This window comes from Malus sylvestris, chromosome 11 (assembly GCF_916048215.2).
Source record: "Malus sylvestris chromosome 11, drMalSylv7.2, whole genome shotgun sequence".
In the NCBI taxonomy this organism is placed as follows: Eukaryota; Viridiplantae; Streptophyta; class Magnoliopsida; order Rosales; family Rosaceae; genus Malus; species Malus sylvestris.
Window position 1 is genome coordinate 24,682,145 of NC_062270.1, and position 144,179 is coordinate 24,826,323.

Consider the following 144,179-nt stretch of genomic DNA (forward strand, 5'->3'; position numbering starts at 1 on the left):
CATGGAAATCTTCCTAAGGATAGATGGGTCGAGACAACCACTTGGTTTTTGGGTGGGGAGCCTGCTTCCTGGTAGAGGCAAGAATCTTTTCAGTTGTCACCAGAGAAGGCTGCAGATTGGGAAATTTTAAAGTGGTTATTCCAAAAGAGATTTGTCCCCCCAAAGTATATAGATCATAAGAAGTAGGAATTCATGCATCTAAGGTAGGGGAAGATGTCAGCTAATGAGTATTATTGGAAGTTCACTGATCTATCTCAGTATTGCCCTGCGATTGTTGCAAATCTCGCAGAGATGCTTCACCGTTTTAGATTGGGTACTAGAAAGAAGTGGCGTTCCATGGCGACCACGATTCCCTGTGCTACATATCAGGAGTTTTATGAGATTTTACTACGGGTTGAGGATTCTGAAAATATGCCCAGTGATAGCGAGGAAGAGGAAGAAAAAGATAGTAACCAGAAGAAAAATAATAAGAATAAAGATAAGGGCCAGTCATCATAAGGACCTCCCAAGATGCAGAGTTTTAAAAGAAGTGGTACTAGTGCCAGTTCTTCCAGTGGACGTTTGAGTTCCACCGCACAACGGATGGGCAGCCGCTCAGGTGTAAATGTAATAGTCAACATTTTGGGGAGTGCATGCAAGGTAACATAGGATGTTTTATTTGTAGCCATATGGGACATCAGGTTATCCAGTGCCCACAGAACTAGCAGATTTCCCAAACATCTGCCTTACCACCACTAGTTTCTATCCAGCAGATTCCAGGGTTTAGTGGTTATACCCAGACAGGTCACGGGGGTGCCTATCATTATCAGAGGGATATAGCTCCATATTCCGGAGGGCAGTATCAGTATCTACACGATCCGTATCAGTAGAGTGGTTACGTTTAGTATTCAGAAGGTTATACACCATATCCACCGTATTCAGCTAGGGGATCACAGTGGCATCCTGGAGGATAGTCACAGAATGTTGAAGTTACTTCTAGTAGTGCAGGATCATTGCGGCAACCTAACCAGCCTGGTCAGGGACGAGGTGCATAGGGACGTGGAAATCAAGCTAACAGAGGTCATGAAGGACGGCAACAGCAACAAGGCAGTGTTTACCATAACACTTTACAGGATGCTAAGATCAACCCTGATCTGATTATGGGTACATTAAATATCCTTGGACATTTTGCTAGAGTATTAATTGATTGTGGCGCTACACACTCTGTTATTTCTCATACGTTTGTTCAAACGACGCAACCTCATCCCACACCTCTCGGGTATGAATTAGAGTTTTCAATGCCTAGAGGTGAGACATGCTATGTTAGTTGGGTGTATCCAGAATGTCCTATGTTGGTGGAGGATGTCGTCATGCTAGCTAATCTCATTCCGTTAAATATCGTTGATTTTGATGTTATTTTGGGCATGGATTGGCTACATTACAATCGTGGCAAGATGGATTGTTACGGGAAGACATTCACTTTCCATCGTCCGGGCTTGCCTATGGTTACATTCGTGGGCGAGCGTAGTGGAGTGAGACACGACGTTATTTCTGCCGTGAGGGCTAAAAGGTTATTGAAGGCTATCAAGGGTATTTGGCTCACGTGGTATTAAATGTAGATACTCCTATCATTGTGGAGGATGTACGACTAGTAGGGCATTTTCCTAACGTATTTCTTGATGACTTACCTGGATTACCGCCAGACTGAGAGATGTGGAGTTCATTATCAATTTACTTCCAGGTACAGATCTTATTTCTCTAACACCTTATCAAATGGCTCATGCTGAATTAAAGGAATTGAAAATCCAATTACAGGAATTGGTTGATAAGGGTTTTATTCAACCTAGTACTTCACCTTGGGGAGCTACAGTTTTATTTGTACGAAAGAAAGATGGGACTTTAAGGTTGTGTATTGATTATCGGCAGTTGAATCGGGTAACAATTAAAAACCATTATCCGTTGCCTTGTATAGATGATTTATTTGATCAACTTCGAGGCACCTGCATGTTTTCTAAGATTGATTTGAGGTCTGGATATTATCAATTGAAGATCAAATGTGAAGATGTTCCTAAGACGACTTTTAGGACTCGATATGGTCACTATGAGTTTCTTGTGATGTTATTTGGGTTAACTAATGCACCTACAGCTTTTATAGACTTGATGAATCGAGTATTCAAGCCATATCTTGATAGGTTCGTTATTGTCTTTATCGATGATATTTTGGTGTATTCTAAGTCTAAAGCGGAACATGTTCGACATCTCACTTCGGTGTTGAAAAAATTGAGGGAACATCAATTATATGCTAAGTTTAGCAAATGCCAATTTTGGTTAGATCATGTGGCATTTTTAGGGCATGTAATATCAGCTCAAGGTATTCAGGTGGATCCACATAAAGTTGCAGTTGTTGAGAATTGGGAGCAGCCCCGAACCGTCACTGAGGTACAGAGTTTCCTTGGCCTAGCAGGTTATTACAGATGGTTTGTTAAAGATTTTTTAGTTATAGCTTTACCACTGACGAGGTTGATTAGGAAAGATGTTAAGTTTGAGTGGGATGATAATTATGAGCAGAGCTTTCAGCAGCTAAAGTATTGTGTCACTCACACCCTTGTATTGGTGCTTTCAGATGACAGTGGTAACTTTTAGATTTACAGTGATGTTGTGTGTTGATGCTGAAGAAAATTTTGTGAAAAACATGTTCATTTGAGCAACATATATATAGCATGCATTTAACAATTAAAGGCGGAATCATGCTTGCATGCACTCAAAAACAAAACATCAACCATGAAATTCAAAGCCTAGTAGATTTGTGAACCAAGACTCAACTCAAATCAAAGTGAGTTGAGAAATTGATACCTTTGTAGATTCCTCTTTGCATAAGCAAAGACTAATCACCCAAAGAAAGGGCCTTCATTCCTTGCATCTTAGATCTATGGATTTGGATGGATGAAATGGTTCTCCAAGTTCCCAAAATTGAGAACCTCTAAGTCTCTTCACCAAGGTTAGATTGGAGAAGAAATGAGTGACCTTGGAGTAGTAGGATTGCTAGCTAAACCCTCCAAGGAGGCCGGCCACTTTAGGGAGAAAGGAGAGCTTATGTTCTCATCCTTTCCCCAAAAGAAAACCCTTAAATGAATTTTGGCTATAAAGTCATATTTATACCTTAATTCATTGGAGTGGCAAACTTGTAAATAAGTCCAAAACTCACTCCATCTCTAAATGGCTGGCCTTAGGGTATTATTGGGCTAATTGGGCCTTTGTGAATCATTATTCATTAAGTTGTCATACAACTTAATTCAATGGGCTTGACGTTCGAAGCCCATTGGGCCTTAAGGTACAAAACTATCCCGAGGTCTTTAACGAACTTATTCGTTTGATTAATTAACATATTAATTAATCCTTGCCATAAATAATTAAACCATTTAATTATTCTTACTCATCTTCATTGTTTCTTCAATCTCCACCTTACACGGTGTACGATCCATTAGGTTCCTTTTAGCGAGGTAGTGGGCGATTAAAACCATTTCAAATCGATTGTGAATTGAAACTTACTTTCAATTCTCCCTTTAGTGATTATACACATTTAGGGCTTCCACAAACCATGAGTGACACCTAGTAGCATATCATGGTTACCCAAGCTAATCAGAAGAGGTGGAGAACCTATTCAGTTTAGGATTACAAATGCAATACGGTCTTTTTCTAATACAATACTCTTGACCACATTGTTTGGTTTGATAGTTTATTCATGTCTACTATCCAATGTGATTCGTGTGCTTATATGATTACCTTGAATGTGATTTGGAACGACTTCCTAAATCTCATTCATACTTTGGCCAGAGATTCTTAATCATGTCATAGAGTATTCTCCCCCAAACGGTTTGAAGGTTAGAGATCCCTTGTTGCGCATTCACTTGCCTCCATGGCTAAGTGGCTTAACCTCGATGATGCCGTGGACACCCGCGGATGGGGTGACTTTGACATAATCAAAGATCAAGTACCTAATCACAAGACAACTATGATGCCTCAGGTCAAAGGACTACTTTGCATTATCCCAACCATGAGTTCTCATGTGACATGAGTATGAGAACTCCTCGTTGATCGTGTTCAGTGGACTCATTCGTTATTGAGCACCTACATGCTTATCTTGGTGTCAATCACACCAATGACTCGAGACTAGTCACTCTCCCTAAGAGAAGACATAGCATGTACTAATCTTAACGGACTGTCAATGCCCAATTGGCAATCCTATGATCAGGAATGTTTAGGATATGTATACGAAAGAATGGTCGCATGAATCTAACTTCTTTAGATCGCATTCTCCCAATCACATATTCCTTGGACTTATCGTTTAAGCGTATAACATTTATATGAGACGGCTTAAACAATAATCTTTGCCCTTGATATTAAACTAGATTAGTTTAACATGTGAAATGTTCGTAAAGTATCATCATATCATTGGTTTTAGGGCACATTTCCAACAATCTCCCACTTGCACTAGAGCAAATCAGCTTGGTCATCAGTGATGATACCTCTTCTGTAGTCATTTCATAAATGGCTGAGTAGTAGGCCTAGACAATGGATATCTATATGTTATCCATAGAAGCAACCTTGAGAATAACGACGTCACCATTATACATGATTCTCAATCATGTGGTTCAGTCTCTCATTTGAGTTCAGATCTTGATGAGACCTTGATTCCCTAGCTTGAGCTATCGCCCCATTAGTGTCATAGTGTCGGTACACTAGAGACACTTTCTGGTTGGAACCGAATAGAGAGTTCATGAATGAACTTTCCCATCCAAACAACATTGTTTGTAAGCTTCTATATGGCAATATATTTGCATTCATAATGGAACACACTAAAGTCATTACTTTTAATGTTTCCATCCAAATATCTCTTTAGTTATAATAAAGAGATATCTGATTATCTCTTCATTCATAATGAAGAAACATCCAATGATGGATTAGATTCATAATCTAATACATTTACACTTCCTTTACGTTACTCTAATTCTTCCTCATTCTTTGAGGAATTTATCCTTTAGTATTTCTTAAATACTTAAGGATTCACTTGACAGTTGCCGTGGTTCTGATCCTGGGCTTGCATTGATATCGTCTTGTACCTTTCTAGGTACAACTCATATCAATGTTTTTCATACAATATGAAATACATAAATCACCTTTCTGCGTATGCATAAAGGATTCTATTTACGCATTATTTCTTTGGGAGTCAAAGGGTACGTTCCCTTTGAGAAGGGCAACTTGCTAGTCTCACTAGAGTTGTCCTTCTAATTGAAGTTTATCATCCTATGAGAAACTTCCTAGTATCTCTTCTCTATTATTAAGGATTGATATAATCGAATTATATCTTGAAATATGTCATTAATAGATTTCTATCCCATGTTTTTAGACTACATCTCCCATATACATTCTATCATTATAGAATGTTTAAAGTCATAACTTTAACAAAGAAGTATTCTTTTCATTTCCAAAATTAATATATCATATATGTGTATATATATATATATATATATATATATATATATTTAAATTTAGGAATATGATTAACTCCCACTAATCTTTTGTAAACCTAGTAAACAAAAGATTCATTCACATCTTTATGAGAAATCAAACGATTTGATCTTTCTCTCATAAGACGCTTATAGCTCCCACTAGCTTGCTAAGATCCATGATGGATGGATCTCTACAACTTACATGTCTTGTGATTCATAGTTTTATACATATATATTATCAAGACTATCTTAATAATGGTTTCGGAAACCCATATAATGTCCAAACATTGAATCACCATTTAGTTGTAGCTAGCAATCTTCGAATTAATTGAAACTAAGACTACGTCAAAGATGGTTTCTTCAAAGTCAACCAATCTCTTTGATTGTAGTCACCTTAAGCTACCAATTAGCTATGAAGGTTTCATCATTTCGTGTCAAATGGTACTTTACCATTTCCTTGAGTATATCTCGTATATACACTCAATGTAGTCATAAGGATTTTCATTCTTATTTCTTTCGAATTAAGAGGTGTAACTCTATGACATAGTCATAAAGTTCAAACCATTCAACTGAGACAGTTTATAAATCCTTCTCGACTACCTTGGAGCTTGTGGTGTAGAAACTAGGTTGTTATATTTGTTGATTATCATCTTGTCTCTCAAAGAACCCATTCTTTGAGTTCTATCTCTTGTTCATTTGCGCTATCTTAGGCAAATCCTAGTGTAGGATTACAATGAACTACCCAACAAACAACATTTGTTAGTTGGTTTATAGAAGTGATATCCAAATGTTAATTTAAGGATATCCACAAGATAATTTTAAACAAATATTGCTTATTAGCACACAACCCCAAATCTTAACATGATTTAAGATTTGTCTTTCTTTCCAACTACATCTTATGGAGTCATGAAATTTTTTGGAAGATCTTCTAATTGACAATCATATTGTCTTAGAAGCATATATCCTATATATGGGTAATTGATAACATCCAACGAACTAAATCTTATTCAAGTTCGTTCTTCTCCTAATGGAGAAATCCATTATCTTTTGATGCTTCTTTCCTTGATATTTTTCAAGGAAACTGTTCTAAAGTGTTATCTTTCCTTGGATCAAATCTAAGGAGGCAAATAATTTAGACGTCTTACTCATCAACTTACATTTCTTGAATTCTTTGAAACCTTTTGCAAAGTATTCGGACTTGTGTTTATTCAAAATAAACTATAGTCCAACCGAGAGCGATCTTTGGTGAATGTCATACAACATGAGTAGTATTATGTTGCGGACAAGTGCCACTAACATCTAAGTGAATTAACCTCAACAACTTTGTGATTCTTTCTTCTTTCCAAAAGAATAAAGATTCGAACATTTCGCCTCTGTACAATTTTAATAAGAAGGTATTGGATTCGGATCTAACGATCCAAAGCATCCATCTATGACCAACTCGTATTTTATGTTTTTGAGGTATCACAACTCAGTTGGGATTAGTCACTACCTTGCAACCTTTTGGGTTTTAAGCATCGTTATATTCTAAACAGTTAACACTACCATATCATCTCTACTATAGAGACAATCAATTAGATTACAATAATCTAATCATTCATTAATGAAGAACAATGTTTTGTCAAACAAAACATTCATCCATCCCTTGTAGTGATGGAATTAAGTTCCTTACAATTGGAATGTAAAGACAATCTTTGGTTTTTCCAATTTCTTTAGTAGTTCATATGTAGAAGTAAGTACCATCTGCTTTCGCAGAGATCTACATTTGATTCACTTTTCGAATGTGAAGTACTTTCTCTTCTCTCATTAATCTTCTACTTTTTATTAGCCACACTTTTACAACGATTGTAAAACATAGTTACTAATACTGAATTACGCATTCAAGTAGAAGAACCAACTGTTTTGAACTTTTCAAGAACAATTTACAACACCTTCGAAAAGTGTGTTCTTGACACTTGCAAGACATTTCTTGCAAATACCCCTTCCAATGTCCATCCTTTCATAAAGAAAGTTTGTTCCCTTGGAGTTAATTTCGCTTTCTTCATTTGACTTCTCCTTTTGACTACAATAGTCATGGTCCCTAAACTCCCACTATCTTTCTTGAAACTTATTTCAATTGTGTTATACACATCAAACGATTTGGAGAGTGTGTGGTTATTGTTCACTATATAGTTTACAATAAACTTAGTGAACCATTTGGATAGGGACACAAAGGTGAAGTCCTTGCCTAGTTTCCGCTTCTAGAAGTGGTGTAACACTTCAACACTCAATGATTCAAAATCATCATAAGTCCATGTTGATGGACTATTTTTGTCAACCAACCATTATGTTCTAAACATAATTACAAACTTTCAAGAGTTGTTCAAGGCAACTCTCATTTCTTCATACAACAATTTGTAAGTGAAGAATCATGGCACATAAAGTGTCCATGACCTTGTGCTTTCTTCTCAAGTTCTTTGTTCATTTAACAAAGAAACAAGCACTAGTGTTTGCATTAGCTAAGGGTTGTTCAAAGCAACTCTTATTTCTTCATACAATGATTTGTAAGTGAAGAACTATGACATTGAAAGTGTTGTCCTCTTTATGATAGACTTATCTAACATGTTCTTCCAATGATACATTACCAATAGGAAGATTGTGAGGATTAGACTACTTAGGTACATATACACTCCATTTAAGACAATCTTTGGGATTGTGGTACCAAGTCCGGAAACTAAAGCATTCGGCTTTTCTTAGTCAAGTTTTGGATAGTGTTTGCAATTATATTGGTAAACAAATACATAACGAATATAAATTGATTGATTTGAAGCCATTTGATTCGGGTCTTTAAATCAAATAGCACCACCCACTATTTTTGGCAAATTTCATATCCCTCATCGGAATTCGAGAGTTTTGGAGGAAACTCTTAGTAGGGTATGGGAGGCTCACTATTACCAAGCCCACCTCAAAATTATATCATGTTGGCTAGCGTTAATAATAATGAGAGAGTATGCTTACTCATTTGCATCTCTTGCAAGTACCCATCTAGTTTGGCCTCTAGAGAATGATGCCTCAGAATTATATCATGTTGGCGTCATTGTACTTAGTTAAGTCATTGCCACCATGCCTAGTTCGTGTAGGGGTTCAAGCATAGCCTCAGAATTATATCATGTTGGCTAAACTCGTTGCCTACCTCACTTCATCATATATGTATATAGAACTCCTCCTGAGTGTAAGCACGCACTTTGTACTCCCCCATTATAGGGTGAAGTCGGTGTACAAGTCACAAACGATCGGAGCCTACCACGGTGGAAGGCCACGAAAAAGTGTTCAAAGCACTCTCACGCTTATCAACTTAATAATGGTTTGGTTGAGGGTTTTTAGGTCTCATCACATATAAATATTCATTTTAATCTTTATTAAAACAATTTTGGTCCTATTACAACTATTGGTCCATTTGATTGAATTTAGTTGTATATAATACTCCCACTATGCTTATAAAACGGTTTTTAAAGCAAGAGTATATGATACTACTAACATAAACTTTGCATTCATTTGATGGACTATATAGTTGCCTTAGGGCCTTAGGATGACTATCAACCTTTGTTTAGATTCAACACGAGCCTAGTGTTGAATCTCGGTCTAGGGATGGTGATTGATTTTAGTTACGCGTTTAATCACATTAAGGCGTGTTGTCTTAGGGGCGTTGGACCCTCTACTCCATTTTCATGCATATCAAATAATACAAGAAAGGAGTACTTCAAAGTAAAGATGAGTTTATGCTCTTTACAACATTTGAATAAAACAAATTACTTTAAAGTAAAGAAGAGCTTATGCTCTTTTACAACATTTGATCAAATCAAATTACAACCAAAATCTAATCTACACATTCCCATGGTTCAAACAAATTTGAAACGGCCTTTCACATAGCTCAATTATCGTAGGCTTAGGTTCATAATCACCCTTTAATTAATTAACACTTTAACTAATTAAACTTGAATGCAACATTTTCATTTGGTTTTTGTATCCATAAAATTGATTTAAATGAAGCTAAATGAAATGAAAATCCAATTCTCATTTAAAGAGACAAAACAATTTTTTTCTCAACCTAATTTGGGCCAAAATGCAATTACCACTACTTTTGGGCTATATTGCAAAACATAAACTTTTGGGGTCACTTTGTAAAAACACAAAAGTCCACTACTTCATGTAATTACAACTAGAACCCAAAAATTTCAACAAATTCAAAAACTTCATTAAAGGAACAAAACAATTTGTCCTTTAATGATTTTGGGCCTTTACGTAAATACGTAAACTTTTGAGTCAAACTACAAATTACACAAAAGTACCAAAACTTTATGTAATTGCATAAAAGCCCCAAAAACACCCCACTTGTAGGGTGGCCGGTTTTGGAGAGAAGGGAGTGATGTGTGTGTTGATTTGTAGTTTTAGACATAAAGTCATGCAAGTGGTGCATGACATAAATGTCATGCAAGTGGTGTGTGTGAAAGGGAATTAATCCTTACACACCCACCAATATTTCTTACACCTTTCTAAATAAATATCTAACACATTTAAACATATGAAAAACATAAAACATAAACTTTATGAAATAAATCAAAACTTTGAATCAAAACACCAAACTTTTTGTTCTTGGCAAAAATGTCAAGAACAATGAAGAACACTCATGAAAAACTCAAAAAAATTTCCATGAACATTTTTCACCCAAAAACATCCCAAAACAATTCAAACTTAAGGGAAATAACATATAACCAAACTAGGGTACATAGGGGTTCCAAAAGTCACTTGAAAACACTTTTAACAAGTCAAACATGAACCCAAAAATCCACCCTTTGGATTTGGCGAATTTTCCCAAAAACATGGCACCAAATTTTAGCTCCAATATTCATGCTCATATGAACTACATCTACAACATTTGAGATGGCAAATTTTCCAACAAAATTTACATTCAAAGAAACAAGAATAAAGCTTGTAACATATTACAACATTTAAATCAAAGACTATGAACTACAAAACCCAAAAGGATTCACCAACTACTAGACCTAGGCTCTGATACCACTTGAAGGAAATTTTGTGAAAAACATGTTCATTTGAGCAACATATATATAACATGCATTTAACAATTAAAGGCGGAATCATGCTTGCATGCACTCAAAAACAAAACATCAACCATGAAATTCAAAGCCTAGTAGATTGGTGAACCAAGACTCAACTCAAATCAAAGTGAGTTGAGAAATTGATACCTTTGTAGATTCCTCTTTGCATAAGCAAAGGCTAATCACCCAAAGAGAGGGCCTTCATTCCTTGCATCTTAGATCTATGGATTTGGATGGATGAAATGATTCTCCAAGTTCCCAAAATTGAGAACTTCTAAGTCTCTTCATCAAGGTTAGATTGGAGAAGAAATGAATGACCTTGGAGTAGTAGGATTGCTAGCTAAACCCTCCAAGGAGGCCAGCCACTTTAGGGAGAAAGGAGAGCTTATGTTCTCATCCTTTCCCCAAAAGAAAACCCTTATATGAATTTTGGCTATAAAGTCATATTTATACCTTAATTCATTGGAGTGGCAAACTTGTAAATAAGTCCAAAACTCACTCCATCTCTAAATGGCCGGCCTTAGGGTATTATTGGGCTAATTGGGCCTTTGTGAATCATTATTCATTAAGTTGTCATACAACTTAATTCAATGCGCTTGACGTTCGAAGCCCATTGGGCCTTAAGGTCCAAAACTATCCCGAGGTCTTTAACGAACTTATTCGTTTGATTAATTAACATATTAATTAATCATTGCCATAAATAATTAAACCATTTAATTATTCTTACTCATCTCCATTGTTTCTTCAATCTCCACCTTACACGGTGTACGATCCATTAGGTTCCTTTTAGCGAGGCAGTGGGCGATTAAAACCATTTCAAATCGATTGTGAATTGAAACTTACTTTCAATTCTCCCTTTAGTGATTATACACGTTTAGGGCTTCCACAAACCATGAGTGACACCTAGCAGCATATCATGGTTACCCAAGCTAATCAGAAGAGGTGGAGAACCTATTCAGTTTAGGATTACAAATGCAATACAGTCTTTCTCTAATACAATACTCTTGACCACATTGTTTGGTTTGATAGTTTATTCATGTCTACTATCCAATGTGATTCGTGTGCTTATATGATTACCTTGAATGTGATTTGGAACGACTTCCTAAATCTCATTCATACTCTGGCCAGAGATTCTTAATCATATCATAGAGTATTCTCCCCCAAACGGTTTGAAGATTAGAGATCCCTTGTTGCACATTCACTTGCCTCCATGGCTAAGTGGCTTAACCCCGACGATGCCGTGGACACCCGCGGATGGGATGACTTTGACATAATCAAAGATCAAGTACCTAATCACAAGACAACTATGATGCCTCAGGTCAAAGGACTACTTTGCATTATCCTAACCATGAGTTCTCATGTGACATGAGTATGAGAACTCCTTGTTGATCGTGTTCAGTGGACTTATTCGTTATTTAGCATCTACATGCTTGTCTTGGTGTCAGTCACACCAATGACTCGAGACTAGTCACTCTCCCTAAGAGAAGACATAGCATGTACTGATCTTAACGGACTGTCAATGCCCAATTGGCAATCCTATGATCAGGAACGTTTAGGATATGTATACGAAAGAATGGTCTCATGAATCTAACTTCTTTAGATCGCATTCTCCCAATCACATATTCCTTGGACTTATCGTTTAAGCGTATAACATTTATATGAGATGGCTTAAACAATAATCTTTGCCCTTGATATTAAACTAGATTAGTTTAACATGTGAAATGTCCGTAAAGTATCATCATATGATTGGTTTTAGGGCACATTTCCAACAGATGCAGCATGGTAGGGTGATTGCTTATGCTTCGCGACAGTTGAAGCCTCATAAGATGAATTATCCTACTCATGATCTTGAATTAGCAACCATTGTTTTCGCCTTAAAGATTTGGAGACATTATCTATATGGGGAAAAGTGTAAGATTTTCACGGATCATAAAAGTCTTCAGTATCTTGTCACCCAGAGAGATCTTAATCTACGACAGCGGAGATGGATAGAATTGCTCAGCGATTATGATTGCACGATTGAGTATCACCCTGGGCTTGCAAATGTTGTGGTAGATGCACTTAGTAGGAAATCTCAAGGCCGAATTAATGCTTTATACTCTTGTCGTATCCCTCTTCTCACTGATTTGAGATACATTTGAGTGAAATTAAGGGTGAAAGATCGAGAGGAAGCTTCACTTACTAGTTTCCAGGTCAGACTAATTTAAATTAATCGTGTGCTCGAGGCTCAGATGAATGATGAGGAAACTCAAGAGTTAATTCAAACAAGATCACAGGGGAAAAAGAAAGACCTCAGGATTCAAGAGACTGATGGTATGCTTATGCAAGAAAGCTGGATGTACGTACCGAATATTACAGAACTAAAGAAAGATATCCTTGATGAGGCGCACATATCGGCTTATGTGATGCATCCTGGGAGTACCAAAATGTATCACACTATTAAACCTTTCTACTATTGGCCGGGTATGAAAAGGTAGATTACTGAATATGTGAGTAGGTGTGCAATTTGCCAGCAAGTTAAAGCTGAAGGAAAGAAACCTTTTGGATTACTGCAGCCACTTCCTGTTCCCCAGTGGAAATGGGAAAATATTACTATGGATTTCGTGTACAAGCTTCCTCGTACACGAAATGGTTATGATGGCATTTGGGTGATAGTTGATCGGCTTACTAAATTAGCACACTTTATTCCAATAAGAGAGAAATATTCTTTTAGTCGATTGGCTGAGTTATTTATATCGAGAATTGTTAAATACCACGGGGTTCCAATTAGTATCATTTCTGATCGGGATCCTAGGTTCACTTATAAGTTCTGGGTGGCATTTCAGGAGGCTCTTGGCTCGAGATTGTTTTATAGTATGGCATATCATCCCCAGACAGACGGTCAATCCGAGAGGACTATCCAAACATTAGAGGATATGCTGAGATTGTCAGTACTATAGTTTGGTGACACTTGGCATAAGCATTTGGATTTGATGGAGTTTGCCTACAATAATCGTTATCACTCTAGCATTGGTATGTGACATTTTGAGGCACTCTATGGTAAGTCTTGTCGAACTCCTTTATGCTGGTTAGAGGTTGGTGGAAGAGTATTGGTGGGCCCTGAGATTGTAAACGAAACTACACAGAATATCCAGGTAATTAAATCTAACCTGAAAGTGGCCCAAGATCGACAAAATAGTGTAGTTGATAAACACGCCACTGATAGGGTGTATAAAGTTGGTAATTGGGTATTTTTGAAACTATCACCGTGGAAAGGTGTAGTACTGTTCGGGAAAAAGGGTAAGATAAGTCCTAAATATATCAGACCGTACCAAATCACCGAGTGAATCGGTGAAGTCGCTTATAGGCTTGAGTTGCCTCTATAATTATATAAAGTGCACGATGTTTTTCATGTTTCTATGCTTCGCCATTATGTCTCAGATCCATCACACGTGATACCTCTTCAACCACTGGAAATTATTCCAGATTTGAATTATGACGAGCAGCCAGTGATGATTTTAGATTGGAAGGATAAGGTTTTGAGGAACAAAACCGTGCGTTTAGTGAAAGTTTTGTGGAGGAACCATTCAATGGAGGAAGCCACCTGGGAGATGGAAGATCATATGAGAGATATGTATCCACACTTGTTTTATGAAAATTAGTGGGTTGTTATGTTGGTGTATGAAATTTCGGGGACGAAATTTTTTAAGGGGGGTAAGTTGTAACAACTCATTCCAATTTATTATGCATAATTTTGTCATCAAGTATGTAAAATGACGTTTATGCCCTCAAGGCTTAGTGACTAGGATGTACGTATATAGTCTAAATTATTTTCTCGCCAATGTGATTAAGTTGAATTCGACGTCATGATAGTGTGGAGGCAAGTTAGGGCCGAGTTAGGTGTGTATGATAAATTTATGAAGTATAGGGGGTTGGGTTAGTTCTTTTAGACCTAATTGCATGGATCTTGAATTTGGTAGCCCAATTAAAGCTTAAGGTTGTTTTAGGTGATCAACCCCGTATGCCACACACACACACATGCAACCTTCATCATTCCTCCCTCTTTCTCGAACCCTCATCCCCGTCTGTACAATCCGTACACACACACACACACCCAACCATCTTCATCTTCACAGATCGAACTATTGGAGGTCATTTCCAAGTTCCTTGCAAGTTCAGGAACCTAATCATACTATTTGGTTAACGTAAGGACCTCGAGAACTCTGGAACCCATGAGTTCCGAAGTGGTGTTTTGTAGCTCCATGCTGATCGTGGTCATATTACAGAGTTTTAAAGCTTAAGGGAGTCTTAGAACTACTCCATAGAGACTTGGGGACAATTTTGGAGTGGTTTGGACGTCGGGACACCTAGGTTTATCGAGTTGCAAACTTAGCCGGATTATCGAAGGATTTTCCGACTGTTTCCCGTCAGCTTTAGGTCTTCAAAGTGGTAAGAATATGTTCTACTCGTTCATAGCTTCATTTTGGTTTAAATTTCATGAAATTTGGTTGAAAAACGAGGAAGATAGTCCGGTGAATCATCGGAGAAGAAAGAAGAATATTCCATCAACTTTGACGGAATATGCTAACGATGTCAGTTAACACCGTTAGTTTTTAGATGGAATATGTTGTTATTTAACGGAATATTCCCTAACGCCGTTAGGGATTCCGTCCAACGTGCCTGCGCGTGGTCGCGTATATGGCCGTGCCTTGGCCGACTCATGAGGGCGCGTTGGATGTCGAAATTTTTTTCTAAAAATATGGCGATGTTCATGGTGTTGAGTAGGCCACGATGGTATATTTAAACACCTCAATTGAGCAACGTATGAGAAGTTATTACATAGTTTTGGTTATGTGCTTAAAATTGACGTTAAAATAGTGGTTTCACATATAGGTGAGACGTTTCCTGATGACGACCGCAGCCAGGCGAGACTAGGGGGTTATGACCCAGCTACATACCAGTGAGTAGGCTTCTGATTATATATATGTATATATGCTTACGTTTTCCCAGAAATAGTTTTAAATGGTTTTTATGTTTTAAAATGCCATGTCATATTTGCTTTATATTTTAGCATATGATTTAGTATAGCTTTGCATAATATTGCATGCTATTGCGGAGGTCAAGGTAAGTTCAGGTGAGTACTCATTGTTGATATGATTACATAGTAGTTAGTGATGAATTGTTGTACGTAGAACTCATTGTCCTTCACCTCGGTGTTAGTGCTCTGCCCGAGGCTAGGGCCTAGCCTTCACGTGATTGTTCACCTTCCGCACCACACGCTCACCTTGGATCCAAGGCAGGTGTCAACCTGTCGTACATACCACATTAGGTGGTTCCGACTCGTAAGTGACTTGCGATACTTCGCACAGCCTTCATGTGATCATAGCACTGAGTGTATTTATTTGCACCTAGCATGTTGTACAGGCCACATTAGGTGGTTCCGACTCGTGTGCAAGACTTGACTGATGAGTTATAGACTTAGTCGTACAGGTCACGTTAGGTGACTTCGGCTGATATGTCAATTTATATTGATTCATTTCACTTGACTTACTTATGCATTGTGGAGTCGATTGACATGGCATACATGTGGGTTTTGCTACTCTCGAGCATGGTTCTTATATACGTACGTAGTACTATTTTCTGGGAAATTATACGAGTTTTACGGTGAGGGGTTATTATTTTTGGAAAGCTTTGTTTTTGCCCACTCACACTTTTTGTTTTGCGCCCCTCCAGGTTCTAGATAGAAGTTCTTGCCGGTGGCTCACGAGGACTCCACGGCGGTTCTGATAGACATCCATCAATGTAGGGTTTCTTTTATGATTTGTATGATTAGTAATTAGACTTTTGGGCTGCATTCTGATACCTACGTTATGGTTGTGTGTGTATATCTACACTTTAAACACTTTCACTTGTTCTTATATGCTAGTCTAGTGTAAATTAGTTAGTTGGTTTTTGATTACCCACATTTTTTATATCACGTTCACTTCCGCACAGGGCACATGGCTATGTTACCCTCACGTGACGACCATCATGCCTCGATTAGGGTCGGGATGTGTCAATTTAATTACGATAGCGATAAAAAAATAATTTCAAAACAAATAAACACATCCACGTCACTTGACAACAAGGGCATAAATGTCAATTCACATACTCAGGGAGAAATTACATAGAAAATTAGGGACAGGTCGTCGCAGAGAAAGAGAAAGAGAGAGAGAGAGTGAGTTTAGAAGGTAATAATAACATGACAGGGCTATGAGGTTTAGAAAAAAATAAGCAAAAAGTTGTTTGTCAAAAATTACTTTAATGCCCCCAATTTTTTCTCTTCTCACATTTTTTCAGTTATGGATTAAAGGTTATAATTGTAATTTCATTGATTTTTTATTGACAAAGTGAATTTTATTAATATGTAGTTTAGAATATGAAGAATAAAGTGAAATTTAAATTTAAATGTAATTAATACATTAAAAAAGGAAGAAATAGATAACAAAACATCAAAATATAATTAATAAATGAGATGGTTAAATTTACCAAGGACTAAAATTGGATTTTAATCTTACACAAGGTTATAGTCTAAAACTTATTATTTTAAGAATTAAAATGAAGTTTTCTATAAAATATATATATGTTCTAGCCTCTTTGTTTATAGGGTAATTCTCACTTTACTGCCCTAAAGTATCATGGTTTTCAAACTTTTATACATCAATTTTTTTTTCATTCTAGTGTCATAGCTAAAGTGAGAATTGTGTGGCACTTTCATACATATGTTAGGTTTTCCGTGACAACCGCCTTTAACTCGTGATATGTCGTTCATGTAGATAATGACTGAGCGCCACTTATCAATACCTCACGTGAATATTAAAAAAATTAAAAAATTAAAAATTGAAAAACTAAAAACCTAACAGCTAAACCATCGTGCCCTCCCCTCAACCACCTATCGCTTTAGGTATGAAAGCTAAACCTAAAAGCTAAGAACCTAGGAGCCACAGAGAGGAAGACTCAGAAAGGGGAAGAGACAGAGACAGAGAGGACAGAAGCTCAATCTCGACCCCTCCATCCCCGTTTGTAATTACTAGCTTCGATCCCCTCCATAAGATCTAGCAGAGCCAGGCCTCCGGTGAGGGCGATCTCTCCAGCCGCCTCAAGTTCTACCATCGGCAGCTCGAGTTCATTGACATCCAAGAGGAGTACGTCAAGGACAAGATGAAGAATATGAAGCGCGAGCCTCCACGCCCAAGAGAGGACCAACGACCCAGCTCAGGTTGGGCGTTTTGATTTAGGGGGAGCCAACTGCATAAAGATCAATATTTGCCCAATAGGGGAGTAGGGTTTTGTGGGCGAATTCTGATTTAGGGGAAGCCATCGACCTCTTCGACAACAGTAAAGGGCTGGTATATGGGTTCCCTTTCACTGCCTGTAACGACATTGCTTCAGGGTCCTCTTCGTTCATCAGCCGTAGATGAACACGGAAAACTCAAAAAACTTTTGTTCTGTATTTTTGGAGTTTATAATTATTATTTTTAATTACTCAATTATATTTGAATTCTTTTAGTTAAATTTCTAATCAATCAAACAAAGGAAGCTGAGAGCTCAAACAAAACAAACTATGAGGAAGAAGTAGTAAAAAAAGGTTCCTTTCTAAAAAGTTTTGTGAATTTTATTTAGTTTGCCATTTAATCGAGATTGTGAAAAAATGATCAAATTTATTTTGGTTTGTAATTTACCCAATTTTTTTATTTTAATTTTTTTTTAGTTTTTAATGTCTATGAGGGGTTAGATGGCACATGACGTCCAGTCATTGTCCACATGAGCGTCATGTCATATGTTAATAGAAGTTCCCACGAAAAACCTAACGGGCGTATGGAAATGGAAGTGTCCCACAATCATCACTTTAGGTATGACACATGGATAAACAATAAAAAAAAATTTAAAATAATTGTACGAAAGTTTGAAAATCATAATACTTCTGGATAATAAAATGAGAATGATCCTTGTTTATATACCTCCATGTTTTGACAAAAGTATCATTTCCCTCTAAATTTATAACTGTGTCACAAGTTATTCTATTTCGTCAAGTTACTCATGAAAATTGTTAATTTACTTGGCTATTGTGGAACTAGAGCGAAAAAACTCGACATTTTCTTTGTTTTAGCTTTAGTTTCACAATAGCCAAGTTAAAGATTTTCTTGACTAACTTAACGATACGGGTAACTTGAGACACAGACCAACAACAAATGAGACAAAGTTGAAGTTATTTTTTATAAATTTTTATTCATGGAAAACACTGAATTGTTTATTAATTTCTTTTAAAGTACAATTTCGTAAATTATTTTTTATAAATATAGTGTCAACATTTTTTGAAATAATGTCATTGTTTAGAAATGGTGACACTGTTTCTAAAAATAGTGATTACTATCTAGAAATGGTGACCATTGTTTCTAGAAATGTTGTCACTCCCTCGAATGGTCATCATTGTTTCTAGAAATAGTGATACTAGGGTGTGTTGGTTGTACCAGACTATCTTGGATTGGACTAGCTCTAGGGACTAAGCTGGATTGACTTGGCTTGGACTAAGCTGGATAAGAATTATGAAGTGCTTGGTGCAGCAACAAACTAAGAAGCAGGACAATAAAAATGTTCATTTTATTTATTATTAAATTGTTATTTTGTAGTTATTTCGATAATCTAAACACCTAATTAATTCTAAAAAATATTGTTTGACCATTTATTAATTTACTTTTGTCCTTAGAAAAACTAAAAAGTAAGGAAAAATAAATAAATTAACTTCAATCATTAGCCCTTCTTCCTCCCAGAAAGATACAAAATCATGTCCATCAAGCAAGACCATCGTTGTTTCTCAAAGCCGTTCTTCTTCTTCGGGAAGCAAAACTCATGAAAATATTTGATTACTGTGGAACAAATGGGAGAGAACCTAGAAATTAATGAAACCCAAAGTCATGAATTCAATTGAACAACATGAAGAACCCAGCCAAACCCATAACAATTCTTGCCATAGAACACAAGATAGAACGTGTTTATACCATATTTAGGGCCTCCGTATTTAGATCTTGTACAAATACTCGGGGGACTTAAATGTAATTATGTAATAAAGAAAGAGGCAAATATGTAATAAGTGAGGAGCCCTTATTCTATAAAAGGACTCATCACCCTCATAATTAAGGAGAGGCCAATTCCTAGGCCATCAAGGGCCTCACTCTCTCCCTCAGAGGCTCTGAATCTCTCTCCCTCACAAACAGATAAATATATAATCAGTGTGGACGTAGCCCAAACCTTGGGGTGAACCACGATACATCTTGTGTTATTTACATTTCTTGCAGATTCACGGTCGGATTTACGTTGTTCCAAGACCTCCGGTTTTGTGCATCAACATTTGGCGCCGTCTGTGGGAATCGACACGAAAAGCTACATCGGTTCTCTCTCAATTTTTCATCTCACCACCGTGAAACCTTCACAACCTCACCACTGTCCACCGTGAAATCTGTAAAACCCAAGAAAACCAAACCCTTCCTCCCAACCCTTATTTCCTCTCATCAAATTGTACGCAAAACCAACAAGCTTCCTAACACTTGAAGGGCAAAAACCCTTTCATCTCATTTCACACCACTAATTCCTTGTTTCACAAGCAATTCATGACATAAATTGTTGGTCTCCACGACAATGGGAGATCACCAAACCCAATCATTGTGGCGGATGCGCCTATGATCCGCCATACGCACAGCTTTGGCATGCATCATAGTCGGCTACACCACCCTCTATAGACCTCCACAACTTCAAAAGTACTTAACCTACTCGTTCTTTTCGTACATCACCACAATCCTAATAGTCCCAGACGCAACGGTTGGGGACGTCATGAGAAGCTGTTGGCATGTGATCTTTGCCACAACACAGGTTCTGGTGTCTTCTGTGCTGACCCTTTGGTTGGTGGAACCTAAAAACTTTTCGGTGGGGCTAGCGGTAGCGGCAGTAGCACTGAGTGCTTTTGTGGTGGCGTTGCCGGAGTCCACGCACTTCATGTCTAAGAGAATTGCATTTGGGTAGTTTGTGAATGTTTATGTTGGCACTGTGATTTACGGTGCTCAAACTAGAGTTGTCATACACCCACTTGGTGTTGTATCCAGCACTGCCCTTGGAGCTCTAGCTTCTGTTGTGGCCGTCTTCTTTCCTTATCCTCAGCACTGCCCATGATCTGAATCCTCAGAAGGCTATTACCATCGCAGCCACTACCCATGGAGCTACCCAATGCATGCGGAGGCTCACAGAGACTCATCGCCTTAGCCCAGAAGCTCCACCTCTACAAGCCGCCGCCTTTTCCTTACGATGACGACATTGAGGAGCAGAGAATCGAAGAAACCGCCGGTAAGGTCGTGTCCCAGGTGGTTTTGCCAAATCCGACACCCCTGTTGCAAGGGACCCAGAAAAGTTCAGACCCAAAAGAGCCGCCGTCTGGACCTGTCTCTTTGAAGGAGATGCCGACGATCTGCGCGTCATTCTCGTGCCAATGACTGTCGAGGGCCCGCCGGACGAGGTATCCCTACTGCTCCTCTCACCCAGGCCCAGCCCAGTCTCTCTGGCCCGGTTCGCAGCACCGGTGGACCCGCCCCAGGTACAATACAGCCCCAGATCTCGTGCTCGCTAGGTCCGAACTCTCCAAACACCTCCGTCAGCTCTACCGCGGGCGACACCGTGCCCACTGTCTGCAACATTCTGTAGCTTTCACCGTTGTCAATCCTGGCCCAGATTGGAATAAATCCCCCAGCAGTATCCCACTCCTTGGATCTTAGTTTTCATTTTTTTTTTTCTCATCTGGGTCCTCCTCAAATGGAAAGCCGCTTTGTGGTTCTGATTGGTTCATGAAGGATCTCTACATTCAGTTCGATTCATCGTCGTTTTGCCCAAGACCTGTTACATTCAGTTCGATTACTTGGTCTACTACGAAAAGACCATAACGGGCAAGCTCACATACGCGGCGATCATCGACTTGAATAAGATTCAGGTCCAAAGGTTCTTGTTCTGGTTCGACGTCGACGAGTTCAGGATCGATTTACCGCTATCTGATAGCATTTACTTCATTGTTGGGATCATCACTGATAGCATTTACCGCCGTCTGATAGCATTCACTTCTGATAGCATTTACTTCACTGTTACAATCAATCCCAAGTTGCTTTTCAGATAGACCCATATCATGGAGCTGAGGTTCAATGTCGTGGTGGACAGAGAAAGCTGATGAAAGAAGATAAGAATTTTTTATCTGACGAATTAATGTGTCGACCACCAACTCAAAAAGAAAGAGACACCATCATAAAAAAACAGGCAAAAACAATCATCCACTAGTAGTGGCACGGGCACCACCAACGGGTTCTCCATGAACTTCAACCATGCACTCACCTGTTATATATATTATCTCCACTGCAATTATCTGCTGCAACTATGCAAAGCTTGCATGTGCCCATATCTGAACAACATGCAATTATATGGCGTACAGGCAGGCAGGTGGGACTTTTGCGTTTTTCGACTCCAAAGTTTGCATTTTTCGAGGTTATTGGGATTTTGATCATTCACTTGCTGTCAAGCTTGGTGTCCATTTCTTTTTGTAGGGCAATGCCATTCAGCATTTCGGCACAAAGCGCCATCACGACAAGTGGCTGAGTTACACTGAGAACTATGCAATCAAGGGTTGCTTTGCAATGTCTGAGTTGGGCCATGGTAGTAATGTATGTTGAACGTCAACTCGATCTACGCACAAGCAAAGCAGCCACACACCCCAATAAAGCAGGATACAAATAAAGGAGTATCTTTATGCTTCTCAGCCGTTGGATCCATAACCAAGCTGACCAGCTTCACCATTCTTGCTTTCTTGCTTCAAAGAGCATCTTCTTTACAGAGTGGTAGCCATGTGAAATCACTTTCTGAAGGCCCAGAGGATATGTCTACTTGAGCAAAGAAACACAGTAGGAAACAAAAACAAAAGCAAAAACAAAGCAGAAAAGAAAGGAGAAAGCAAAAGCAAGGAATAAACATCCCACCAGAATGATGTGAGTTACTTTTCTTGTTTTTGTATAATGTGATTTATTTTTCTTATCTTTCGGAGACATCTGTATAAACCCCATCAGAGGATAATAATAAAAAAATAAAAATAAATAAAAATAAAAAAACGGCAAAGCCCAAAATAAATGGGATGGAATGTTATGTGGAGAGCAAAGGCTTATAAGCCCAAAATAGCACCAACCAGGTGATCAAAAGTACGCCCAGTACTCCAAAATTATTCGACAACCTGCCACTATTACCACTAACCAGGTGATCAAAAGTACGCCCAGTACTTTAAAATTATTCAGCAACCTGCCGCTATTACCACCAACCAGGTGATCAAAAGTACGCCCAGTACTTCAAAATTATACATGAGCACTACTCATGTCAATCATACATAAACATTCATGAGCATCACTCATATCAATCATACATAAACATTCATGAGCATCACTCATGTCAACATTCATGAGCATCACTCATGTTAACATTCATGAGCATCACTCATGACAACATCCATGAGCATCACTCATGTCAATCAACATAAACATTCATGAGCATCACTCATGTCAATAAGCTTCAAAAGCTTCATTTACAGAGCTCTAGCTTCAAAAGCTTCATTTACAGAGCTACAGCTTCAAAGCTTCACTTGCAAAGCTTCACTTACAAAGCTTCAGTGCAGGGTATACATGTTGGAAATGTGCCCTAAAACCAATCATATGATGATACTTTACGGACATTTCACATGTTAAACTAATGTAGTTTAAATATAAAGGGCAAAGATTATTGTTTGAGCCGTCTCATATAAATGTTATATGCTTAAACGATAAGTCCAAGGAATATGTGATTGGGAGAATGCAATCTAAAGAAGTTAGATTCATGAGACCATTCTTTCGTACACACATCCTAAACGTTCCTGATCATAGGATTGCCAATTGGGCATTGACAGTCCATTAAGATCAATACGTGCTGTGTCTTCTCTCAGGGAGAGTGACTAGTCTCGAGTCATTGGTGTGTGTGACATCAAGAAAAGTACGTAGGTGCTCAATAGAGAATGAGTTCACTGAACACGATCAACGAAGAGTTCTCATATTCATGTCACATGAGAACTCATGGTTGGGATAATGCAAAGTAGTCCTTTGACCTGAGGCATCACAGTTGTCTTGTGGTTAAGTCCTTGATCTTTGATTATGTCAAAGTCACCCCATCCGCGGGTGTCCACGGCATCGTTGGGGTTAAGCCACTTAGCCATGGAGGCAATTCAATGCGCAACAAGGGTTCTCTAACCTTCAAACCGTTTAGGGGAGAATACTCTATGATATAATTGAAAACCTCTGATCAGAGTATGAATGAGATTTAGGAAGGCGTTCCAAATCACATTCAAGGTAATCATATAAGTAAACGAATCACATTGGATAGTAGACATGAATAAACTATCAAACCAAACAATGTGGTCAAGAGTATTGTATTAGAGAAAGACCGTATTGCATTTGTAATCCTAAACTGAATAGGTTCTCCACCTTTTCTGATTAGCTTGGGTAACCATGATATGCTGCTAGGTGTCACTCATGGTTTGTGGAAGCCCTAAACGTGTATAATCACTAAAAGGAGAATTGAAAGTAAGTTTCAATTCACAATCGATTTGAAATGGTTTTAATCGCCCACTGCCTCGCTAAAAGGAACCTAATGGATCGTACACCGTGTAAGGTGGAGATTGAAGAAACAATGGAGATGAGTAAGAATAATTAAATGGTTTAATTATTTAATAATTTATGGCAAGGATTAATTAATATGTTAATTAATCAAACGAATAAAGTTCGTTAAAAGACCAAGGGTTAGTTTTGGGCCTCAAGGCCCAATGGACTTCGAACGTCAAGCCCATTGACTTAAGTTGTATGACAACTTAATTTACAAAGGCCCAAAAGCCCAATAAAACCCTTATGGCCGGCCATGTTAGAGAGAATGGCTTTTTGGTTCTTTAGGTCACTTATTTGAAGAGACTATATAAAGGACTTTATAGCCTAAATTCATTAAGGGTTCTTTTGGAGAAAATTGGAGAGAACATGTCTCTCCTTTTCTCTCTAGGAGGCCGGCCCCCTTGGAGGGATTTGCTAGCAAACCAACTCCTCCAAGGACACTCATTTCTTCTCCAATCTAACCTTGGTGTGGAGACTTAGAGGTTCTCTATTTTGAGAACTTAGAGAAACCTTTTCATCCATCCAAATCCATAGATTTAAGATGCAAGGAATGAAGGCCCTCTCTTTGGGTGATTAGCCTTTGCTTATGCAAAGAGGAATCTACAAAGGTATAAATTTCTCAACTCACTTTGTTTTGAGTTGAGTCTTGGTTCACCAATCTACTAGGCTTTGAATTTTATGGGTAATGTTTTTTTTTTAGTGCATGCAAGCATGATTCTGTCTTTAATTGTTAATTGCATGCTAATAGATGTTGCTCAAATGAACATGTTTTCACAAAATTTTCCTTCAATACAAATACCACCTCTGAATAACCACCACTTCGGCCCATACATGGATTCAATTTGAAGTCTCCAGCCAACAGACTCTATTGACCGAAGACTTGGGGGACTACATTATGTACCATATATTGGGCCTCAACTGGGCCTCATGAAAAATACTTAAGGGACTTAGCCCATTATTTATGTATTGAGGAGCGAGCCCTTATTCTATAAAAGGGACTCCCTCACTTTCATTAGAGAGCACCCATTATTCATTAACTGAGGGCGAGCCCTTATTTTATAAAAAGGACTCCCTCACCATCATTAGAGAGCATCAACTCTAACCCATTATTCATGTATTGAGGAGCGGGCCCTTATTCTATAAAAGAGACTCCCTCACCATCATTAGAGAGCATAGCCGCCTACTGAGCAACCGCATCACCACGAGCATCGACTTTAGCCCATCATTTATGTATTGAGGAGCGAACCCTTAATCTATAAAAGGGACTCACTCACCTTCAACGCCACAAGCCGAGCCAACCAAGGCAACATAAGCTACAAGCTGAGCAGCCTCGCAACATGTGCTACTTCTAGTTGAGCATCATTTCAGATTGAGCACCGCCTCATATCGAGTATCAGTCCTAGACGACATCTAGTCACTTCGGCCCACACATGGACTGAATTTCAAGTCTCCAGCCAAAAGACTCTCTTGACTGAAGACTTGGGGGACTACTGTTTATACCATATTTAGGGCTTCCGTATTTAGATCTCGTACAAATACTCGAGGGACTTAAATGTAATTATGTAATAAAGAAAGGAACAAATATGTAATAAGTGAGGAGCCCTTATTCTATAAAATGACTCCCCACCCTCACAATTAAGGAAAGGCCAATTCCTAGGCCATCAAGGGCCTTACTCTCTCCCTCAGAGGCTTTGAATCTCTCTCCCTCACAAACAGATAAATACATAATCTGTGTGGACGTAGCCCAAACCTTGGGGTGAATCACGATACAACTTGTGTTATTTCCATTTCTTGCATATTCATGGTCGGATTTACATTGTTCCAAGACTTCCGGTTTTGTGCATCAAAAGAACGTTTTCGTCATTCTACAATATTTGATCGATGAGTTTCAAAGTCAGTAACAAGACAAAAAAAAGTAGATGGCTGATGGGTTTCAGATCTGGGGTGTAAGCGAGTACTCCCAGCTAAGCTAGTCCCCACTAAGGAGGCCTAACAAACAGGGCCCTAGTGTATTAAAAATTTGTTGATAATAATTTGTTGAATTTTGACATGCGATAAATAATTCATATTATTCTGTCTAAAAAAATATGACGAATTTTTAAATTATATACCTAACAAAAAAACAGAGGGAGGAATTAGTGACATGAGAGAGAGAAGAGGGAGAAATGATGGTGATGGGTGAAAGAGAAGAGAGATGATAGTGATAGGTGAAAGAGGAGAGAGAGATGATGGCGATGTGTGAAGAAAGAGGGGCAACGGTGAGGGAGGATGGGAGAGAAAGAAAGGTGTAGTTTTGTTTTTTTATCATTGATGTGAGAATTACTTGACACACAAATTAAACCCTCTTTTTGACAGTTGTAGTATAGATGTAAGTAGGGTATCGTTCTAGGCCGGGGATTAGGAGGGATTGCTAATCTATTCTAAATTAATTTAAAAATATTAAACAAGACTCAAGGACACAAAACTAGGCTAAAAACTCTAATAACTCGAAACACACTTAGAATGACTCAAAATACTGAAAACAATCAAATTAGACACTAGGAACTGAAATGGACGGAAATTGAATTAAAAGACTAACAACAATGAAAACTAACTAAATAATATAATTTAATAATGGGGGGGTTTGGTTTTGACGAGAAGTAAATTAAACTTAAATAAATTACATAATTGACAAAAGCATGAAATTAAGGTGAAAGGATAGGTGACGGACTAGCTAGAGGGTTCTTCTCCACACATGAAATAAATGCAACCTAAATCGATTTTCAGTTGTTCTTTCAATAAATTGTGAATGACAATGTTCCAAGTTAATTAGGTCCGCTTAAATTAACTCTTAGATTTCCCTAGATTCATTGGATTGAATGGAATACGCATTACAACCAAATTATTCCTCATCAAAGTCCCTAACTATGGAATACGCATGATAGAGACATTCAACAAAGATCATTAAGTTCAACGGAAATCATAAACATTGACTAGGCATTCATAACTATGGAATACGCATGTTAATCCAGCCTAGAATTCACTTAACACGATTGTGGATAACAACCTTCACTACTTGTGAATATAAGTTCATAACGATTAGGTGAAATTCACTTATATTCTAGCATCAAATTCATGCATGTAAATTAAGTATGCATTCTTAATCGACATACAAAAATAAGTTATCAATCAAGCAGTTAAGCAAATTAAATCACAACTCAGAAATCACAACTGAAGGTAATCAATTCATATTACAAATATATTCATGGCTTTGAATTAACCTCTAGCCAAAATAAATTTAGTTACACATTATTAAAACAGAAATAAAATATAAGTTTGGAAAGATTTAACCGAGAAAATAGATTGAAGCCTTCTGCTCTCTGTGCTCTGATGCTTCAGCCAGTTCTTCCCCGTGTCATGCACTCTGTGCCGTGTGCTTCTTGAGCACTGGCTTCCTGCTGCGCAAGGCAGTTTTTCTGTGCAGCTTGCAGCTTTGCTGCTTCTGTTTTTCTGTCGCTGGCACAGCAGCTTTGCTGCTTCTCTCACTAGCTGCCAGGCAGCTGTTCTTCTCCCCCTCTATTTTTCTGTTAGTGTTTCTTTTCTTTTCTCACTCTAAGCCCCTTTGCCTCTGACCTCTCGTCTCTCGCTGTGTCTCTCCCCGCAGCTTCGTTCCACTCACGCTGCCAAGGGCAGCTTCCACCTCATTTCTCACGCTGCCAAGGGCAGCTTTTTATTCTCTTTTTTTTCTTTTTCTTTGTCTGCCAGTCTCCTTGTTTATTCCTCCACAGACTTTCTTTATTTCTCCACATTTCTCTTCTTTTTGCTTTTCCCGTCAGTCCCCCACTATTTTATTTTCTTTTTTCTGCTGTCCAGTCCGTTTGTCTTGCTGTGCTATTTTTTTAATGTTGCTCATTTATTGCCTTAAACAAAAGGCAGCTTCTTTCAAAGCCACCGAGACCCTTAGTGGAAGACCAGCTAATTCTATATCCTCCGTTTATTATTTAAAACTCATTTGTGCTATTTTTATCTTTTTTGCATAACAGATCCTATAAACACAAAAATAACGTAAATAGCTAAAAAATATAAGGAACTAACCAAGAAAAGACGAGTGAATTTGAAGTAAAAATATATATAAATATGATCCGATCAATCATATTAAACTTTAGTGAGCTTTATATATAAAGACAAAAACTGGCACTATATTTCAAGGAACTCCACTGGTTCTTAAACATGTGAAAGAGAGACAAAGGCATAAAAACAACTAATGCCCAGCCCAAAAACTTGGAAAGGAAATTTTGAAATACTAGCCATACCCCTAAGGCTTTAGGGCTGATAATAGAATCCAGCCCTTACAACTCTAACAATATTAAGGCTTTTTAGCCAAAATGGTCCCTAAGATTTGCATAACACATCACTTTGGTCCTTGAGATTGAAAATCAACAGAAATGGTCCTTCAGATTGTCCAAAAGAAACCTAAAAAGTTAAAATTAATAATTCAGTTTTTTTTTAATTTTTAATTTTGTTCTTTAGATGGATTATAGTTGTCACATCCCGGTCTGGGCCCCCACCACATTATGGACTTGACTCCATCGTAGCACAATAGTGTTTGCTTTGGGCCCCCACCATGACACACCCCGACCGAGGCCAAGGCATGCTGGCTATCACGTGAGAGTGACGTAGCCATGTGCACAGTGTGGAAGCGATAAAGATAGCAATTATACGAATAATTAAAAACCACATTACTAGAGTGCACTTCTAAACAGAAAGTGATAGGAGTTAAGTACAACAGTAACACTCTTAGTCAGAGCATAAAGTCTAGGTACAGTCCAGTAGGACAAGTACTAGTTATACAGTACCAGGAATGTCCTACTATTATTTAGACAAGTCAGAACAGCCTACGTCCTCGAGCCACCAACAGCAAGCTTACTTAAAACCTAGAGAGGCGCAAAACAGAAAACGTGAGTGGGCAAAAACAAATATTTTACAAAATCATTTCATTTATCAACATACTAACCCCTCGCTGTAAATCATATAAGATTTTCCCAGAATCAAGATCTAAGCATATACAAAAATATATCTGAATCATATCAAGTCAATTCATGTTTCACATAATCATGTTCATATGTATGCCATGCCAAAATATAACAAAGTAAACAGTTCAGGTAAGAATGATTTCATGGAAATACGATATGTTAGCCGGAACTCCTGTGGTAGTCTGTACGGTTGAATTCATAGCCCAAACTCAATCTAGCCGGAGTCACTACTATGACCTATACGGCATTATTTTGCACATAAGTCGGAACCACTAAAAATGGGTCTGTATGACAAGATTTGGTGTAATATAATTATGCTCAATTTTACTCTCTCAATGCTAGCTGTACGATAATACGTTAGTCACCTATCAGTCGGAACCACCTATAGTGGTCTGTACGACAAGACTGTGCACCTAATTGGATCCAATGTGATCATATGGTGCGGGAGGTGACATAATATACAGGCCTGTGCCAGCTCTCTCTCTGTGGCTAAATCGCAATCACCCTACTGCAGGTTATGAGCTCAATGTTCATCAATGCATTTATAATCATTCTATTCACAACTAAGGTATTTGCCTCAACTATTGTATGACTGCATCTAACGTATCGTTAGACTGCCTACGTACCCTGAATAGGGATCAAGTCATTCGTAGTTCACATAATCAAACATAACTTACCTGAACTTACATGTGCCTCCACAGCATCACATATATATATATATATATATATATATATATATATATATATATATATATCAAGTATATAAAGGCATTTGGCATGGAAATTCAAGACATACTTTCATTTAAATGCATTTCTGGGAAATATATCAAGTATATAAATATATACTGAAAACCAAAAGGCCACTCATTGATATGTCGAAGGGTCGTAGCCCCCGAGTCGCCCGTGGATACGCTCGTCCTCAGGATAAGTCTCACCTATATGCGAATTAACTATAAAAACGTTATTTTAAAGCACGTAGACAAAACTAGCTAATAACTTCTCATACATTGCTCAAAATGGGTATACGAATATACTAACGTGACCTACACAACCTCACGAACATCGTGATATTTTTAGATAAATTTTTAGGTGGCTCACGCGCCCCCACGCGTCGGGGAGGTCACCGTCTCACGCGCAGCCCAAACGCATCGTCTTCAACCTCCAGACGCCGAAACTGTGTCACCGGCGTCGGATTTTGGACAGACCTGCAACTGCCCATTTCTCACTCGATTTTGCACCATTTTTCACGTATTTTATACCAAAATGAAGCTCTTAACTTGTAGAACACAATCATACTAATTTAAAGCTCTAAAAGTCACGGGATCTCACCAGAGAATTCCAAGAAAATCGGCCAAACTTCGTCCACACGATCCCGACGTCCAAAACCTTCAAACGAAGCACTCCGAGCTTCCTTGAGACCTCACTAATCTCGCTATAAGCTTGGATTGTCCTAAAACATAACCATTTAAAAGTTCATGAATAGTGCTCAACTCGGAGCTTGAATTTTCAACATGATATCGAACGAGTTCTTACCTGAAATGGGTGCCCTAGAACTCGTATGGTCCTCACGAACACAATGGTACTAATTTTGGCCACAATCCGTGAAGTTTCAAGGGTCTTGGGTGCTTGTTTGTACCATTTCGAATGAGAGAGAGAGAGAGAGAGTCCGAGAGATAGAGAGAACAGGGGAGGGAAGAGAGAGATAAAGTAATGTGGATGAGTGTGTGTGGTCTAATCTACACACCAATCACAACTAACCAAGGTTTAGTTCTCATTGGCCCCAAAAACTTAGGAAAATAATTATATTGGTCCACTTCTAAAACCATGTCACATACGACTCATCTCAACACTCAAGGGCATTCTAGTCTTTTCACACCTTCGATAAAAGTATTTCAGAACGGGTTGTGACAACCACGTCCTCACAGTTTTGTTTCTGGGAACTCACACGAGAACTTCCCAATGGCTCACCCATCCTGGGATTGCTCTCGCGTGAACTTGCTTAACTTGGGAGTTCCTACGAAACCTGAAGTCAGTGAGCTCTCAAAAAGCCTCGTGCTAGGTAGAGATGAGAATATACATATAAGGCTTACAGGATCCACTCCCCTGGGTAATGTGGGATGTAACAATCCACCCCCTTAAGGGCCCGACGTCTTCGTCGGCACACATCAGGCCAAGGATTGGCTCTGATACCAAATTGTCACATCCCAGCCCGGGCCCCCACCTCATCCCGGGCTCGATTCCATCGTAGCACGATATTGTCCGCTTTGGGCCCCCAGATTTTGTTTCTGAGAACTCACACGAGAACTTCCCAATGGGTCACCCATCCTGGGATTGCTTTCGCGTGAACTCGCTTAACTTCGGAGTTCTTACGAAGCCTGAAGCCTGAAGCCAGTGAGCTCCCAAAAGGCCTCGTGCTAGGTAGAGATGGGAATATACATATAAGGCTTACAGGATCCACTCTCCAAGGCAATGTGGGATGTAACAATAATAGTAGTAATGTAAAACATATGTGTGTGCGTGTGTATTTTTGTTGAATTTTCTTATACGGGGAAGAAGTCGTGAAAGTACCTAGTCATTTGGAAAGAACAGATTTTGGAGAATCCTTATTTGGGGTAGCAGCGGTGGGCAAAAAATTATTATTAATATTGTTAGAAGAAATGGTGGTGGCTCTGGTTGGTGCTTTTAATTCTACAATTTCATTGAAAGATGACAAATTCTCTGTTGCTCTCAATACTGACCACGCTCTCTCTCCTACCCATATGTGTTTTTTCACTCTTTTTTTATTTTGAAAATTTGATAACCCAATTGTCTATTTTGCTGAATTGAAAAACTCAATTGTTTGTTTTTGGTGAAATTAAATTTCTTTATCCTTTTCATGCTATGCCGAAATTGACTGTTGATGTGGTAGAAACTAACACATAAATTAAACCCTATAAATTATGTAATCGTAGTACGAGTAAGTAGGGATCGTTCTATTCTGGGGATTAGAAGGGATGCTAATCAACACAAATTAAACTTATAAAATTGAAAACTAAGTTAAACTAATAACAAAACAATGACTGGTGGAATTTTGGACGAATTTGATTAATACAAAAGTAAATGGCATCAAGCAAATTAAGTTGTGAATGAAATATGGATGAAAGGACAGCTAAAGGATTCTTCTCCACACATGAATCATATGCATACAAATCGATATCCAGCTATTCTTCCTATAAACCATGAATGACAACGCCCTAAATTAACTGTGAACAACACTAATTAACTCTCAAATTTTCCTAAGTTCATTGAATTGGACTCAGTGACGCAACCAAATTATTCTTCTCAATTTCCGTAACTATGAAAAGCATGACAGAGATACATCTCAAAGATCATTAAGTTCTGTGAAAATCATAAGCATTGACAAAGCATTCGTAACTATGAAAAGCATGGTATTCCTACCACAATTAGGTGAAATTCCCTTATATTCTAGCATCAAATCCCTGCATGCAAACTAAGTGTGCATCCTTAATAAACATACAAGAATAAGTTCTCTATAAAGCAAATAAGTAAATCACATTCATGTCTTACAAAATAATAACTGGATGTAATTAATTTATATAAAACATATGATCATGGCTTCGAATTTACCTTTAACTAAAAAGAAACTTAGTTACACATGTTCATGATAGCTGAAATGCAATCTAAATAAACATTGAAACTTAAAACAAATATAGAAAGAACTCTGAAAATTCCAGCAACTTCAATGGATGAATGGTAGGTGCGGCACACCCTAAAACAAGCAAGAATTTCATATATATATATATATATATATATATATATATATAAGGAGAAACGGCTGAATCTAAGGAGAAAATGGATTAAGTGTTTTGAGTTATTTTAGGACTCTAAAAATCCGGTAGAGAGTGTTGGAATGTGATTAGGATTCCTTTTTGTAGCTGGAGATAAGATAAGATAAAATAGGATAAAATAGTGTTCCTCTCCAACTAGGATTCCTCTTTCTTGTGTAATTCCCTGCCTTCCAAGCCTCAACTTTAATTTATCCAGATTTTAGCACATGTCTAACACCATTTAAACACCAAAAACGTCCAGCCCATATGCTATCCACGCATGGTATCCAATCCAAGTCCAAAACGGCTCCAGTTTGCTCCATTTTGCCATTTATTGTCATATTTACCAAATGGATCTTCAATAATACGAAAATAACTTAAATTACTACAATAAATAGAAATTAACTAAATAAATGCAAAAATAAGATAACAAAGTCGCATAAATATGCTCCTATCAGTTGTTTGTTTACTGTATGAATGGTGAAATGGGGAGAGAGAGAGAGAGAGAGAGAGAGAGAGAGAGAGAGAGAAGGAAGCAAGAGAGAGAAGTGTGGAAATACACTAAAGATAAATGGTATTTTTGTAAACTTACACTTCATAGAAGAAAAGTGTTGTCTCGATATGAAATTAAGAAGTGGAAGCATACTCAATGTGTAATTTTTTCTAAATTTTTGTCATTTTCATTGAGTTTGAGATTCAAGCATTTTGCATTAAATAAAAGGAAAACTAATAAAAATGGCTTGAAAACTTTGAATTTTAACGATAAGGACAAAATAAAGGATAAAGTGAATAGTACCAGAATTGACTTTTTAGTGTAAAAATGTAGTTTTTGGTTAAAGTGAACCAAAACGGAAACTTTTCGTTAAAGTTGCCTTAAATAAAGTTATTAAGTTATTTTTTTGTTAAGAAAAGTTTAGAGAAACCTTTTTATTAAAGCTTCCTAATAATGAGTGGTACATAAATTACCTACCACGCCAATTATTTACCATGCCAATCGCGACAAAGCAGTGCGATATTAAATTGCTTCTCTATATATCTAATGGCTCGCGGACCAACATTTTCCGAACCCATAAGCATTTTCATTCAACGTTCTCTGGATCGAGTAGTAGTGAGATATCAGCTTCTAGCGAGCTTGGTTTTGTTAGTGCAGATACCAGTCATAGAAATAGCAGGAGTGACTAGTGAGAGAGTCTGCTATTATATACCATATGGGGCGTTGGGTGAAGATTGTGATGATGCCCGTGGAGAGTTCTTGGGGAGAAAATGGAATTTACAGGACCTAGTCATAGCGAGTACCCTTTCGTCTATGCACTTTCATTCTTTATTTGCACCCTGTTATTTTGCTTGGGGTGCATTTTGGGTCGCCTTTGCACTCCATATGTTAACCAGTTTAGGAGTCACTCTGTCATTCCATAGAAATCTTTCACACAAGATTTTCAGGCTTCCGAAATGGCTCGAATACTTATTTGCCTACGTTGCAGTTCTATCACTTCAGGTACATAATATATGTGTGCGTCGTGAGCAACGTTTTGTTACATTTTAGCATCATTCTGTGCTTGAATAGTAGTTTTTTTTTTTCTTGCAATATTATTAGGGAAAATGATTGAGTTTGGTGTGTTGCACATATTTGCAGGGTAGCCCAATAGAATGGGTGAGCTCACACCGTCACCACCACCAGTTTACCGATACACCGAAAGATGTTCATAGCCCCATTCAAGGTTTTTGGTTTAGTCACATTGGATGGATCATCGATAGCGGTTCTCGGTTTGGAAAGATAGCAACAACATACACAACTATATATACACATATCCTACAAGCATATGTCGTCGAACTATTAAATTAACATTGGAAATTTTGCAGTACGGGGGAGTAAAGAACGTTCAAGATTTGAAAAGGCAGGCCTTCTATAAGTCTCTTCACCATACTTATGTTATACATTCAGTTGTTCTACCTGGAAGTTTATTATATGCCTTTGGCGGCCTTCCCTTCCTGGTTTGGGGACTGGTGAGATTATTAATTGCTTCCTCCTAAGTTCAGCTTTTTATCCCCAAAAGAAATTTGTTTACATTATTGTCACAAGGCCTTATACATAAATTCCAATTCAAATCAATGAAAAAATTGCACAGTTTCTATGTGGTCATATATAAACCTCACTTGCAAAAAATTAGTGTCTTGGTCAAAAAGTTCATTTCATAGACCTCACTTGCAACTTTTGGATGGAGTTTAAACTTGAGATTTTAACTAAAATTCGGGCTTTATAGATGCTTTTTCCATTTCTTCTTCTTCTTTAATTTCTTTTTCTTCTTCATGAATGATGTAGTCCAAGTGCCCGACCCTAAAAATTTTCAGCCTAGCAAAGTGTTTGGGTCCAAAACGATGTTTTGGGCCGAAGGTAACAAATGGGCCAAGACTCTTGATCCATTGGTAGCAAGGGGGATCATGGGCCGGCTAGGTACTAGGGCTTGTCTAGTTGTTTGTCGATCGAGTCCCTTTGTGAGAATGATTGATTTGGATAAAGATGAAGGATGAATCCTTAAACCCTCAGAAATGTTAAAGCTGTTGATGCACAAAATTAGTGAGGACTTTGGTACAACAAAAAATGTTAAGTTTGTAATCTTCACTAGATTGCTCCGGTCACTGGTGTGAATAAGTATGTAAATAGATAGGGACAGGGAAGCAAACAGAAGATGTACGTGGTTCACCCAGATTGGCTACGTCCACGGAGAAGAGGAGTTCTCATTAATTGTGAAGGATTTACACAAGTACATAGGTTCAAGCTCTCCTTTAATGAGTACTAGTGAATGATTTAGTACAAATGACATTAGGAAATATTGTGAGAGAATGATCTCTATTTATAGAAGAGAGTTTCTAGTTTCATTCTGACATTGACACGTGTCGTGTTGTGATTGGCTTCTGATGTCGACACGTGTCGCGCTGTGATTGGCCTCCTGGTTGGAGAGAAACTCTTCTGGGTCCATGACGGTATAACATTGACCGGTGCTCAGTAGTTTCGGGATTGATCAAGTATGGTACAAACAAAAGCTAAAGGCACTAAAGAACACGGAAAGAATCGGGTTCGTTGTGGAGATGTGTACAAAGTCCTAATTATAGTAGGATTGGCCGAGTCTTATTTAGATCAGGATGAGGAGTCTTACTCCGAGTAAGGTTCTAACTCGGTCGGAAGTAGGTTCGCTCCTATAAATACAGAGGATGAACACACATTCAGGGGTTCGAAATTCAACACATAAATTGCCCTACGCAAACTCTCGCTCTACGCGAAACCTCTCAACAACCTTGAGATTTTTTATTTTATTTTCCGCCAACATATCTTTAGTTTGGATAAACAGCACTGTGAAAGGAACCGGTGAACATCTTCAGTTTGGATAAACAGCACTGCGTCGAGGCCGACTGGTTATCTATCCAAGTATCGGCTGTGAAGGATTTTTGAATCCTTATTGGTAGAGGTCATCTCATTAGCCTTCTTGGTGAAGTGAGGTGTTACAAATTATTGGGCTCGGCACATTGAACGCCAAGTTGTTTATGATTGGTTATTCACAAGTAGGGTTTAGAGTTCGGCATTCTGACGGCCGAACCACGTTTACCATCAAGACATATATTTCCTTTGAGTACTTGTGTCCGTATAGTTTGGAGCCGGTTCGGCATGCTTATACTCTCACGAATATAATCACCGTGACCGAACTCGGTGCTAACGATTCGTGAACTTCGCAAAACTAGCAGCCTTATCTTCAGGCTCTAGAACCCGAAAGCCGAGATGTGTTCCTTCCTCGGCCGTAGTCGCAAGATTGAGAAGTTAATAGCCCGCTCAATGCAACATCAACATATTTTACTCCTTGGCCGAGCTCGGCTAACGGGTTGGCACGCCCGCATACAACCGAAGGACGTAGTTAGCTCATTAGTTATTATGCTTGCGTGCCACGTAGGCTTGGTAGTTTTTAGGGTCAACATTTTGGCACGCCCTGTGGGACCGAGTGCTAAAACTACGAAGTTCATGACCATCGAAACACGATCGATTAAAAAGAAAACAATCATGGGAAAGTCAATGATTGATCTGCCAGTTCAGAGTCCTGGACAAGAAGTGTCACATGCACGAAATCATCTTGTTGCTGTGACACCTGAGATTGCAAGTGTGACACACCGAGAAAATGAAGTTTGTCTCGGTACTCAGCATCGGAACACAGAAGTCACCAATAGAACCGTAGGTGTTTTCATTGAAATGATAATGGAGGACTGCGACGAAGATGGTGGTGAAGGCTCTGACCCTCTGACTAGATCGTTTCTTCGAAGACAACTTGATGAGCAATCTTGGCAGGTTGAACAAACAGTTATCCAAAAAATGAACAGTTTGCTCGAGGTAAGACGAAGTAATGGTGATACGCACACCAAATTGCTCGAATTATTAGTTAGCAGAGCCTTCGAATGGGGCCTGCTAATCAGTCCCGCCAGCTTCCACTCAAAAGTAATCCACTATAGGCTGAAACAGAATCTACTCGGCTCAAAACGATTGACTTGGAAAAAAAGAGGAGGATCAAGCAGTAGATCAGATGGATCCAACCAGAGAGTGGAAACAACATCGGTCGATATGATCGAGGTCCAAAGAATGATCGATTCGACCTTGAAAAAGGGGTCGAAGTTCCTGAAATTCATCCATCCATACCCAGCTTATGTAGAAAAGTTCGAATATCCTAAAGGCTTCAAGATCCTAGATTTCAACCTTTTTGTTGGAGAATCATCTCTGTCCTCGTTAGAACATGTGGCCCGGTTCATTACGTAATGCAGAGATGTTAATAGTGACTTCCATAAACTGCGACTATTCAACTTTTCGTTGATGGGCTCGGCATTCACATGGTGCATCGACCTCCCACCTAATTCCAACCAAAGTTGGGAGGAATTGGTCGAGAAATTCCACGAGCAATTCTATTGGCCGGGGATGGAAATGTCAGTTTCTTCATTGGCTAGGATGGCTCAAGCATCTGATGAGTCACCAATGGATTACCTTACAAAGTTTAAATCGGCCAAGAATTGGTGCCGAGTCCCTCTACCCGAAGTCAAATTTGTTAGGCTTGCTTTGAATGTGCTACAAAAAGAAATTCCTGAGGGCAAACTTCCGAGATATGTACGAACTGGTCCAACACATCGAGCAATATGATTATTTTCTCCGAGAGGAAAAGATCTCGAATTCCCCATCCTAGGGAACAATTTACAAAAATCCCACAATGAGCTACACATCAGCCGAAGGAGAGGATCAGCAATATGTCAGTGTGGACGCGGCCGAAATAGTGTTAGATAAACCGTACGTTTGCAAGGCATTGGCTCACATTAACTTCAAAGATGCTAAAACCTACTCGGTTTCTGAAGAGACGGTTAAAACATTAAAGGTTTACACTTTCGATATTACCAAGGTCGATGCAATCTTCGACCAATTGCTGATGGCAAAGATCATCAAAGTTCGGCCAGAACACAACATTCCTAAGGCCGAAGAGTTGAAGGGAAAGATGAATTGCAAATACCATAATTCGAATAAGCATACCACAAACAACTGCGTTGTGTTTCGTGATGCTATTCAAAGTTGGATCGATAAAGGCAAGCTAAAATTTCCTGAGAAAAAGATGACTGTCGACGTTGATCCTTTTTCCTTCGGCGACAGTTGGCATGCTAGATGCTCATTTGTCCAAAAACAAAGGGAAAGGGAAGGCTGAGTTTGTTCGAACATAACACGTCCCAAAGCAGAACTCTCAGCCGCGACTCAAGATTGATCTATTTTCAAACGAGCCACCTACAGAGTTTTCGGGACCAGCCATAGTCGAATCCATGTCAAACACCAGTGCAGATGAAGCTGAGAGACCGATGGTTTTGTGTAGCAGTTGTAAAGCATGCATCATCCTAACTGAGCCAAAGGAGAAACTACCTCAGGCTCCGACACCACGACAACCATCCAAGGTCGCGGTAACACCTTCAAATGAACTCGGTGGAGGCCAGTGCCAGAAGGTGTTGGATAGGCTCGGCCCTCAAACACGAATAGACGACCCCACTTCAACTAGACGGCGTCTTGATTTTGACACGCCATTTTATAATGAGGATTATTACTCACGTAACTTCAGCAGCTCAAGTTCATTGGCGAATCAGAAAACCTTCAGGCCACCTGAGCCACGCGACCAACGTTGGTATAGTTACAATTCTCCAACTGGCATGTATACTGCATTATCCAAATCTCATAAACATCGACGCCAACGGATAGACTACATGGCTCGACGACAGGCAGTACAAGCCACTTCGACTACCAAATGGCAGCTGAAAGAAACAGCAGGAAACGAAAATGATCAACAAACCCCAGCAATCATGGCCGAACTAGTTCTAGGGAAAAAGGTAATTGATCGTCGCTTTGAAGCCACCATTGAAGAATCAGATAAGCACATCAAACTCCTCTTTCGGCCCAATGAGATAAAAGCTCATTTTGAGCATTTCAGACAAGAAGCCGAAAGCAAGCTTCCCCCTTTTGGAGTACATGCAAGAATTTCACAAAACACATTCTACTAATGACTTGTACGGCCTACGCAAGGCGGCGCAAGAAGCCCTCGACCTGGCACTCACTTGCCTTAATGCTAAACAGATTATTCAGAAAACTACCAACCCAACAATGAAGGCCAGGTTCTAGCACATATGTGAAGCTCGGGTCCTTGGCTTCGAGGTCGACCCGTACACGGACATAGACACCACCGAGCTCCATTTCTCTTTCGAAGACCTTCAGTACTTATAACATCATTTCGAAGTCTTCTTAGCCGTATCTCTTTTCAGCCTTACAGTCGACAAGAAAGATTGTGTGGCGCGTTTGGATGCCTACTGATGCGAAAATTAACTTAACACTCAAATTAAACCCTCTTGTTGTCAAATTGTAATATAAATGCAAGTAGGGAGCGTTCTAAACCAGGGATTATGAGGGCTTGCTAAAACCTCTAAACTGACTTAAAAACATATAAACAGAGTTAAAAACACTAAACTAGACTCAAAGAACTTAAAACAAACTCAAAGGACTCAAAACAAGCTAAAAACGCTCAAATCTGCCTAAAAACACAAACTAGGCAGATTTGGACTCTAACACACTTTTGGGACACCTAAAAACACAAATCAAAACAGATTTTGACTAATAAAACACTTTAAAATAAAGGGGGCTTTAGTTTTGACGAATTTGAAAACAAAACAAGTAAATTAAAGAACTAATGAAATCTGCACGAATTTGAGTAAATTGAATGGATGGAAGGCTAGCTAGAAGGTTCTTCTCCACATATGACATACTTGCACATAAACCAATTTTCAGTTGTTCTTTTGATCAATCATGAAACTCAACACCCCAGGTTAATTAAGTCCGCTTAAATTAACCTTCAAGTTCTCCTTAAGTTATTGAATTGGATGGGAAAACGCATACAACAATTCCAGCATTCTTTAAAAGTTCTTTACGTAAACAGCACAATAAAGATACAATCAAAGATCATTAAGCATTATGAAAACTATAAGTATTGACGAGGCATTTGTTACTATGATGAGCATGAAACTCCTGCCAAGAATTTATTTAACGCGATCGTTTATAAGCGACTTCCACTACTTGTGAATATAAGTTTGTAACTATTAGGTGAAACTCCCTTATACTCTAGCATCATATTCATGCATGCAAACTAAGTGTGCACTCTTAATAAACATACACGAATAAGTTATTAATCAAGCAGTTAAACAAATCGAATTCACAACTTATGAAATCACAACTGAAAGTAATCAAATCATATTGCAAGCATGAACATGGTTTCGAATTCCCCCTAGCTAAGGGGGGTTTAGTTCCTCATACTCCAAAGCAAAGATAAACAAATTTAGACATTGAAAACAAAAGAATGAAAACACCTAAAAACGCTCCAACAATCCAACTTGAATGGCAAGCACGTCCAAGGGTCCTTCTTCTTCTCTTTGTTGCGGCACAAGGTGTGGTTTGATGGATGAGTGGTAAATTATGGTGGTGGATGGATATAGTTGAGTTATGGTGAATGGTGGATGGGTGGATTGTGTTCTCCTTTTGGTTGGATGAGTGTCACGGCAAGGGAATGCCAAGAAACAAGCTAACTAAGTTGCATAAATATGCTCCAATCACCTACTTAGACACAAGGGACGCCCGAATCACCTATAAAGAACGAGCCCATAAAGCACTACAAAGACAAAACCAAGCCCTAGCAACGACCGAGCTCGAAGATGATAGCCAGAATGAAACAGGTTCAGTCAACACACCACAAGAACAGGTACCCAATGAGGCGAGAGATGATCAGGTCGAGGAAGCTCCAAAACATGATACCGTACTTGATAACCCAACAGATGACGACCAAGACCCGATGGGCCTTTCAGTCCTCGACAATATGGAAATCAGCATGGTCCATGTCCTACCTGCTGAATTTCAACCAACTACACCCCAACCAAATTCCTTGGATGGGGATGCAGTTGCCGAGGAAGCAACACAAGTTGATTTCATCGCTACCGAAGAAGATAAGCAAGCGAGTAAAGCTGACAAACTTGAAACAGCTCTGGCCATACTGTTTCCCTCTTTTCTTTGGTTAATCTTCAACATTTAAAGCCGTTATGTCACGGCTCACATCGAAGGTTATCCAATCTTCAAAATCTTTGTCAATTGTGGGGCTACGATCAATATCATGCCAGTATCCGTCATAAAGGCACTACGATGGTCCAACAACAAACTCATACCATCATGAATAACCATGAGTAACTTCGTCGGTGAAAAGTCTCAGACCAAATGAATGCTTCCTTTGGAGGTAAGCGTTACAGGTCGCAATCACATGACCGCATTCTTTATCGTCGACTTCAAGATCGAGTATAATGCATTGCTCGGTCAGGATTGGCAAACAAACTGCATTCCCTCTTCACTATATTAGGTTCTTATTTTTTGGGACGGTAAATCTGTTATGGTGTTTCCTGCCGACAATCAACCTTTTGAAGCCAATATGATTCAAGCATGGTATTACGATGATTATGTCGGCTATATTACCCTACAAGGTTTGAACGAGGAAGGACGACCAACTCGAATTTTGATACAGAAAGTAATCAAAGTAGGTGCCGAGACTATCCATCAAGATTCGGCAAACCTTGGATTGGCCGATCTGATCGTAGATACTGATATCAGAAGATCGCCAGGATAAATGACGGGCTGCGGTTTCATCTACCATGGAACAACTGCTGGCCCATTAGTATGTTATCTCCAAAAAACCAAATTCGAGTGTCAACTTAGTCGAATATTTGGCTGAAGGAGACAACGGCCCAGTGCTTTCACTAGATAAAGTTCAGGCTGCACCAGCCGAGCTCGAGGATACTTAACCTCAAGTCAATGATCCTTTAGAGGAAATAAATGTTGGAATGGCCGAAGACCCACGACCCTTGTTCATTAGTACTTTGTTACCTCAACATGTAAAAACTGAGCTTTGTAATTTGCTTAAAGAATTTAAGGATTGTTTTGCTTGGAGTTACCATGAGATGCCTGGATTGGATTGAACGCTAGTTAAACATGAATTACGAATCAAACCTAGGTGCAAACCATTCCACCAACCACCTCGACGATTCTCCACCGAAGTACAACTCAGCATAAAGGATGAACTCGTTCGAATTTTAAAAGCTGGGTTTATTCGGATAGCTCGATACGTCGAATGGTTGGCGAACATCATTCCAGTATTAAAGAAAAGTGGTGTCCTACGTATCTGTATTGATTTTCACAATTTGAATCTGGCAACTCCCAAAGATGAATATCCAATGCCAATTTCAGATTTGTTAATCAATGCAGCAGCAAACCATGAGATATTATCCTTTATGGATGGACATGCTAGTTATAACCATATTTTCATCGCCGAGGCCGATGTCCATCAGATCGCTTTTTGTTGTCCGGGGGCACTCGGCACATACGAATGGGTCGCCATGCCATTCGGCCTCAAGAACGCTGGCGCCACATACTAACGAGCCATGAATACTATATTCCATGATTTTATTGGTACCACCATCAAAGTCTACATTGAAGATGTTATAATCAAATCAGAGCGTCCGCAGACATATCTAGATGATCTCCGCCAGGCTTTCCTGCGTATGCGTCAACACAACCTTAAAATGAATCCGGCCAAATGTGCTTTCAGCGTACCAGCCGGTAATTTTTTAGGATTCCTTGTACATCATCATGGCATTGAGGTGGACAAGAATAAGGCACGAGCAATCATCAACGCTCCACCCTCGACTACCAAGAAACAACTACAGTCGTTGCTCAGCAAGATTAACTTTCTCCGCCGATTCATTGCCAATTCAGCGGGAAAAATGAAAGCCTTCTCCACCCCCTGACATCTTCGAATGGCGTGCCAAACATCAAGAGGCGTTCACACAAATTAAGGTCTCATTCACAACTCTACCCATCCTGGTCTCACCACGACTTGGCAGACCTCTCAAGCTATACATCTTCGCGATCGATGAGTCCATCGGATGCCTTCTGGCACAAGACAATAATGCTGGGCGTGAACAGGCCATTTTTTATCTCAGCCGAAATCTCAACCCACCAGAGATTAATTTATTTTGCCATCGAGAAGCTTTGCCTCGCCTTATTTTTCGCCCCATCCAAACTCAAGCCTTACATGCTTTCGTCGGTCACTCTGGTCATCGCCCAGACCGATGTCATTCGTTACATGCTCACTCGATCGATAGTAAAAGGCCGAATTGGAAAATCGACAATGGCGCTGTCCGAATTCAATTTGCAGTAGGTGCCCCATAAAGCTGTTAAAGGCCAACCGTAGGCCGATTTCTTGGCCCAACATCCCTCACCATATGATTTTGGGGGCAATGACATGGACATCGACATGGTACAAACATGTGACAATTACTGGACAATGTACTTTGATAGCTATAGTACTTCCATCTCGGCTGGCGTTGTGATCGTTATTCAATCCCCCAATCACAGCCGCTGATATTTTTCACTTAAGCTCGAGTTCGAGTGCAAGAATAATCAGGCCGAATATGAAGCCCTCATCATCGGCCTTGGTGTCCTTCACAATTTGCGAGCAACTCGAGTCCTTATTCTCGGTGATTCCAAACTTATGATTAACCAACTTAATGGGACTTTTCGTTGCGTGAGTTGTACTCTGGCGCCATATCACATGGTTTTCAGCTATTTGGCCGAGTCTTTCAACGGCATTACCTTCAAACACATTTCATGGGTTTGAAACATTGACGCCGACGAATTAGCTCAAATAGCCTCCGGAGCACAACTTCTGGGGGGCAAACTAGGCCGAGAAATACCTGTGACCCGAGTGATTGAACAAAGTACTTTGTTCAGTGCTAAGGTTCATGTTCATGCGCCCACCATCAGGGATTTGCTTGGGTACCTGCACCAAAGAAGGGAACCACCTATCAACTTTAATGGGAATTGGATTTGGACTAGGTGCCTTACCTTGGTGTTGTGATGAAGTGGCAGCAACATGAACTTTTTTCCTCATGGTGTTCTTGGCCACATTGGGTATCTTAAGGGCAGTGGCCGTGGGGTCCTTATGCTCTACTCCAATTCCCTCGTCTTGCATGGCTCTTGATGCAACCTTTGTGTTAGGGGCTGAATGGTCTGCCCCTATCTTTTCTATTGTATCAATAACACAACAAGAACGAACAACGTTAGGAGTCTCAATGGATTCAGAAATTTTAAAGCAAATCATATCACCACCAAATGCCATAGTTACTTCTCCTTTGGCTACATCAATCTTGGTTTGAGCCGTTTTCATGAAAGGTCGGCCTAGCAAGATTGGCAATGATGGAGCATGGCTCGAATCCTCCATTTCTAAGACATAAAAATCTGCAGGAAAGATAAGATGATTGACCTGCACTAAAACATCCTCAAGGACTCCCTTGGGATAAGCGTTAGAACGATCCACCAATTGAATTATAACACCATCTTGTTTTAACTCACCAAGGTTCATTGATGCATAAATGGAATATGGCATAATATTTATGGATGCACCTAAGTCTAACATGGCAGATTTGAACCTAGTATTACCAATGACACAAGGAATGGTGAAACTACCCGGATCTTTGCATTTAGGAGGTAGTTTACGTTGTATCATGGCAGACACATTCTCACTTACCTGTACCACTTCTTTCTCCCAAAAACGCTTCTTTGTCGTACAAAGCTTCTTCAAACACTTGGCGTACTTCGGGATTTGCTTGATTGCATCCAAGAGAGGTATGTTAACTTGAACCTTCCTAAATGTCTCTAGAACATCTTTTTCCTCCTCTTCATTCTTGAATTGCAAAAATCTGCTAGGAAAGGGCACATTGGGTGGAATAATGTTAGAATTAACCAAACTTGGACTCATCTTACCTAGGGTGGACGGATTGGATGGCTTAGGGGCCATGGGTGCTTGCGGCAAAGGTGGTGCTACCTTTGCCGTGAGTGGACTTGGTGTCTCCTCTTCATCGAGTTGTATCTTCTCATCTTCCTTGTTTCTCACCTCTTTTCCACTTCGTAGTGTGATAGCCTTTGCAGATTCGAAACCACCCTTGGGATTGACCACCGTAGTGCTTGGTAACTTACCATTTTCACGGAATTGTCCCAAAAATTCAGCCATTTGGCCCATTTGCTTCTTTAGCTCATTAACCTCCTTTGCTTGGTTCTGCATTCCCTGCGCCATTGTGGTTAGTAACTGATATGTTTTATCATCATTCATAGACGTACCTGGGTTGGTTTGGGATGATTGTGCCTGAGGAGGTGGTTGTGGTGCCATTGGCCTTGGAAAGAAACCCGGGGGTTGTCGGAATCCACTTTGTTGGCCATATTGTGGTGCATCTCTCCATCTGAAATTGGGGTGGTCACACCATCCTGGATTGTATGTATTGGAGAAAGGATCCCCCCTTGGTTGGTTTTGATTCCCATAACCCACAACATTGGCCGATTCCCACCCTCCATTCTCAATTAATTGAGGGCATTGATCAGATTGGTGTCCTTGAATGGAGCATACACCACAAATTGTAGCTCCTTGCGTTTTGGGGCCTTCAACCAACTGCGATAACATAGACGTAAGGTTAGCCATTTGGGATTGTAACTCAGAAATAGAATTTACCTCATTTACATGATGTGGCCGTGGGGTGTCTCTTTGCCCAACACCTTCATATTGTTGTGCATTGAGTGCTCGATTAGCAATGAGAGTTTTGGCATCCCTAGGTGTCTTGTCCACTAGAGCTCCTCCCGCGGATGCATCCAACATTTGCCGTTCAAGTGGTAAAAGACCTTCGTAAAAGTATTGAAGAAGTAGCTCCTCCTTCATCTGATGTTGTGGACAAGAAGCAACAAGTGATTTAAATCGTTCATAATAAGATGGAAAAGATTCACCTGAGCTTTGCTGAATTCCACTAATCTTCTTGCGAAGAAGAATGACTCGTGATGTCGGAAAGAACTTCTCTAAGAAAGCTCGTTGCATACTCTCCCACGATGTGACAGTTCCGGGAACCAACTCATACAACCAATCCTTGGCCTTTTCCAACAAAGAAAAGGGAAAAGCCTTCATCTTCAATATGTTTCCGTCTACGTTCACCGGTGTCATACTCGAGCATACTACTTCGAACTCCTTTAAATGCTTATTGGGGTCCTCCATTGATAACCCATGGAACTTGGGTATATGATGTAGCAAACTTGACTTCAACTCAAATTCATCGGTCTTCTCAGGGGCTGCCCTAGGGTATTGGATGCAAAGAGGGGCTGCATTGGCCAAACCCGAGGCAGAAAGCTCCTTGATGGTTCGATTGTCGGCTGCCATGGTTGGTACTTCCTCTTCAAACCTTGTCGTGGCCTCCTCTTCAACCTCAACTTCTTGCTCTTCAAATTCAAGTTCGGGACTAAGAGGATTAGACTTGTGCAATTTCTTTTTCCTTCTCAACGTCCTCTCGAAATCACCGTCAAAGTCGAAGATATGCTCACGAACAGGTTGTGAGCTACGGGTCATAAACTAGTACCTGCACACAAGAGCAAACAAGGTTAGTAACCACCTTAATAGACTCGGCACAAGTAAGGAAATAAGGTGCCTATACACGGCACAAAGACAAAACACACACACACAGTGCAAAATTCAAAAACAAAACAGAATTGAAACAATTTAAACAAGACTCAAGACAAGGGATTAGCAACTTTGCTAATCCCCGACAACGGCGCCAAAATTTGATGTGAAAATTATGTTGACACACAAATTAAACCCTATTTGTGACAATTGTAGTAATGATGTAAGTAGGGATCGTTCTAACCGGGGATTAACTAGGGGCACTAATCACTTGAAAACTGAATTAGAAACGCAAAAACAAAGTTTAAAACACTAGATTAGACTCAAAGAATGCAAAACTAACGTTTAAAATACTAAAACAAACCAAAAACTCAAAACAGCAACTAAAAGACTCAAAACTGCCTTAAAAACACTTTCTGGGCAGTTTTGAACACAAAGCACCAAATTGGACGAATTTGGGTTTTAACTTGTACCAAAACACTTAAAAACTTAAACCAACACACTTTCTAACTAATCTAGGACTTCAAAATAAATGGGGATTTGATTTGGACGAAAATAAACTAAATGGACAGATTGTAAAGAAAACAGATTGTAAGACAAAATTGTGATGAATCAATGGATGATGGAATAGCTAAGGGGTTCTTCTCCACACATGAAATATATGCAATCTAAATCGATTTCCAGTTATCAATTTAACAAGTTATGAACCTCGACACTCCAAGTTAATTAGGTCCGCTTAAATTAACCTTCAGATTTCCCTAGAATCATTGAATTGGATGAATATGCATCGCAAACAAATTATTCCTAACAAGTTCTCTATATGAACAGCATGATAAAGATACAAGTTAGAATCATTACGTTCTTTGGAAATCATAAGCATCAACAAGGCATTCGTAACTATGAAAAGCATGATACTCTTGCCAGGAATCTACTTAACACGATCGTGACTAGCGACCTTCACTACTTGCGAATATAAATTCATAACGATTAGGTGAAACAAACTTATATCCTAGCACCAAATTCAAGCATGCAAATTAAGCGTGCACTCTCAATCAACATACAAAAATAAGTTCTAAATCAAACGGTTAAGCGAATTGTATTCACGACTTATGCAACGATAACTGGAAGTAATCAACTTATTTCACATATATAATCATGGTTTTGAATCCACCCTTAGCCAAAACGAATTTAGCCAATCATACTTAAAGCAAAACAAAGATTACATGAATTAGACATTGAAATATAAGATAGAAAACACCTAAAATCGTTCAACAACTCAGATTGAAAAGCCAAACAATTGTAGAGAATCTGTCCCCTTTGTTGCTTGCGGCAGATTGTATGGTGATGCTTCTTGGATTGTTTTGATGACGTAGAATGGAATTTGGGGGGTGTAGAGGCACGGCAAGGGTTGTAGGATGAGTGTGGATGAGTGGTGGATGGATGGAAGATGGTGGAAAGCTCGGCAAGAATGGTGGGAAGGTGCGGTAGATTATAGAACTAGGGTTTCTGGAATTTTGAATGAATGTAGCAGGTTTGGGATGGTTTTGGATGAGGTTGAATGGTGGAAAAGTGTCTAGGATGGGTGTATGGCACGGCTATGGGGGTTTGGGGTCAGAAACTATGGAGTTTTGTGAAGGATAGGTGCGGTTAGGGATGGTGGATGAATTCTGGCGTGAATGGAGTTGTATGGGTGTGTGTGGAATGTTTTGTGGCTGCAACAAGAAGGTTTATTTAAAGGAAAACAGAAATTAAAACCCTAGGTTGATTAGGAAATCAGAAATTAAGTCTAAGGATTCTAGAATTAGGAAATAAATCAGAAAATTAAAGGAAAGGGCAAGGGAAATTCGGCTAGGGTTTAAAACACAAAAGGAAGGTGTTTTAAAGCATAAAAACAGGAAATAAGGAAGAGGAAATGCAAAGGGGGGTGCGGCAAGGGTTCAAAAGGGTTCTAGGCTTTTGTTTTGTGTCCTAGAATGCTTAGAAAGTCTTCATAATTGCTGGAACTTTTAGGGACAATTAGGAAAAATCAAACCAAAGTAGGAAACCTTGGCTTAACTTTCCTACTTCAAGTAGGAATCCTTGTTGGAGGAGGAATCCTTGTTCTTCTAGGAATCCTCATGTGATTAGGAATCCATCTTCAATTAGGAATCCTTCGTCGATTAGGAATCCTTCGTCGATTAGGAATCCTCCATCATGTAAGCACTTTCCTACTTCAACTAGGAAACCTAGTTCAAGTAGGAATCATCATCTTCAAGTCTTCAAATTCGTCCAAACCTTGGCTCCAATTATGTGATAATCATTCCAAGCCCAATTTTGCTCCAAAAAGCTCCAAAATGCATCTTCTTGCATCCTTTGGCCTTAAAACCTGAAAACACATAAAACTAGCTTAAAAGACTACTTTAACTAAGAAAACACCATGGAAATGCATAAGAACTAGCTAACTAAGGCGCATAAATATGCTCCTATCAGCAAGTAATAAGGTTTTAATCGGTATTCTCGAGAAAATGGTAAAAGAAAGGCCTGGTATGTGGCATTTAAAGTTAAATGAAGCATTATGGGCTTATCGAACTTCACCCCGATCGGCCACTGGAACGAATCCATACGTGTTAACCTATGGCCACAATGCTATGTTACCAGTTGAGCTAAGTATAAACTCGTTGCGAGTGATTGAACAAAGTAGTTTGTTCAGTGCTAAGTACAGTCAAGCCATGCGACGAGAGTTAGAACATTTGGAAGAAAATTGGCTTGACGCTTATAATTTATTGGTGGCACAGAAAAAAATTGCCGAGCGAGCTTATAATCAACGAGTCAGACAAAAAACATTCGAAGAGGGCGAGTTAGTTTGTCACACTATGCTGCCCATAGGAATTAAAGATCCCAGGTTCCGCAAATGGTTGCCGAATTGGGAAGGACCATTCATTGTTCACAAAGTTCTCGGCAATGGGGCAATACCACCTCAAGGATCGAATTAGTTTAATTCATAAGTTGCCAATCAACGGGAAATTTTTAAAGAAATATTATCCAGTCACTTGGGAAATGCAAGAATAAAAGATCATTTCATTGATTTTGCAAAGAAACGTACAAGTGAAGTTACAAAAGATTCCAAAAGACCAAAATCCTAAAAGGTCGAAGAAAGGAAGGCTTCAAGAACGACCTTCAGTTCCAACCACCTTACTTCACCCACAGTGACTTCGACTTGCCTTGTCCTTCTATTAAACTGAAGTTACTGGATGTGCCTTGCGCCAGCCGTGAAGTCTGTTCACCAAGCCTTATTTGCTTCAAAATTCTTTTCAAGGTCCGAAGCAATGACCAACCTTTGTCGTTGAAGTTCGGCAATTTGACGTTGCAGCTCAGCAATTTGATGATCAAAGTTGGCCAACTGCATTTTCTTTGCTTTAATGGCCTCAACCTCCGACCGACTGGCTTCATGAGTGGTCTTGGCAGCCTTTAAGTGGTCTTCAGCCTGGATAGCCCGTTCAAAAGTAATAAAGAACTACTGAGTCCGCTCTAGGATATCGGACATGTGGACGACATTATTGGTACTCAGCAGTCCACCAGCTGCAAGAGCGTTAAGGCACTCTCCTACGGAGTCGAGGCCTTTGCATTGAAGGATTTGTGAAGCAGAGATAGATAAAAGTTCTTGCAACTTGGCGAGGGCATTGGATTCGACCTCGGTTGGCGAAGGCTCGGCCAACGTAGTAGATGATCCTGCTACTCCAGCAATATTCGAAAGAAGAACGTCGAGCTCGACTTCCCATGAAAGCTGCACATGAAAAGGTTTTAGGTGAAAATAAAATCGTAAAGAATATAACTGAGAGAATTTACTTTAGACTTACCGGGAAGAGACTTCGACCATGTCCTCTAGTTCATTGCTTGAACCTAGAGAGCTTAATGGCTGAGCCTAGTATTTAAGACTGTTTCTCAATTCACGTGGCCGATAAAGGTTATGTATGTTCGACGGCCACTGAGGTGGCCAGGAAATATAGATAACACCCTTTGGCGCATAGAATTGTCGGTGAAATGAATAATCAGGCACCTGACATTTAATATTATTCTCGGTTCAAACTTGTTGTAGTAAAATCAACGAAAGAAAATGATCGAGCCTTACAAAAGCTGAAGTAACTTCTTGAGGATGAATGTCAAGGTCTTGATCCTGCGGATAGATTAGTGTCTTCGCCGTCGCTTCAGGCTCGACAAGGGGCCCTTTTCCACGGTCAGCTACATGAGGATCAACCTGGTCAGTCGTCTCAACCACGGGTGGAGGATTGTTGGTAGGAAGTCTAGTTGGTCAAGGGCGACTCGTCAGTGGGGTTTCTTCGTTGTCGACGTCTTGAAATAAGAGTTGTTAGTATTCAGAATCTAATCGAAAAGAAAAGGACGCCAACAATGTAATCATACCTCCCCATAATGACTATTGGTTTGGGTTTTGGATCAGGAGGGAGATTTTTCTCGGCTAAGGTGGCCACTTCCTCTAAGACAGAAGCAACGGTCGATTTTGTTATTGCAGGTTCCTTGACCACCGGGTTATTGGTTGGTTCGACCACGACTTGTCGAACAGGTCAAACCTCAGGTGCTCAATAAGTGGGAGGGTTTGGTTGAGTGTTCATCGAGGCTTGAGCAACATAAGCACGATGAGACTCAGCAGTTGCTCATGTGGTTTGGCTGGAGATGACATGAATTTCCCGTTCCCCTTTTTTCTCCAATTGCTTGACACGTTTTTTAGGACGGGGAGCATTGCCAGTCGTTATAGCCTCTGGGCAAGACCGTTTACCCTGCAAGGTCAGTGAAACGGTTGCGGTATTCTTTAGCAAAGGAGCAGGTTTTTTCTTGGGCACAACCGCGGCTGCCACGTCCGTATAAATGCCTAAAAAAGTTAAAATCAAATCAGAAGGAAGTTTGAACAAACAACCAAAGGATAACGATAAACAAAGATAAATACCTTGAGCCGTCTCTTTGGATTTGGGGCAAGGGCTTTCTTTGGGCAGTCGCTAAAAGCTTTTTTTATGGCCTTCTTGATTGATATATGAAAGAAGTCCTGAGTGTATGTTTCCCACCAATCAACGAAGGTGGCGGTGCTAAGGGTTTCAAGCACGTTAGGCCGGAGACGGAATTTTTGGCACCTTTCTTGAAATTTACGAACTGTCTCCCTGCATTCTCTCTTCGAAGAACCAGAGAAACATCATCGGCATAGGAGGGAGCGAGAAGTGAGTAGAAGCACTGGGCAACCTTGGAGGTAGCCGAGTTGCCGAGCAGTGAAATAAAGATGGTATACTTCCCAACTCGCTAGAGGGGCATCGCAGCCGAAGGGAAGGTCGCATGTTAACATGAACGACCCCCAGTTTTGACAAAGATTAGCATCTTCAACTTCACTCCATGTTGATGATGGAAGCTTGATGGAAGGGGGATACTCTTGATGACAACATATCAGAAACTCGTCATTAAAGAGGTCTTCTAGGCTGAAAAAGTATTTGAAGACTTCTTCGGCTTAGTAAGAGGCACCTGTCGAGACGTTAACAGAGGACCGAGCGCCTCGGTGGGTTGGAAGCTGGGGATCTTTGGTCGAAGAGTTGCAAAATAGACCTGCAGCCAAAGTTGGAAAACCCAAAGCGGACCATTCTGGTGCAGATCAATTTTGTTGGCAAAAATGGCCAAACTGAGGGCCAAGGTGTGACCACTTGCTAGGGCTTCGACAACCGGCATATTCTCAACCAAGCACTTATTCGATTTGGTACAACAAATAAATTTGTTGTACTAGTAGAATAGGAAGGCTTCGTGCTCCCCTTTATGAATGTTTTCTTTTCCTCGGCCAGCGAAAAAGAGGATGAAAATTTTGTAGTTGAAGAAAATCTTATGTAGTTTTTTTAATCTCTTCTCTTAAGGGTTCTTGACCCTCTTTACTCAGCACTTCAACAACCCACTCGTCAAATAGAGCGTTGAGGTCGAGGATAGACGGATGCTTAGAGAGGTCAGAATGAGAGGTTCCAAGGATAGATAAGAAGTCAAGGATGTGGGGTCGATAAAGCCGAGATGAAGGACCATGGTGTTGGTGGCGCAGCACCAAAAGCACAAAGCTGCCACAAGAAGTTCTCTATCCATGACGATTTCCACGGTCGAGAGTTTAATGACATCATAGATGCCAATAGTCTTCCATTATTGGCCGAAGATTTTTTCCATCCGTTCGAACCAAGCTACCCAAGCTGTGGTGGTTAAAGGCCATGCTCCTTGGGGTTTGGTCAGGTCCCACTTCAACCAATCGAACCCTTGCAACAAGGGTGTCAGGCAACGATCCTTGAGGAGAGTGGTGATGGATGATGGTACGACATCCTTGAAAAAAGGTCCCAAGATCTGGTGGGAGGCGGTTAAATCACCTTCGAAACGTAAAGTTTTGATGGCGCTTCGATCGATGAAGCCTTGGCATTTGTTACATTCGTCGGAAAGCTTGGAAATGAAGGAAGCCATTGATGAGGAATCGAATAATTTCTAGGTTAAGAGTTTTCTGGGTTTTCTGGGAACTCAAGAGCCAAAAGCAAGAGGGGTTCATGAATTAGTAAAGCGTAGAGTTTGAACGAAGAAGAGATGGGTATTTATAGGGGTTTTGGGTTGAAAACCCAACAGTTTAAAGTTTCGAATAAAGGATAAGACTAGTCATATAGTTTAACAATCATTATAGAGATTCGAGAAACCCATATGAAGAGGCCAAGAAATTCGCAGATCAAGGCTATACGATGACATATGACGGCGGATTCAATGATGAAGAGACGTTTGATTATGTGCATGACTCAAACAAACTGAGAAATTCACGAATTGAGGTTGCATGATGGCATGTTGCGGCAAGTTTAATTATGAAGAGACGTTCGTGTATCTGCACGTCTCAAAAAGACTATAATTTCGCAAATCAAAGTTGTAATGATGGTGTGTGGAAGGCTAGGTGTTTTAGTGTCAGGTAAGGACAAGCATGTTAGAAAGATGCCACATGGCAGGGTGTCTGACAAAATTAAGATCGTGCAATCGTGCTTCATAAATGCGCCGGATAGATGGAATATTCGAGTTTTTTTTTTTTTTTTAAATATACCCTGGTTTGGTTTCACTTCTTCAAGGTCGAAATTCGGCTAAGGAATTCTAAGCCGAAGACCTCAGAAACGAGGGGGCAATGTTTGCGTCCAAAATGATGTTTTGGGCCGAAGGTAACAAATGGGCCGAGACTTTTGATCCAGTGGTAGCAAGGGGGATCATGGGCCGGTTGGGTACTGGGGGTTGTCTAGTTGTTTGTCGATCAAGTCCCTTTGTGAGAATGATTGATTTGGATAAAGATGAAGAATGAATCCTTAAACCCCAGGAGTGTTAAAGTTAAAGGCACTAAGGAACACGGAAAGAATCTGGTTCGTTGTGGAGATGTGTTCAAAGTCCAAAGTAAAGTAGGATTGGCCGAGTTTTAGTTAGATCAGGATGAGGAGTCTTAGTGTGGGTAAGGTTCTAACTCGGCCAGAAGTAGGTTCGCTCCTACAAATACAGAGGATGAACACACATTCAGGGGCTCGAAATTCAACACACAAACTGTCTTGCACAAACTCTCGCTATACGCGAAACCTCTCAACAACCTTGAGATTTTTTTATTTTCTTTTCCGCCAACACATCTTCAATTTGGATAAACATCAATGTGAAGGCAACCGGTGAACATCTTCAGTTTGGATAAACAACACTGCCGCCGTAGAATTAGCCGACTGTGAAGTACCTTCAGTTTGGATAAACAGCACTGCGTTGAGGTTGACTGGTTATCTATCCAAGTCTTGATCGAGAAGGATTTTCGAATCCTTGTTGGTAGAGGTCACCTCATTAGCCTTCTCGGTGAAGTGAGGTGTTACAAATTACTGGGCTCAGCACATTGAATGCCGAGTTATTTATGATTGGTTATTCACAAGTACGATTTAGAGTTCGGCATTCTGACGACTGAACCACGTTTACCATCAAGACATATATTTCCTTTGAGTACTTGTGTCCGTATAGTTTGAAACCGGTTCGGCGTGCTTATACTCTCACTAATATAATCACCATGACCGAACTCGGTGCGAACGATTCGTGAACTTCGCAAAACTAGCAGCCTTGTCTTCAGGCTTTAGAACCCAAAGGCCAAGACGCGTTCCTTCCTCGGCCGCAGTCGCAAGATTGAGAAGTCAGCAGCGTGCTCAATGCAACATCAACATATTTTACTCCTCGACCGAGTTCGGCCGACAGGTTGGCACGCCCGCATACAACCGAATGACGTAGTTAGCTCATTAGTTACTCGGTCTGCGTGCCACGTAGGCTTGGTAGTTTTTAGGGTCAACACAAAAATAAACAGCAAGATCATTGTATTATGAAACTTATGTCCCTTTTGTGATTGTAGGGAGTGAGGATAGTAACTATTCTGCACGTAACTTTGCTAGTAATTTCTGCCGGCCACATGTGGGGTAAACAAGTATACAACACCGGGGATTTGTCCAGGAACAATTGGTATAAATTTTCACTTTATTTGCTTCCCTCTCGTACTACCACATATATATAAGTACTCTTTGATAAATTTGGAAGTTAATTACATGTTTTTATTTAATTTTAACTGTTTTAGGTGGTTGGCAATGGTTACACTTGGCGAAGGGTGGCACAACAATCACCATGCATTCGACTACTCAGCACGACATGGTTTGGAATGGTGGCAGATTGACTTAACTTGGTATGTAATCAAAGTTTTACAAGCAATTGGATGGGCAACAGATGTGAAAACTCCAACTGAGTCCCAGAAGCAAAGAAAGGTGTTCAATGGTGAAATGGTGCCAACAGATGTGAACCTCAACCTCCGACTGAGTCCCAGAAGCTTGTGTCGTAATGTAGCTCCGCCTACTGGTTGCCCATGTCCCTTGCTCCGCCCACCGTTTGCAAGTGGTTTTTTAGTTTTGTTTTTCGTCCAAGTAGTTTTGTTTCCAATTGTGGTAATACAATATTAATATATTTCTATCTGTTCGTAATTGTAATCGTTTTCGGGAAATGATGACTGATTAATGAAATATAGTTGAGTTTTCTCTATATTAACCTACAAAAGGTTTTAGATGCTGAAAGATTGTATCGATAAGGATTCATGGCGAATCTCAATATAGGTGACTAATCCTGAGGGTATGATTCTTACCCCACACTACTGTACTTTACTTATGCTCTGATGTCGCGTGTGAAATTGGTTCATTCCCACTCAAAGCGCACTCTTGTATTTAAGCACTTTTAAGTTTAAATTTATTTACATTTTCCACATCACTAAACTTTATGGTTTTGTCACCTTCCAGGTGTCGGCCAGCACAGCTCGATTCGGAGATCTAGTGGACATTCCGAGTCGGGGTGTGTCACATAGTGTTCCATGCATGTTTAGTAATTTTTCAATATTTATCGAAATCTAAATGTTTACGTTAAAATATTCATGAGATTAAATTGGGATAGCCTACATTTTTTTTTAAAAGAAAAAAATTAACCTAAATTCATTTTTAATAATCTCGGACTAAAAATTTAACCTAAAAGGTTAGAACAAAAAACCTGTTTTTGAATTAAAACCTAAATTTTTTAGGTTAAATTTTAAACTCAGGATGGAAATGGTTCTTTTTTTTTTTTTTTTTTTTTTTTGAGAGAGAGAAAGAAAAATAAAATAAAATAAAAGTTCGGCTTGAAGGCTTGAAGTAGAACAAAAAGTCGCTCAGGTGTGAAAGAGTTTTGTGGGTTTTAGTCGGCTTTTCTTAATCATAAACCCAACAACGCAGACGAAACGAGAATGGCAGATAACGTTGCGAAATTCTTCGAATCGGTTGGCAATTTCTTCTCCGGCGGCGATCAGATACCATGGTGCGACCGCGACCTCATCGCCGTAAGCACTTTCCCTGCGATTTTTTGTTTATTCAGTTCTTATCTGTTTATATTTGTTGTTGGTATACATGTGATGTGATGTGAAATGAGATTGCACCTTTAGGGTTTCAGAATTCGATTATTTAGTTTTCTCTCAGTGCGTAGGGTTTCAATCATTAGGATTTGAAGTTCTGTTGATACAATTCTTCGGGTATTTCTTTGAATTATTTAACGAAATAATGGAGAGAGATATATCATTAAGATTTAATCAATTGGGGACTAAATCAAATATAGTAATAATATTACTAAATCCCCTGTAAGGCATCTTTGTAGGGATTTAATCAAGGGGACGATTACTGTAAGCATCTAGATGTGGTTCACTTCTAATGCTCAAGCAACTACCTCTTCCGCTCCTCAGCTCCTCTAGCCTTCAAGGAGTAGTGATTGGCTCTTAACGATTGGTATGAGCCAAATCGCATGTCTAGGGTTGAAGTTCTGTAAGCGCTATCTAGGTGCTGGCTAAGAATGCATTGGTATTAGTAGATGAGTGAAGCTACTAGTGTAGATGGCTTCCACCTCACCAATGGTAGAGGAGCCAACGGAAACATCAGGATTTAAAGTCATAGTGGAATTTTACGATATTAAAGGTTGAGTATTGGATGGTTCTTAAGAGAGTCCTAATCTGGTCAGATGGGGAAATAATAAAATGGCTAAGAACTGTTGAGCATCCTAGAAAGGAAAATGATTCATTTTATAATGTTGATGAGAGTTTGGCAAGATGGTCTTGCTGAATGCCACACTTGGCAGATGTTTTCGTGTGATTATATCTTTCGAATGCATGCTATGACAGGGTATTGAGAAAGAGGTTGCTGATGCTCAGAATGGTTCCCCTGATCACATTTTCAAAGAATGTCTCATGCGATTATCATGGGCTCTTGTTCATTCAAGGCATCCAGAAGATGTGCAACGTGGCATAGCAATGCTTGAAGGTTCTATCTCTCGCTCTTATCTCTCACACACCTATAAGCCCGCACATCCACTAACATACTAACATACAATACATACATAAACACTTTATTCCTTAGTTTTTTTTAGATAACGCAGTGTGCTTGCTGTAACTCTTTTGACCATATGATGCCTTTTCCTAAGCACTTAACACTGAACCTCCTTCGTGCTGCTCAATTTATTGTCTTTTGTACTTTCTCTCTGACTTGATATATTGCAGAGGTTATGAGGGATCCTACTAAAGCCCCTCTGGAAGTGAGAGAGCCGCTATATCTTCTTGCTGTTGGGTATTACAGAAGTGGTGACCATACCAGGTGCAGGGAACTTGTAGAACAGAGTTTGATGGTATGATCTTCGTTTAGATTTGATTATGCAAACAATATCAGAACTTAATGCATGCCTATGTACTTTGAAACTACTTGCTCTGCACGTGTAGGATAACTCTTTTCTTTGTAACTTGTAAGCATCAATGGTGAAATTTAGAAAGGAGACGTAGAGCAGCTTCTCAGGAACAATGGGTGGAAAATACTCAGTTATTATCTTCTGTTTGCCTTTACATTCTATATAGTAGTCCAGATTGTATTAATTATGTTGACGCTATTACATATGCATGCTTATGGAATTGTTAGTTTTTTCTTTTATCTCTGTATCCTTCAATGTGCTTGTATAGTCTGCACTAGATTTACCATGATATGGTTCTTTTGTAGGTTGCACCTGATTGGAGACAGGCACTGAACCTTAAGAAAATGAATGAAGCCAAGATCAAAAGAGGTAGAAATCAATCATTTCGCTCTCTCTCTCTCTCTCTCTCTCTCTCTCTCTCTCTCTCTCTGAAACTGACAATACTATCCCTCCTCTGTTTGAATGCAGATGGTGCGATTGGCATAGGGATAGCAGCGACTGCTGTTGGACTGCTTGCTGGTGGAATTGCAGCGGCTTTGGCTAGGAAGAAATGATCTGGTATGCTTGACCTGTGAGTTGCCTGTTCATATAAATTTTACATTAGATGTAAAATTGGTACAAGTGTTTGCTTAAACAAACTATCGTGAAGAAAGTTCAAGAGTCAGATAATCTTTTTTTCTCTTTTAAGAGAGTTTACTTGAATTATAACATGTTAGAGTTATGAACTTGCTATATGCCCTTTCTTTTTTGCTTTTTCACCTTCACTTTTTCAGTCATTTGTTAGTAACAGCCCAAAATTTGTCACAGACCAATATGCGACATGGGTTAGATGTTGGACTAGGATCCTCTCTGGATCTCTTCCGGAGCAATATATCCTGGCCGTTCAACCCTAAGCTTGAACGGCTAGGAATCAATTTTAAATTTTCTAAAGCTATTTTTCACGCAAAACAAGAAGCCAAACTCGCCTTTCCTCCTCCTTCATGTTGGCGAACAAGCACCTCCCTATTCACCAACCTCTAAGATATCCAACAAGAAGAAGAAAGCCTTAGCCTCCATCAACGTGATAGTGTCCAAGAACTACTATAAGGTGGGTGTGCCATCCTGGGAATTTCATCTATTCATCTTTAATTTATGGGTACTGAGACAGTTATGGCTTTGTCCTAATTGCTTCTCTGTCGTGCAAGTGGATTGTGGGATTATGATTGTGATGTCTGGGTCGGGAAATCAAGCGTAGACTCGTACAATTTATCATGATATTTGACGGATGATTCTTCACTCGAGTTGCGGTGGTGCGGTGAAGGGTGAAGAGACAGGGAGACGAAAGTTGAACGGAAGAAAGAGGTGATCCTATTGCTACATCATTTCGCGTAAAGAAATAAAATTGATTCCAGCCATTTGTGTGAACGGTCAGGATTGAAGGATTCTGGATGGATCTAAAGGGGGGTCTCAGGCTTTAGATGTTTATGACTTGGATTAACTGGCAAAAAATGAAATTTTCATCTTCCCGTATCCATTGGGGGTGCCCATAAATTCACCACCAGAAAGTTAAGACCCTCCAAACATGGTACGGCGTGCGTACCTAATGAATTATCATCAAGCTCAAACGTCGATCTTGGGAGGCAGCTGTTCATCTACTAAGAAACCTTGAGCCTTTGGATTCTCATTCGCCTTCTAAGTCTAACTTATAAATTAGAGAGTCCTTGGCTCATGCTCCTTTCTCGGTTGCAAAACCGCCTTAGTAAATCTACGCTTGTGTGGAATTTGATTCCGTCGCAGTTATGCTCCTTTCTTGGTACACACTTTACTACCAAGAAAAATTCAAATATAAAGCACAAACAGTGGATTGTACTCAAATTGCTTCAGATATAGCAACATTCAAAAGACCATGTATCAAGTAGGGAATTTTGTTAACCTCAAAAGAGTGCAAAAGTAGGAACGAAATACGCATTATTTACAGAGCATCCTGAAAGAAAATGAATTACACGGATAAACTGTGAATCAGATCCGGGAAGGGATCAGAGGGGTATTCTTCTGCAAGTATGCACTGGCAGCTGCAACTCCGCTTCCGAGCTTCACTGCGTATCCGACATCCCTAAGCACCATCTCCACACCAGCGAGACAACCCAACAGTTGCAACTGGAAACAGAACAATTTTCAAATACCACCAAGTGAGAAGGTAAAAAATGAAAAGGATGTATTTAATTATAACAGATCCCTTTTACTTGCATTGCAAGATTTCCCAACGCTATTCCTACTTATAGCGTATTTGAGAGACGGAGGTTAAAAAGCTAGATTTCTACCGACTCTATTCCACGTTAAGCTAATAAACGAGACCGTTTTCCTTTTCACTTCCGAGTTCCAACCACTTTGTAATAAGAGCTTGGAATATGTAAACAATGTAAGATGCCAAGAATCGACATTACCTCATTCAGGTTGCCAAGATGCCCTATTCGGAAAACCTTGCCGGCCACTTTGTTCAGGCCTAGGCCTAAGCTCAAATTGTACCTTTTCCATGCCCGTTTCACAATTTCGGTACTGTCAATGTGTGGAGGAACAAGCACAGCAGTCACTGTGTCACTCACCCATTCCTCCCTTTGGGTGCAATTCTTCAAGCCCCAAGCCTCCACAGCAAGCCTGTATTTCCGAGTTGTAGGCAATGTTCAAATCCCCCGATAAGTGCAGTAAAAAGTAATTGGGACACGAATAGTTGTAAAACAAAGCTCTACCTTGCTGCTTTGCCCAAACGGCTATGCCTTGCAATCACATTGTCAAGTCCTTCCTCAAAAAGAAGATCGAGTGCTGTACGTAGCCCATACAGCAACTGGATGGAAGGGGTGTATGGCCAGTATGTTCCCAACTTATAGAACTTCAAGTAATCATTCCAGTCAAAGAAAACTCTCACGGACTTTGCAGTTTTAGATGCCTCCAGAGCTTTGGGGCTTGCACACACAATCCCAATCCCAGTGGGGAGGGAAAGAGCTTTCTGAGACCCAGTTAAAGCCACATCGACCCCCCACTCGTCCATACGGAAATCAATAGCACATATGGAAGATACTCCATCAACAAGGAAGAGAGCCGGATGCCTGTAGTTATCTGAGAGTTCAATGAAAAAAAATGAGACACGTTCTATAAAGGTAACTGACAAAGAAGAGAGAAATATACAGCATGAAAAGGAAAAAAAGTGACAAGACTGCTTTCGGCGTGTCAAATTTAAACCCTAGTAACTCAGGTACTAGACAAGCTATATTCGAAACTCAAGTACTCTATGGCTCGGCCTCGGATAGATAAATAGAGAGCCACATACATATGCATATAGACAACCATTTTAGAACTGATAATAAAACATGTACAGAAGCAGATTTACGGATATTAAAAAGAAAGCTAATTCAGGCACAGCAGAAGACAAGCTTACTAAGTATTTTTCTGACTTTAGCCAAGTTGTTGGTGACTCCAGTGGCTGTTTCATTGTGAACAATGCATATTGCCTTTATGGTGTGGGCGGTATCTTCTGCAATTTTTGATTCTAGAATGTCGAGGTTGGCACCTTGGCCCCATTCACTTTCTACGACATCCACATTGAACTTGAGGCGCTGCTGCTGATCAATCCATAGCAAACTGAATTGGCCAATCAGGAAAGATACAGTCCGGTCTCCCGGAGATAATGTGTTTGTAAGTGCACTCTCCCATGCACCAGTGCCTAAATAAAATTTAGAGTAACATTATTGAGTGAAAAAAAAAAAGAACACAGTCATTCACACTGAATTCACTTAATCATGAACGTAAGATCGCTTCTAGTTGTTCAAACCATATAATACTTTAGAAACAACTTTTTCTTAGCAGATCACAAAATCTTGTAAAGGAACTCGGTGTTCTTAATACTCACATATCCATCCACAAGATGTTATTAAATATATATAAATGAAAGGAAAAAACTGAGACCATAATGGTTTGAGATACCTGTGGTAGGGATCAAAAATGGAGTTCCAGTTGTAGTTTTGAAAATCTTCTTCACATCCTCGAGCAGAGTTTTGGTCATTGCTGGAACAGCAGGAGAACGGTAATCCTCATTGTTTCTGTTCATGGACCGAAGGACTGCCTCCGGAATATTGACCGGGCCTGGAACAAAGAGATGGTTCCTTCCTGGTCCATAAACGTAGTCCATTTTCGCCTCCCTGCAAGTTCACAAATTGAGCCGACCCTCAGCTGCAAACAAATTAAAAGTAAACCTCAGCCACCATAAAGAAAAGAAAAAAGGTAGTCCCCATCTTATGCACTTCCCAGTTAGAACTTAACCTCAGACCCATGAAAAGAAGTAATCCGCAGCTACCAGAGAAATGTATGATTTCACACACACACACACACACACACAAACACAAACACGTAGATATCATGTTTCTATAGGGGAATACATATACATGTGAATTTTTTAAATCGAAGGTCACATAAGTTCAACCAGTTCTTCCCGGCACCACCTATGCAGCTGCTATACAGAATACGTAAATAAATATATGCCTTGATTCTTAATTTTCTCTAGTGTTTCTAAAGTGTTATCCGAACCTTATACATAAGTACACATAATACATGTATCATTGTATTATTAGTTACTATGGAGAGAAACAACATTCAGGGCTCGTTTGGTGCCTGAGATTGGAAATGACTGGGTTACTCTATAAATTCAAGTATATTGAAGGATTGAGATGAATGAGCTTTAATTTTGATGGGATTAGACATGAAGGAAACTTATCCCTTCTAATCCTTAATGCGTAATCCATCTTCTACCTCCAAGTTTTTCTAATCCTTAATGTGTAATCCATCTTCTACCTCCAAGTTGGACACAATTTTTCATTTCTTCCTTCAACCAACCCTTAAACATAGTGGCTTATCTACTCCAATCCAATCCAAAACACCAAACGGAGCCTCAAATTGCATTTTATATCTGAACCCAACTCCAAATATACTAAGAACAACCTTCACATAACACGGAAAAAATAAAGATTGGGAATATTTTGTTATTATATTTTGAATCAAAATTAAAGCTAATATAAAGCACTATTAAAATTTCGGGGTCAAATAACACACACACGCACATAACAAAATTGAAATCAGCAAATTCATAAAACAGATATAATTATAAACAACCAGAGAAAATATCCATACATGAACACTAACTGATCACCAGAAACATGTCGAGATATAAATATATATATATATATATGTATATGTATATGTATATAATCAATGAAAAGAGAAGAGAGGAAGAAGAGGAGTTTTACATACCCAAAGCCCAAAGGCAACAAGTGGAAGAGAAGCAGAATTCTCTCTTCTCGGTGGGCACCCGTGCTCTCTTCTTTGGACACACAGAGAGCAATGCCAAACTGTTTTATATTTCTGTAGCGGGAGGTGCAAGTGCAAGGGATGTTGATGGGGACCCACTTTTCTCAAACGTGGAAGATAAGAGCCACGCCAGTGGCGTCTCAAATCCGGAGTAGGATTATCTCTCCTCTTATTATTCCCTTCCATAAATGAAGAATTTAAAACCAAACTATTGATCACCCATTATGTGGATGAATCTAATTCCCTATCCAAATATTTTGTATAAAACAAGATGTTTATTTTAATTTCGTTCCATCTATTTAAGTCTAAACTGTAAATAGAACTTAGGTGCATAAAGACACACACTACTCTAATCAACTTGATTGCACCTAATCTCAAGGTTAACAAGGGCTTCAATGAAAATCAAGGACTGTAATTGGGGAAATTGCTTGCAATATCTAGGGAGAAAGAACTTAAGCGTTGTTTGGTAGGCTGGTTGAGATAGGTTACAACCAATTAAAATGGACTTAGTCCAATTTATTGTTTGTTGTATCAAAATGTGAGATTGACAGAATTAGACATGATGGGTTATGAATCCAAAATAGAGTGGGATATTTAACATATCTTTATACATGGATTACAAGTCTTGCTTACATGTCTCTTAACAATCTCATCGTATCTCTTAGACTCAATCTCATCCGACGTACCAAATTGACCCATAACTAAGAAAGAAAAAAAAATAAAGAGCAAAGAATGTAAAACAACCAGCTGGATTGAAGTAGGATAATGTATAGTAGACAATTCAGTTATAAGAAAACACTTGAAAAATGTATGGACAAGAAATTACTAGAATATGGAAAATAAAGGAATGGATTTAGACACATAATAATTCTTTTTTTTTCTTTTGAACAAAATGATATTATCTACACTCAGGGAGTGGGAGAGTGGGGGAGTGGGCTAAGCCTCACATTTGACTAGCTATAATAATATGGTTCAAACTCACATTTGATGAGAATTGAACTTAAGACCTCTCACCTACAAGTAAAGAGGAACACACTACTAGACTGTAATACAAAATGACAATACATAATAATTCATTAGAATTAAATTTTTGGATGATAAAATGAAGGTTGAGGTTGAGAAAGGAAAGTGAAAGATAAAGTGATAAAGGAAGCTGCACACCACACCCATTTTGTAGGAAGCAACACCACACAGGCCTTTTTCATCTTTGTATTTTACCAAGTTTGTTTTCTTCCTATGTTTTGTTCCGTTTCACATTCATGTCTGTCTAACTCTAAGTTTATGGGGCATTCTTATTTTTTAGATTTTTCTTCGATACTATGTATCATTAAATAATACAAGAAATAAATGATTGATATTTCAAAATAAAAGATCTAAAGAGTTGTGAGAATCAAATTTAACAGCTAAAGCACCTATAACGTTGAATGATACGTAGTATTTGTAGCTGCACCCCTTTTTTTATCATCTTTCATTTAACTTCTTTTTATTTTCTCAGTCAAGCAATAAAAAGCGGTTTGATAAAAATAAAAGTCCTACTTACTTTAAAAATTTTTGTTATCATTGTCATAAATTTTTGTTAAGATTATCGACCATTCATGTAGCGCCACGTGATGCGAAAATTAACTTAACACACAAATTAAACCCTCTTTTGACAATTGTAGTATATATGTAAGTAGGGATCGTTCTTAAACCGGGGATTAGGAGGGATTGCTAAAACACTTTAAACTGACTCAAATAGATAAAACTAAGCTTTAAAACACTTAACTAAACTTAAAAGACTCAAAACAAGTTCACAAGACTCAAAATAAGCTAAAAACACTCAAAACTGCCTAAAAACACAAACTGGGCAATTTCTGACTCTAAACACAATTTTGGACGAAAATTGGTTTTAACTTGACTCAAAACACTTAAAAACACAATCTAAAACAGATCCTAACTAGGAAGACACTCTAAAGTAAAGGGGGATTTGGTTTTGGACGAAAATAAAGTAAACAAAACAAGAACTAAAACTAGGCAGATTTGCACGAATTTGGTGGAATGAGATGGATAATGGGCTAGCTAAGAGGTCTTTCTCCACACATGACATACTTGCATATAAAAAAATTTCCAGTTGCTTTTTCAATGAACCATGAACCTCAACACCCCAAGTTAATTAGGTACGCTTAAATTAACCCTCAATTTTTCCTTAAGTCATTGAATTGAATGGAATTAGCGCATCACAATCAAATTATTCCTGAAAAGTTCCCTACATGAAAGCGCATAATAGAGAAACAATCAAAGATCATAAAGTTCTATGAAAATTGTAAGTGTTGACAAGGTCTTCGTAAATATGAAAGCGTATGATACTTATGCCAGGAATTTACTTAACATGATTGTGACTAACAACCTTTACTGCTTATGAATATAAGTTCATAACGATTAGGTGAAACTCCCTTATATCCTAGCATCAGATTTATGCATGCAAATTAAGTGTGCACTCTCAACTCACAAATATAAACAGGTTTCAATTCAAACAGATAAGTAAATTGAATTAACAATTCATGAAATCACAACTGGATGTAATCAAATCATGTTGCAAATATAGTCATGGTTTCGAAATTCCCCCTAGCTAAGAGAGGTTTAGTTCCTCATACTCACAAAACAAAGATTATTGAATTTAAACATTGAAAACAAAAGAAAGATTACACCTAAAACGTTCCAGCAACTCCAATTTGAATGGCAGGCACGTCTAAGGGCTCTCCTCCTTCTTCCTTGCTGCGGCACAAGGTGTGGTTGGTGGTTTTGGGGGCGATGGATGGTGTATTCTTGTTTAGGATGATGAATGATGGCTGATGAGGGTGAAAAGTTGTGGTAGGTTGTATGTGGAAGTGAATGGATTGAATGAATGATGTAGAATGGTGTCTAGGGTTGCAGCACAAAGGTTTCTGAATAGTAGGGGGTGGTGACGAATTTATCGCTGAAAATATGTATATATAGGCACAGCACAAACCCTAGGATGAATCAGATTAGGGTTATGAATCAGCACATTAAAAGTATTAGGGCCCTATGATGCGGCATTGAGTTTAAATCCACCAAGAAAAGGGTTTGGCCCAATTAATTTCAGAGAAGGATTTGTATAACCCAAATCCACAAGGAATAAAGCCTAATAAATCTGAATCCAACAGGGAAAAGGGATAGAGGGGTGCGGCAGGTATTGGAGGGAAATGAGAGTGGATTGCAAGGCAAGGCAAGGCCTTCTAGAAAGGAATAGGCGCCACCTTTATAGGGTTTCTAGAAACAATGTGTTTTGTGGCTGATTTGGGACTTCTAGAAGAGAATGCTTCTAGAAATAGGTTCTAGAAATATATATTTTAGGTTCCCTTGCAGCTAGGATTAAGGCATGATAAGATTAGGATAAGATAAGATAAGGTTAGGTTGGATAAGGTTTTGGATAATGTTTCCTCTTTTGAGCTGATTATTTATCTTCTTTGTCTTGAATTTAATTGCTTCATCTTCTTATCAGATTCATAGCCTTTTGAACTCCAAATTCATCCATCCATCTTGGGCCATACATGTGCTATCCATTTAGTGCCCAAAACTGCTCCAAGATGCACTTTCTTGCTACTTTAACCCTTTGGACCTACAAACACACGAAAATAGCTTGAAATACTACATTAACTAAGAAATAACAACACAAATCACAAGAACAAGCTAACTTAGTCGCATAAATATGCTCCTATCACCACGTGTCATTATTCATTAGTAATATCCCAAGTGTGTGTTATCAATTAACCTTACATCACTACCGTTATTACCACCACCATTGTTGTAAACATTATCGCTACCACAATTATCAGCAACGCCATCACCGCCACTACCAGCAACACCACCAACACAACCACAATTGTCATTATCACCAACATAGTTGTCACACCGCCGCCATAATATACTGCCACAACCACAACCACCGCATATGTCATTGAATTGTTACCTCTGCAGCCCAACCACCACACCCTGTTATTGGGGCACCAACATTATGCCATCACTATTGTCGTAGCCATCACCACGCCCCTTATTATATCTGTTAATGCACAAAACCGGAGGGGTCTTGAAACAACATAAATCCGACCGTGAATCTGCAAGAAAGTAAATAACATAAGATGTATCGTGGTTCACCCCAATGTTTGGCTTACGTCCACACTGATATTGTATTTCTCTGAGATGTAAGAGGATGAAAGGGTGAGAGAGAGCCTCTATAATGAGAGTGAGGCTTTGGGAGTCTCAGGCCTAAGAATTGGCCTCCTTTAATGCGGAGAGTGAGGGGTCCTTTTATAGAATAAGGGCTCTTCACTTATTACATATTTTCCCCTTTATTTATTACATAATTACATTTGAGTCCCCCGAATATTTATACGATGCCTAAATACGGAAGCCCTAAGTATGGTACAAATAGTAGTCCCCCAAGTCTTCAGTCAAGAGAGTCTTTTGGCTGGAGACTTGAAATTCAGTCCATGTGTGGGCCAAAGTAACTAGATGTCGTCTTGAACTGATACTCGATATGAGACGGTGCTCAATTTGAAATGATGCTCAACTAGAAGTAGCATATGTTGCGAGACTGCTCGGTTTGTGGCTTATGTTGCCTTGGTTGGCTCGGCTTGTGGCGTTTGAAGGTGAGGGGGTCCCTTTTATAGAATAAGGGTTCGCTCCTCAATACAAAAATGATGGGCTAAAGTTGGTGCTCGTGGCGAGACGGTTGCTCAGCAAGCGGCGATGCTCTCAAATGATGGTGAGGGAGTCCCTTTTATAGAATAAGGGCTCGCTCCTCAATGCATGAATAATGGGCTAGAGTTAATGTTCTCTAATGATGGTGAGGGAGTCCCTTTTATAGAATAAGGGTTCGCTCCTCAATACATGAATACTGGGTGCTCTCTAATGAAAGTAAGAGAGTCCCTTTTATAGAATAAGGGCTCGCTCCTCAGTACATAAATAATGGGCTAAGTCCCCCAAGTATTTTTCATGAGGCCCAATTGAGGCCCAATATATGGTACATAATGTAGTCCCCCAAGTCTTCGGTCAATAGAAGCTATTGGCTGGAGACTTCAAATTCAATCCATGTGTGGGCCGAAATGGCAGTTGTTCGGAGGCGGTCTTTGTAGACCATGCATTGAAGCTTTGTAGGTGAAGCTTTGCAAGTTAAAGCTTTGAAGCTAGAGCTCTGTAAATGAAGCTTTTGAAGCTAGAGCTCTGTAAATGAAGCTTTCAAAGCTGAAGCTTTTGTAAATGAAGCTTTTGAAGCTAGATCTCTGTAAATGAAGTTTTTGAAGCTAGAGCTTTTGTAAATGAAGCTTTTGAAGCTAGAGCTCTGTAAATGAAGCTATTGAAGCTAGAGCTCTGTAAATGAAGCTTTCGAAGCTAGATTGACATGAGTGATGCTCATGAATGTTTATGTTGATTGACATGAGTGATGCTCATGGATGTTGACATGAGTGATGCTCATGAATGTTGACATGAATGATGGTCATGAATGTTTATGTATGATTGACATGAGTGATGCTCATGAAATGTTTATGTATGATTGACATGAGTAATGCTCATGTATAATTTTGGAGTACTGGGCGTACTTTTGATCACCTGGTTAATGATAATAGCGGCAGGCTGCCAAATAATTTTGGAGTACTGGACGTACTTTTGATCTACTTTTGATCACCTGGTTGGTGATAATAGCGGCAGGATGCCGAATAATTTTGGAGTATTGGACATACTTTTGATCACTTGGTTGGTGATAATAGAGGGCCTGGCTCTTTTGGGCATATGGGCCTTCGCCCTCCCCATAGTATTGCAGCCCATTATTTTGGGCTTGCCGTTTTTTTTTTTTAATTACCCTCTGATGGGGTTTATACAGATGTCTCCGAAAGATAAGAAAAATAAATTACATGTTTTCAGCATGTTGATGGGCATCTTATGGTCCAACAGAAAGTGGAAACGGGGAATCTTGGTGGGCATCTTCTTGTCTTTAATCATGTTATCTCGTGGGATAGTGGAATAGTGGAGCATCTTCTTTTCGGCTTTTCCTTTTCTGCTTTCTTTTTCTTTTTCTTTCTCTTTTCTTCTTTTGTTTCTTTTCCTGTAGCTTTACTGATGTTATTACGAGAGAAAATGATTTTGCTCGGTATGGCAGTGGAAACTTTATATCAGCCACCCGCACAATGCCTTTGCTAACAAGACTCTTGCAACTTGCATCAGCATCTTCCAGGTCATATGGTTCCACACCCTATGCTTCAGTATCCTCTTCTTTTAGTAACTTAGATACCACTGAGCAGGTTTCAGGGCCCACATGCAACACCTTATGCATGTTGAAATTTGTTCGACTTGCTGAGAAGTGAGCTTAGCAGAGAATCCACTGCCAGCCGTCTTGTAACTGTACACCAGTGCCTCCTTCACAGCCTCATCACTGTCAAGGACGGAGGCTAGGGTTCGGATGTGATAGGACTCGGGCTCCTCATTTTCGAGATGGCGCTTGGTGTAAACGATGTGGACCGCCGTTTCAGAGGAAGAAGCAACGGATTTGGGAGCAGATTGGTCGGCCATGGTGAACACAGAGAAAATGATGAGATTCAAAAGCAAAATTGAAGCCAGGAAAACCTTGGTGGTGCTTACCATTTTTTTTTATACAATTCAATCACAATTTCAATTTGTGTTTGTTTGGTAACTCCGTATCTTTTCTTTACTTTTCTACCTTTGCTTTTGCCTTTTCTTTTTTTACTTTTTCTTTTCTCTTTTTCTCGGTCGACTGCATCTCTCACTTGCTTTTGCTTTCTCTCTTTTCCTCATTGAGCTAAAAAAGCTGATGATCTTGCTGATGCATAAAGTCAGGTACAGTTTGTAGGGAACATGCATGATGAAAGTTGGTGGATATCTTAGCAGGAGGAGCTTCCCAGGTGCACTTTAGCAACAAGAACTGACCAAAAGTAACTCTGCCCTGTTGCTATCGTGACTGGATCAACCATGATTTCCAGTGATATCAAGCAACGAAAATCTTTCGAATTGAGGCAATCCCCCACCACGCTGACGCTGCTGCATTTGGTCTCGAATCTTCGACCCGATTCACCATCCACAATATCAAAACACACATCGACAGTAGCAAAGCAAACTCTTCAGGCTGCTAAAAAATCCCACCTCTCTTTTCTCCAGGCTCAAATTCTCGAACCCAATTTCCGAATCCAAGAACTTGACTTGCTTCTCACACCTGCTCCATTTCCTAATCCCAAGGAACTCGAGAACCCATTTCAAATCCCCCTTGCCCGGAGCAACTCCATTTCCCTTTCTACTAAATTGAATCCCTGTAGACTTGTGTACACTTTACCGTTTGATGAGTCCACCACTACCGCTTATACTACTACCACCAATAACACACACGATCGCTCGCCACCATTTTGGATATTGGAAGTTTGAAACTCGAACGACGACGAGCCAGATAGGGAAATGGAGTAGTGGTTGGTGTCCTAAGCGGCAGGATTGAAGTTGGGATCAAAAGGGTCAACTGCGGTGCAATCAGGCGGCGATTCGAAGAGGGAGAAAGAGAGAAAACCGGAAACATTAAAAACATGGAGCACCTGGTTCTCGAACTTGGCGTGACAGGGCTGCTCCAGCAACACTCGGAATTCTCCGGTGATGGCGTTGAGAGCAGAGTCGGTGATGCCCTCGGGAAGGAGGCCAAACGGCAGGCCCTATTTCTGCAGGTGGTCGTAGATGCTCTATGACGGAGTTCTGCTGACGGGTCTGATCCGGGTTTAGATCTGACGACTGCATATCGGGAGAACTTGCTTGAACGGTCCCATCTTTTGATGTCTGTAGTGACTCTGCCAATAACTCCGACAAGCACTGATAAGCACTGACTCTGCCAACAAAAGCTTTTGATGATCTGACGACTGCATCTCTCAGCTTTTTATGTTTTGCGTTGGGGCAGTTTTGTTCAATTTATGGAGGGATGATGAGATTTTGAGAAATGGGTTTCGCACAACTTAGAGAAAAGTGATAGAATTTTGGAACTTCTGAGTATTTTTCAAATGGGGTTTGCTGGATATAGAGAAAAGTAATGAACTTTGGAGTTTTTGGAGTTTTTGGGGTTTTTACAGATTTTGCAGATTCACGATGGAGGTGAGAAAATGAAAGAGAACCGACATAGTTTTTCGTATCGATTCCCACAGACAGCGCCAAATGTTGACGCACAAAACCGAAGGGGTCTTGAAACAACGTAAATCTGACCGTGAATCTGCAAGAAAGTAAATAACACAAGATGTATTGTGGTTCACCCCAATGTTTAGGCTACGTCCACGCTGATATTGTATTTCTCTGAGATGTAAGAGGATGAAAGGGTGAGAGAGAGTCTCTCTAATGAGAGTGAAGCTTTGGGGGTCTCAGGCCTAAGAATTGGCCTCCCTTAATGAGGAGAGTGAGGGGTCCTTTTATAGAATAAGGACTCCTCACTTATTACATATTTGCCCCTTCATTTATTACATAATTACATTTGAGTCCCCCGAGTATTTATACGAGGTCTAAATACAAAAACCCTAAGTATGGTACAAACAGTATCCATTTTTGTTATTATATGCAATTACATTACTTTTGCATTGAAGTTTACCAAATATTTTTACACTGCTTTTCAAACTCACCACACTTTTAAAAATATAATTTATCAAACGTTCGAATACTTTATTGAGTAGTGTAGTTGGTCTGGCGTCTACGAGGTTCCTCTAATCAGTTCATGAGAAACGGAAATAAAAATTGCCAAGAAAAATGAAAAGGAAGGAAACCCCGAAGCGGATGCGAGACCAAACCAGAACCAACCAACCAACCAGTCTGACTGACTGAGGTAGAAACTTTCCCATATCCTAAAGCCATATCTCAGCCATTTCTTCTTGCTATAGAACCAATGAACGGTAAATAATAAATATATTGTGAAGTATAACTATAAATAACTCAATATAAAAATATAAAAAATAATAATCTCAGGAGAATACCAAAAAAACTACTTCAAAATTGATATTGTACACTTTCTGAAGGCGTTAATACATTCTCCTTCTGTATGTATACATTCTGTGAGTACGAAAACCGTTTCGCTAACCGGCCCTATTTACGTGAACACAGTACCAACCGAGCTCATCTTCAGGAGAAAATAACAATTGTTGCAAAATTCCACCAACCTTGCAGAGACAGACAATGCTTTGGGTCGTCAGCTCAGCGGCTCAGCCACGCCTTGTACAACGGTGCAAATCCCATTTGGTCGATAACTTGTTCCGATCATCTCAGAAACCCAAGGAGGATCTCCAAAAATTTATTCCCATGGTTGACGTAAAAAAATCCAGAGAATCTATGTATGGGCTGTAGTTGTAAATGCCTAAGCAAGAGCCAGTAGACTTCACATCTTAAGCATCCGCTTTCCTCCTACCAATTTGTATGCCGAACTACTTAATACGTGATGTAAAACCTTGTTTTGTTGGTAAACCTGCCTGTCGCGTCCTGTAAGGCCTTTCATTCACAGTGCGTTTATTTTCCGATGGTCTTGCACCAAGAATCCCTAATGAGCTTGGATCAGTTAACCTGGTACCATTATTCATATTTCTTTGAGATGGGGCCTGAACTTGGAAATTACTATCAGCTTCCCCTCTCCTCCTCCGTTTCCATGCTTCAAACTTGGCTGTATCATGACCTCTTTGCCTGTCCGAAGGGAAGGAGAAGGGAGAAGGGTCGCTGTCTCTGCCGAATGGACCAGAAGCGGAGTCGTTCATGTGGGAAGGGCCAGCCTCCACATCCTGGTGCTGTTTAAGTTTTGAATATATTTGATGAAGTCTCTCCCCGGACAGATTTGAAAAGGTAGAAACATATTTCCACAAGCGCATGGTCATCCCTGTAGATGCGCACTTCGTTAATCTCTGACCTATTGGCTCCAATTTAAAACATACCCCATGAAAAGGGAAAACAATTTTGTCATATAAGCAGTCCAAGAGCTTGTCTAATGTAGGATCAACTATTCACGTAAGACATTAACCTAATCAATTAAACTTGAAACATCTTGAAACATCTAACAATAGCAGAAACAGAAGCAATCAGCAATGATAAAAATAAAGCATACAAGGATGAAGCACATACTATCTTGTCCATACGGTTCCTCCTCATTTTCTAAAACAATTTGATCTATCGTTCGTCCAAGAAGTTGTAAATAACTTCGAATCTTGGAAAGCACCTGAAAAAAGAAAAGTAAAAAAAAAAACAATACCAGCATGAAAATTATGATCTAACAATGGCAGAAAGACAAATTTATGATCTAAGCTGCACAAGACAAATTTATGATCTAAGCTGCACCTTTTCCTTTGGAAGATTGGCACTAGTCGTCTGCAACCGTTCAAGACGTTTCAAGGTTTTAGTTTCATCCTTCATCATCTCTTCACACCATTCCATCCATTTCTCCTCCTTGAACTTCTCATACACTTCATCATCATCCGACATTTCACCCTCCTCTTTCACTAAAGCTTCAACTTTCTGGGGTTTCAGTGGTCTATCCTTGTTCATTTGAACATTAACTCTAGAAGAACCAGTTTTTCCTTTCTTTAGCCCACTGCGAGCTAAAGAAACATTGACAGTAGTTTCCCTATCCTTTGAAGACTTACGACCCACTTTAGCATTTGCATTCTTTCCACCAAGGGCTGCAATTTCCTGGTTACAGTCATTTTATTCATCAACTCACGCAATATAGGAGCCAAATCATTTACTCACATTATTCAAGAAAATCAATCACATTCAGAATGGATCCAAAACACACACAAACTAAAGCACAGGCAAATAAACAGATGACAAGAGTTAAAAGCATTAGGATGGAAAGGCTTCGACAATGGAGGATTCATCTTAGACCTTGCAATAAGTTTGACACAAATTCACAAGTACTTAAAACAACGATCATCTCGGCACACTCATAAGGTTTCCACTAAATTTACACTATCCGGTCAAGAAAGAATCATTTTTCTTTTTCAATCCTACTTCCTACTTCAGAAATTATAAGCACGGTTCTAAGTTTATTGCATACCATTTCCAAAAGAGCGTTAGCACGATCTCTTAAATTTGGAGCACGGGGTAAAAATGTTTCATGGTGTTGAAGTTCCACTGGAGCAATTTTCTTTGTAAGGCCAAGCCTTTCATCTAAACGTATCTTTTCCCAATTTCCAAAGCCATGGTAGTATATTCCAATAAGCAATCTTGCGTCATCAACTATCCAGAAGGCAAATATCAGCAAAAAGTAACCAAACTACTGTCTTTCTAGATGGAAGGGGGAAACTTAAATTATAAGAAAATAAGTAATACATACTTTGATTCCAACCACAACCTTTCGACCAATTTGAAGGTTTGAGGTACATCAAGACACGAAACTGAGCAATAGGATCGTCATATCGACTAATGCGTTTTGCCAGGTGCTGAAGTTCACGAACACGATTGAGCAGATCACCAGCTTTGACAGGGACACCAAAAAAATCCAGCATGGGCCCCTAATAAGTACCACAAATTTGTAAAATACATCAGTCAGCAAGTACTCACCCGCAACAAAAACATAAAACAATTAAACATAGGTATTCAAGAAATTCGAAACAAATATATATGAATAGACATTATCTAAAACAACCTTCGAGTCCAGACTCCCCACTTCCACTGCTTCTGTGCAGCCATCAATCAATGCATTAAAAAGCTCAACCTGTGCTTCAGTTGAAGCTGCTGCAACGGCACCACCAACCTCCCCAACTATCGAGGCAATTTGGCTCTCATTCCCAAATTTCATAACCTAATATAAAAAGAAAGGGCAGTGTTAAGATAATTATACATAAAAATATGCATAAATTTATAAAGTGGCATTTGAACAAATATGTGTGTATATATATAAAGTTGCACAACAACATTTTCTTATCAAATGGGCTGCCTTGCCCTTTTTTTTTTATGGGTTTTTGTTGTTTCTGGTTTGTAAGTTATTTTTTCTACTTTTTAGTTGGTAACTTAGTGCTGCTTGTATCTTTGATACTTATGCCTGCCTTCCTCGTGGAATGGCTGTACTCTGGCCATCTTGCTTTGAATATGAATTACTTACAAATAAGTAATTAGACCATTATAAACAATATTTGAGAAATATTTGATAATTTCTTCTCTGTAATAAACAGTTTTTGAGTAAATATATCTGTACAAGACACACTACATCCACCAAAAAAACACAAAGAAAAAGTAGAAGGAATGCACCAACACTTTGCACTTATTTTCCTGTCAAAATATAATCACAAGTTCCATTTTTCACCCAAAATTTCCATTGTCTGCCCCTTCACTTGTACTGATCAATACTTCAGTTGATATGTATGAGTTTCCAGACCTCTAATATTTCAGTTGATACTTCTTTGTACAAAACCTAATTAATGAACCACAACTACTCCTGCCCCCTTCTTTTACTCTAAAGAGAAAGACAAGCCCAACCCAACTATTATTAAGTCTAAAAATGTTCCAAAACCACTCAAAATTAGAAGGCATGAACAAAAAAAGGTTAATAATTTATTACTCCAGCCTGACAATTTAGTAATGAAATAAATTATTTATTTGCCACCGAAAAGGAAAGGGTAAACCCAAACACAATAGTTCTCAAAGAAAGTGGACTTTGATCATAACACTCAGCAAGAATACATCGACATAAAAGCAAGGTACATTTTCTTGCCACTTCGATTCTGAAATACATGTATCATAGGAAACAGAACAATCTATAGATATAATTACGTAAGGGAAATATATTATAGCAATGAGATGCACCTAAAAGAAACATCTGAAAAGGACAAAACCATTTGTGAGAAGGTGTCCAATCAGATCAAGTCTAAGACACTGTCTTTTGATAAATCATAAAATATGATGATCTTTCATATTAAAACCACAAAGTAAAAAATCAAAAAAAAAAAAAAAACATAAAACAAATATCCAAGAGGGACGGGTTAGTGTCGTAAAAAATACTGGCCATTTCAATCCAAAAGTGAAATGCTCCCCCCTACCCCAGTGTATTTTCTTTTCTTTTTTCAAGCAGGTAAGAGTATGTAAGTACCCTTTCTGTATATATATTTGGGTGCTACACATGAAATATTATGAGCTTTCTCAAACAAGCAAATATGTGGTTATGGGTGGTTTGGATGGAGAGAACGAAGGATTTTCGACAGTTACTGCAAGGTTATGACTATAAAACTATGCACAACAAAGCTGCAACTTATAAGTAGGAGCTTACAGCACGAGAAACTCGCAATGCGTCTCTTTTAGATAAGTTCCCAGAAGACCATCTCCTAACTTGAGCAGATGCTCCGCCAATCATTGGAGCAGAGGTAACTGTATAATCTGATTTCCGCCTTTTCTGGACTCTTTCCTGAGGCTCAGATTCTTTCTTTTTTCTTTTATTACTTCTATCAGGCTGATCGGCTTCTGCATAGCTCTTAGTATTCCTTGTAGCACGAGGAGCAAGCGCTTCCTAAAAGAAAGTAACAAATACATCATTTTATCCGACTGATAGAATACTAGTATGGTAAAACAGTATACAACAGAAGAGATTCATACTTCAGCTTGGGATACTGCTTCTGGCTTTATCCAACGACTCCAAAAACTACCATCATCTTCACCAGTACCAAAATTTGCAACCTGGACATATATGTACCAAGACAAAACAAAGATGAATATGCTTTAACGTGAAAGTAGTAGCAACTATACAGCATCCCTCCATCACCATCTTTACTCAAAATTACCCCGAACCCAAGAAGTCCTGTGCCTTTTATTTTAGGCCACAGTGACATTGTGTTACAGAAAAAAAAAAAAAAAAAAAAAAAAAAAAAAACTCCTGTGGGAGGGAACTCAATCAAAGTAAGGGAACAGAGCACAATGAAAAAAACATGCCTTAAAAGCACTCAACAATTCATTCCCTTCCTCTGCAGTTTCCTTCTCTTCAACCTTTTCTGCTCTTTCAAGAATCTCATCAATATCCATACTCAAGAGTCCTTTCTTGCTCTCTTCATCATTTTTGTCTTCCTTGAAAAGTTCCTCAGCCCCAAATCGTAGAATAGCAGACAGCTCATTCTGCAATTACGAAATCAAAAAATCAGATATATTAGTTATGCTCATAGAAAGAGAACAATTGGCGTATGGTAAAACTATATATGTGTGTGTATATAAATATATATACTGTTCCCCTTGAAGGTAATACATGTAGAAAGAGATCCATCTATACGTGGAAAACCACAAATAATCTTCGAATCTTTCTGCTTCCATTTTCCCCACATTTACAAGTCCCTATATAACCCAACTGAATTCAGCACGATAAACAATTAACTCAAGTCCTTACTTTGTCAAATAAAGTCCCTTTCTTAGATTCTTTCTTCTCCAACCTACCCTCTGCATTTAATTTTTGAATCACCAAATGGTCAAGCACCTATGGAACACATTGAAAAAAACAAAACATATTAGATTGAATAAATGAACTCAAGTGAAAAATTGTATGCATAATGCATATGCAGATACTATATGTACAAACTGCACAGTTCAAATTTATAAATCATATCTCAAGATAAAGTTATGTAATGTACCATCTTTTTCTTAGCTCTCTCCAGAATATCTTCCTCGACACTTTTGCTTGTGACAAATCTATAGATGTTAACAACTTCTTGTTGCCCTATTCTGTGCGCTCTGCTCATTGCCTGATTCAGTCATTGAGAAGGGGAGGTTCAAACTCAGGTCTTCAGTGTGAAAGTTAGTTACACTAGCATGTAAAACTATGCCCATTGGTAGAGTTAAGAAAAAAAGTCTTTTAAATAAACCTGAAGGTCATTTTGGGGATTCCAATCTGAGTCGAATATTATCACTGTATCCGCTGTGGCAAGGTTGATACCAAGGCCACCAGCTCGAGTTGAAAGGAGGAAGCAAAAATCTTCACTACCAGGCGCATTAAAATGTTCCATTGCTTGGTGGCGTAAATCGGCCTTTGTACTCCCATCAAGCCGCTGAAATTGAAAACCTCTAATTGACATATACTCCGCCAGTATGTCCAACATTCTTACCATCTGCAATAAATGATTTCAATGATTAGTAGCCATAATATCTCTGTATCAACCAATTAAAATGATATCTCTGTACCAACCAATTAAAAGTAATATAGCATAATCTTGGAAATCTTGTCCCCTAACTAGAGTAAATAATATGCAGCTTGCATCAGATTCACTACAGGCTGGGGGAAAACAGACCAATAACCCCGGTACCTAAGCTGCCTGAGTAACTTTGTAGTCGTTAACTATTAACACATGCAATACTCCAGCATGTGGCCAACTGCTACAGAAACAAATATACAAAATATGTTGACACAGACACAAGTCATGTTTCCACACGAACAGCGTCACTCCCAAATCAAAGATCAAGGCACTAAAAGCATGGCAATTGTAGAGATTAGATAAGTGGGAATTGTAGAGATTAGATAAGTGGCAATTGTAGGAACAGTAAAAGCATGGCAAGAAAGAAGGCCAGTAGTGTAATATCCTCAAACAACCAACCGATGATATTTCCCTACAAATAGCAACAGATATGGATTCCAACACTGAATCGAGATGGAGTTAGAAAGTGCATCGAAAACAACTCAACAAGATAAGTATGAGAAAACATTAAATCCAACTAAATAGTAAATAAACCTGGGAAAATATGAGAACACGGTGCTTTGTTTCATGCAATTTCATAAGAAGCTTATCAAGTATAACCAATTTTCCACTGCTTAAAATAATCCTCTCCAATTTACTGCCATCTTTAATACTTGAGTCCCCACCATAACCATGGTCAGCACTTTCAAACAGAAAGGGATGATTACAACATTTCTTCAACTCTACCACAATATTCAACAACGAAACCTGCAAAGGAAAAAAATAAGGTAAAAGAATGGAACTGCTATTATTTTAAACAATCACCGCACAAAGAAGAAAGAGATGGTAAAGGTAAAGCAGGTATTATTCAACTGATTACATTTTCTATCAGTAGAAATATTGCCTATAATTTCGTGTTCTTTTTATATGGCAATATTTTGGCAACTTAACTCCTATTATCATTAATTTTTACTATGTTGACTGCCAAGTTTCAAAGACGGAATTAAAGGAAGAGGGTGTTGTGAAAGTTTCAACACCAATTTTGGTGCAGGATTTCTTGCTGTACTTGAGTAAACTGAAAAGGTTTCAGTAATTAGCGGACCTCATAAGAAAAGTGAAGGGTGGCACTCCAATGTTGTGAGTCAAGAGACGAGCAAATGTATTTTGTGACATTTCAGTCTTTTTTACTCTTTTCAGAATAGAGGAAGAACTATTGCTGAGTGCACATAAAAAAGGTAGTATCAATGTAAATAAAATTTGACAGAGATAATTATTTATTAGCATGTCAGGCTTTTCCAAATTTCTCTTTTAACTCCAACGGTGTTTGGAAAATAATCATCCCCACATACCAAGACAAACAGTCTTCAATTTTCACAACAGTTCATTTCATGCAAATGATTGAGTTAATTTAAGGTTGAAAGATAAAACACAAATACAGTTACAGTTACAATTAATTCTACACAAGGCAAAAAATTATTTTGACTGATATGCTAATTGCAAACCTTACAGTTACAATTAATTCAACACAAGGCAGACACAATCAAAGATCGAGTCAAATTTCCAGTTACAATGCCAAATTTTTTTTACTAATATGCTAATTGCAAACCTTACAGTTACAATTAATTCTACACATGGAAGAGGAATGGGGAAAAAAACCTGATTCCCACGAACTCCTTTGTTCAAGTTATGAAAGTTGCGTTCCAAAATCCATTTATAGTACCTAAATTAAATAATTCAGAACCAAAGAGCAGATGTCAAATCAGCTGAAAAGAGTTAATAAAAGACCACTTCATTGCAAGTTCAATCACGTACTGTTTCTGAAGAGGAGACATTTCAACCCTAAGAATTCGTTCAATTTTAGGAGGTAAAGACTTTTCCACATCCTTGATAACTCTTCGAAGAATGTGAGGCCTCAATTCCATATGCAGATTAGCAAGCTAAACATAAACCCAAAACAAACATTAATTCATGGTATAGATATAACAATAGTTATCAACAAAGGTGAACATGAAAAATTCAGGTGCAGAGAGAATGTAAATAAAGTTTCACTGGACAATACCTCAATCTCATTGAATGAACTGAGATTCTTGTAATTCTGAACAAAATCATCTTTATTCTTGAACTTATCAGGGTCAAGGAAGTGAAGCAGAGCCCTGAACAATAATTGAAATTTACCGAAAAAGAAGAAAGAAAAAAATATGGAAGGCATTGGAAAACTCATGCATGACCCATGGTATCGGTGCTAGTCAATCAACTCTTTCAAGAGAAGATAGGAAAAAGAAAAAATAAAAGAAAAAACTTTACCCTTGCCAGAAAACAACTCAAGAAATGATTGTATTTAGGTCAAAGGAAACCACAAAGAGGTTGATCAAGAAGACCAAACCAGAAAACAGAAAACAAACACGCCTTAGAAAGCTAAAACAAGAAAACACCCAGCACAAACAGACACTTGAAGCCATTAGAGAACAAATGCTATCCAGTCTTGCCTAAGCAGAGAGGGAGAGAGGGAGACAGAGAGAGAGAGAGAGAGAGAGAGAGAGAGAGAGAGAGAGAGAGAGAGAGAGAGAGAGAGAGAGAGAGAGAGAGAGAGAGAGAGAGCGAGAGCGAGAGAGAGAGAGAGAGAGAGCGAGAGCGAGAGAGAGACTTCCTTACAGATAAGGGCAGCCATAAACAAAACTCAATCCAAAAGCTCCGTGAAACCAGCTCGCAAAATCCTTAAAGACCCCCAGATAAAATAAATCCAAAATTTACTCAGATAGAAAGAAAATTATCTCTATCCCTCTATTTCTCCCATCCCCTCCATTTCGTCATCACCCAACACCACCAGCTTGTTGTTCTCCTCATTCTCTACCTCCAAACAATCGGAAAGAAGCATCCCCCCCCTTCTCATTTTCTATCCTCTTTCTCTCACACTGAATCCAAGGGGTGGCTGAACACCTCGGATCGGAGCCGCTCATGGCACCAATTGGATATGATACAGAGGAAGAGAAGAAAAAACGAAGAGAGGAGAAAGAAAGGAGAACAAGAGTAATTTTGGGAGAAAATAATGTGTAATGGTTAGGGTAAGTGATGCAGGCCAAGAGAAAACCGCTCGCAAACATGTTCAGAAGGATCCCATATGATATGAATTGTGCACACACATGAATACAATGCCCAAACCCCCACCCCTCTTAACGTATACATAGGAGAATAGAGTAACTTTTGGACCCAAATGCTTAACCAAGCACACACACAAGAACATAAGCACTTTAAAAAACAAAATTAATGCATGGACAAGCAGAAATATGAGAATAAGAAAACAAATCAATTACCATAACTCCTCTACGCTGTTCTGCAAGGGAGTACCAGTTATAAGCAACTTGTTCTTCGTGCTAAATTCCTGTCAAACCACCAACGCATCATTTAATGTAAGACAAGTTTAAACTTGATAAAGGTGTGACAATTGATTGGCTGACTGCATACCAAGAGGGTTGTGTACAACTGTGCCTCACTGTTCTTTAATCTATGAGCTTCATCAACCATTAGATAATTCCACTTGATCTTGGAAAGAACAGCCTTATCCTTTAAAACCACCTCATATGTCGTCAATAGTGCATTGAATTTTATAGGCCGGCCTACTATTTTATCATTATTAAATTCATACTGTTGACAAACCTACAATCAAAGAAATTAACAAACAGATCAATAATTGATATATGAACCTCATACATGTGTACAAGAAAGCAAGTCTTACCTCTCGGCTTGCACGAGTACCAACATACACAATAATATTCATATCAGGGAGCCACTTCCTAAATTCTTTGGCCCAGTTAGACAAAGTGGATAATGGTACAACAACAAGAAACGGCCCATTGATCTGTTGAGCATTCTGCAAGAATGCAAGAATAAAAAATAAAAAAAGAAAGGTTATAATCTCATGTAAATTACAATCTCACGTTCATTTTTTTGAGAATATTGCGTTTAAGAATGGGAAAAACAAGAACAAACTCTGGAAATCGAAAAACAAATAACCAAGATAAATAACACCAAGAATTTACGTGGTTCGGCAATATGTGCCTACGTCCACGGGACAACAACAACATCTTTCACTATATCAATAATGAGTACAACCAATAATCTTGCCAAATCTCTAGAACTAGGACTTGTCGAAAACCTGAAAGAACAAGAACAAGAAATAACCTCTCTTTTCTTTTCTCTCACACACTTTACAATATTCTCTCACTCTAATCCCTTGAGTGGTATACAATTTATTGTTTTGCTCCCTTCTCAAAACTAGTACAATAGCCCCTTTATATAGACATAATAAAGGTCTTCTTCAATAAGGATTACTAATCCTAATTGGAATCTAGTTATGAATCCTTCTCCAATTGAGAAACTAACTCCAATTGGGAAAACAACTCCAACTAGGAAAACAATTTAATCCTCTAAGACTATTAATTCCCAATAGACTTAGGACAACTTATCATGGGCTGAAAAAACCCAACACATTTGAAACTACGCTAAATAATATAACACTTTACAAGCTAGTCAGCAAAGAGTTTGGATTTCATCTTCACCTGTAAAAAACCAAGCATTGAAACTGATTGAACAGTTTTACCAAGACCCATTTCATCAGCTAAAATGACATTGGTATCATTCCTCCAACTGCAACATGCAAGAGCTGCTGATTAGAAACTTTCCAAGAATGGCATATTAAGGAATCCCTTTCCAACGATAAATGTGAGATAGAAGTAATAAACAAGCCATGCCTATTAACAAGAAAATTCAAACCCTCAAGCTGATAATCACGAAGCTTTCCTCCCTTCAACCATTCCGGCTGTTCCTCGAGCTTCCGTAGACTTCCTAAACATCATTAACAACAATTTTAAAATAAAAGAAAAATGATCACAGTATTTCAAGAAGAGCAACAAAACAAATCAATACATAGCAAGAAAATGAAAGGGATGAAAATGGAAAGAGCAAAAACTCGATAATATATACCTTTATAATCCTATAAAATATTATATGCCTTTCGTATATAAGGAAAAAAAGGAAAAATACTTCGATAGCTTATCCATTTCATTATTACCAAGAAGAATAACAAAACTAGAGGTATTGGGTTAGTGCCTAGTGAATAGGTTGCAGTATTGTGCCTGGTCAAGGGGGATCCTTATGGTAGGTCAGATGACTCGGAATATACTTTAGATAGTCTTCAGTATCTGTCAACATCAGGCCTCCATATAAGGCCAAGGAGTTGGTTTGGTAGTCCTAAGTAGTATGTGACTTTTCCAGAATTTGAGACACTGATATGAAATAGCACGAGGGATGAGTATTTCCTTCCAGGAAATCCATGTATTATTGTCAGCATACCAATATATCCTAAATACTGTATAGAATCAAATGAAAATGCAGACATTTAATGTTATTATTGAAAGGTATTTCGCCAAAATGAATAAGAGGAAGAAGAAAACAAAGATGATGAGGAAGAAGAAAACAAAGATGATGAGGAAGAAGAAAATCAATTATCAAACCCATAGTGTGGGAGTTAAAAGACAAATAACTTTGAACAAGACATGAACTGTGTAACTATTAGATTTCTAAGACAAGAAAAAGAATAATCCCTGAACTCATTCGAAAATGATGGCCAACATCTAACTCTGCCCTACAGTTCATTTACTCCCACTCACTTATAATCTTAAAAAAAAATCTTCAATTACACACCAACCAAATGTTTCAAAAAACTGCCAACACCAAACAGCCCCACAAAGCTCTAGCTCCCCCCCCCCCTCCTTTTCCTAGAAATTCTCAAAAATTTATAAGCCAAGCAATTTTCTATGATTGGTGATGGGAATGGGAATTGAGCACTGATGTGTCAAATACGTATTTTAAGATGATTTTGGTTTTTTTTAAAATAAAATTAAGTAACTTAAACCTTATACTAAATCTAAAGCGAAAAAGTAGCACTTGAGTAATGAGGTCAATTAAGATTTAGGATCAATGACCCATTCACTGCTCAGACTCAAGAAAATAAAGTAAACACCGCCTTAAGAATTTTAAGGTCATTGCCTTGTTTAATTGATACTCAATAAACAGAAGTTATGAATTAACTGCAATGTTTTTCCAGCCATTTCTGGTTGTATGCTTAAAATTTGATGTTCCTATCACAGAAAGAGAATGCAATGACTACCTTGCTAGCAAAAATGAAAAACAAGAAAATGCCATGACCCAGGCAGTGAGAATTGAAAAGGAAAAAAATATGCAAACGAGAAGATGATAAGCTAGTTCAAACACTAAGGCCCAAACCTTTGCTCCTCTTGCGCTGGAGATCCACCATTTTCCCTTGTACAGCCATTGCAGCTTCACGAGCCTGCTCATAATAACAATCCACAACCAAAGTTACAAGCATTAGAAAAATCTAATCATGTGCAACTGTGTCCACTCATGAAAAAGTTCACCACACACTAAAAGAAATAACCATCAATGTTCAGGTGACCTTCAAATGCATGAAAATTAAAAACATGAAGATTGAAGATAGAACACTACCTTGAACTCATCGATAGCATCTTGTGCAAACCCAATATCTACATCCTTCTCCCTACCATCAGATACCATTGACAAATATAAGCATTCATTATTACAATTAAAACTGAAGAAAAGCCATAGCACCAGAGAGTCAAACACTATTTAAGATAAAGCACTGGGAACTTGTACAATTAATTTAGCATGAATAGTGCAATTTTAACCCAAGCATATACAAAAGAGATAGGCATGATATACAAAATGAGCAAATAATCTGCAGTACTGGACAGAAAATGATTTTCAATAAGTCAAGCTTAACTTACCATGTTGCTTCAGCATAAGACAACCCTTGCCACTTGACTAGATACTCCGGACCCACATCACCAGAGCTATCTTGCCTGATGCGGTCTGCAATTATTCTCTCCACCTGAGAATCATTTACAAACCATTGTAAGCAAATGAGAAAAATCTACTTTCAGGAAAGTAAATCAAAATTGTGAAATGTAGGAAAGCAAACCTGACTATTCTGCTTGATAAGATCCAAGTCCATTTCCTTGCTCACATCATGAACCTCAATCTAGCAAGCATATACATAATCCCCCAAAAAAAGATAAATGAGCTACTTCACATGAAAACAAAAAATAATAAATAATAACAAAAACCATAAAATCTGATGCGATCTATTACATGGAAAGTCAAATATCAATTACGCATGGGAAAGAATCATGATGCATTTTATAAATGAAACATTTCCACAGAACGTGTCCAATTTTAAAGTCAATAGACTTCAATCAGATTCTTTGACAACAAACTAATGCCAAAGTTAAAAGATATTCTTAAGGTGGCACCCAATTAACAACTATTCTTAAGAGACTGAAATCTAACTTTCACAATATTGAGTTAGGAACAGGGTTTAAGGCTCTTCCAGTGTAAGTCCTTTCAAAATTAAAACAAAATCTACAGTTTCTGGTTCACTAAATTTCAACAGAAAAACAAACAGTAAACACAAAAGGACATTGACAAAATTCTACGTCTAATGCCTCACTCCTTATCCATTTCATATTTTCATGTTTTGAGCACCATATTCTAATAACATTACAGAAAACACCTCATACTTGCCCTTACAAACCTGTTTCGAAATTTAAGGAAGAATATGACTATAGGTATACTGCCTTTTTCTTTATATCACAGAGCCCCATTACAACAACAACAACAAAGCCTTTTCCCACTAAGTGGGGTCAGCTGAAATAAAAATAAAAATAAATTTATAATACAGGGGTCAGGTTGTCCAGTGGTCAGACTAGGGAAAACATCATGTTTTTCATCAAGGACAACAAAAATAGGGAAAACACCATGCTTTCATCAAGGAAAACAAAAATAAAGCAGCGGTCCAATCATGAAATAAAGCCTGAAAAGAACTATCCCTAAACTCAGAAGATACAACACCAAAGGGAAGCCCAAAGGTCCCAAAAAACTCCACTTCATCAACCCTGTGCTTCCACAAATGTATTCCTCTACATTCCCACAACCCATAAGTATTTTTGTACAGTAAATATTAAGCTATGCCCCTGTACTATATGCAAAAGAAGAAGCGTTGGCAGACATTTACTGAGCAAAAATACTTCAGATTAAAGTATTACATTTCAATGAAAACATTTGTATCTTACAACGAATATGCCATTTTAAAAATTTGTACAGCGCACAGTGAGCTCTTCTTGATCCCATCTTAAAAATAAAAAACAAAAAACAGAAAGAAAAGGGAAAAAACAGTGGCATGTTCACTTTATGAGTACTTCGGAAAATAAATCCATGTTGAAAAAGGAAAACAAGTACCTCCTCACGTGATATTGTGTTCCTGTACCTGGCATCTTCCATCACCTTTTTAGTGTAATTTAAAACCTTCTTAAAACCGCTAAGCTGCAAAATAAAAACCAAAACATAGAGCATCTTGAACAACAGATTGTACAAAAAATCCAAAAGATAAAGTTACAACACCAATACATTTGACATAATGTATCTAATAAATTAACTCAATCCAGTGCTTGTGCATAACCAAGAAGAAATACTATAGAGCATTACATTTTGTAGCTCGGAAATTGATTTCCACTGACAGTGCAAATGGGACTGCCCTTTCCATTTAATCAAGAACTCCATATGATTCCAATCTGGCTCAGAATCAAACAAGTGACTTAATAGGATAGGATCCGTTGATCTATTGTTCCTGAGAGCATCTTCAGCCATGCCTTTAGGCTGATGCCAGAGCACCTTTTCAATATAGTCACCATCCTCTTCTTCAATCTCCTCCTAAAAGAACAGATACAAAATTAAATGAATAAATCAAGCATCAGAAATAACAGAACAAAATTTTTAACATACAATCAATGAGGGATAACCCAAACTAAAGCAGTTAGACACTAGCAACTACAGAAATAAACAGATACACAATAGGCATGGAGCATCAAGTGCAAGAAAGTTCCCTGCCCAATTACATGTTCTTTATGGTCTGGAGCATTCCATTATGTAAATAGAGAAAGACTCACACACGCACTTCTGCTCAACACATTCATAGTAGAGGTAGCACCATTAATCAGATGGAGATCAGGAGATCTTGGATTATTATAACAGGGGAATGATCAAGCTAAAGAATAAAAACCAGCAAAAGCTTCTCTCTTTTTTTATCCTGACATGAACTGAAAAATATAATGTAATATAGAAAGATGAGTTACAAGAGGTCCGTCTCAGCATAACAAACTACCATAGCATCACAAGAATTAAATTACCTTCAAGTCAACACTCCTATCCGCTCAATATGAATTATAAATTCACAAGCAAGGGAGTATCCTATTCAACCCCATTATCGAATATACTTGTATGCCACTGAAGCTCAAGAGAAAATTTTATAGGACGGCAATAAGGCCGGCAATGTTGTATGGCACAGAATGTTGGGCGGTGAAGCATCAACATGTACATAAAATGGGTGTAACGGAGATGAGGATGCTTCATTGGATGTGTGGGCACACAAGAAAGGATAAGATTAGGAATGAGGATATCCGAGGTAAAGTAGGAGTAGCCGAAATTGAAGGAAAGATGAGAGAAAATCGGTTACGGTGGTTTGGACATGTGCAAAGAAGGCCTACTGATGTTCCGATTAGAAGATGTGACTACGAGAAAGAGGTCCAGGGCCGAAGGGGTAGAGGAAGACCTAGGAAAGCTTTGGAAGAGACTCTAAGAAAAGACTTAAAGAGTACTTGGATCTAACGGAGGACATGACACAGCACCGAGCGCAAAGGAGTTCTAGGATTCATATAGCCGACCCCACTTAGTGGGAAAAGGCTTTGTTGTTGTTGTTGTAGTTGTTTGTATTCAAAACAGTCCACATAAAAGCAGAACCTGGAGATCACCAATGAGTGAACCCTTCCTCATGGCCCCAGAACCCAAAAGATCCTTGACCAGCAAAGAGACCACAATTTCATGGCCAAATGCACCGCTAAATACAAATTTGCAACGTGGAAGAGGAAGGCCAACGCTCTTGCCAGCATATTTGAACAAATATACCACATCACAAAGACACTAAGGGTCTTCTTTCTTGCTGCACATTGCAAGTAGTTTTCCTATGTGCCACCACATGCAAGAATTTGGACTTTGAAAGTCTTCCAAATCATCCTATCCTGGATTAGCAGAGAATCATTCTAATCTAGAGTAAAGAGAATATTACAAACCGAGGAAAACTAAACGGAACCCTAATATGCAACATATTCAAAACTTGTCCAAATTTTTTACCAAAATACAAAAGCTCTAGTGGAATTTAACCTGAATATCACCAGCTTCACAATTTTAATATGCCCCAATTTTTAATGAGATGGAGAGAACCAATTACATGATTTGATATCCATCAATGCAACTTTAATATATGTATGCCTAACAAATTTCTTAAACTTCAATGATGCACCAATTACCACCCAATCTCCAACTCGATCCAAAAGGACCGCTGTATTTAGCAAAAACATGCTAAGGAACCAAATTCCACCAAGACCAGCCATTCTAATATTTAACATAATGGGACACTTGAACATAAAGATTCATCGTAGAAATCCTTGAGCTCTTTGCCTTCCTTTCCTTTTTTATTCTTTTGCGAATGAAATCTTTGTCTAACCTATCTTACAATGCACACAATTACACATTCATCCAGTACGTTCCTTCAAATGTTCTAGAAACAAGCTGCCTATACACATTAGCCTATGAGTTTAAACTGTTTTAAACTACATCTCCACTGCACTTTTAGAAAACTTAATCAAACCAGCAGTCCACCTTATTGCCAAAAGAAATTCCAAATTCATTTGCATTCTAATTTCTGTGTTACGTTACTTTTTCCAACTATAGCTTTTGACAGTAGATAAGTAGCAAAAAAAAAAACAAATCATTACATGACAAATCCTTAACATAAAAACAAATCTTATTTCACTTAAGGATGTCTAGGCTCAGTTTTCCCCAATGTTGCACAATTTCCAATGTGAGAATCACACATGCAAATAAAAGATGTGATCTTAAATGGCACCAAAATACATGGATGTTAGATCACAGAAGTAAACAGATACCTTCTGGGACTTCTTTTTCTTTCCTTCTTCCACTTCATCGCTTCCATCACTTTCAACATATGAGACCTTCCTAACAGACCTCGTAGAAGTTCGCACGTCACCATTTTGTCCAAGAACATTTCTTCGGCCGTTACTTTTGCGGGTATGTACACCTTTCCTTTTGATACCTTTAAAATCCTCGTCACCATCACTCTCAGAGTCCTCCGCTGAGGACTCATCATCATCAAAAGATGACTTCCCTCTTCTTTGGCGACTAGACGAATGATATGATTTGCGTTCCCTTGTCGATTTAGCATCACCTTGATGCCTACTCTTAGGTTTCTTTCCATAATAAGAATCATCTTCATCTGAAACATCAAGCTCATCATCACTATCATTGTCTTCATCAGAATCTTCACCATTCCAATTTTTATCCTGGTGTCATCAAAGAACAACTTCATTAGTGTACTGTAGAATGACAAAACCACTGAATACATCACCCAATGCAAAAGACAGAGAGATGGAGAAAGTGACAAGTATACATGAAAAAATAAACAAATAGAACACTATTCAAAGTAAGTCAACAAATAATATAACTGATTTTTTTTTTCTTTGAAACTACCCTCTTGAAAATTATGCACTACAAATTGCAAATAATCTTCCAAGGTTAATTGACCATAGGGGTGCATGTAAAGCTCTGTTCCTTATCAGTTAAACACTCAAAAGTAAAAATACAAAGTTAGAATTGGGAAAATAAAGTGAAAACGGCAGTTGCAAGAAATAAGGCTCTAGCAGAGCGTAGAGCCATCAGAACAAATTTTTATATAATAACTTCTGACAACTTCAAGCCAGTAAACTAATAACGTAAATTTACTAATTAAACTGATTATCACCTTCTGTGCAGTGCGACCACTCCCAACACCATAGTCAGGTTCAAAATCTGCATCATCAGGATCATCTTCTGCAAAGAAGGAGAATGATGAAGAGAAGTAAAAAATTACTACATCATCAAAATATTAAAATGATAAAAGGTATATAAGAAATGAAGGATCCATATTCCTGCCCAACAGCAGCAAATTTTAATAAAACAAAAAGATTTGCAAAGCAAATTACCATCTTCGTCTTCTTCATAATCAGCATCAGCAGCATCAAGATCTTCGTTGGCATCATCACCATCTTCAAAATCTTCAATATCATTTCTAGAAGTTCTATGATGTGCATGGTTACTGACTGAATTAGGCTTTAATTGTGGCCTAGAATTTGACCCAACGGAATGATGAAACCCTCTATAGTGCATCGATTCACTCTGTTCTTCCCCATCCTGCTCATAATATTCATCAGATAACATTTCATCTGCAGGGATGTCAGAATGGCCCCGTTGTCCCTTGCTTACCTTTGGCCTGCCATCATCTTCAAAATCTATTCTATCTTCCCCGACATCTGAAGAATTATCTTCAGATCCAACAGCATTTCTGTGGTCCGACCCACTTTTAGTTTCCTGACCAGAATCAGACCCGCCCTGTGAGTGCATAGGCTGACAGTCCTTCCAAAAGGTCGAACCCCACTTTCCAGCCACAGTTGTCCTCCTCCCAGAAGAGGGCAAATTGGAAACTCTTGTACCCATACCCTCATCTGTTGCTACCTCATTGTGCAACCTACTAGCATCATCATGTTCACCTTCACTTTGATACTGCACATCCATGTTGATATCAAATTCCTTTTCACAAGATTTTACATCCACATCATCATTCCCTGTAGAACTGTGAATTCTTTCAACACTTTTTCCCTGGGTCTTTTCTTCGAGGACACTTCGTGAAACAGTGTCTTTAGAATAGTTCCTAAAAAAAGCCATCAGTTCTCATGGAAATTCTATGGATTCATATTAGCAATGTCTGCACCTGCAAATAGTAAAAACACTGGTCAAAGTGGAAACAAGGTGTTTCCATCATTGCTCAATTCACAACAAATAAATTACTTCAAGTGTAGGCCAAAATAAATTAACATTCTACATGTGAATCTGAGCATCGAAACTGAAAACCTGGAGACCTATTCATATAACAATAAAAGCAAAAATTTGAATCCTTCATCAACCTGAGACAACTAAAGAAAACCCAAGAACGAACATCACAAACAGTTACTTAAGAGATAATGAATAACTTTAATGGGCTAGGACCAAACATAACATCTTGAATGAACCCTGTAAAATTACATTTATAGTATAATGATTGTATACAAATTTTGAAATTCCTTTTTTCTTTCTTCCCCCCACATATTCTCAGCATACAGGCTTAGTTTGTCAGTTCAATTACACAGTATTGACTTTAAAAACACCGGAAACAGTAGATAATTCGGACCCATTGCATAGACATAGAAAACGGTAAGAAAAACAAACTGAGTATATCAATACCGATACTCATTTAGTAGACACAACTAAGCACCTAAACCCCTGCAAAAATGCGAAAACTGACTAAAAATTCAACAAAACCCAACTCGGTAACAAAAAATTCGTCAATGTCACAAGAACAATCATGTAACCAAGCCAAACAGAGCAAGCAATAGATCAAAGACCGAACTCGCACACTGGAACAGAATCAACCGCCAAGAGCCCTTTCAAATTTCTACAAGAAAACCCTAAATACGAACCGCAACCCTAAATCCATGCCTAGAAACCCTAGTTTCAAACAATTCACATCGAAAGGAGCAAATCCTAACAAAGGAGCCGATGATTGAGAGCTTACAGAGAGAGCCAGACTCACGCTGTAAGAGCGCCCCCAGGAAACAAGGTCAATACGGGGAGACAGAACTAGAGGTCTGCCATGTGCGCAGGTTAACAATCGTGCGCACCTTTTCCTACGTGCACTCGCCGGCGAATGACCCGCCGGGAAAAGGATACTGGTTTTTTTCGTTTTGGTTCTACGGGCCCGGTTATGGTCGGGCTTTGTGGTGGGGAAGCAGCGATGGCGGCGGCGGATAAGATGAGCCGAAGATTAGGTTACGATTTTAGGTGACGGCGTCGTTTCAGATTTATCTCGACGACGACGATGACGACGGGGTTGTGGTGGCGGAGGGGGTCAGTTTCACAGAGAGAGTTTATAGAGAGGGGGATATTATCAAATGAATGGGTAAAAAATGAAAAGAAAAAAAAATTGGAAGGATATGCGAATTTTGATTTTCTTTCGAGAAACGTGTTTATAGAGAGAGAGAGAGAGAGAGAGAGAGAGAGAGAGAGAGAGAGGGGGGGGAGAGGGAGAGAGAATGTGATTTTTCATTTTTAACATGGCCAATTTGTGGGTTTAATGTTAGTGAAGGACCAATGGTGTTAAACCGCATGGCGAATTTTGTGCAGTTTGATCTTTTCTTTTTTGTTAACGACTATTTGGAGAAGGAGTGGGCACGGTTTGGTTTAGTTATTTTAGATGTTATTTGAGATAAAAACATAAATAGAATCAAACTATTTGGTTTTGCGATTAGGTTTCAAACGGTTTTAGTTTCTGTTTGCGCCACTTATAGGCTCATTAAAAATTAGCATTAATGCAAGTATTCAACATTCAAACAAATTCAAAAGTTCAAAATCTAACCACTTAGTACTACAGTATAATGGTAATCCTCTCACTTATTACAGTCTAATAGTATTCCTCTTCACACTCTCACTTATTACAGTCTAATAGTATTACTCTTCACTTGTAAGACCATCTCCAACCCTGACCTATAACCTAAATTTTCCCCTTTTTTTCGCCCCAAATCCACTCCAACTCAAAACCTAAACCAAACCTAAAACCTAAAACTTAAAATGAAGGCAAATATAGGTCACAAATTTAGCCCACAAAAGCTGCTGGGACCCACAGATGAGAGTGAAAAGTGGGTCTTGTCCTGTAGCCAACGACTACTTTTCTTCATCGGGTGGTGGTGGTAATTGGACCGTTGGTTAATCCAACGGTCCACATTCAATTTTTTTTTGTTTTATATTTATATATTTATTGAACCCAACGGTTTAAATCGAATATAATCAAATCTAACGGTAAAAAAAAAGATCTAACGGTCCAAATTTAAATCCAATGGCTAGAATAATCTTAAAATTTATGTGGTTTATTAATTGTCTTTTTTTTTTTTAAGTTTATGTGGTTTATCATGATTTTCATGTATTGATTTAGTGATTTTTCAAAATTTATCGGAATTTAAATATTTTTAGGTTAAAATGTTCATAAAATTAATTTAGGATAGTCTACATAATTTTTTTTTAAAAAAAAAAGTTAATTTAAAAAAAAATAGCCTTAATTCATTTTTTGATAATCTGGGGCTCAAATTTTAGGCCAAAAGGGTTGGAGTAGAAAAGTTGTTTCTAGGCTAAAACCTAAATTTTCTGGGCTAAATATTTTTAGGTTTTAGGTCAGGGTTGGAGATGGTCTAAGTGAGAGATCTTAGATTCGATTATCGCCAAATGCAAATTTGAACCACATTATTGCTAGCTCATTGTTAAAAAAAGTTCAAAATCTAATCATTTATAAACTAATGTCTTATGGCACGAATACAACCCAATTGAAAACAATTTCATGATGAACACCGTACTAAAATTCAACTTACAACAGAGTTCAATATCAAATACCTTATAACATTACCTAGGAGTGTTTAGTCTAATGGTCAAGCCCTTGGTTTGTTACCAAGAGGTCTGGGGTTCGACACCTCCCAAGGTACCCACCTAGCAATTACTAGAGTTTCTTGCTTCCCAAATGTTGTGGCATCAGGCGGGGGAGCCTAGTGGTTAGTCAGGTCAAAAATCCAAAGACACTAGATTCTTAAAATAAAATAAAATAAAATAAAAAGATACCTTATAACATTACTTTAGTACAAGCATACAACCCAATTGAAAAAGTTAAGTTTATCATACTATAAAAATAATGTTTAACGTCAAAATATCTTATGACATTAGTACGACCCCAAAAAAATGAAATTGTTCATGCAATTTACCAAAAAAGTTTTGGTGTTTCAAGTCACTACTTTGAATCGTTCAACTCTTTCTCAATTCCTTTCTTTTAAGCACTTACTCTTTGAAGGTTTATGAGGCCTTTGAACTTGAGAATGCGATGCTTGAGAAGACTTTAGACATTGTAAAAGTAAAACCGAATAACTAATTACACTTCAATACCTAATTAGGTATTAAATTAAATAATATTTTATAGGGTAATAGAAACCCACCTCAACTATGAGTTACATCACAATCTTATTCCTTATGTTTTAAATATTACAATATCATATCTCATTTTACAAGTTAGTTGCAATGTTAGACCTTCGTTAAATTTACTGTTAATTTAATGTTAAATGACGAAGTGGCAAGCTGAGGGCCACTTCCTCATCAAACAAGTGAAAAATTAATTAAATGTTAATAAGTTTAAAATAAATTAACAAAATTAAAAATAATGAAATTTTATAAGCCCTAATTTCCCCACGCCAATATGTGGCTCCAAATTGCGACCCACCACCCCTGATTTTCCAATTCAAATCGCAGTCGCAGGGTACCCAATCCACCATTCTAACTCCACCAACTCGAACTCCAACAAGAGCGGCGACTCCCCACACAACTGAAATGCAGTCGATCCTGACAAGTTCTTGCACCCGGTCTGAATCAAGTACTTGAATTGCCGAAATTCTAATTGGTTGAGACAGGTTAAGCAAAATCGACCGGCGACCTGCAACTCTCTAAATTGAATTGGGCTTGCGGCTAAGACAGGTTCTTTCACCTGGCGCTAGACCCGCCTCCCCCGTTTGTCAGAGATGGAGCAGGAGTTGTGCCAATCAAAGGAGGTGAGGTTGCTGGGTGACGACGGGGTGTGGTTGGGAAAGTGGATGGAGTGCGGGGTTTTTGAGACAGTTGGGTAAGAGTGGAAGAAAAGCCTGCATTTTATTTTATTTTGGGAAACTAAAAGCTTGGTGTTCTATTTGGGAATATATCAAAAGAGAGGGGAAGCGAATAAGAAATGGGGAAATGGGATGAAGGAGTGGGCAAGTCCGGAAGAGGAGGGCGGGTTTGGTCTAATCTCACACCTAACCTCGATTGCTATGGCAGAGTGCGATGGTTCTTCAGATTGACTTGCAGGTGGTAGGTTGTTGCAACGATGGGTTATTTTTGGCTTTGAGATTGCATCTAGGTGGGAGAGGAAGTGGTGGTGGGGTTGGGGGACCGGAGGGGGAAGATGAAGATGGCTGTTTAATCCTTTTCGTTGTCGCATATTATTTTGAATTAACTAATGTAATTATATTTTTAATAGATTTCTTTTTGGCATTGTTAAATTACTAAATTTTTTAAAATTATTTTTTTGTTACATGGAACCAAGGAACAAAATGCCGATAATATCGGCGATACGGTACCGATATTTTAATAGTTATTCAACGGATTTTCGTCAAAATATCGCGATATTATCGATAATATCAATAATATGTGTTACTCGGAGAAGAACCGGAGAAGAACGCCGGAGCTTCTACAGCTCCGGCCGACTATAAAAGAGCACCCTAGACATCGATCTAGGTATCAAAATGAAATAGAAGACGAGATGAATGTTTTTATAAATTCCGTTTGCCGTGAAACGGTCGGAGGTGTTCGGAAAGTTCGTCGACACCCACGGCCTCGCGCGGAGATGGGTGTGCCTATTCCCGAGCCGATTTCGTCCCAAAAACCTCGCAAAAACACGATTTTGAACTTAAATTTCACATATAAGCTTCAATCTAGAACAGAAAGAGACAAACCTGAAACTTACCTAATCGGAGAAATTCAAGAACCTCGCCGGAGTTCCTGCGTTCGCCGAGTTGCAGAGACGAGAAGGAAAGGGAGAAAGATGAGGTTGCTGATGATGATGGGTGTCTTCCTGAAGCAGGTGCGATGGTGTGCGTGTGTGTATGTGTGTCTCGGACCCTCGGTGCAGAGAGAAATGAGAGAGACGGCGCCGACGAGGGAGGAGCAGAAGGCGATGTGGGAGAAGGATCGAGAGACCTTGGGTCTCTGTGCATGTGTGTGGGAGAAGGATCGAGAGACCTTAGGTCTCTGTGCATGTGTGTGGGAGATCTGTGTGTGTGTGGAAGAATGGAGAAGGGGGAGAAGAGAGATCAAAGAAGAGAGAAGGATCAAGAGAGAGACTGTGTGCGTGTGTTGTGTTGTGTTATGTGCGTGTGTTATGTTGTGTGCATGTGTGGTGGTGTGTTGGTGTGTGTGTGTGGTTGGGTCATCTGACTCACACTCACCTAACAACTTTTACAATCATTTTTTAGAATTTCAGACCATGGACAAAAATAATAGTGCTTTCATAATGAAACCGTGTGCCACTGTGAGTCTGTGATATTCTTTCACATTCTCAGAGGTGGAGTATCAGAGCCATTCAGAGCATTTTTGTTTCTTCTTCTTCCCTTACCCCTTTCAAAGTCATTCCAGATCCATTCCAGAGCTTGAACACAAAGGTTCCATATTTAAAGTAAGTTTACAAACTTATATTTATATTATTGTAATTTATACAACAACAAAAAAATTTGTGTGGACTCGTATGTTAATTTTTTTTAAGTAATTAATACTTGCATGTTAATTTTTGTAAGTAATTAAGTAATGTTAACAATTACATGTTAATTTTTTTAAGTAATTAAGTAATGTTGTATAATTATTCCCTAGGATAGTTTTAATATGTTTAATGTTATTTATTATTTTATTAATATTAGGTTTGATTATCAAATTGGATTATTATTCATTAATATTAGGTTTTTTTTATTATCAAATTGGATTATTATTCATTAAATTTGATTATTATTAAATTGGATTATTATCAAATTGGATTATTATTCATCACTATGTTTTATATTAGGATTATTTTTTTATCAAATTGGATTATTATTCATTAATATTAGGTTTTATTATTCCATATTATTTTTATAATTACTTAAATTTTTACAATCATTTTCTTTACTTCGTATTTAATTCTTCTGTATAATAACTTTATTATTTAGGTTCTCTTATATAACCGTCATCACTACTATATTTTTTGGCCAAAAAATAATTGTCTAATTTTCATGAAAAATAAATATAGGTACGTTTAAGATGTCCAGTGGAGTTACTAAACGTGATCCAGCTTGGGAACATGGATACCCAATAGACGGAAACAAACATGGCACAATTTGCAAATATTGTGGTCGGGTAATGAAGAGTGGCGGAGTGACACGACTTAAGTACCATCTTAGTGGATTAGATCCAGCAAAAAATGTCCAATGATGCGACAATGTCCCCCCAGAAGTGAAGACATTCATCAGCACATTATTAATAAATAAAAAACAGCAGAAGGAAAAGATAACATATGAAATGGAAAATATTCGAGCTGGGCTACAAAGGGAAGTCTATGGCCAAGCGGTTGACAGTGATGATGATGACGATGAGAACGAATGTGATGATGACATGGGACCTGAAGAACGACGCAGTTTGAAACAAGCATTACGTGCCTCCAAACAGTCAGCATGGGAAAGAGAACACCTTTATAAAATTTCTAATAGAGCACAAGGTTTCAGGACAAGTGATGGTGCACAAATGAGACAGAGAGACAGTCTTAGAGAATCACAACCAACACCACCAATAGCCCCAAGTTTATATAAGTCATCCAAAGCACGTCAAAAGAGTGTTTGGAGTTATTTCACTGGAGGTAATGTGAAGGAGGGAATGGGGCGTCTAATTAGCAAGTTCTTTATCTATGAAAATGTCCCTGCTGAGAAAGCATCATCACATCATTTCAAAAATATGGTAGTGGAATGTCAACAGGCCGGTGTTGGAGTACAACCTCCCACTCCCTATGAGATAAGAAACAAATATTTGGATATGTAGTATAAAGACATTGGCGAGTATGTTAACAAGTTGAGGTCAAAGTGGGAAACTAATGGTTGCACAATCATGTATGACGGATGGACTGGCCGGACCAGATTGTCTATCATAAACTTTATGGTATACTCCAAGGGAAGACAATTTTTTTGAAGTCTGTTGATGCTTCAGACCATATAAAGAACTACAAGTATATTTACAAATTATTGAGGGATGTAATCATGGAGGTGGGAGAGCATAATGTTGTCCAAGTCGTGACCGACAACAGTTCTGCATTTGTCAAAGCTGGAAAAAAGTTAATGAAGCATCGTAATGTGTTTTGGACATCATGTGCAGCACATTGTATTGATCTCATGTTTGAGGCAATGGGGAAGAGAGAGAATGTTGCTACTGTGGTAAAAAGAGCTAGAACGATCACAAATTATATTTACAATCACGGTTGGTTGTTGGCAAAGATGCGTGAATTTTGCAAATGAGACATTATTCGTCCAGCTACCACTCGATTCGCCACCAACTATATTGCATTAGACAGCCTACTTAAGAAGAAAGCAGGGTTGAAGCAACTGTTCACTAGTGATGATTGGGCCAACCACAATTTGAGCTGCTCAAATGCAGGTCGTATGGTGGAAAGTATAGTGCTTGATCATGCTTTTTTAACACAATCAGAACATGTGTGCCAAGTGTTTGAACCTCTTTACAAAGTTTTCGGATCGTTGACACAGAAGTGTATCCTACTATGGGGGCAATATATGAGTTGATGCATGTAGTGAAGGATGAATTGGAAAGAAAACATGGTGCAAGGTGGGTCATAAAGATAATTGAAGATCGATGGTATAAAACATTATACCACGATTTGCATGCAGCAGGTATAAATTATGTCATAATTTGCAATTCATTTCTTTAATTGCATAAGTATTATTTCTCTTATTAGAGTATGTGTTTCTTTGAACAACATATTATTTGAATCCTCGATACCAATACAGACCTGGTGTTAGAGATGATGGTACTCTTATACGTGCTGTACATAATGTATACTCTAAATTAAACCCTGCATCACCAGCAGTTGGCCAATTTGGAAATGAGGTACATAATTACTTAAATTATAATAATTACTTTGTTGGATTAAACTAACACAATTTATTGAATTCAGCTAACATGGTTTAAAGATGCAAGAAGAACTTTTGGAGAACCAACATCAGTTGCTGCTCGAACAAAAATGTCTCCTAGTGAGTGTAAACATATTTCACGATAAGTTTATAATATAATTTATTGGAGTTATTAGGCTTATCAACATTGTTTTTCATTGTAGCTGAATGGTGGATCATGTATGGGACCGATGCACCAACTGTGAGAAAGTTAGCAATCAAAGTATTATCACAAACAGCTTCATCATCTGCTTGTGAAAGAAATTGGAGCACATTTGCACTCATACACACAAAGCAAAGAAATAGGTTGGCTCATAGTCGGTTGGAAAAATTAGTTTATTGCTACTACAACATGAAGCTTCAAATTCGAGATAAGGAAGCAGAAATAGATCATGTCGACCGTGGTGACCTACTAGATGTGTTTGATATTGTTGCTGAAGATGATGATACAGATGGTAACCAACTTTATCAATGGATTAGACCTCTTCATTTAGATGATGATGAAGGCAACCCAGCTCCCAGAGTTGCTGAAGAAGCACGTAACGAAGAGATAAATGTAGAAAGAGTATTAGCGGAGGAGGTGGGATCTAGCAGCGCTGACTCTTTGGAAGAACTTTTGCACCCAAGACCAAGAAACACTGGAATTCCACCTTCTTCCAATCCTACACAACCACAACATCGTGCTGATACTAATGATAGCTCTAGTACAAGATCAGGAGGAGACTCACCTACCACCGGAGGTGGGAATGATGAAGGATATAGTGGAGCTGAAGGTAGTGGTGGTGGATATGGAAACTATGTTGGACCACCTCTCGGATTTATGAGCCCCTTCACTGGTGAGGCAAATTTCACGCATGCAACACAGGATGATGACCATGGCAGTAGGCGGGCAGGACCAAGAATTGGTGTCTACTCGTAGAGAAAGAGGCAAGGGGATTTTGTCAAGTTAAGAAGATGACTCGTTATCTATAACTTCGGACTCTGTTGAAGTGGGAAGTAGTAACTATGGTTATACTCATAACCAACCATTTTCCTACCCTTCATATCTCATTCCTGTTGGGATGGAATCGAGCGACTCATGGAAACAACCAAAGACTCAATCTTCAAATGATTTTGCTTATGGACAAGGTCAACCAATCTCGGATCCATATGAGTGACATGTTAATAATTACATGCAAAACTATTTTGGGGATTTATCATGTGATAACTACTCTTCACAATACACTCACTCTACACATAGAGATGATGAAGATAGTGAAAAATTTGAACCTCATAGGAACTCTAGTGGTACTAAGTCACTCATGTATCTTACCATACAATGTATAAAGTGTAAAATATTGTACTAATTCATTATATATAAATAATTATGGTGTGTTTAAACTTCTTTCATTAATTACTACATATTTTCTACACTCACAATGTTTGCCAGCTCGCTATATAATCAACTTGATAATGTTAAATCCATCATGCAATGCATTTCCTTTCAATTTTTTTTGATAAACTAATAGATAATTGACTAAATAAACATCCTGCAAAGTTTCAATAAAAATTTCCAAGTTTTTCTTACAATTTCCGTGGTTTCCATATTATTTTTATCGATATCGATATTATCCCGATATTTCCATCGATATTTCCATGTTTTTGGACTATCGATATTTCCGATATCATCGATATTTAATACCTTGCATGAAACAAATTATTATAATAATTTTGAACTCTTCCCACACTCATTAATTATAATAATTTAAAAATAAATAAATAAATAAATAATTTAAGAAATTAGTTCGGTTGAAATTATATTGACCTTTAACCCTACATGACAGCAATCATCATCGTAGACACAAGGACTTGAGTGATTCACCCATAATAAGCCACGGATTCAACAACGCATTTAAGAAGGTTATCGTTTTTAGACATAATTAAGGTGAGGGACATATAAAAATAGTTTATAAGAGGAAGAAAAAAAATCTACATAATATTTAGTGGTAAAATAACCTAGTGATTGAACTCTTCAAAACTGAATAACTTGTTGGAAATTTTCAAGAGTAAGTGATTCCAGTTTAATAATAACTTTTTTGTTTCATAACCTTTTTTTGATTATTCAAAAGCCAAAACTAAAGAAATTTTTATGTAGAATAAGATGGGGTGAAGATATTTTACAAAAAGTTGGGATAAAATCATTTAGGCGATAACTTCCTCATTTCTTAACCATTTTAATTGATTCAAAAGTCTACTTGAAGTATTTTTCGTGTCAATTAAAATTTTATAATCAATTTTAGTTGAAAACCACTGTATAAGCACGTTTTTACAAAAACGAAGAAATAATGATTTTCACTATTGCAGAATTAGTTTTATCAATATGATTCAAACTTTAAGGCAAGGAAGTATAAGGAAGTTTTATTGCACTTAATTTTGATGAAAAATGAGTACTGAGTCAAGAAGTTGGAGCTTGAAAGTAGTTGTAAAGATAAGAAATTGACGGACTATTTGTGGTAACTTCTCTTTATCTTTTCATCTTTATTTCTAATGAGAACTTTGGTATGTGCGTGCCTGAAATGAGGCTGCCCAAGTTTGGTTTATAGAGAAAATTAGCCTTAAAGCTAGAAGCTTTAAGAGTTATTACATGTTGTAGATGCTTTAGGGAGTAATGGAGGTGCAAGAAAGTCTCCATAGCAGTATAGACAACTAGCTTCACTAGGCTTGGAAGGTGAATTAAACCAAGTTTTAAATGGAACTCTTATAGCCACACACATTCCCTCATTAACAGTTTTGGTACCTCATCCTATTCCAAATCAATTTGGATGTTTTTCTAAAAGTTTTGTGTTACGATTTTGCATGGGACTAAAGCAATTTTGTTAATCTTTTCACCAGTACTTAAGCATAAGTTCACAAACACGAAATGCCGACACATAGGTGAAAATTATAATCAAGAACTAGTGTGCCTACATAAACTTGACTCCAACTTATTATTGGAGTATGCCTGAAAAGCAATTGACGTGGCAACACGTAATTAGTTATTCGTGGTAACCCAATGTCGATTCATCGACACCAAGGGCAAATGAGAACATCTGTCAATCGAGCACATGACCTAATAGTGGATTAGGAAGGTTCGTTATTGATTAGGATGAGTCAGAGGAATACCTTAAGTTGTAGAGATGATATTGTAAAGAAAGTTGCAATCCTGAGATACATACATTACGGATCTTAAGTCCTAAATTATGTTTCTAGCCATATTGGCTAGGATGATCGAATGGACTATCGAACATCCACAAAAGCTAGTTCATGTCGTATTCAGTAGTAGGTCTTAGACTAAGCATGTAGTGACATGGAGACATATAGTTCGAAAAAAGTTCGATGCTCTAAAATATATGATCAGAATTGTGCTGTATGAATTCAAACATATTTTGATTAATGTAGTCAAAAGTCGTTATCAGGTGTTACTATTTCGTTTGTGGATATTCTTATAACACACGAAGGGTAGTCGGGTTCTTCGTTGCGCTAGTAAGAGTTGTGGTGGGCCTGATGAGCATTACACGTGCAATGGGCCCAAATGATAGCAGTAGCAATATCGCGATAGGACCCAGAAAAAAGAAGAAGATAAAAGCTCGCACCTAAGTAGCATGAGCTTCCTAAGATTGCACCCAAAGCAGACCATCATCAGATACTTGACCAATAGAAGCAAAAACATCAATAACGAAGTTAGCCTCAGAAAATATATGACAAAAAGTGATGGAAAGAAATCGATAAATCAACTTCTGAATGCCGAAAATGATGGTACGAAGAGTCCAAATTTTTTTTATATTCTCAGTAATGTAAATTAGTATCTGTTGACAGATACCAAATTGAAATGAATGAAAAGAATAATTGGTAATTGAATAAAATTATTTTTAATAAAAAATACGTTGTTTTTATTTTTCTACGTGAACAATGTAAATGGACTATAAAAGATGCAAAGTATGTGAAGACGTGTAAGACTTTTTCCCACTTTATCTGTTTATAAAAAGGTGTTATAAAGGTTCTTTTTGTAAGACTTTTTCTTTCTTCCTAAGTGTCTATACTTTTAGAAATATAGAGTAGGAAAAATGAAGAAACAAACTTGAAAAGAATAACGCGGAATCTTTACTCTTGTTTTTAATTCACCTACAAATGTCTCCTTGTTGATGGATTACAAGATCAATCTCTAATGTTGTTAGACTATTTATTACCATGCGGTAGTGCTAAGGGAGAAATAGCACACCAAGGGGATGAAGAGAAAATGTATTTCACATTGGATTGATTTGTCTGGAGGAATGGATCATGTTTTTATAGACTTTATCGTACCCTTTTAAGATAATTAAGAGACTGTTGGAAAATTTAATAATAATAATATTATATTAAATTTATTAATAGAATGGAAATTAGAAGTGGAACCTTTTGGTAGAAAGATGTGTCTACTCAAATGAAGAGTTGCAACTTTTGACTCTTCATGAATGGTCACATGCTTTCCAAAAAGGTATCTCACATTCTATAAATAGGGAAGCCCGCTATAATCACATAAGAACTTTTTGTCATACATACATATAATGCAGGCATTAAATATTAGAGAGTCTCATTGAGTCTATATGAGAGAGTTTTCAACACAATCGTGATTCATAGAGCTTGTGATTTGGAGTGCTACTATTACAAGAACGTGGTCATTGTATCTTGGGAGCCATGCGCCGATCAACCATGAGCACCGTAGTGGGGTGTAAACTTGTCTTAAGGACAAAGTGTCTAACACTTGCCTCGACCGTATTTCCAGGTTTTTCTAGTCCATTATATCATGTTCATTTAAATTTGGTTACTCAAGTGCATGCATTACTTTGATATATAGTTGCATGAATTATTTTTTGATTTTATATGTGATTTAATATAGGAATTAGACCTAATTTTTTCCAACAATCTTAAGACAAGTTTATTGGTTTATTTGCTATATTTGATTAAAAAATGTTGGTTTGAGAAACTGAATTTGTTTCTTCGCAACAATCATTTTTATATTATTCTATTTAATAGTTACGCATGAAAGGGTTTACGTTTTGATTGAAAAGTTTAGGTTTGGTTGATATAATTTTGTCATCAGTTCCGAATTGGCATTAATTACATTAGTGTTTGTTGACAACATGTTTTCTATTCATACATGTATTGTTTCCAAGAACATAACTATATATACGTGTTAATTTTGTGGTTTTACATATGCTTAATGTGGAGCCAAAAATAATCACAAGGCGACACATGAATTTTTGGGTAAAAGAGGACCAAACTACCCCTGAGGTATACCGAGATTTCTACATGCGAGTAGCAGACAATCGTTCTTCAACAAAGTCATAAATGCTCCAAAGAGAGGTAACCAATTCAAGATCTATCTTATCAAATCTCTTTTTGCAAGGTAACCTCCAAAATAGTGTTAATTGGTTAATTAATGGATTAATTACCAATTAAATTATACAAATTAACCCCAAAAACTATCAAAGGGCCGGCCACCATTCCCATCCTCACCTTTCCCATTTACTCTATTTTATTACCCAAATTAAAATAGACGTTTATTTTTATAACCACCCATTTATGCCCTTCATATTTAATTAGCCAATAAATTGGCTAATTAAATGAAAAAATTGAACCCAAAGAACCTTTGAGTGGCCGGCCATCTCTTCTCAAAATTGGGTAAAGCCTAACCCTATAAATAGGCACCCATTCTCACCAAAAAGTGAGGCCAACACTCTTGCAAAAATCCCAAAATTCTCTAAACAATCATTCTCTCTAAATTCTAACTTTGGCATCGGAGGTTCTTCGGCCAAAGCCCTCCCATTCATCATGGGAGCGTGAGGCTTGTGGCCATAACCAAAGGTGTTATTTATTTTGTAGGTGCAATTTTGTCCAAGATCAAGGAGGAAGAAATTTGCATCCACAAAGTGGTGCTTTCATTGAGAGTTGAGATTCACACTCGTAGAAGATTCTCGCGCAAAAAGGTTTTTTCTCTATTTTCTCTATTTTCTAGTCCACTTGTATTTTTTGTACATTCTTATTATTAGAATTTTTTATTTGCCAAGATTATTTGATAAAACGTAAAAGAGATATACAATAGCTAGAAATTTAGAAAATTCCACAAGTGAAAATTCCAATATTCAAGAAATGGGACCGCGGCGATCCACGAGACTAAACGTGATCTTAGGGGGAGCGGCATCACCACCACAAGGCTCCACCATGGCAATCACCCGCGGCGAGGTCCATGGCTCTACCACTACGACCCAAGTCGTGCTGTCTAAAGCCCATGCCACCAAAGCCACGGCCCGAGCCATGTCACTCCATACCCAACGCGAGCCCAATGCGTTGCCAATTCGAGCCCAAGCCTCGCATTCGCTAGTATCACGCGCCGATGAGCCTACTCTAGTGGCCCAGCCTGCTCTCGCCGAGCAATCCACTCTCGTGGCCCAGTTTCCTTCCGCGGCCCAGCCTGCTCTTGCCGAGCAGCCTACTTTCGTGACTCAGCCTGCTCCTACAGCCCTGCCTGCTCCCACGACCCAGTCTGCTCCCGTAATCCAACCTGCTCCTGCAGCCCAACCTGCTCCTGCAGCCCAGCCTGCTCCCGTAATCCAGCCTGCTCCTGCAGCCTTGCTTGCTCCCGCAACCCTACCTCTCATGGTTTCCCAAATAGCTCAAGTTGGCCCGAGAATATCTCAACTGTCCGGAGCAACCATCAAGCCGGGGGCATTTTCACCATATTTCACCCTGAATTTGACATTTCCCAATTCAAATCTCACGCCCGGAACCTACTGCACTTCCATTGCTCAAGGAAGCACATTCATTCCAAGCTCTTCCAATCCAAATGGCGAACAACATTTGTCTCGACAAGTCATAGAGTTGATTAGCGCCCTTGCACAACAGACAACCTTGGTGAATCAACTCTTGCAACGCACCGAGAACCAACGTGCCCTAGACGAGGTATCCCTAAGTAGGATAAGGGCAGATGAACCTCTCCACCAGCATCCCGGTAATCAGCCTATCAACCAGCCACGACCCGAACGTTCTGGTAGTTTACGCTTCCGCCTAGGTCCTTGGGATAACGTATACTCTCGTCTTAGCGTACGGAGGAGAGTGCATTCCCAATCAAGGCCACGGACGAGCATATGTTCACGGTTGAGGTCACACTCCGATTATCAACATGGACAATCTTCCAGGCGAAATGTTCATTCACAACTAGGCTCGCAATGAGCATTCTCCACCTCACATTGGAGTAGACAGCACGGCAGACGGAGAGAAGCAGTCACTCAATCCGACTCAAGTTCAACCAGCAGCCTGCGAACGGCCCGTTCGTCTGCCAGATACATGCCACATGCATTGCAGCTACGACATGGAGGAGTCGAGCATAGAGAGGAGTGGCCCAAACCCACAAGTCACGACTGGGGGCAGTCGAAAATCCCATTGCCCCAGCAGAGGCAAATTTAAGAAGAAGTTGATAGGTTCCTAACTGAATGACTACGCAATTTCCAACGAAACGAGGCTGCTGACAATGCTCTTCGACGAGACATAACCAATATAAGCATGTCACCATTCACGAATGAGATCGAGTGGATAGATCCACCTCGCAGGTTCACTATGCCTCACTTCATTCCGTACAAAGGAGACGAATATCCGGATCGACATCTCAAGTATTACCGTAGTACCATGATCCTCTACAGGAACAACGATGCACTTATGTGCAAAATTTTTGGCACAACTCTATAAGGCAAGGTGCAAGACTGGTTTCACACTCTACCGCCGCAGTCGATCAGGAGTTTTAACGAATTTTCCTTTGTTTTCACTAAGGAGTATTCGTCTAACCGCTCAATCAAAAGGACATCTGACCATTTCTTCAGCATCGTAAAAGACCATTGGGAGACAATTCGTGACTATGTCAAGAGGTTCAAAGTGGAGAAGGCCAAGATTGTTGGCTGCAACGAAGACATAGCAACATCAGCATTCAGAAATAGGCTTCCCACCGAACATCATTTATTCAGAAAATTGATCATGGGAGAAGAATTGACCCTAGCAGCTTCGTATGCTTTGGCAGAAAAACATGCATTATGGGACGAGGCCAAGCAGTCTAACAAAAATGAGTCAGAAAAGAAGCACATGGAATGTTCCCCGACTAGAGAAGACTCGGCGCTTGAAACATTCACCAAATTCACAGTTCCGATCGGCCAAATTCTCCGCAAGCTCAAGAATGAAACTTGGTTCGAATTGCCGCCACCCATGAAAGGCGATCTTACCAGGCTGGATCATACAAAATATTGCGCATTCTATCAAGGACCAGGCCACACTACCAACGGTTGCCTGAAGTGGAAGTAGTACCTTTAGAAGCTGACAAATAAGGGCCGATGAGACGAGTATCTTGACAGGTCAACAAAACAGCCTACATAAGTAGGGGAAGTTCCCATCACCCTCTGAACCACATTTGGATTTTTTCCAAATAAGTTCGAAGACTCAAGCAGCTCGACGAACAAAGCTTCACAAGCCGAAGAATATCCAGTTTGTTATGCAGTTTCTACCTTCCAGCACAGTTGATTTATTTCTTTATTCTCAATGAAGATTCAAGAAGTTATTCATAAATCTGGCTCAAATGCTGTCCACAACAATTGCTCAAAACCTTTTCTGGGTCTGCTCTCTAGTGCGAGAGGGACACCCATATAGGTAAGCTCTCCAGTGCGAGAGGATAAACTAATTGCTCTCCAGTGCGAGAGGGTAAACCAATTCCCCGACACCCAAAATGGTCTGCTCTCTAGTGCGAGAAAGTAAACCAATTCCCCGACACCCATATGGGTAAGCTCTCTAGTGCGAGAGGATAAATTGCTCTCCAGTGCGAGAGGGTAAATAAATTCCCCAACACCCAAAAAGGTTTGCTCTCCAGTGTGAGAGGTTAAACTAATTACTCTCCAGTGCGAGATGGTAAACCAATTCCCTGACATCCATATGGGTAAGCTTTCCAGTACGAGAGGATAAACTAATTGCTCTCCAGTGCGAGAGGGTAAACTAATTTCCCGACACCCACCTAGGTAAGCTATCTAATGCGAGAAGGCCACATAGTTCAAAAGATCGAATACTTGAAGATCAACTAAGCAACAAAATGGTTAGGGGGTAGTAGCTACTTTTACACTTAACAGTTTGCTTATCCGAAACTTCATATTCGGCAACTTCGATCTTAGCAGCTTCATCTTTGACTGCTCCATCTACGACAGCTGAGAAATCAAACTCAAGCAGTTTCCTCATTTTTGGCAAGCAACCCAAACATGGCAGCCTAAATCGTTGTTCATGCCACGCCACTTCCTCGGCCCATGCCAAACCAATCTTTGGCTTCAATCAAGCCGAGCAACACAAACAATGGCCCCTGCCACATCACTTCTTTGGCCCATGCCAAGTCGACTCCTGGCCCCTGCCAGCCGATGTGCCACACCACCCCGACAGCTGCCCTGTGGCAGCACTTCCCAAGAAGAAGATAAGGAGAATTAAGTTTTTCTTACATTGGTGCGACGCGGAGAAGACGAAGAAAGCAACGAAAAATGGTCTTTTGCACAGGCAAGATGTAGAAGATTGCTAGAGGTGGGGGAACAAGTATCCTCTAAGCTCTCTCTCTCTTGTAGGGTAGAATAAATCACTTTTCAAAGTTGATTTAATAACCCACTTAAGGTGGACTTAAATAAGCTTTGGGAGAAATTTATTTCCCTTTCCTAGAAGGATCTAATTTCATATTAAAGATGGAATCTACATCAAAATAGGAAGCAGTCATAAGTTTCCTAGAGCAAGAAGATCTCTACACTTGCTGCCCTTTTCTACGAGTAGCCCAGCAGGTGTGGGGGCATTTGTGGAGCCAAAAATAATCACAAGGCGACACGTGAATTTTTTGGGTAAAAGAGGACCAAACTACCCCTGAGGTATACCGGGATTTCTACATGCGAGCAGTAGATAATCGTTCTTCAACAAAGTAAAAAATGCTCCAAAGAGAGGTAACCAATTCAAGATCTATCTTATCAAATCTCTTTTTGCAAGGTAACCTCCAAAATAGTGTTAATTGGTTAATTAATGGATTAATTACCCAATTAATCCATTAATTACCCAATTAATCCATTAATTACCAATTAAATTATACAAATTAACCCCAAAAACTATCAAAGGGCCGGCCACCATTCCTATCCTCACCTTTCCCATTTACTCTATTTTATTACCCAAATTAAAATAGACGTTTATTTTTATAACCACCCATTTATGCCCTTCATATTTAATTAGCCAATAAATTGGCTAATTAAATGAAAAAATTGAACCCAAAGAACCCTTGAGTGGCCGGCCATCTCTTCTCAAAATTGGGCAAAGCCTAACCCTATAAATAGACACCCATTCTCACCAAAAAGTGAGGCCAACACTCTTGCAAAAATCTCAAAATTCTCTAAACAATCTTTCTCTCTAAATTCTAACTTTGGCATCGGAGGTTCTTCGGCCAAAACCCCCCATTCATCGTGGGAGCGTGAGGCTTATGGCCATAACCAAAGGTGTTATTTATTTTGTAGGTGCAATTTTGTCCAAGATCAAGGAGGAAGAAATTTGCATCCACACTTAATGTCATATATATGAAGTGATTCATAAATTCATATACCGTTAATGAATTTAATTAAGATTTGATTGGATTCAAAATAAGAAATAGTGGAGCATGTATGACACTTCTTTTGTCTTGTATATAAGGGACAATGATGTAAATAATCTTGTGCTAGTTGACAAACGGTTATTTCCCTAAGAGTATTCACAAGGAAAAGTTATTTGGTGCCATTATTGTAATAAGATATCTTCTCTATTTACATTGGTTGAAAAGTTCATTAATTCTCATGAATTATATGAGATGTGATTTTGATGCATAAATTAACTTAACACACAAATTAAACTCTCTTTTTATCAAATGTAGTAAAGTATGTAAGTAGGGATCGTTCTAGGCCGGGGATTAGGAGGGATTGCTAAATCACTTGGAAACTGACTTGAAAACGTAAAAACAAAGTTTAAAACACTAAACTAGACTCAAAGAATGCAAAACTATACTTTAGAATACTAAGATAAACAAAAAGATTTAAAACAGCAACCAAAGACTCAAAACTGCCTTAAAAACACTTTCTGGGCAGTTTTGGGACTCTAACACAAACTTGGACGAATTTTGGTTTTCTAATGAACTAAAACACTTAAAAACATAATCTAAGACAAGTTCTAATTAATATGACTCAAAGAAATAAGATGGGGTTGATTTTGGACGAAAATAATTAAATTAAGACAAGAACAAAGTAAACAGAGTCTTAGACAAATTTGGGTGAATAAAAAAAAACACAAACTAAAGTGATTACTAACTAATCTAACACTTTGAAATAAATGGGAGATTGGTTCTTGACGAATTTGAAAACAAAACAAACTTTGTAAAACCAAACAGATTGTAAATGAATTTGAATGAAACTTATGGATGGAAGGCTAGCTAGGAGGTTCTTCTCCACACATGTCACACTTGCATACAAAACGATTTCCAGTTGCTTTTCGATAAACTATGAATACTCAACACCCCAAATTAACCGTAAATTGCACTAATTAACCCTCAGTTTTTCCACAAGTTATTGGGTTGGATGATTGCATACGACAACCCAAAACATTCCTTACAAGTTCCCTACATGAATTGCATAATAGAGATACAAGCAATAATCATTAAGTTCTATGAAAAACATAAGCATTGATGAGGCACTCGTTACTATGATTTGCATGAAACTTATGCCAAGAATTTACTTAACGTGATTGTGACTAGCAACCTTCACTACTTGTGAATATAAGTTCATAACGATTAGGTGAAACTCCCTTATATTCTAGCGTCAAATTCATGCATGAAAATTAAGCGTGCACTCTCAACCAACATACACAAATCAGTTTTTATATGAACGGATAAGTAAATTGAATTCACAACTTATGAATCACAACTGGATGTAATCAAATCATATTGCAAGCAGGAACATAGTTTCGAATCACCCCTTAACTAAGAGGGGTTTAGTTCCTCATACTCACAAAGCAAAGATGCATAAATTTAGACATTAAAAACAAAGATAGAAAACACCTAGAAATGCTCCAACACTCCCAAGGCTTGGGCTTAAGCATGGCACCGGGTTTCTTCTTCTTTCTCCTTCCTTGCAAGCTGCGGCACTAGAGGTTTTGGACAGGTTTTGGGTGGTTTTTATGGTGTAGAATGGATGGGGAATGGTATGGAAATGTTTAGGGTTGATGGGTGGTGTGGCTAGGGGTGATTTTTGGCTGAATTTGAAGAGAATGGTGGTGGAAAACTCATGGCAAGGAGCAAGGATAAAATCTGTTATGGTTGATGAATATGGGAAGTGGTATTTATAGGCTTGAGAGAGGACCACTCCATTTCCTTTGCATGTGCAGCTTGTGTGGGTGTGAGTTGTCATGTTTCCCCTTTACATTTACACACACATGCTTCATCATTTCAATCCCAAAACACCCACAATTTCTGCCCATGCCGTGTGCTCCATGTGCTTGCTGCTGCCATGTTCTTTTCTTTCCATGTGTTTGCTTTCTTTGCCATGTGTTTGCTGCCATGTTCTTTGCTTTACCATTACACTTGCACACACACATGTTCTTTGCATCATTTCAACCACAAAACACACACATGCTTCATCATTTCACCACAAAACACACCATAATTTTTGCCATGCCGTGTGCTCCCATGTGTGTGCTGCAACATTCTTTTCTTTGCCATGTGTTTGCTGCAACAAGGGGTTTATTTAAAGGGATAAAGGAAATAAAACCCTAGGTTAACTAGGTAAACAGAAATTAAGTCTAAAGCTTCTACAATTTAGGGAAACAAATCAGAAATTTAAAGGAAATAAGCTAAAAGGTGTGGCAAGGCTTTAAAGTAGATTAGGTAAGTGTTTAAATGCAAGATTTAGGAAAGAATGACTCTTCCTTGCACGGCAAGGAAGAGTAATGGCAAGGGTGGAGCACACGGCTGGTTGCTTATTTTTGAACACTTCGTTCTTTATTTGTCTTGAATCCAATTCTTCACATCATCATTCAATCCTAAGCTCATTTGATCTTCAATTTCGTCCATCTTCTTACCTCCAAGCATATGCAATCCTTTTGATGCACAAAAACTGCTCCAAACGACTCCAAAATGCACATGTATGCATACTTTGTCCTTAAAACTTGAAAACACATAAAAGTGACTTTAAACACTAAAATAACTAAAGAAACACATCATAAACGTACGAGAACAAGCCAATTAAGTCGCATAAAAATGCTCCTATCAGATTTTCCTTTTGTTATAAAGAATTAGCGGTTTGTCTGAGAAAGTTAGTTAAATTTTATGCAAACCTCCATGAAGAGTTGCGACCCTTTATGAAAAGGTGATATGGCGCAAACAAGAAGAAACGGATTCAATTTTGAACGATTATCGCCTGAGAACAAAACTAAGACGAACCAAATCTTTCTATTGGGAAAGTAACATTCCCTGCCTGGAAAAACCAAGCCCTACACAATGATTAGTCTTCTGCATGCAAATACAGATGCTTTCATTTTATGAAAGCAAATGGCAGAGTCATGGTAGGTTTTGTTGGAGGATGGAAACACTCAGTTTGTTTAGCATCTATTGGTGAAAGACAGGGCCGGTCCTGTGTTTTTGGGTGCCCAGTGCGAAAGCTCAAAGTGTAGCCTTTTTTAATATGGAAACATATGGGCTGGAACCCAGTCGAAGCTGGGGGGCTAGGCTCTCATGCCCAAATTATATTACTTGAGAAAATATACAACGGGGGGGGGGGGGACATAGTACCTAAACCCCGACAATAAAAAATACAATCATATACAACCATTCCTAGCAAAGCTCCTTGAAATTTCAACCTTTAAGAAATTGTCTTCTGGCATTTTTTGAAGCAAAATCATCAATTATATCATCATACTCCAAGTTTTCAATCTCATCATTTTCAATGCATAAGATTGCTAATCCCTTTAGCCTATCTTGAGTCATAGTGGTCTGCAAGTAAGATTTTAATAATTTCAATTTTGAAGAACTTCTTTCTGCAGATGCCACGGTCATATGTATAGTCAACAGTACACAATAGGCAATCAAGACATTAGGACACATGTCAGTTTCTTTTACAAAGTTTGCTATTTCCATGGATGTCCAAGGGTTATTAGAGAAAAAGCTTCTTCAGGTAACATCATTTGCAACACCTGTAATTCGGAACATAAGTCGGCTCTATCTGCATCCATGGTATTTCCATGTTTCAAATGTGCTTCAAGATTCATACAATTTTCTTTTAGTTGTTGATCATCTAATGAAATCATCTTCGGTGCATCAAACAAGAAGCCAAAAATAGATTCAAGTCTTTTAACTGTTCAAACTCGTGTTTCAATTGAGAAAGAGCAATATACACTATAACAAGAAAATAATCTGTTTTAAATGATTCTTTAGCAGACTGTTGTTCCCTCTCATTACCATCAACTTCATCATGATGTCTTTTTCTAGGTCTGACGTTTAGTTTGAAAAACAGGGTCAATTTCCGATTCAAGTGCAATTTCTTTAGCATCACGCATGGCAGAAACAAAACCAGTTTCTCTGTAGTTTAAAAAAAAAGGTAACAAGTGCTTCCAATGCCTTTACAGCAATCAAGACGCATGTCTTCAGATTGTAATTTTTTGCTCACCATGTTAATCTTCAACAAAATGTCATACCAAACAACCAAACTTAATACAAAATCAAACCTGGAAAGTTCTCCTGATGCTAAACATTATGCATCCCTACTCAATTGGGGATTCTTAGTAATTTCCACCAACGTAAACAAAGTATTTCTAACTTGGGCTACTTGGGATTTAATTGCTTTAACACTTTCAATGTGACTTTCCCATCGAGTAGTTGACAATGACTTCAAAGTTAAACCATCAATATGTTCAAGCAAAATATTCCAACGCTTTGTAGAGTGGGAAAACACTGTATATATGCATTGACACGCTCCAAAATTTGTTTTTCTTTAAGACATGAACTTGCCATATCACAAACTTTTAAATTAAGACAATGAGAACCACATGGCATGTAAAAGGCTATGGGATTTATGTCTAGCAATCTTTTCTGGATACCTTGGTGTTTCCTTCTCATGTTAGATCCATTATCATAACCTTGTCCCTTCACATTATCAATATCAAGATCAAGAGACTTTAGGACATCTTGCAACTCATTAAAAAGTCCTTGTTTTGATATATCTTCCACACTTAAAAACTCCATGAAATACTCCCTTATATTTTTTGACCTACTTGACAAGTCAACACATCTCAAAATTAAAGTCATTTGTTCCACATGACTTGCATCAGGAGTACAATCAAGAATGACAGAAAAAAAATTTGGCTTCTTTTACCTTTTTAATGATTGCGGTTTTGACTTTTGAAGCTACAGTAGCTATCAACTCATTCTGGATTTTATGGCTCAAATAGTGGTGATGAATCTCTTTATTCTCAATGAGTCGAAAATGCTTTTGCATTATTGGATCAAACTTCGCAATCATTTCAAGTAAACCTAAGAAGTTTCCATTAGAGTCTTCATAAGGTCTTTCATTTGTTCCACGAAATGCTAAATTACGTATGACAAGACATTTCACAACAGCAAAAATTTCTAAGCATCACTTGTTTCCAATGATTTGTCTCTTTCTTGATTCGCATTTGAAATTCTTTATCAATTGTCTGATTTGTTGTCAATCTACTTTTCAACTCAACCCAAGTTCTCAAATTAGTAAGATGCTCTTTACTCTTTTCATGTAGGTGAAGCTTCACACCAAGATGTCTCCAATCACTAATTTCATCTTTTGCTAACTCACTTTTTGAGGCAATCGTTTTAGACAATTTACAACAAAAGCAAAAGACTTTATCCAACTCTTTTGAGTACACGAGCAATTTCCTATCATAAATTACACCCGTTGGTAATTTTCGATCATAGTAGTGTGAGGAAAATTTTCTAGAAGTTTGTCCTTAGGATAAGTGAGATTAGTTTCTCGAATTGGCCCCTTTTCTACAAGTAAGTCTCTCATTTCTACATTAAGACCATCCCAAACTCTTGGATCATAAATGTTTAAATGGAAAATAGGTTCAGGAGATTTAATATTTTCCTCTACACCAATATGATCATCATCAACATTTAAATCCACATCACCACCATTTTCATGGTCTTGAGATTCATCACCAACATTTTCTTCTAAATCACTACCATTTTCATGATCATGAGACTCCCTAACAACATTTTGTGGCTCTTCATCAACATCATTTTCTCTCAAATTTTCAACTGACTCATTCTTTGTAGAGAAAAATTTATTAAGAGATCCTCTTAAACTTTCGGCAATTTCGTTATCCTTTGCCTTTTTTTTTCTTTTCATATTACCAGATAGTTGTTTCCTAAAAGACATGGCTTCGATAATTTGTTTGCAAAAATTACCCACACATGATATAACAAAAGGGGGGGGGGGGTGGGGACGACAGCAGAGAAGTGGGGGATGTAGGGAACAAAAGGGGGGTGGGGAATCGGGAAAGGTTGGAAGTATTAGAGATTAGGGTTTAATTGGGACCGAGTGGTCCTTGTTATGTTTTGTTGTGTCTTTTTTTTCTTCTAATCTGCTGTTGGTTCCTTTCTGGGCCTTTTTGTTGCCTCTTGGGCTCTTGCCAGCCCCTATTTGGGTTGTGAACATTTTTTTATTTTTTATACTTAGTTATATGGGTTTTTTTATTTTTTATTTTGATGCCCCCTTCATTTTGGGGCCCTCGACAGTTGTCCTTGTGGCACTGGGCCTAGGCCGGCCTTGGTGAAAGATGCCTTGATATGTATATTTGCTTGGTGAGTATATTAACGTTGCAAATATATGTGAAGGCAAAAGAAGTATTCCCGCAAAGGGAAGAAACTTCAGATCATGTTGCGTCTGATAATTAGAAGCCTAATAATTGAGGAGACAAGTGACTCCGTATGTTCATAGGGCTAAGGAAAAAAAAAAAAAGTAGCCAACAAGTGCATCTCCTTAGAAAGGACTTGTGAGGCCTGAAAGCCTAGAAGTAAAGATAGATAAAGAGACAACACCTTCATTGGCACCTACTTCTTAAGTATGATGAATGAGTAATTGATAGCATTAAAAAGCAACTACAATGTGAGGGAATTGTGGGGGTGGCTTAGCTATTTTTGAGAAATGGAATATACTTAAAAAGAATGTAAAAGTAATTTGTTTCTATAAAGAGATAACGATTATCTCTTATAATTGAAGTTTTAAGGTATTGAAAGGTTGGAGATCTTCTAGCAAAAACCTTAAATGTGGGGAAATTTACCCAAGTGTTAGTAAATTACTTATTAAATCTGAACACATGTTTGGAGGAATTACGTTGGGAAACAACTACTCTCAAATAAAATATAATTTCATAAATGGAAGTGCGCACCATAAGTGATAGTCATCAACCTAGTGGATCCAATTGATTAAAGGTTTGACTAGAGAGTAAGTTGTATCATTGAGGGGAATGGGTTAAAAGACCACATCTTTAAGAATCACCATAATGGCAACCCAACCTAACTGCTGGAGTTCCCAAGATTTAGGTTCAAAAGGACAACCGAATTGTGGATGATTCAATAGAAGCACTGCGAAGATAATCTCCTACCCATGTCCTATGATGAAACAGTGCTATCTGCAACGCATTTAGGATAAGCTTTGCTTTTAATGATTCTTATACTTGGAAATAACAAGTGGGGTATTGCAGGATACTCTTAATGGGAAGTCACCTATCTTGAGTGAGGAATGGGGCTGTTTCTGTGTGAATTTTTTGAAGGGCTTAATTCTCTAAAAGCACTAATGAGAAACCAAAAATTGTTCAGGGCCAAAATGAACACAACCGATCAACCCCGGAGTGTGGGGAAGGGTATTTTGTGATTACTATTGTCTTGGTTTACACAAAAGGCTGAGCAGTTCAAGACATCGTGTTCACTGATTAGCCAAGTAAATCCGATAGTAATTCACTACGGAAGGTTCAAAGCCAAAAACCATCTATCTCGATGCGGTACTTTTCCTACTGAATTCTCTCTCTAGTGTCTGCATTGTCATTTGCATGATATTGAGTCATTTTCCATTCATGTGGGGGATTGTTGGGAAATTTAATAATAATAATTTTATATTAAATTTATTAATTGAATGGAAATTAGAAGTGGAGCTTTTTGGTAGAAAGATGTGTCTACTCAAATGAAGAGTTGCAACTTTTGACTCTTCATGAATGGTCACATGCTTTCCAAAAAGGTATCTCACATTCTATAAATAGGGAAGCCCACTATAATCACACAAGAACTTTTCGTCATACATACATATAATGCATGCATTAAATATTAGAGAGTCTCATTGAGTCCACATGAGAGAGTTTTCAACACAATCGTGGTTCATGGAGCCTTGTGATTTGGAGTGCAACTATTACAAGGACGTGGTTGTTGTATCTTGGGAGACATGCGCCGATCAACCATGAGCACTGTAGTGGGACGTAAACTTGTCTTAAGGACAAAGTGTCTAACACTTGCCTCGACCGTATTTCTAGGTTTTTCTAGTCCATTATGTCATGTTCATTTAAATTTGGTTACTCATGTGCATGAATTACTTTGATATATAATTGCATGAATTATTTCTTGATTTTATATGTGATTTAATATAGCAATTAGACCTAATTTTTTCCAACAGAGACTTCTCTGAATGGTCTTATCCTTTCATAATAGGGCACATCACTTATAGAAAGTATAACCCTTATGATAAGTCATACCTTTTATCTCACTCTTTGGTTCAGTGTCTATTAGTACACCAATCTTATGATGCACCTCTATACATCAAATACACACATAATAAAGCCAACATCATCATGATCATATTCCAACATCTCCCACTTAATCTTAATGATGTAAGATCCCGTTGGCTACACAGATTGGATATATCATTACCGAGTATCAAATCCTGATTACTCTTGACTTCTAAATTGTAGTTTACAAACATTTGTAAATTGACGTCAGTCTGTGGTTCGGCTTATACATACGCACGCTTTGACTACTATTCCTAGTGACTCCATTTTACTATCTTTCAACTAGAATGGCACTATTACTCTTTAGTAGGAAAATAACATATGTACCTAATATTAATGGCGACTTCAACCAAGTTCAACTTGACCTGCATTGAAATTTCGATCAAGTACTTCCTCTTAAGCCAATCCAGAGGCTTTCCTTGATACACCTTATCAACAACTTTACATACTATGCACCAAGTTGTTATACAAATTCAAACTTAATGCCTATAAAAGGATTTTACATACAAGATCTGTTATAACTCCGTTACCTCGCTATTGCCCCTCTATCTTTTATCCTACCAATCAATCAGATAGAGTTGCATCAAATTGTTCATTTCAGGCATACTCGAAATCCCTCCAATGGTGCCCATACCGCATGTGTTGATTAAAACATCTAGATGATTCCAACTTTTAGTCATATACTCATTTGAATTACCTTTCAGAGCAATCCTTTGGTCATAGGATCGGCCACCATCTCAATCGAGGGTGTGTGGTTGACTCTCGCTTTATCCCTCTCCACTATAATTTCATATTGTGATACTTTACATCAATGTGTTCTCCTTAGAAACTAAAAATTGCTAAAAGATGGTGAACTTATTATCATAAAACACATTGACATAATTCCTAGGAATACAATCGATATATATATATAAACATTTAGCCTATAATACAGTACTTACAGGCCCATATTATAACACAACTTTGTTTCTTAATTAATCAAGAAGTGACCATTATGTTTTTAATCAAAATTTCCTGCAAAAATGCACTACTATAGAAAAACACAAATAATTTAGTTCTTAATTCCATAAATTTTATACCTTGAGTTCTTGGTAACCCTCTTGACTTTTTGTCAATGCGCTTGATTAAAAACATAATCATCTTCTTTGATTAAAAACACCTAAACAAAGTTTGCTTGGGTCTCCGACTGAAATTTCAAACAATGTTTCGTTTGGGTTTCCCACTAATTGATTAATCTCATCAAGATTGAAAACTTTAATTACTGTTCAAATCTTGTAGACAATTTGTCATGCCTCGACCCGCGAATAAGGACTATTCACAAGCTAGAGTGTGAGCCACATCTTAGCTATAGAAATAAATTCTACAACCAAGATATGGTGGAAAAATTAAAATAAAATTGATTAATAGCTGATGTAACATCCCACATCGCCCAGGGGAGTGGATCCTGTAAGCCTTATATGTATATTCCCATCTCTATCTAGCACGAGGCCCTTATGGAGCTCACTGACTTCGGGTTCCATCGGAACTCCGAAGTTAAGCGAGTTCGCGCCAGAGCAATCCCATGATGGGTGACCCACTGGAAAGTTCTCGTGTGAGTTCCCAAAAACAAAACCATGAAGGCGTGGTCGAGGCCCAAAGCAGACAATATCGTGCTATGGCGGAGTCGAGCCCGGGTCGGGATGTGACAATTTGGTATCAGTGAGGGCGTGGTTGGGGCCCAAAGCGGACAATATCATGCTATGGCAGAGTTGAGCCTGTGATGTGGTGGGGGCCCAGGTCGGGATGTGACAATTTATTGTTAGATCCCACATTGCCTAGGGGTGAAGATCTTCTATGCCTTATATGTACATGCTCATCTCCTTTAGCACGAGGCTTTTTGGGAGCTCATTGGCTTCGGGTTCCATCGAAACTCCGAAGTTAAGCGAGTTTGGGTTGGAGTAATCCCAGTATGGGTGACCCCCTGGGAAGTTGCTCGTGAGTTCCCAAAAACAAAACCGTGAGGGCATGGTCGGGGCCCAAAACGGACAATATCGTGCTACGGCGGAGTCGGGCCCGGGAAATGGTGGAGCTGGTATCAGAGCCATTCCCTGGCCAAAAGTGTGCTAACGAGGACATCGAGCCCCTAAGGAGGGTGGATTGTTAGATCCCACATTGCCCAGGGGTGAGGATCTTCTATGCCTTATATGTACATGCTCATCTCCTTTAGCATGAGGCCTTTTGGGAGCTCACTGGCTTCGAGTTCCATCGAAACTCTGAAGTTAATCGATTTTGGGCTAGAGCAATCCCAGGATGGGTGACCCCCTGGGAAGTTGCTCGTGAGTTCCCAGAAACAAAACTGTGAGGGCGTGTTCGGGGTCCAAAACAGACAATATCGTGCTACGGCGGAGTCGGGCTCGAGAAGTGATGGAGCCCTGGTCGGGATGTGACAGTTGAAACACAATACATCATATCACAAAATCTTACATGATAAAACTTGAGTTTACCACATATAATTAATCGAATACGCATCAGAATAAAATAGTATACAAATTACTTTACAACCGAAACTACCAACAAAATAATAATTAAATTGTAATAATTGCATGAAATAAATGCATATGAGATGGATGAATATACTCACTCTCTTCTAATCCTGCTAACACATACCCAAGGCATCCAAGCCTGGACGTCCCATGCCATGCTTATACCACTTGGCTCCGAATACCTTAGAATGTGAGTTAATTCCTGTTCACCCCTTAAACCCAATTTTCAGAATTAAATTCTCAATTCCACTTTATTTATATAGGCACTTCCACCGACGCCCAATTGTATATTCAAGCCCTTCCCCCGACGCTTGACATATACAAGATTTCATTATTATATATTCAAGGCAAACTTTAGCTCTTGAATATCCTCACAACTTAAACACTTTACACAACTCAACTTTTTTTCTTGTTTTACAATGCATATGTATATGTCATGTTCACATAGATATCAATAATCACACTTTCTTTATCAAGCCTGGAAGCTTCAACATAAATTAAACTGATTAGTAACAAGAGTATTATAATCATAATATTAACTACAAAGTAATAATCTTTAATATAAATGATAAGCAATATGTTACCATTTCCTATTTTTGTCGATCCTCATTTTCTATTATGTTTCAATTTAAAACTTAGTGTTCTATAAATAAATGGTTTGCTCAACTGAAAGTTATTGTAATTAGACAAATGAACACGGAGATTTAAGTGGTTCACCAATTTGGCTACATCCACTAACGTTGTGTTTGTATTTGTATTTCACTAGGTAATGAGGATTTACAAATACACTAAAAGATGGCTTAAAGCCTCTACATAATGTAAAGTAAATGGGAAAATGAGAAGAGTGATCTGGGAAGGAGACAAGGTTTCTTCTTGTTTCCTCATGTGTTGTTGTTGTTGGTGTGGTGGTGTTTTCCTTAGCTTTTCTCCTCCTTCTTCCTTTATGTGGTGAGTGATTGTGTTTGTTTCTTTGAATTTCTTCCCTTTGAAGCTCTTTACGTATAGATTAACCTTGTTTACTTCTTTTCTTCATGATTCATGGCACATGTGTTCCAATAGCAAGACACAAAGTGTTGTTCTCATCATTAGCCATGATATGTGGTCCAATAGAAAGACAACAAATGTTAAGCTAATCATTAGCCCTAATATGTGTTCCAATAGAAACACAGCAAACGTTAAGCTAATCATTGACAATGGTATGTGTTCAAATGTTAAAGCAACATGTGTTAAGCTAGTCATAAACAAAAATTATCATGCAAGGTGGATACAAGCATCAAAGGCCACGTAAAGGTTTATCTCAAGGTAAGCTTGATAGAGTTGCATTGAAGTGAGAATATTGCCTAAGATTCCTTTAGATTGATGAGTAAGCACTTCTAATACCACAAATTGCCTCATGCATGCTAATATACACACGCACATAGTCATAGACCTCCCACCTCTTCATTTTAGAGTGGTGAATAATCACCAATCATTAACTCCTAATGATTACAAACTTGCCAACTCACCCTTATTTGGTAAAAATATCAAGCCAAACCCATATAATCACACTTCTCCAATTCAAACTAAAAATATCTCTAGGTATATATGAACATGAAATAATACTATCTAGTTTTTGAAATAATTTTGTAGCAAAATGAACTTACGTTGAGACTAGTATATATATCAAAAGTATAGGTTCTTGTACACATAGCGTATAAAAAGAAACACAATAAAATCGTTATAAATAAATAACTTCGCGCATACACACACTCATATATATTATCATTTTTTTTAAATATAGGTTATTTCACAATTTCTTTTTCTTTTTCTCTCACTATTCTAATTATTTCTATTAGAACGTAGCATCACATCACTAACCATATCATTGTAGACAATTTCTTTTTCTTTTTCTCTTACTGTTCTAATTATTTCTATTAGAACCTAATAGCACATCACTAACCATCTGGATATATCTCTCCCACTTGATCATTGACAATATATTAGTTTTCAATCATGTCTTGGTCTTCAGTGAAATTTTGTGTCTCCATAGGTTTTCTTTGATACACGATTCACATATATCACATAAGTAGGTTGATATCAGTCTGGAAATTTTATCCACTCATAAAGAAGAATCAAACATCTTCTATATGCTTGTGAATAGCGGCACAAGCCATTACACTATTATTCTCCCACTTTGTATAACTCCAAGATCCTCCAGTGTCTCTCACTTTAAAGTGTATACAAAGTTTTCTAATGGAATAGAAGGTATGTGCAATTTTCAATATCAATATGCAATTGCTAATATTATTGAGCCTCTATACTAAATAGATTCAAACTTACTAGCCATTTCACAAATTAAATAACATAAACTTGCTTACGGGTCTTTTCTCCACAAGAATGGTTCTTCACACAGACTTTTCCCAAAAGGCATGAGTCACATTACAAACCTTCCCTTTCTTTTCCAGATGCAATATGCAGTGCACGAATTCCCAAATATTTTTTGAATGAAAATTGTGTTTGTTACATTTGATATATTATATACCAAATATAGTTCTTGGAGGAATTCCTGGTGGTTGAAATTGATGGAGCTCAATGTTTTGGTTTATGTTGACTGACAATACAGATTGCAGAAACACAAATCCTATTCTGCTAAAGTTTGGTCGTAGATTTATGTTCCACCCAATTCTGATTTGGGATATCAGATTACAAGAATGATAATGACGTTCCAATTCAAATATATTATATATGATATTCACAAACCAATTGTTGTGTGACCGCCGTATGCCACTGAAGCTCAAGGGAAAATTTTATAGGACGGCAATAAGGCCGGCGATGCTGTATGGCACAGAATGTTGGGCAGTGAAACATCAACACGTACACAAAATGGGTGTAGCGGAGATGAGGATGCTTCGTTGGATGTGTGGGCACACGAGAAAGGATAAGATTAGGAATGAGGATATCCGGGGTAAAGTAGGAGTAGCCGAAATTGAAGGAAAGATGAGAGAAAATCGGTTACGGTGGTTTGGACATGTGCAAAGAAGGCCTACTGACGCTCCGATTAGAAGATGCGACTATGGGACCGAGGTTCAGGGCCGAAGGGGTAGAGGAAGACCTAGGAAAACTTTGGAAGAGACTCTAAGAAAAGACTTAGAGTACTTGGATCTAACGAAGGACATGACACAGGATCGAGCACAATGGCGTTCTAAGATTCATATAGCCGATCCCACTCAGTGACTTGGATTTTCCAAGTCTCCAACCGAGAAGTTTTCCTCACTCGGGAAATTAAGGGAACACTACCCCAACCTACATGCTCCACTCAGAAAGCTTCAACATACAAGCTTCAACAAAAGAAAATTCAAAGAACTTAGCGAAGAAGGCTTTGGTGTATTTAACACAATACGTTGAAATGAAGGAAAGCTTATTTATTGATATCCCCGATAAGCTACAAATATGTACATATACATGAGTCAAAATAAACACACAAGAGGGAGCATTCACAAAGGTTGCTTAGGAGAAGTCTCAGCAGTCGGTAGAGCCCCAGAAAGAGAAGGCACCGGAGGGGGATCATTTGGAGCCTCAGTACTGGACAGAACCCTAGAAGGAGGAGGCATAAGAGGTTGATCATTTGGAGCTTCATTACGCGGTACAGCCCCAGAAGACGAAGGCAATAAATGCCTTTGGAACAAACCCACAAATCTCTGATGATCAAGTAAAACCTGACCATCAGTTTCCTTCATCTGGTCAAGCTTCCTCTTCATGTTTGTAGCATAGTCATGTGCGAGCCGGTGCAACTGTTTATTCTCATGCTTGAGCCCTCTAATCTCTTGTTTGAGACTCATCACTTCAGCCGCCAATGATTCAACTTGGCTGGTTCGAGCAAATAGGCGTTGGGCCATATTAGACACAGAACCTGCACACTGAACACTGAGAGCCAGCGAATCCTTAACAGCTAACTCATCAGACCGTTTGGAAAGTAGTCTGTTATCTTTGGGAGTGAGAAGGTTCCTGGCCACCACCGCAGCGGTCATATCATTCTTCATCACGGAATCCCCAACGGTAAGAGGACCAGTAGGGGAGACGAAGGATGGGCGCCATATGTTGTCTGGAGAAGGCGGGGCTGCCTCTTCAACAAGGTTCAAGTCAAAACGACGGTCGGAGGGGCCATACATTTTCAAAGGTGTTGAAGAGAGAAGAGGTCGGACAAATCAAGATCTTAGAAGTGCAAGAATGAAGCTTCTACTGGTGGAGATTCAAGTGTGCTTTGGAACTTAATGCCAGCCCCTATAAAAATCTGCACTCGACGGAGCTTCAGAAATCGAAGAGGCGCCTGCTCAGAAATCGAAGAGGCGTTTGCTTTCTCAAAAGCTGGGCTGCTTAGAGATCACGAGGGTTGATCTCAGAAATCGAAGAGGCGTTTGCTTTCTCAAAAGTTGGGCTGCTCAAAGACCACGAAGGCCGATCTCAGAAATCGAAGAGGCGCTCGCTTTCTCAAAAGCTGGGCTCCCCAGAGACCACGAGGGCCGATCTCAAAAATCGAAGAGGCACCTACTTTTCCAGCCTTGTCAGAAAACACATGAATCTTACTGTTCAATCACCCACTTCCCACACGCAACAATAGCTCATGGGTACCACAGATAACTTTGCCAAAGTTCTCTGCCAAAGTTGAGCACGTGAAGCTTGCAGCTCCCACTACATCGCTCTGACCAAGAAGGGTAAAAGAATAGCAAAGAAACAGCACTAACAAAGTTTAGACCCATAAATTTTGAAGGTCTAGCTACCATATTATTACCCACAAGGGTAAAGGAACAGTACCACTGCTGGATAATTGGAAAGTCCCTGTGTGTCAACCTCTGTGCTTCGTGGCAAGGTAGACTAGCAAACATGCCCAACCTTTACTCACATTCGAGAAAACACTCCCAATAAGATTGCTTGCTCCAAAATCGAAGAGGCACCGTCCTCCGAATCTCGAGAGCCAGACTCTTAACATGACTACTTTCTTAAAAATCGAAGAGAGGGTAAAGGAACAGTACCATTGCTGGATAATTGGAAAGTCCCTGTGTGTCAACCTCTGTGCTTCGTGGCAAGGTAGACTAGCAAACATGCCCAACCTTACTCACATTCGAGAAAACACTCCCAACAAGATTGCTTGCTCCAAAATCGAAGAGGCACCGCTCTCCGAATCTCGAGAGCCAGACTCCCAACATGATTACTTTCTCAAAAATCGAAGAGACACTGTTCCCCGAATCTCGAGAGCCAGACCCCCAGCATGATTGCTTTCTCAAAAATCGATGAGGCATCGTTCTCCGAATCAATCGAAGAGGCGCTCGCTTTCTCAAAAGCTGGGCTGCTCAGAGACCACGAGGGCCGATCTCAGAAATCGAAGAGGCACCTACTTTTCTAGCCTTGTCAGCACCTGTCACACGCACACTCAGCTTTGCAGAAATTATGGGCATTTTGTCGAAGACTTCTGGTGAAGTAGAAAGCACATGAATCTTACTGTTCAATCACCCACTTCCCACACACAACAATAGCTCATGGGTACCACAGATAACTTTGCCAAAGTTATCTGCCAAAGTTGAGCACGTGAAGCTTGCAGCTCCCACTACATCGCTCTGACCAAGAAAGGTAAAAGAATAGCAAAGAAACAGCACTAACAAAGTTTAGACACATAAATTTTAAAGGTCTAGCTACCATATTATTACCCACAAGGGTAAAGAAACAGTACCACTGCTGGATAATTGGAAAGTCCCTGTGTGTCAACCTCTGTGCTTCGTGGCAAGGTAGACTAGCAAACATGCCCAACCTTTACTCACATTCGAGAAAACACTCCCAACAAGATTGCTTGCTCCAAAATCGAAGAGGCACCGTCCTCCGAATCTCGAGAGCCAGACTCCCAACATGACTACTTTCTCAAAATCGAAGAGAGGGTAAAGGAACAGTACCATTGCTGGATAATTGGAAAGTCCCTGTGTGTCAACCTTTGTGCTTCGTGGCAAGGTAGACTAGCAAACATGCCCAACCTTTACTCACATTCGAGACAACACTCCCAACAAGATTGCTTGCTCCAAAATCGAAGAGGCACCGCCCTCCGAATCTCGAGAGCCAGACTCCCAACATGATTACTTCCTCAAAAATCGAAGAGACACTGCTTTCCAAATCTCGAGAGTCAGACCCCCAGCATGATTGCTTTCTCAAAAATCGAAGAGGCATCGTTCTCCGAATCTCGAGAGCCAGATACCACAGACCACTTTTTCAAAGTGCTCTGACAGAGTTAAAACATGTGAAACTGGCAGCTCCCACTACCGTGCTATGACCAAGCAGGGTAAAGGAATAGCATTACTACTTGTTGTTAGGGAGACTCCTATATATGTCGACCTCCATCCCCAATGGACAGGCAGACCTGCAAAAATGCTCAACCCTTCATCATATCTGAGAGGGCACTCCCAACGAAGCCTTTCGAAATATTCAGCTTTCTTTCCCCCCGATAATACCTCTGCAAACAAGCTATACTAGAGCAAGAATATCTCATATCATTAAGGTTAAAAGCAAGAGTATCCCATATCATGCTTTTTCCCTGTCTTTTCCTTTGGCCTTGTTTTTACCTGCAAGACAAGGAGAAAGAGAGGAATCAGTCAGCACTTGGAATCAAGCTTCCAGCCAGGAACTGACTGCCTGGAACCCCTTACCTGATTACTTACCTGGCATTGCTCTCGAGTACTCATCTTCAACATCTTATGTTTCCAGGGAAGATTCCGCATCTGCTTGAGGAACAGATAGGGCAAGTGCGAAGGATACAAGGAAGCATGTGGAGACAAGCGTAACAGCACACGTGCCGATACATCCAGTACTCTGTCAAAAGAAAAAGTATCCCATATCAGCAGGGTGGAACGTACTCTAGATTTGATGGACTTGTTTTGACCCTCAAATTCTTCAGTCGGCCTTATACTCTGGAGGAAACCAGAAAACCCTCCAGCTCAGTTCAAGAATAAGCCTGTGGAAAGTTACTTCTTCAAAAGCAAAAGTATCTCATATCATCTCTTCTCATTTTTCTTCTCTTTATCCTTCATGCTGCTGCAAGATGGGGAGAAGGTGAACAATCAGTCGGAGCTCTGATTGCTTACCTTGTCTGTCACCTCTTTCAGCAGACCCCCTAGCTCGGCGACTTGGGGGACTCCTACTACATGGTTTGTATCGCGCTTGACCAAGCCTGAAACTACAAGTAAGCTTCAAGTGAAATTGATACATTACCTTGTGCATCTCCACCAGTTAAAGATACCACCCCTGGATGGAGGAAGAGTACTTCTAGAGAAGATGCCACATCTACCTATGAGACAGATAAAGCAAGTCAAGACGACACCACACTCCGATACTTAGAAGTTTCGTGATTACGAGATCATTCTCCCACAATATTTCCTAATGTCATTTGTACTAAATCATTCACTTGTACTCACTAAAGGAGAGCTTGAACCTATGTACTTGTGTAAACCCTTCACAATTAATGAGAACTCTTCTACTCCGTGGACGTAGCCAATCTGGGTGAACCACGTACATCTTGTGTTTGCTTTCCTATCTCTATCCATTTATATACTTATCCACACTAATGACCGGAGCAATCTAGCGAAGATCACAATAAGCGACCGTTTTCGCTACCTAGGATCTATCTTGCAAGAGAACGGAGAATTAGATGGAGATCTCAACCATAGAATACGAGCTGGATGGATGAAGTGTAAGAGTGCATCCGGCGTGTTGTGTGACCGTCGTAGGCCACTGAAGCTCAAGGGAAAATTTTATAGGACGGCAATAAGGCCAGCGATGTTGTATGGCACAGAATGTTGGGTGGTGAAGCATCAACACGTACACAAAATAAGTGTAGCGGAGATGAGGATGCTTCGTGGGATGTGTGGGCACACGAGAAAGGATAAGATTGGGAATGAGGATATCCGAGGTAAAGTAGGAGTAGCCGAAATTGTAGGAAAGATGAGAGAAAATCGGCTCCGGTGATTTGGACATGTGCAAAGAAGGCCGACTGACGCTCCGGTTCGAAGATGTGACTACGGGACAGAGGTTCAGGGCCGAAAGGGTAGAGGAAGACCTAGGAAAACTTTGGAAGAGACTCTAAGAAAAGACTTAGAGTACGTGGATCTAACGGAGGACATGACACAAAACCGAGCGCAATGGCGTTCTAGGATTCATATAGCGACCCCACTTAGTGGGAAAAGACTTTGTTGTTGTTGTTGTGATAATCACGTTAAAAAAAAAATTCTCAATTTGTCTTGTAGATCACGTCTGAACTTTCATAAACAAGCAATCCTTGTACTATGCCTTGACGTGCTTGTACGCAAAATAGGATTTCGTAAAATGTGATAGTGTCGAGGCCTACTTCTTCCTTCTGTAATACCAGAGAACCTTGACATCCCATTGATGAATTATAGGATGAATCTCTAATGTCATTAGATTATTGATTACTAAACGGTAGTGCCAAAGGAGAAATAGTACATCAAAGGGAAGAAGAGAAAATGTATTTCACATTGGATTGATTTTTCTGGAGGAATGAATCCTCCTTTTATAGACTTCATCGTACCTTTTTCAGAGTTGTGAGATTTTTCTTAATGGTCTTATCCTTTCACGATGAGACACATTACTTATAGAAGCGTATAACCCTTATGATAAGTCATACCTCTTATCCCACCCTTTGGTTATGTGTATATCAGCACACCAATATTATAGTGCACCTCCATACATCAAATACACACATAGTAAAGCCAATATCATCATGATCATATTCTAACATTTGTATAGAGGAGGTAAACCATATCATTTAATAAATAAAAAAACCACTAAAAATACAATATTTTACTTATAGTTACTAGTTCATCTGTCATGTAACTATTTACATTATATGGAGGCATCAATATTAATGCAACAAAATGTAAATTATATTTTACTGTTCATATATTTTGTTTTAGAAAACATATGGTTGGAGGATTATTTGTCTTCTCATTTGCTGTATTAATAGTAAATATATAATATATGAATCAAACTCAAAATAGTTATAGGTAAATTTAAAAAAAAAATACCTAACCAGTGTGTAACATTTTATTAATTTGAAAAATTAACCAAAACACTTTAAAAAACTTTCATTCAACCTTAAGGACAAATAATTTCAAAATGTCAATTTTGCCTTTGAAAACCTCAACATTTGCCACAAAAAGTAGAGCATGTGGTCCATCCATTACTACAAAACTAGCTTAATGTGTCAGAGTTTTATACAATATACTGTCGGATAAGAAATTTCCAACAACCTTTTTACATGATGTTGGATGACAAAGCATTATTGTCGCTTATATCCGATAGAAATAGTGAAGTGGAAAATTCCCACCCTTTACCATGTTTCCGTCGGATAATTTTTAATTTTTTTAAATAATGGTGTCGGATAAAATGAGAATAATGGCGCTTTTAATCGACATAAAAATTAATGTCGGTTAATAGACAATTTTTGGTGCTTTTATCTGACAGGGTGTGTTTTAATTTTCAAATTTCCCGCTTGTTTTGCACATGAAATTGGTGGTGTCGGTTGTAACCGACACAATTAGGAATTGCGTAGAGTGGTGTTAGTTGGCGCAGAGTGGTGTCGATTTTAACCGACACCATTGCAATTTGTGTCAAATACTGATTGATGCAAGTTTGTTAGTTTTTCAGAGTTGGTTTTGATTATATCAACATAAATATCAAAATATCCTATTTCAAAACTTTCACGCATCTTTTTCTCCTTCACTCATCCTGTGCCGCTGCACTCCCCTTCCCTTTCCCCTTCCCCTTCCCCGCTGCACTTCCCTTTTCTTTCCCCTTCCCCGTTGCACTCCCCTTTTCTTTCCCCTTCCTCATTGCACTCATTTTCTCTTTCCCCTTCCCCTCTGCACTCATCTCCCCCTTCCCTACTGCACTTCTCCTTCACTCTCCATAGATGAACAATTTGATAAGCAACTTGAGCATCCTAAAAGTGGTGAGTTTTAAATTATTTGTATTAAATCGAGTTTGTGTTTTGAATTTTGATTATGTTATTGGATTACTGGAATTTGTGGTTTCTTTTAGTGCACTTTCTCTAAAAGTCTCTGAGTATTTTTCTTCTCGCTAGACTATTACTAACCAAGTTAGTAAGTTATAATGGTGAAAGAATGAGTAAAGATGAAGGCTAACAGGAAACCTCCAGATAGTAGCAAAGCTACTTGGCCATTGTGAAAGTGGGTCAAAGCCTTTTATAGAGAAAAAACGATACGTCCCAATCCCGATATCCTCAATTACCAGGATAAGCACGTGCTGGCGAACACCCAAGGCTGACGAAACCATTTTTACATGCATGCACATTAAAATATGTGATTAGAAAGAAATATACTAGTGCAGAACCGTGTTCAGAGCATTTAACTAGTCAAGAATAATGTGAAAGAATTAAAATAAAAGGGTACAAACCAAGAGATGGGTCCTACACAGAGGAGACTCTAAGATACTTAAGCAAAAGTGCCCTGATGCTGGGATCGTGTGCCTCGAATCTAAATCCTGAAGGGGACGCAAAACTAAAGAGTGAGTGAATCAAAGTTTATAATAATAATACTAATAATAAGAAAACCATTTTCTTTATGAACATACTAACCCCCAATTTTGAAAACACATATAATGCTACATAATAGGTTTTCTGAAAACTCGAGCATGTCATGAAAATGTTTGTAAAACATGTACGTGTAAAACAATGCTCAATAATGGTGCTATCGCTGCCCGAGGGAAAATTCATAAATCTCATCAATGTTGTCCTCACTAGGGTTATTATAGTGGCCCGAAAGCATAACCACCACCAAAGGTGAAGCTGTACGACACTAGGTACGCCATTGAAGAAATCATGGTCCATTACCCGAAGGTGAAGCTGTAAGATTTTGGGTTGCGCTAAAGAAGAGATATATGTATATATATGTATATGTAGTGGGTCTATCAGCTGAAGGTGAAGTTGTATGACTCCGGGTTACGCCAAAAAGAAAAAAAGGTCCTTCATGATAGGAGCATATTTATGCGACTGAGTTAGCTTGTTCTCATGCATTTATGTTGTTATTTCTTAAGTTTATTATGTATTTTAAGCTATTTTTGTGTGTTTGTAGGTCCTAGGCCTTATGAAGCAATAAGATGCATTTTGATGCATTTTTGAGCAGTTTTAGGCTTGGAATGAATAGCACATGCATGAAGCAAGGTGGATGGACGAAATTGAAGACTAAAGAGGCTAGGAATGTGTTAAAGAGAAAGAAGAATTAATGTAAAAATGACAGAGCTCAACCACAAAAGGGTGTCACTCCACCATTTACCTTTCCATCATTGTCGTGCACCACCATTGCACTCCCTTCGGATTCCTATGCCGTGCATCATCATCCATGTTCCCTCCATTGACTCATTTGTTGCATCATTCCACCTCCCTTTCCTTTCTCTACCATGTGCACAATCATTCATGTTCCCTAGCTGCAACACCACTCCATTTTACCCCCATACTTTGCATCATCACTTCACTTTCACCTTTTAATCATTTCAAACACCACTCATTGCACTCAATTGCTACACCATTCCTTGTTCCCTCCATCATTTCAGATTTCATGCATCATTGCACTCAATTACTACACCACTCCATGTTCCCCTCCATTGCCATGCACTTCCTCTATAAAAGGAAGTGTGTGTAACATAAATTTAGTTCATATTTGGTTAGATCATTCATCCCCATTTCAATACAACCTTCATCCAAACACATCCATTCATCTTCACATCCATTCCTCCATACAAACAAACCTTCAAACACTCACCAACACCTTGTGCCGTATCAAAGGAAGGGAAGGAAAGTGCTTGGACGTGCTTGCAGTCCAACTTGGATCGTTGAAGTGTTTAGGTGTTTTCTTTCTTTTCTTTCTAATGTTTAAATTCATTTCCTTTCGTTTTGTTGTAAATATGAGTGGCTAAACCCCTCTTGGCTAGGGGTGATTTCAAAGCCATGATTATGTGTGCAATATAATTTGATAAATTCTAGTTATGAACTCTTGAATCGTGAATGCAATTGGCTTAACTATTTGATTGATAACTTATTTGTATTTGTTAATTAAGGGTCGACACTTAATTGGCATGCATAAATCTGTTGCTAGAATATAAGGAAGTTTCACATAATTGTTACAGACTTATATTCACATGTAGTGAAGGTCGCTTATAAACGATCGCGTTAAGTTCAATTCCTAGCATGAGTGACATGATGTCATAGTTGCAAGTGCTTTGTCAATGCTTATGATTTTCATTAAACGTAATGATCTTTGATTGTATCTCTATTATGATGTCATGTAGGGAACTTTAGAAGAATGTTTTGGGTTGTCGAATGATGTCATCCAATCCAATAAAACAAGGAAAATCTGAGAGTTAACTAGTGATGTCACGGTTAATTTGGAGTATTGTCGTTCATAATTCAATGAAGTAGTAACTGGAAATCGAGTTATTTGCATACATGTCATGTGTGGAGAAAAAGCCTCTAGTTATCCCATCTATCATCTTATTTCTCAAAATTATTTTACAATCTGTCTAGTTTTTCATACTTGTTTGTTTGTTTCAACTTCATCCAAATCAAAATCCCCCTTTTAATTTCTTGTTTCAAAGTGTTTCAAATCTGTTTTAGCTTGTGTTTTTAAGTGTTTTGATTCAAGTGAAAGTCAATTTTCGTCCAAAGTCATTCCTAGTGTCTAGTTTAAGTTTATTTGGTTGTTTTAAGCTGTTTTGAGTATTTTAAGTTTGCTTTGAGTCTTGTGAGTCTTGTTAAGTGTTTTTAAGTTTAGTTTTATGTTTTTGAGTCAGTTTAAAGGTTATTAGCAAGCCCTCCTAATCCCCGGTCCAGAACGATCCCTACTTATACTTGTACTACAATTGTCAAAATAGGGTTAAATTTGTGTATTAAGATAATTTTCGCATCACTTCACCCGAATGTGAAGTTGTACGACGCTGAGTTACGCCAGAGAAGAAACATATATATATAACATATCACACCGACACAAGCCCTGGGCTAGTGAAGCTTGGGGTATGTCATAAATATCCTTAACTGTGTCCTATGGCCATAAATGTCTACATACCGGGTTGTGTGTATGTGCTGTATGATAACCCATTAGATAAGCACCGAAAACGTATCTCAAAAATCTTATATCAAATCACCTGAGCTCAAAAGCTCAAAGCATCATCTCATAAATCCAAGATAAATAATATTTATAAATCCATAAAAATTCATATACGAGAATCCAATAATTCATAACCTTTAGTAAAATGTAAATTCGATACATCATAAATTGACATACCTCAACCCGGGATGTCCACTAGGACTCTGAATCAAGCTATGTTAGCGGACACTTGGAAGGTGACAAAGCCATAAAGTGTATTGATGTGAATAAATTTAAACCTAAAAGTGCCTAAGTACGAGAGTGCGCGGTGAGCGGGTATGAACCCATTTCACACGTGATGAGAGAGCATAAGTACAGTACAGTAGGTAATCGTCTACCCCAAGATTTGCCAATAATCTTCTTCGGTACGAAAACTCTGCTACTAGAACTTGGAGGGGTGAAAAACAAGGGTGAGTGGGCCTGAAAATAAAATTTTAATAAAAACCTTTTGAAAACATTATAATCCCTCACCGTAAAACCTATATAGTTTCCAGAAAATACTACTACATAGGTATGAAAACCAATGCACAAGAGCAGCGAAAACTGAAGTATGCCATGTCATAATATCTCAGCAATAATAAATGTAAGCCAGGTGTGAAACCAATATAAAATAGTTTGCCAATCGGAGTAACCTAACGTGACCTGTACCATTGGACCTGTAGCTCATCAACATATGTCTGCACATGAGTCGGAGTCACCTAATGTGACCTTTACGATAAGCTAGGTGTAAATAAGTATGCTTAAGTGCTACGATCACATGAAAGTTGTGCGATATATTGCCGGTCACCTACGAATCGGAACCACCTATTGTGGTATGTATGACAAGCTAGCACCAAAACTTGGATCCAAGGTGAGCATGCGGTGCGGGAGGTGAATAATCACATGAAAGCTGTGCCCTGGCCTTAGGCTGGAGCACTAACACCGAGGTGCATCATAATAAGCTCTAAACGCATAAATGTATAGCAATATGTGATGCAACAAGACCAATCACATGCTAACTCACCTGAAGCTTACATGAGCCTCCACATCATCAAATAGTATAATTCACAATTCATACTAATGCAACAATATAGTAATAAGAGGTATAGACATGGCATACAAGGCATGTATTCATTTAAAAAATGTTTTCCAAAAATTGTAAAGCATATATATATATATATATAACAAATGTTCCCTCACCTGAGGTCCACGCTACAACTCCCTAGCACGATTGTCGAGGCATCACTAATGATCGGCACCTAGAATAAATTTTCAGTCACGTCTCAGAATTCTTATCAATAGAACACGTAACTTACATAAAACACATTCCTAAGGACGTTCTAAAATGATTTGAGACCCATTGACCAAAAGTTAGATGTCGGTCAAAGATCGACAGTAGAGTCCACAACCCTACATAACTCGATCTGGAAGATCCGCATCACAGATTTCTGATCTGTAACTTCCAAAGATTCAAATTATGCTTGTAAAACATCACACTAAAGTTTCATTACGTTCCAACGGTTGGATCTCCGCCAATTGCAAGTGCTAGTGGTGGTTAACGTTTTATTTTATGAACTTACAAATCCAATTCGGGAAGATCCGTACATTGGATTCCCGATCCGTAAGTTCCTACGATCCTCATATATTTCATACTATAACATATTAAAGTTTGGTGATGATCCAACTGTCAGATCGTCGATTGCTATAATAATTAAGTGGCGGATCTTATCAAAACTATGCTCAAATGATGAGATTTCATCAATCTAACTTCACCTATGAAATTGGGGTATCAAACTTAGCTTAGGAAGGTCAGGGGATGCCTTGACCCACACGCCGTAGTACACGGCGGTCGGCCACCCCGACTCGCCGAAAAAATTAACTATTTCTACAAATTCCCAAACTTCACAAAAATGAAGATCTCAGTGAGCAGAGCAAGTTTTATACTTGTGACCAAATCCAATTGGCCGTGAAAAGCCTCAAATCGCCATGAACTCATCGGGACCCTAGAATTTGGGTGTTTTTTAATTCGTCCTCAAATTGACTCCGACGCTCCAACCAATGATTGAGAATTGTATATGAGTTCAAGGGAAGTTGTTTAATGTTGAGGATCGATGTGATTACATTCAGAAATGGCGAATCACCGCCTAGGACCTCACATGATTGTCGTTAGAGCCGATGGCTTCGAACTCCATGAAATAGGGCCTATTTCCTTCAATTTTGGGGTGAAACATGAAGGAGGAAGGTCATGGAGTTGGTTTTAGGTGGTTAGATGGCGTGATTTGCTGGAAAAATAGACGAAAAACCATGGGAGAAGACAAGAAAACTGGGTCGGGTCGACGAGGAGGAACCAGGTCAAGGGTGATCCGGTGCTCCTCCACTCTCTCATTTCCCCTCCTTTCTTCTCTCCCCTATTGGTCACTCTCTTCATTCTCTTCTTTCTGATCGGGAGTTTCGCCCTTCCTTTCTCTCCTTTATATTTCATCTCCACCACCCATCTTTTCTTCCCTTTAATCTGGGCCACACACGTGGCTTTCCAGATTTTGCTCCAAAAATCTGGAGCATTCCAGAAAATATTTAAATGACTCTTTTGTCCCAATTTTGACTCGCCCATAACTTCTTCGTTATAACTCCAAATCACGTTTCGTTTGCGCTCACATGCTCATATCGACGAGTACTACCCGAATACGCCAAGAAAACAGATTTTACGTGACATGACAAGACTGTCAACAAAAGTCAACGTCTTTGCCTCGAAGGCATTTCCGTAAATTCACATTTAAAAATTATAAAAACTATAATTTTTTGGGATGGGTCGTTACATAAATATTTTGTAAAAGAAATTTAAAATAAATCATAAATTCTTGATAAAGTATAATCTAGAAATCCGTAAAACATATCATAAAATATAATCAATTCATGAAATGTGAAATGCATGCAAGCCTAGCATTTTATAAAAACATGCAATTTAAGAAGGGGTCCACTCACAGATATTTTGTTGCCCGAAAGCCACTCAAACTAGCAAGGATGGAATCATTTCCTATCGACACACCTACACACAAATAGAAACCATTTAATGAAATTCTACTGAAACGGTTGAACTTGGGAAAACGGACAGCGAATTTAGATTCGGTATGTCGAAAAACCTAATGAGGGACCTCGGGTTTCCTCACGGGCTGCCCCATATGCTGCCACAGGGCAGCAGTCCGGAAAGCCACGCATCACCACACGGGGCAGCAGATGGGTCACCGAAAACGTCATCAGCGCCGTTGTGGACGGCGGAGGCGCATGTGCTCCACGTGTTAGCCATAACGTGCACCCACGCGCAGGCCACATGCCAGCCTAGGAAATTAGGATTGGGTTTGGGTCAAGTCAGATCTGGGCTTGGGTTGCTAAGTTGGACTGGTTATTAGGTTAGGCCTAGGTTATGGATTTGGGCCGGTTTACTGGATTGGGTTTGGGCCTGGTTTACATAGCCTAAAGGCTTGGGCTGGTTATTGGTTATGGGTCAGGTCGACCCGATTTCAGATTGTGGGTCGGTCGGACTCCATGAAGAAGAAAGCCAGAGCTTTCCAAGCTTCGGTCATCCCCAAAGCTTAACTAAACCTAGTCATTCTATATACCAAAGTGAAACCGAAGGAACAAGGATTCAAAATATACCTATTGGAGGCCGTAATATGGTCGGAATATGGCTTGAAAGCCTCTAGGTTTCTTGCTAGAATTTGGAAAATCTTCATGCTTTTGAATATGCACCCAACGTTGCCAAAACACATGTATGATGACTCAATCATCATCATAATGAGATGGGGGAGACAATACGAGTGGTCATGACCTTTACCTCGGTCGAAAAATAATGATGTCTAGTCAGGAAATTGACGTCGGTGGTGGTCTCGGTGTTTCTGTGCCGTGAGCATAGAAGAGATGACAAAATAAACGTTTGAGATAAAGAGAGATACAGTGATTGGAAGTGTAGCTTGCCGAAAAACATGGCAAGTGGTGTCGTGTAGGTGTTGCTCGGAGAAATGGGAGAATAATGAGAGGGAGATAGGGTTCGAAAGTGTTCGAGAGGTTGGGGGAGGGAAGGATACGGGGAAGAATGAAAATGGGGTGTGGGCCTCACGGCTAGAAAATTATAAATTAACAAAAATATTTGATCCAAATATCTAGAATAGTGAAATGACTATTTTACCCCTCGACTTCGTAGTTCCGTAAAATGTTCATCGTAACTCCAAATCTGATTCTGCTTGTGCCCACACGTTCATAACGAAGACTACTACAAGGATCTGCCAAGGAAAAAAATCTTACGTGACACGACAAGGTGGTCAACAAAGTCAATCATTTTGCCTCGAAAGGCATTTTCATAAATTCACATTTTAAAATTATTAAAAAAAACCAAAATACTGGGGACATGTCATTACAGAAAGTGTAAATAAAATAGAGATTGAAGAAATCAATAGCTAGTTGTTCAATCCTTGTAAATTTTGAATTGTTTCAGATCATGTTCGGTGTATTTTCATAAATTTGTGTAAATGTTATTCTATCCGATTTCACCTACCAGACAATTTAAGGAATGTATTTGAACTTTATTTTTTATTTTTTATTCAAACATAATTTTTATTTTTTATTCAAACATAATTTTTATTTTTTAATTATTAATGGATGTAGTGGCGGTTATGGACAACAAAAGTATCGATTTATCCGACGAAATTCAACAATTAATGTCACATGTATTTGACACCATTGACCTTTTTATAATTTTAAATGCTTTTCTTTTTTTGGCGGTTTAAGGGAACTAACCTGCATCAAAAGCTTTTTCGTGACGCAATCAATGCTGCCAATTCTTCTATCTGCCATTACATGAATTTCTGTCAGATTTTTGCTAATATCCAACATAAATGGGTTTTTCTTGTCATTTTTTTAAATGACACTACTAGGCACCTTTGTAGTAGTGATCAGACAAAAGCAAGAGTAAAAGGACAAATGCAGCAAAATGAGAGAAAAAGCAAAAGCCAACAATGATTTTCAATTCTAGAAACAGAGTGCCAAGTATCACCAATTTCCAGAAATAGTACAATAATTGTAACCTTTTGTAAATGAGCTTTGTAAGATAGTGCACAATAATTGTAGATTTTTGTAATGGAATTTTTGCAATCTTGTAGCCTCATATCTGTATAAATGAAGGCTTGCTTTCATTCACAAAAACACCACAATTGACACATGTGTCCACACATTATGCATCAAAAGGCTTCATCCATCATTTGTAAACTTTCATTCTTGTAACATCTATCCATTGTAATCTTCTTTTGTAAATCAATAAAAGAGCAAGTGTACATATTCACAAAATTCTCCAGTCTTAAGTAAGTTTTTCTTTCTTTTTTCGGTGTGTTCTTTCAATCAGACTTCTGGTCCAAAACAGGGAAACACAATTATAGTTATATTATTATCTTGTTAAACTAACGATCATACTTTGTTCAAACAATCTGTTATAGTTGAATGTTTGTCATACAAATAACTGGATATTAACCAGAGTACTTCTTAGTTCTTATTACCTCTGAGTTTAGCCTTTATTGCCTTATACATCATTGTGAGTGGCCGTCATGTTGAAACATGTCGAGTTCCATGTGTCAAGGTTTTATGTCTAGTTGTTATAATGATCATCTGACTATTTAACAAGGCTCTCTGTCTCGAATTTAGTATTAGAGCCAAGTTTAGCATTTTAATAGTGTAATTATAATAGTAAAGTACCCTAAGGACGGAAGTCATCAACACAACTGATATCACACACTCATTTAATCTTGTATGAATATTGTATATTATTGTCCTTGTAAACCTTGTCAACCACAACCACCACAAATTTATTGTCCTAGACATCCAACTATAACTAACATAAAGAGAAGGTTAGCATACGTATCTAAGAGACTAACAAGACTCTGAAAAAAGAAACGTTTTATGTTGGTTATCTTGAACACCTTTCATGTATTGGTAAATATAAAAACAAAGAAGTACATCATAACATATTGGCAGCAAAAAGAGCAACTGATGATACTTTTAGAGACTTTAAGAGAAGAAAGAGAGTTTTTGAGAATTCAATTAGTAATAACCTTAGAAAAAGGTAAACTGTAGTATATGGCATATTACCTTAATTTATAAATTAGTGAACAACAAAAACGAAAAATCACCCTAAACCAGAATAGTTTTGTTTGTTATTTTCCATTAAGGAAACATAATTATATTTTACGTAGTGAAGAAAATCTCCAAGCAAATTGTAAGATCCCACATCGCCCAGGGGTGAGGATCCTGTAAGCCTTATATGTATATTCCCATCTCTACCTAGCATGAGGCATTTTGGGAGCTCATTGGCTTCGGGTTCCATTGGAACTCCGAAGTTAAGCGAGTTTGCGCGAGAGCAATCCCATAATGGGTTACCCACTGGGAAGTTCTCATGTGAGTTCCCAGAAACAAAACTGTGAGGGCGTGGTCAGGGCCCAAAGTGGATAATTTCATGCTACGGTGAAGTCGAGCCCGGGATGTTGTGGGGGCCCGGGCCTGGGCCTGGGCCGGAATGTGACACAAATAGTGTTGTAGATCTTATTATTAATCAAGTAAAAAATATAAAATTATAAAATAATAAGCATAATTATTTATTAAACCAATTGTTAGATGATTTTTAGAAAAATTTCATAAAAACCATTAACCAAAATTTAGATTATATTACATCTTAATAAGAAGATAATAATAAAAATATTCAGAGGTTTGCTTGCAAAAGAGAGATAAAAGAGCCCATTGAGCTTATAGGCAGTAAACCTAACCAGTAGAACTTAAATCTTTAAAAATAGTTAAGCAATTAAAATTAGTTCAAAAAATTCAATTAGTACAAAAAGATTTAACTGAACAAGTAGATAAATGACATAATAAAATAAATAGATTATTAGTTAAACGACTGAATTCTTGAACTAATAGAAAATATATTCAAGCTTTGAAAAAAATTAGTAAGTTAGATAAGGAACTAGTTGGTTTAACACATTTTTCAACACAAGTTGTCAGTAGTAATATTCCAATCAGACAAAATAATTTAATCATTTAATTAGTTTTAAATTTAGCTGCGAAATTAGATCAAGTTGAAGAATAAATAGCAGCAATTAATCAAGGTTTACATAATACATCTTCATCACTGCCACCATCTTTGTTACAAAATTAGAAAGTTTAAGTTTGAGCACAAATAATCATATAAGAACACCTAAGAACAATCCTTTAACAATAGAAAATGGAACTTTTTATGAGAAAATGAAAAGAAATAGTTAGAGCCGAAGACATTTATTCTAGTGAAAATGAAGCACAAGAATTTGTTAGAAGAGAATTTGAAAGAACTCTGCAAAATAAGTGTAATTTGTATCAATTAGGTTTATATGAAAATAAAAGTAGAATTTGTAAGTAGCATTATTCAACAAAAAGTTAGATATATTATTAAATTTACTTAGTAAAAAAAGCAGTAAATCATTTGAGAAAATCACATTTTAGTTAAATTCACTTAGGTATAATATTAATTGGAATAACAAGATTAACTAGAGCACGAGTAGGCACAAAAGGTATAGTGTACATATATGATGATAAATGTGATAATCACCATCAAGTATCAATAGCAACAGTTGAAGTAGATTTAGATCAAATTTAGCAATCATAAGTTGTATTCTAAATTATGTTATTAAAATAATGAATTTAGTAAATATATTAAAGTAAGCATAAGAATAAAAAAAAAATATGAAAGGAGAATATAAAAACATTTGTATTAGTTTATTGTACAAAAGAAAAGTGTCTGATAAATATAATCATGAGTTTAATATAAAATTTCAAAATTTAGTTCAAATATTTGGTAGTAAACATGTAAATATAATAAAAGCAAAATACATAGATAATATCTTTTTAAAAGGAATTCAATGGACATTACCTAATCTACAAGTAGTAAGAAATAGGCAGTCAGACCAAGTACAAATATATGAAACTAGTATATGAGAAGCAAAAATTAGATATAGCAATTATAAGAAATTAAAAAATTTAGAAGATGATGAGAGTGAAATTGAGAGTATACGTGAAAGTATTCACATTGAAACACCCCGACTTAGATTGAGGTATGCTGGCCGTCACGTGAGGGTGACGTAGCCATGTGCACAGTGCGGAAGCAATTGAGATATAAGGAAATATGAATAACTAAAAACCAAACCAACTAGAGCACTAAATAAGATAAGGTGCAAGTGCAAGATTAAGGGTGAAATACACCATCAGAGCATAAATAGCCTAAGTGCAGTCCGACTGGACAAGTACTAATTATACAACACCCAAAGGTGATCCTACATTTTTGATGTTCTGTCAGAACCACCGTCGAAATCCCTGTGAGCCACCAAAGCACTTAGACCTAAAACCTGGAGGGGTGCAAAACGAAAAGTGTGAGTGGGCAAAAACAAAACTTTTCAAAATCATTTCATTTTTCAAAAGTTCTAACCCCTCGCCGCAAAACCTGTATAATTTTCCAGAAAATATAATATATGCTATATCAGAAATCATGCTTAGGATTAAAATGCATAGAAATATACCATACCAAAGTATCTCAATGAAATGCTATAAGTAATCAAGTTAAAATATATCAATGCTAGATATCATATCAGCCGGATCCACCTAATGTGACTTGCTCGACTGACTATATAGCTCATAACCAATCTCAATCATATCAAATCTTGCACACGAGCTAGAACCAGCTAAAGTGGTCTGTACGACAAGACTATGTGTAAAATAAATATGCTCTAGTGCTACGATCACGTGAAGACTGTGCGAATGATCACGGGTCACCTACGAGTCGGAACCACCTATAATGGTTTGTACGACAAACCTGTGCACCTAACTTGGATCCAAGGTGAGCATATGGTGCGTGAGGTGAACATAACGTGAAAGACTGTGCCTTAACTCTGGGCGGGAGCACTAACACTAGGGTACAGGTTTATGAGCTCTCAATGCATCACATACACAAAACTAGGAAATAACTTCTTATACAATGCTCAAATGGGGAGTTTGAATATACCAACGAGATCTACTCAACCTCATGAACATCCCCATATTTTTAAAATAATTTTTGGACCACCCACGCGTCACCACGCGCGGCCAAACCCTAACTAAACCTAACGGTCGTTAGGAATATTCCGTTAAAACCTTAATAAAAGTTAACAGCATTACCTGACGCCGTTAGAATATTCTGTGAGACTTGACAAAATATTCTCCTTCGTCTTCCATGGTTTGCTGGAGACCGTCGCCGGCGCCGCTGCGATCGCGAGTTTCTGGAAAAACTTTAAAACTTTATATCTTCTTCATTTCTTAACCAAAATTCATGAAATTTGTCTCAAAATGAAGCTTAGAGTGAGTATAACACATTCTTACCACTTTCAAGCCTTGAAATCCACAGAATCTCGCCGGAGAAACCTCGGACACTCTGGCAACCTCTGCAACTCGATGAACTCGAGCTTCCCGACGTCCAAAACACTTCAAAATTACTTTTTGAGCTTCGTGAAGACGTCCTAAAACTCCATAGAACCTTAAAACTCGAAGAAAAGTCCACGATCACGACTGCATGAATAGTAATCC

At 38.5% G+C, this 144,179-nt stretch overlaps 3 protein-coding genes, 3 long non-coding RNA genes and 1 pseudogene across 9 annotated transcripts; 4 read left to right on the forward strand and 3 right to left on the reverse strand.

Annotated features, from left to right (window-relative positions):
- The first annotated feature begins 34,350 nt into the window (after positions 1-34,350).
- On the forward strand, positions 34,351-56,201 carry LOC126590886 (palmitoyl-monogalactosyldiacylglycerol delta-7 desaturase, chloroplastic-like; annotated as a pseudogene).
- A 653-nt stretch (positions 56,202-56,854) lies between these two features.
- Positions 56,855-59,205, forward strand: LOC126590888 (mitochondrial fission 1 protein A-like). Its single transcript, XM_050256407.1, has 5 exons — positions 56,855-57,088; positions 57,917-58,055; positions 58,292-58,416; positions 58,779-58,842; positions 58,942-59,205. The coding sequence occupies exons 1-5, from the start codon at positions 56,996-56,998 to the stop codon at positions 59,025-59,027; spliced, it is 507 nt and encodes a 168-aa protein (XP_050112364.1). The 5' UTR covers positions 56,855-56,995; the 3' UTR covers positions 59,028-59,205.
- Positions 59,206-60,316: 1,111 nt separating this feature from the next.
- Positions 60,317-63,916, reverse strand: LOC126590883 (serine--glyoxylate aminotransferase-like). Of its 2 annotated transcripts, none has more exons than XM_050256402.1 (6): positions 63,751-63,916; positions 62,431-62,676; positions 61,886-62,170; positions 61,200-61,566; positions 60,897-61,107; positions 60,317-60,609 (listed from the first exon to the last, which is right to left on the reverse strand). In XM_050256402.1, the coding sequence occupies exons 2-6, from the start codon at positions 62,633-62,635 to the stop codon at positions 60,472-60,474; spliced, it is 1,206 nt and encodes a 401-aa protein (XP_050112359.1). In that variant the 5' UTR covers positions 62,636-62,676; positions 63,751-63,916; the 3' UTR covers positions 60,317-60,471. The 2 variants fall into 2 exon arrangements, with proteins under 2 accessions (XP_050112359.1, XP_050112360.1); XM_050256403.1 differs by having other exon boundaries at positions 62,431-62,645; positions 63,751-63,901.
- A 4,033-nt stretch (positions 63,917-67,949) lies between these two features.
- On the reverse strand, positions 67,950-69,541 carry LOC126590892 (uncharacterized). The gene is made up of 2 exons (XR_007612189.1): positions 69,494-69,541; positions 67,950-69,417 (listed from the first exon to the last, which is right to left on the reverse strand). It is a non-coding gene; the product is annotated as an uncharacterized LOC126590892 (long non-coding RNA).
- An 850-nt stretch (positions 69,542-70,391) lies between these two features.
- Positions 70,392-72,354, forward strand: LOC126590891 (uncharacterized). Its single transcript, XR_007612188.1, has 2 exons — positions 70,392-70,491; positions 70,660-72,354. It is a non-coding gene; the product is annotated as an uncharacterized LOC126590891 (long non-coding RNA).
- Positions 72,355-72,719: 365 nt separating this feature from the next.
- Positions 72,720-93,237, reverse strand: LOC126590881 (protein CHROMATIN REMODELING 5-like). 3 transcript variants are annotated; one of them, XM_050256399.1, is made up of 31 exons: positions 92,782-93,237; positions 91,139-91,923; positions 90,919-90,986; positions 90,047-90,460; positions 87,531-87,755; positions 87,285-87,368; positions 85,969-86,028; positions 85,775-85,878; positions 85,476-85,527; positions 85,236-85,299; positions 83,702-83,795; positions 83,510-83,597; positions 82,687-82,821; positions 82,416-82,607; positions 82,265-82,332; positions 81,013-81,106; positions 80,766-80,890; positions 80,610-80,673; positions 79,509-79,721; positions 78,648-78,890; positions 78,417-78,527; positions 78,176-78,262; positions 77,731-77,910; positions 77,398-77,478; positions 77,075-77,311; positions 75,458-75,613; positions 75,146-75,323; positions 74,867-75,048; positions 74,149-74,499; positions 73,936-74,029; positions 72,720-73,693 (listed from the first exon to the last, which is right to left on the reverse strand). In XM_050256399.1, exons 2-31 carry the CDS (start codon positions 91,875-91,877, stop codon positions 73,251-73,253), a joined length of 5,226 nt encoding a protein of 1,741 aa, XP_050112356.1. In that variant the 5' UTR covers positions 91,878-91,923; positions 92,782-93,237; the 3' UTR covers positions 72,720-73,250. The 3 variants fall into 3 exon arrangements, with proteins under 3 accessions (XP_050112356.1, XP_050112357.1, XP_050112355.1); XM_050256400.1 differs by having other exon boundaries at positions 90,919-90,983; positions 92,764-93,237; XM_050256398.1 differs by having other exon boundaries at positions 92,764-93,237.
- Positions 93,238-124,473: 31,236 nt separating this feature from the next.
- Positions 124,474-127,898, forward strand: LOC126590890 (uncharacterized). Its single transcript, XR_007612187.1, has 3 exons — positions 124,474-126,136; positions 127,050-127,148; positions 127,366-127,898. It is a non-coding gene; the product is annotated as an uncharacterized LOC126590890 (long non-coding RNA).
- Positions 127,899-144,179: the final 16,281 nt, after the last annotated feature.

Excerpts from the sequence above, each read along its gene's own strand:
- LOC126590881 (XM_050256399.1), bottom strand. The coding sequence starts at position 91,877 with ATGGCTTTTTTTAGGAACTATTCTAAAGACACTGTTTCACGAAGTGTC. Across the intron at positions 80,891-81,012 it reads GTTCATTCAATGAGATTGAG|CTTGCTAATCTGCATATGGA; the intron begins GTATTGTCCAGT and ends GTTTATGTTTAG. Across the intron at positions 75,614-77,074 it reads CATTGCGAGTTTCTCGTGCT|GTTATGAAATTTGGGAATGA; the intron begins GTAAGCTCCTAC and ends TTTTTATATTAG.
- LOC126590888 (XM_050256407.1), top strand. The coding sequence starts at position 56,996 with ATGGCAGATAACGTTGCGAAATTCTTCGAATCGGTTGGCAATTTCTTC. Across the intron at positions 58,056-58,291 it reads TGGCATAGCAATGCTTGAAG|AGGTTATGAGGGATCCTACT; the intron begins GTTCTATCTCTC and ends GATATATTGCAG. Across the intron at positions 58,843-58,941 it reads TGAAGCCAAGATCAAAAGAG|ATGGTGCGATTGGCATAGGG; the intron begins GTAGAAATCAAT and ends GTTTGAATGCAG.
- LOC126590883 (XM_050256402.1), bottom strand. The coding sequence starts at position 62,635 with ATGGACTACGTTTATGGACCAGGAAGGAACCATCTCTTTGTTCCAGGC. Across the intron at positions 61,567-61,885 it reads TAAAGTCAGAAAAATACTTA|ATAACTACAGGCATCCGGCT; the intron begins GTAAGCTTGTCT and ends TTGAACTCTCAG. Across the intron at positions 61,108-61,199 it reads CGTTTGGGCAAAGCAGCAAG|GCTTGCTGTGGAGGCTTGGG; the intron begins GTAGAGCTTTGT and ends TCGGAAATACAG.